This window comes from Natrix helvetica (genome assembly GCF_964273705.1).
Source record: "Natrix helvetica genome assembly, chromosome: 5".
Taxonomy (NCBI): Eukaryota; Metazoa; Chordata; class Lepidosauria; order Squamata; family Natricidae; genus Natrix; species Natrix helvetica.
The window spans coordinates 7,141,742-7,244,248 of record NC_138551.1 but is presented as its reverse complement, the minus strand read 5'-3'; the positions used below and the strand labels follow the sequence as shown (position 1 = coordinate 7,244,248).

The 102,507-nt window shown below is 47.1% G+C and overlaps 1 protein-coding gene across 2 annotated transcripts; it reads right to left on the bottom strand.

The window, feature by feature from the left end:
* Positions 1–1,830: 1,830 nt before the first annotated feature.
* VWA5B2 (von Willebrand factor A domain containing 5B2) lies at positions 1,831–62,439 on the bottom strand. Of its 2 annotated transcripts, none has more exons than XM_081953618.1 (22): positions 61,932–62,439; positions 49,878–50,041; positions 47,102–47,263; positions 44,594–44,825; positions 41,136–41,290; positions 37,080–37,211; positions 35,233–35,357; positions 31,003–31,179; positions 29,933–30,043; positions 29,342–29,544; positions 27,235–27,349; positions 23,924–24,109; positions 20,070–20,268; positions 18,043–18,335; positions 15,819–16,044; positions 13,918–14,268; positions 10,977–11,114; positions 8,893–9,012; positions 6,260–6,328; positions 5,020–5,089; positions 3,602–3,713; positions 1,831–2,488 (listed from the first exon to the last, which is right to left on the bottom strand). In XM_081953618.1, the coding sequence occupies exons 2-22, from the start codon at positions 50,014–50,016 to the stop codon at positions 1,838–1,840; spliced, it is 3,966 nt and encodes a 1,321-aa protein (XP_081809744.1). In that variant the 5' UTR covers positions 50,017–50,041; positions 61,932–62,439; the 3' UTR covers positions 1,831–1,837. The 2 variants fall into 2 exon arrangements, with proteins under 2 accessions (XP_081809744.1, XP_081809745.1); XM_081953619.1 differs by having other exon boundaries at positions 44,606–44,825.
* Between the last annotated feature and the right edge of the window lie 40,068 nt (positions 62,440–102,507).

Genomic DNA, 102,507 nt, shown 5'->3' with positions numbered 1-102,507 from the left:
GCGGGAGCGGCTGTTAGGTAAGGGCGTGTGGGGTGCATGGGGCATGTTCCCCCTACCCTTCCTGCCTCCTGCCTCACCTTGTGTTGTCTGCATAGCAAGCAACCAGAGGAAACGGGGGGGATCAGCTGCGCATGCAGTTAAATACTTAGGAGGGCTTATATTTGGGGGAGGACTTATTTTAGCGCATGCACTCAAAAGCCCAATTGGGCTTATTATCTGGGAAGGTCTTATTTTCGGGGAAACAGGGTACCGCAAATAAGGACTGGGTCCTGAAAGCACCAGAGGCCACCTTCGAATGTAGAGGTTCTCGGAGGAATTCTGGCATCCTTTGAGGGTGCTGTTGAGAGTTGGATGAATGCCCGGAAGATGTGGGTCATCAGAAAGAGAAAGATGCGGTAAGTGATTTGGCTCAGCATGGATACGAGAGAATAATTTCTTACATTCTCTGAAGGCGAGCAGGTGTCATTACAAATTGCTTCCATTGGGCAAACTTTTCAGATTGGGTTGATTGCTAAAATGTTCTGCGGCTGATTTTGAGAGTGATATTTTCCACCGTGCTTGTCAGGTCTACCGGATATCGTATACAAATCTTTCTTTTTTTGTTTGGAAAAGTTTTCTTATTTTTACTTTTCCATAACAAATCTTTCTGTTCCCAAATCACCCAAAGGGCAGATGTTGAGAGTGGACAATTTTTCAGGGAAGTAATCCTAATCCTCTCTTTGTCCCTCAAAACAGGTCGCCCTTGGCTGTCAATCATCCACTCGGTGACCATTTGACGGTACAAGGCAGGGCGCTGAAAAAAGTGACTTGTCACCATTTTTCACACGCCTGTTGCAGCTTCCCTACAGTCACATGGTCAAAATTCTTGGCAATCCTGGGTTTGTCTTTCTGACAAGTTGCAGCGTCCCAGGGCCATGCGATTTACTTAACAGTTGCAACAACTCACTTAACAACCATTGGAAAAAATGCATGACTCACTCAACAACTGCCTTGCTTAGTGATGGAAATTCTGATCCCAACTGTGATCCTCAAATCAAAGACTGTGGGGTCCTTGACGCTTTCTAAGCTTGGATTGCTCTATTGCAGACGTTTCATTGCCAAAGTAGGGAATGTCATCATGCACTAGCCCTGATGTTGTTACCAAGTTTGGTAATGAAACGTCTGCAAGAAAACAACCAAGCTCAGACCACGCATCCCCATTCCTCCCTCTGCAGAAGAGCAATTCCTCCTCTTAAACAGAACAATCCTAAAACTGGCCTGCAAGGGGAATCTACAGGTAGTCCTCGACTTACAACAAGCCACCTAGTGGCCGTTCAAAGTTTTACTGATAAAAGTGATATTACCATTTTTTCACACTTTATGACCATTGCAGCATCCCCAGGGTCACGTGATTCACATTCGGAGGCTTGGCAACTGACTCACATTTATGACGGTTGCAGTGTTCCCGGGTCATGTGATCAACTTTTGTGACCTTCTGACAAGCAAAGTCAATGGGGATGCCAGATTCACTTAACAACCATGGTACTAACGCAGTGATTCACTCGACAACTGTGGCAAGGAAGGTCATAAAATGGGGGGAAACTCGCTTAACAAGTGTCTCGCTTAGCAATGGGAATGTTGGGCTCAAGCGTCGGAAGTCAAGGACTACCGGTTATCTTGATTGTACACCTTTAGTAAAGCGGCACACCAAATGGGGCTTGAGAATGGCCTTGGATGTTTCTTGAAGATCTCCACCATCAGCAAAATTACACTGAATTCCCAGCCTGTGAAAGGAATAGAGACTCCGGAACCCGTTCCTCTTTATTGCCTTGGTGGAAGCGACCACCTGGCCTGCTCCTCACATGTTGTTTGGGTTGTAGCACAACATGTTCAGCTTGATGTTCTCGTCCCAGTGGCGGAGCAGCAGGAAAAGTTGGCGGGCTGCTCCTTTCAGGGCGGCCACATCCAGGCCTTCAGGCAGCTGCTGGCCACGCAGCCAGGAATCCGCTTTAGCCGCCAGCAGCTCCCATTCCACAAAAAAGCCGGCGCAGCGATGCTCAAGCCACGCCAGGGCCACCGCAGTGGCCCAGCTCATGCTCTCTAAATCGCCCTCCTCCGCCTCCTGCAGGCTGAGGCTGGCTTCCGAAGCGTCCGGCGAATGGTCGCAGGCATCAGTTTCGGAGCCCCTTCCGCTGTCGGCCTGGGCCCACACGACGGCGCTCAGGACGTCTGAGCAGGTGCTGGGCGAGTGCGGGGAGTCCGGCTCCACCACCTGCTCTTTGCTTGTCCTGACTCCCTCTTCGTCGGCTTCTGGGGGAGGCTGGTTTGCTGGTGGCTTCGGGGGGTTCTTGGCGATCAGAGCCCACGGAGAGGTGCTGGAGGCAGGGCTCAGGCTGGCCCGGTGGGAGGGATACGGAGAGGCCCGGCACAAGCGGTCCAGGGGGATCTGCACCGCTTCAGAGAAGGCCTCGTTCAGGTGGAACAGGCCTGGGGCTTGCTGCAGCTGCACCTGGGGAGGTACGGATGGAAGAGAATATTCTCAAGGTTGAACCCTGGAGTCCTTCGTGCTCTCTGAGCTTTATGGATTGAATGATTGATTAGTATAAATATTTTATTGATATATCTTCTTAACCACCCATCTCCCTCAGGGAAGGGCACGAGGCCAGTGATGGCTAACCGTTTGCTATGCATGCCAAAATATGCCCTCACTCATAATGCAATGCGCCCTGCCTCCTTGCACATGTGTGCATGACACCCCTCCCATGCTCCACCCCACGCATGAGTGTGACCCCCCCCGTGCTCCCAGCGCACCCCGTTTTGGGCCTAGCAGGCCTCCCTGAAGCCTCTTAGACCAAAAACAGGGCACTGGGGGCGTGCGCCGCACCTCTTGTCGCTCCCCTCCATGCATGCACGCACAACACCCCATCACCTAGCCATGCACACGCAACCCCTTCCGCCGCCCCCCACGCATACGCATCTCCCACATGCAATCAGCTGGCCGGCAGGAGGCATGCACGCATGCGTGGTGGAGCTGAGCTGGGTGACGGCTTGCATGCCTGCAGAGAGGGCATGCGTGCCATAGTTTCGCTATCACGACTCTAGGTGTTGTACACTTGAATCAATTAAACGTAAGCATTAAAAACAACAATTTAAAATCATTTAAAATATATATATATATATATTTTAAACATAAATGTACAAGAGGGAGAATTCCAAGATGGGAAAGTTAGTAGCCTTTCTTGCAGACATTTCATGACCAAACGTGGTAACATCATCAGTGATATAGAAGAGAATCGCGTATGTTCTCTGCTAGCACTGATGATATTACTTAGTTTGGTCATGAAATGTCTGCAAGAAAGCAACCAAGCTCAGAAAGCACCAAGAGGTATATTTCAGCTTTCCTTCCTGTTTAATGTCAGGAATTCTGCCCAGTCCAACTTTGCCCTGGATTCTAAAGAGGAATAAGCAGTCCCAAAGCACTGTTTGCATTCATTATCCTGGAGAAAAGGGTCAAGACTTTTGGGTTGCAAGCCGAAATCTAGTAAAAAAAGGACAGAGGTTGATAGGCTTACAATCCCATCTTTAAGAAGCATGCAGATGGGGAGAGAGAGAGAGGTCTTACCAGGGGGAGGTAGTCGTGAATGGCACCGTCACAACCTGTGGACAGCTCACTTTCGGGGGTCAGGCACTGTGGGCGTAGAGCTAAGCCTTGGCATCTCCGCTGGCCGCTGAGTCTGGAGAGACAGAGGTCAATCTACAATGACTAGGTTGGTCTTAGCTCTGCCACCTTCCACAGGCTGCTCTGGGTTAGTTGACCTAAAATGCTCTAAGCCCATGATGGCAAACCTATGGCATGCGTGCCGGAAGTGGCACACAGAGCCATCTCTCCGGGCACGCCAGCCTCTCCTGTTGCTCTTCTGGGTTCTGGCACGCACATGCGGGCTGGCCAGCCGGTCTTTGCACGTGCATGCCAAAAACTGGAAGACCAGGTGACTGGCGCACACATGCGCACGGGGGGAACTGCTCTTCCAGTTTCCGGCACTGCTACACATGCACGCCGGGGAGCTGTTGTTCCGGTTTCTGGTGCATGCACATACACGCTCCCCTTTTGGCACTTGGTGTCGAAAAGGTTCGCCAACACTGCTCTAAGCAGTAGCAATGAGAGTATAAGAGAGTTTGAAGGGACCTTGGATGTCTTCTAGTACAACATAGGAAGAACGGTTGCAGGAACTGGGTATGTCTAGTTTAATGAAAAGAAGGAGTAGGGGAGACATGATAGCAGTGTTCCAATATCTCAGGGGTTGCCGCAAAGAAGAGGGAGTCCAACTATTCTCCAAGGAACCTGAGGGTAGAACAAGAAGCAATGGGTGGAAACTAATCAAGGAGAGATGCAACTTAGAACTGAGGAGAAATTTCCTGACAGTTAGAACAATTAATCAGTGGAACAGAAGTTGCCTCCAGAAGTTGTGAATGCCCCAACACTGGAAGTCTTTAAGAAGATGTTGGATAGCCATCTGTCTGAAACGGTATAGGGTTTCCTGCCTAGGCAGGGGGTTGGACTAGAAGACCTCCAAGGTCCCTTCCAACTCTGCTATTGTATTGTATTGTATAACCCTCCAAGGCAGGAGACTCTACACCAGTGATGGCTAAGCTTTTCGCCACCGAGTGCTGAAAAGGGAGCATGCATCCACCACACTCGTCTGGGACGCAACCCAATTTTTTGGCGTGCTCTACCATCAGTGATGCCGGTAGCAACCCACCCGATTCTATCCCTCTGTTAAAGAAGTCTAGGACTGTGTTGGCTTTCTCAGCATCTGCAGCACACCCCTGGCTCATAAATTGAAGTGATTGTTCACTGTGTCACCCCCTCCCCTCCAAAGATACTATTATTGCGCCATAGCATGGTGATCCTGGACAGGTGGGCACTTTGCTCCAGTGTCAATCAAAGAACAATCTTTCTGCCAAACAACTCTTTGCCCCGTTCGTGCCCACCCAAAGGAGTCCTCTACCCGAGAGGAGAGGTAGCTTTAAAAGAGTCACCTGCGGCTTAGGAAACTCTCAATAGATTTCAAGGAGCCTTCAGAAACAGGAGAAGGACTGGAGCTGGCTCCTGTGTAGCGAGAGAGAGAGAGAGACTCATGAGGGCTGGGAAACAGGTGCAGAGCTCCCAACCATTATCCATTTGGACTCTAGGTGTCACGTGATTTATGGGTTTTGTTTACGCATCCCAAGCAAAATGCAAGGCTTCATGTGAAGAACTGAAGAAGCGTCTTGGATGAGAAGCAAAATCTCTTCAAGAAAAAAACAAAAAAAAGGAAGTCCAGGGGCCTTTGAAAAAAGCACCTTTGGGGCAGGAGGCATGAAAGTCCACTGGGTGACATGGGGCCAATCACCAGGGGATGGTGAATTCTAGTTTTGCCTTAGGCATGAAAGCAGCTGAATGACTGGGCCAGTCACTCTCTCTGAGCCCAGCCCACCTCACAGGTTTGTTGTGGGAAAAATAGGAGGAAGGAGGAATATATGATATAAGTTTACTACCTTGAATTGTTTATAAAAGAATAATAAAAGTGGGGTATAAATAAATAAAAATAAACCTGACTTTGCAGGAATCGTGAAACCTAACCTCGATACTCTTCTTCAATTTTACAAAAGCAAACTTCCATAGCAACAGTTGATAGATACAGAGGTGATCATCTTGGTATGAACTGTGTATTATTTAGGTACCTCTTACTGATACCATTATGTATAGTAATAATGCTACTATTATGCATTAGTCTGTTTAGTAATGTATAATATATAGTATATTACTCTGTTGCTTTGCATGTACACTGAGACCTGCACTGGAGACAAAAGTCCTTGTGTGTCTAATCACACTTGGCCAATGAAGTGTTCTATTTCTAATACTCTAACTCTAACTCTAATTCTGAAATTCTAATAATTCTAAAATTCTAATAATTCTAAAATTCTAAAATTCTAAAATTCTAAAATTCTAAAATTCTAAAATTCTAAAATTCTAAAATTCTAAAATTCTAAAATTCTAAAATTCTAAAATTCTAATAATTCTAAAATTCTAAAATTCTAATTCTAATATTCTAATAATTTCAATATTCTAATAATTCTAAAATTCTAATTCTAAAATTCTAATTCTAAAATTCTAATTCTAAAATTGTAATTTTATTCTATTATTTTTTGACACCAAATCTTGAAACTTGAATACAACTCTGGACACGCGTTGCCAGGTCTTCCTTGTTTCCCACGCTCCATGTTGAGTAAGACTTACCACTAGGACAGCTTGGCCTGGCTTGGGTGGCTGAAGAAACACTGACTGGGGAAGGAGGCACTTCTTGTTCTAGGAAGCAAAGAAAGACGCAGGTGTTAAGTGGGCATCCCTTGCCAAAACACAGGATGTTCTCAGGACGTTCAGCCTATTCTCTTATTGGAAAGCTTTTGGACAACACTGAAATTAAGAAAGTTGGAATTGACCATTGCCCAAGAGAAGGTCAGAAGAAAGGCCTGGAAATCAGAAGTGAAAGTGCTGTTCTGACCTAGGCTACCTGATAAAGCATAAATCAAACGCTTAGTCCAAAAACCCTGTTTTATTTAAATGGCTGTGAATTATGGTCATTCACAGCCCGTAATGATTCACAAACAGTCTGTGAAGAGTCTGACAGAAGTCTGCCACAGTCTTTCGGGGTAATGCTGATAAACACCCACCTTTATCTCCCTTGAAACGCTGCCAGAGACCTAATTGCCAATTAGTTTTGTAAGGCCAAACAGAGCACAGAGTCAAATGGAACTTCTCAGAGTTTGAACCAACCAGAATGAACAAAATTGCTTCCTGCAAAGGCTCATGTCCACTTGCTCCACTTGCGAAAATCTGAATTTTGATTACATGACTATAGAGATGCTACAAAGGTTATAACTGTGAAGTCATTTTTTTCAGTGCCATGGTAAGTGTTGTGGTCCGCCAGCGGCCAGTGCAGCTGGCAGCAGATTCGGACAGTGAGGAGGTTGGGGAGGAACCTTGGCCAGTCCTGGAGTCTGGGGAAGGCTCTGATAAGGGCTCTGTGTCAGAGGCAGAGAGGGAGCCAGGGCCGTCTGACAGTTATCAGCTGCCTTCTGAATCAGATATCAATGAGGCAGATGAACAGCTGGAGCCTGTTCCCAGTGTGCGCCTGCACAGAGTTGCTAAAGAACAGGGATCGATTTGGGAGTAAGGCCACAGGTAGATGATGAATGGACCCTCCCGGAGGAAATAAAAGAGGAGCGAAAGGGGAGTGGAGTTTGCAGGAGACAATTAGTTCATTCCTGCATTCTTGCCAAGTATTGCAGCATCTGAAAGATATGGGCCTGGCCACTCTCCAAGCATGAGAAAGGTCTGTAATTGTGAGCTATCTTGAAAGACTGTGGGCTGGGACTTTGCTGGAGAGGAATTCACTGTCAATTAAATAAAAGGGGTTTATAGGGATGAGGACTCGGCTTCGTGCTGCTGGGGAAGCCTCGGTCAGAACACTGGTGGGTTTAGGCTTAAATAGGTTGTGTGAACTCAGCAAGCATGTTGCCTTGTTCCAGAGAGCCAAGATAACGAAAGGGTTACCACCCAGGTTGGCTTCTGTGCAAATTGTGGCAGAACTGCTCACCCGATCACCTGATCCAACATTCCCAGTTTTAATTGCTCTCCGTTTCCCAGCACTTGTGCTGCTACGTGCAGTTGCTGGGAAGCACAGCTATTTCTCACTCCCAGGAGTATAAATAGGAGCAAGATAGAAACAGACTTTTTTCCGCCCCCCCCCCCCCCCCCCCCCCGAATTGAGCTACAGGAGAACGAGGCTCTAAAACTTAACGGAGGCATAATGCCAGAGGTGGTGGGCACCCCCGGAGCGATTTGCTGGGGGAGGGCGGGAAAAGGAATATTTTCAACAGATGAGAGGGCTTGCAGAAAAACTGCTAAAAGAATTATTATCCCACGGGGAAGTGGAAAATAAATCAACATTTAAAAAGAGGTGGTGGCCAAATGTGTTGGGTTGTAACTCCTACATTACCAAGCCAGCATATCTACCTAATTCATTGGGTCCAAGCAATAGAATGGAATAGAATTATCGGTATTTATTGGTCAAGTGTGATTAGACACACAAGGAATTTGTCTTCGGCTGCCCAAGTAGGGATAGGTTTTATAAAATGTGCACAAGACCCACTGAAGGATACCCAGAACAACAGAGCTACATTTGACCCACACATCCCTTCTTACCTTCTGCACATTTTTTCAAGCCCCTAGCTATTTGATCTGGGTTCCTGCCCCCTCCCTCTGCTGATGTGCACTCAGTGGCTGGGTTCACACAGCCTGCTAAGTCAAAACAGGAAGATCTAACACAAGCACTTGTGTTTGTTAATAGAATAGCAATAGCACTTAGACTTATATACCGCTTCACAGTGCTTTACAGCCTTCTCTAAGCGGTTTACAGCATCAGCCCCTTGCCCCCCAATAATCTGGGTCCTCATTTTACCCACCTGAGAAGGATGGGAGGCTGAGTCAACCTTGAGCCAGTCAGTATCGAACTCTTGGCAGTTGGCAGAGTTAGCCTGCAATGCTGCATTCTAACCATTGCGCCATCATGGGCGGTGCTCATCTCCACATCAAGGCCATTCAGACAGCGCTGTCCGAAGACATTTCCGTGACATCACAGAATGCTGTTACCTTCTCACCAAAGTGGTACCTATTTATCTACTCGCATTTCCATGCTTTCAAGCTGCTAGGTTGGCAGGAAGCTCACCCTGTCGTGCAGTGCTTGGGTCTCGAACCTGGGCTGCCAGCTTTCCAACTGACAAGCTCGGCATCTTTAACCGCTGAGCCACTGTGCTGCCCATGAAATAAAGGTCCAGTTTCAAATCAAACAAATCAAGCGACGTTTGTACCTGCAGGAACAAGAGCATCATCCAAGTCCTGGGAATCCTGTCTCTGCCCCAGGCTTAGCGAGTAACTCGGATGACGCTGATTGACTAAACGGGACCCTTTCTGATGGTCGTTTACACCGTCTGGGAGAAAGCAGAGTCAGGGTGATTAGACTTATTTCCAGTTCTCCTGTTGCCATTTCAATGATGTACACTTAGAATAGAATAGAATAGAATAGAATAGAATAGAATAGAATAGAATAACAGAATTGGAAGGGACCTTGGAGGTCTTCTAGTCCAACCCCCTGCCTAGGCAGGAAACCCTACACCACTTCAGACAAATGGCTGTCCAACATCTTCTTAAAGACTTCCAGTGTTGGGGCATTCACAACTTCTGGGGGGAAATTGTTCCATTGATTAATTGTTCTGTCAAAAAATTTATCCTCAGTTCCAGGCTGCTTCTCTCCTTGTTTAGTTTCCACCCATTGCTTCTTGTCCTGCACTCAAATGTTTTGGAGAACAGCTTGACTCCCTCTTCTTTGTGGCAACCCGAGATACTGGAACGCTGCTAACATGCCTCCCCTAGTCCTTCTTTCTATTATACTAGACATCCCTAGTTCCTGCAACCGTTCTTCATATGTTTTATCCTCCAGTCCCCTAATCATCTTTCTTGCTCTTCTCTTTGTCTTCAACAATACTGGTTTTGTAGTACTTTTTATTCCCACAGCTCTGCATGTCAAAAGCAACCGTCTCTTCTTTAGTCAGAGGCTAAGATAGCAAATATTGTCAAGAGCCAAAGCTCAAGCACAAGACCAGACCTTTTTAATGAAATGAGCAAATGAAAGTCAAAAACATAGCAGGAAAAAAAGCGCCCAGCTTAGCATTTTGAAGAAAAACCTCTAAACAGTATCTCCCATCTATACATTTGCTAAGCCCAACGTCTAAATTTACTGAACTGTAGAACTGATCAAGTTTATTTCCATTTATTTGTTGGTATTTCAGAAATGCTTATTTATGATGCAACTAATTACCAAAAGGGAGAAAAATTGTAATTACTGGATGGAACCAACATTCTGCAAACATTTGATTGGCTTTCTGCCATCGTTTGTATCATGGATACTAGGAGAAATACTGTATTTTATATTAGACTAGCCGATAACCCGGCATTGTCTGGGTATTTATTTATAGGGGGAAAATGTCCAGACCAAACGTAATTTCTAATGTTGGATTTTTTCCCCCTACCAGAGGGAGCCCCCTTGTGGAGTACAGTGAAGCCGTTACCATGGCAACTCCACTGGGCCACACAGTAGAAGTCATTTTCCGGCAGTACAGTAGAAGTCATTTTAAAGCACAACAGGCTGTATCTTAACAGAACACACACAGAGGGGTCTTAAGAGTGTCTTACCCCTCAATAATTTTTTCCAGAGGGTAAGTCATCTGTGTACCAAGTTTGGTTGAAATTCCTTGAGGCGTTCCAGAGTTATGCTGGAACACCCACACACCACGCCTTTTTATATACATATAGACTGCAGTAATGCTAAATAGGAATTGTTTAATTGAAAGGAAGGAAGGAAGGAAGAAAAGGGTGCATCTAATTTTAAACATTTGGGCATAATATAATGAATGAATACTTGGGATTCTGCTTAAATGTTTATAGTGGAATTTCTCAGCCAGGCAAGGAAAATATGTTATGGACCTTTCTGGTTATTTCAACTGGTGGGGTCTAAGAAAAGAACCTTCTCTGCTGTCTCCCCTTCTCTATGAAACATCTATACCACCCCCACCCCCACCAAAAGGCGAGGCAGGTCCTCACTCTTCTAGCTTTTCGGAAGTCTGTCAAGACCTACCAACTGGCATGAGGCTCTAAGAATGCCATGCAATCCTGAGGATGGTTGGGTGGGTTGAAGGTGCTTCCTCTGGCTTTTAACTCTCTTTTAACCTTAATTGTTTTTATTAATTCTGTTTTGACTTGGTTTTTAACTTTGTTTTTAACTATGGCACTTATACGATTTTATTGTTTGACTTATAACTCATCCAGAATCACGCAAATGTGATGGGCAGTATAGAAATTGGACAAATAATTACATTCTCGTTTCAGGTGGTCCTACCTGTGCTGCGAACCTGAAGTGCTAAAGGCAAGGTCTCCTTAGTGGAAGAGTCGATAGGCACCGCGGAGGTAAACATGGAAGGGAGATTGCAGGCCTTGCTTGACTGGACAGCTTTAAGACGGAACCTTCGATAAAAACCTAGGGAAAGAGAGAGAGAGAGAATGACATTCGTTTCTTTAATGCATTTTAGAATTGTGGTTCCACTCAGTTAACACCAGGGATGAAATGTACTTAACTCTGCTACCGGTTCGCAAATGTGAGTGCTTGCGCGCACATTCCGCTCTCCTGCCCCATCTCCATGCATGCACAGGACCTTTTGTGCATGCCCAGAGCATCAAAAACGGACGTGATGACGTCCAGGTGGGTGGGCGGAGCCTGCTACCAAGCACGCCTGCAAAGGTAAGTAGAACAACGGGGGGGGGGGGAATCCACTGTGCCATGCGATTTAGATTAGCTAGTAATCCTGCTTTCTAGCTAATATAAATCACGGGTCATAGCTGATAGTCGGAAATACCGGTACGCCCGAACCGTTAGCATTTTTTTTTTACTACCGGTTCAGGCGAACCGGTAGCATTTCAACCCTGGTTAAAACTCAGGATCTTTATGGTAAAACTACATTGCAAAAAAATAAAGTAGAAATGTTGAAGATCTATATCAAGATAGGCAACTAGTGACATCTCAGATCTTCTTGAAGTACAAGGAGCAGCATCTTTCAAAACTGCCCATCTTTCCTAAGGCTACTGGGAGCTTAGCAACATTTGGAGGGCTACGGATGATCTGACCCTTGATCTATAAGAAAAGAGCCCCCTAAATTCCCCAGAAGGATTCCACATTGGTGTTACAGGAAGTCCTTTACTTACAACCTCAGCTGGGACCAGAATTTCTTTTGCTAAGTAAGGTGGTTGTCCCAAAGGTGCTTTTTTTCAGGAGGCAACTGGACTTTCTTGTTTTTTTCTTTGAAGACGTTTCGCTGCTCATCCAAGAAGCTTTTAACAGGACAGTCTTCAAAGAAAAAACAAGAAAGTCCAGTTGCCTCCTGAAAAAGCACCTTTGGGACAACCGTGACTTGGATGACTGAGAATCTCTACAGACTTTCACCTATACAATTTGGGATGAGCACCCTTGGAATGGTGTGGGAGTAGGAATGGATTTCCAGAGGAAAAAATTGCAGACTACAGGAACCATTTGTGCCACTCAGGTGACCCTGAGTGCAAATGCAAATGACCAGCTGTCTGCAAGGAGTATAAATCCTTCTATTCCCCACTATCCTGTCTAGATCTAGATTACCAGGAAATGTACTTGGAAACCGCTTCTGGACTTTGTGCTTGAGGTGCGGGGAGGAGGGGGAGGATGAAAGATGAAACTTTAATTTGGGGTTTTGCCATTTAGAGGGATTCAGTTTTGGTCGCCACGATGTAGAAAAGATGTGGAGACTCTAGAAAGAGTGCAGAGAAGGGCAACAAAGAGGATTAGGGGACTGGAGACTAAAACATATGAGGAACGGTTGCAGGAACTGGGTATGTTTAGCTTAAGAGAAAGAAGGACCAGGGGAGACATGATAGCAGTGTTCCAATATCTCAGGTGTTGCCACAAAGAAGAGGGAGTCAAGCTATTCTCCAAGGCACCTGAGGGTAGAACAAGAAGCAATGGGTGGAAACTAATCAAGGAGAGAAGCAGCTTAGAATTGAGGAGAAATTTCCTGACAGTTAGAAGAATTAATCAGTGGAACAGAAATGGTGAAGGCCCCAACACTGGAAGTCTTTAAGAAGATATTGGATATTTATCATTATCCTTTCTTTATTTAGCTATATCCTGTATCATAACATTTCCCCCCTAATAATCCAAACTTAACTGTGTCTAATTTAGTTCTTTTTTATTATTATAATAAATCTCTATATATTTATGGGTATAATATAAGGAAACTGGATGTAAATTGTAAACAGTGACTTGGAAAGGAGGATTAGAAAATTTTGTTGTTAAATATTATGGATGTTTAGCTAGAATAGGACATAAGGATTCAATGTTAATGGAGGATTTTAGAAATAGTAAATGAAATGCCAGTATGTGGTTATGTACTAAATTTTGGTATATTTTATGATGAAGGACGTTTAAACAATTATAGTCAAATAAAAGTGGAGGTATGATGATGGTAATACTGTATGTATAAACATTTGAGTTAAAATGCTAGAGTTAATATGAACTATACTTGATGACGGTGGAAGAGATGCACGAAAGCCTTTTGTAAACAACTGATACACTTTCTACAGTATGTAAAGAAGGAGGATTTTTATGTGTTATGTTTGTTTTGAAAAAAATAAATAAATAAAAAATTGTAAAAGAAAAAAAGATGATGATGTTGGATAGCCAGTTGTCTGGAACGGTGTAGGGTTTCCTGCCTAGGCAGGGGTTTGGACTAGAAGACCTCCAAGGTCCCTTCCAACTCTGCTATTGTATTGTATTGTTATAGAAATGTTGAGTATATATTAGTATGCAAAAGTAAAAAAAATTGAGGCTGTATATTATTGCCTCATTCTACTGAGCTAAAAGAGTCACAAGTCAGGACTTCTTTCTTTTTTCTCTTTTCCCTTACACTTTTTCCCCTTCCCTTCTTCCTCCCTTACTTTCCCCCATTATTTTCATTTTATTTCGTATTTTATACTTAGATAAACTGCTAAAAAATGTCAAACCAAAAATAAATGACCAGGAACTGGCCTTTCAGGATTGACACTTGGAGGTTAATGAATTGGGGGGGGGGGGAAATTGCCCCAATCCATCCTACTTTTTTGGGGAGGGAGGAACAGACCTACCCCCAAACCGGTTGTTAGCCAATCAATCAATTAGAACAGAGCTGGAAAGGACCTTGGTGGTGTTCTAGTCCAGCCCCCTGCTCAAGCAGGCCAAACTTGAAGGCAAGGAAAACGTTGAGGAAAAGGGGCTTTACCGTGTTCCACTTCTGCTTCTCTCTGAGCCACAGTCTCGTTATCCCGGATAACAGAGGCAGCGGTGAGGCGGTGAAGGAGCTTCTCCAATCCCGTGCTTGGCGGCTGCTGCTGCTGCTGTCCCTGGGAATGTTCCAGGCTGCCTTTGGGGAGGAACAAGGAATCCAGGCCAATGATCACCTCCCAGGAGACGGGCTTCCCTGCACTGAGGGCATGAATCACCACCTGGCACTGGAGAGGAGGCAAGGGGTTGTCATCGGGCATTCCTTGCTCCAAGACTGGTGATGGGCTGAAAAGGTACGAGGGCTCCAACAGCATGTCCCAGTCAAGATGGGCGGGTGACAGCAAGTTGCCTGGAAAAGAGTACGCCATTAGGATGCAGAGGTAAGGTTGGCAACAGGACAGATAATTCAGAAAGTGGAGACTTTGGTGCGCTCTGAACCTGGTGGGTCTTTTTTTTTTTTGCATTTGTTTCATTACACAGGTAGCACTGATGATGTTACCTAGCTGGGTAATAAGACATCTGCAAGAAAACAACCAAACACAGAGAACGTGGACTTCACAGTTCCACCCTGAGCTACAAATGTTCTCTTCTATTATTATCTAGCAGTGCTGCTACTTAATTGGGTAACAAAATACCTGCAAGAAAACCACCAAGCTCAGAGAGGAGCAAGGAGCCCAGAGGTCAACCCCGAACTACAAACATTCTCTTCTCTTGGTACCTAGCACTGATGTTACTTAGTTGGGTAGTGCAATGTCTGCAAGCTCAGAGAGCACCCACGGACCCCACACTTCGACCCCCAAGGCACATATATTCTCTTCGATTAGTTCAGAAAGTTCCAGCGATTCACAAGCATTCCTATTGGCTGCTGCTAGCACTGAAGCTCATGAATATTCATTTCCTGGCGCTCATTGTGAAGTCTCATTAGAAGATCCCTGCCATCAACATAGGATCTGCTTCAGCTTATGCCAGAATGAAATCTGCCTTGCTGTTTTTCAAAGGTTATATTCATTTATTACAACTATATTCAGAGGTTTTTTTCTGCTGCTTCGCCCCAGTTCGGGCGAACCGGTAGTGGCGGCGGGGTGGGAGGCTCTGCCCACCTGCCCAGACATCATCACGGACAGTCTGCGCATGCGCAGGAGCACCACCTGTGAGGAAGTGAGCACGTATGCTCCCAGTTCCAAACCGGTAGTGAAGGTAAGAGGATTTCATGCCTGACTATATTGTACCCGTCTTCCTGTTTTTGAAGGCAGCTTACAGAGATATCTTCATTTTTATCCCCATATGAGGTGGGGTAGGTTGAGCTGAGCGTGTGCAATAGGCCCAAAGGTCACCCAGCGTATTCCCACGGCTGGGAGTAGATGTGAACCAAAGTCATCCTGGTCTTGTTCAATACCTTAACCATTTCATCACATTTGCTATCTTTTTACTTTTAAAAAAGGTAAAAGTTCCCCTCGCACATATGTGCTAGTCGTTCCCGACTCCAGGGGGCGGTGTTCATCCCCGTTTCAAAGCCGAAGAGCCAGCACTGTCCGAAGACGTCTCCGTGGTCATGTGGCCGTCATGACTCGACGCCGAAGGTGCACGGAAGACTGTTCCCTTCCCACCAAAGGTGGTCCCTATTTTTCTACTTGCATTTTTACGTGCTTTCGAACTGCTAGGTTGGCAGAAGCTGGGACAAGTAACGGGAGCTCACTCTGTTACCCGGCGCTAGGGATTCGAACCGCCAAACTGCTGACCTTTCTGATCGACACCCTCAGCATCTTAGCCACTGAGCCACCACGTCCCTATGTTTACTTTTACACACTGGTAAAAATCTCAATCTTTCCTATTTGTCCTTCTCTTCCTGTTCCTCTCTGTTCCCAAAGTACAACAACTTTCTCCATCCCTTTCGCTTACTGGAATCAGCAGCAGCCTTGGGCATCTTCTGCAGCTCAGGCCCGATCTCATCCAACTTCCCTTCCAGAGACCGATTGGGCTTCTGGGATACTTTCTCCAGGGCTCGGCGCAACCGATGGGCATCCAACTCGCCATGCGGGGAAGAGAAACTACGTCCAGACATGGCAGTCCGGGCCAGGGCTTTCTTCCTACGCATCAACTCTTCAGCGCTCAGGGCAACGGAGGCCTTCAGAGAGAGGGAAAGAGAAAGGTCCAAACTGGAAATGATGTCAGAAAGCCAAATGATTTTTTCCTTGTACAGATCCATGAAGGACCTGGGTGTCCTTGATGCAAAGGTGATGATGAATAACAACAATAATGGAATAATAAGAGTTGAAAGGGACCTTGGAGGTCTTCTACTCTAACTCCCTTCTCAAGCAAGAGACCCTATACCATTTCAGACAAATGACAGTCCAGTCTCTTTTTAAAAACCTCCAGTGTTGGAGCATCCACAAGTTCTGGAGGCAAGTCGTTCCAATAATGCAGGGGTCAGCAACTTGCGACTCTGGAGCCGCATGTGGCTCTTTCATCCCTCTGCTGCGGCTCCCTGTTGCCAGTTGGCTCCACAATTGAGAGGGCTTTCGGTTAGGACAGGTAGAGAAAAAAGGATGCTGCGCTAGGAGGAGCCTCTGTGGTGGTGGGGAACCAGACTTCCAGTCAGCTCCAGAATTGAGTGGGGAGCTTCCAGTTAGGACCTTTGTGGCTCTTTTGAGTGTTTAAGGTTGCTGACCCCTGCACTAACGATACTTCAGCTTCAACTGCAATAATACACAGGCAAACAATCGATACAAACTCAAGATGAACCGCTCCAAACTCGATTGCAGAAAATACAACTTCAGCAACAGAGTGGTCAACGCCTGGAATGCTCTACCTGACTCTGTTGTTACATCCTCAAACCCCCATAGCTTCAACCTTAAACTGTCTACCGTGGACCTCACCCCATTCCTAAGAAGTCCGTAAAGGGGGCTTGCATAAGCACACCAGCGTGCCTACTATCCCTGTCCTACTGTCCCCATTTATCTGTTTTTACTTCCATCGTTCATGTCCATGTTCATACTTATACCTGCTAGCTTGTATATATTTGACAAACTAATAAAATAAATAAAAAATTACGTTACAAATGCCAGGAAATTCCTCTTTAGTTCTAGGTTTCTTCTCTTCCTGATTGGTTTCCATCCATTACTTCTTATCCTGCCCTCAGGTGCTTTGGAGAATAGATTGACCCCCCTCTTCTTTGCCACAACCCCTGAGATATTGGAACACTGCTATCATGTCATAGCAGAAATGACCATCATTCATCACCATCAATATAAAGCATAGATGCTGGATAATGCATCCAGAATTCGGAGAAAGAATTTGAGTCTTTCAGGAATTAATTGCACAGGTGAGTAAGCAACGGATGGAAACTAATCAAGGAGAGACCCAACCTAGAACTAAAGAGAAATTTTCTAACATTAATCCGTGGAACGCCTTGCCTCCAGAAGTTGTGGTTGCTTCATCTCTACAGGTTTTTAAGAAGACATCTGTCTGAATTGATATAGTATAGTGAGAGAAGGAGAATTATTCCTGTAAAGAAAAGTAACTCCATATTTAAACTCTGTATAACCTAACCATCTGTGAGACATTAAGATTTGTGTAAGAGACTTTTTGAGGGGAAATACAGTTATAAGTTGATTAGTATATTCCAGGTCAGGGCAGGATTTCTTGTTTGGGAAATTGCTGCGAAATAGCCAAAAACTTCTCTAACATAAGATAGCCGGTGAGAATAAGGGGCGGTGTATTGTTTTTCTTCTTTGCTGAAAATGTATTTAAACCATGTATTCAAACCTCTACTTTGCTCTCTCTTAGGAGAGGATCCTTTTGCAAAAGCCTTTTAATAAATTGCTCTTTTTATTATTCATGGTCTCCTGATTTTTCACCTGAGAGGTTTTACATCTCGCATATAGGGTGTCTTGTACAGGGGGTTGCAGTAGAAGACCTTCAAGGTCCCTTCCAAATGTTATTATTCTTTCGTCTCCACAACATGCTGGAGAAATGGAAAAGGCAAAAATCAGTGAGAGGGGGACGGGGGGGCATGCGTAGGGTGCGGGACGCATGCATGGGGGATGCTCGCATTGCATTTTGGGGGCACCTGTGCTTTGGGCATTGGGCGGCAAAAAGGTTCACCAGCTTTGCGGTTCCTCACCTTAGCTGTAACCCCCGTTTGAGTTTGGGTTACCGGTGCTGACTTAGTGGAAGAGTTGCAAAGAGACACACTCTTCTGTCCTTGCTGAGAGGTGCTTTCAAGAGTCTGGGCTAAGGAGCCTTCCTCCGGAGGGACATCCCTGGAGCCGGTAGACTCACTGCTGGTAGAGCTTTGGCATAAGGCTTGGCTGGGGTCGGTGCTGACTGAGCAGTGAGTAAGCACATATTGCTCCTGAATGTAGGAAGGCTGGTAAATCCGCTTCCAGATATCTCCTCCAGACACTGGATCTCCACCTGCAGAGATAAGAATTTATGGTGACCTGGCTTGGAGAAATTTCCAAGGTATTTTCTATCCCAACCATCCCTCAGCTGGAAAGGCCAAGAAGGGAAGTAGATCTTCCTCTAAGCCAGTGATGGTGAACCTTTTTGCCGCCCAATGCCCAAAGCACAGGTGCCCCCAAAATGCAATGCGAGCATCCCCCATGCATGCGTCCCGCACCCTACGCATGCCCCCCCGCCCCCCTCTCACTGATTTTTGGCTTCCAGGTTGGTGCAGGAGGCTTTCCAGGCCCAAAACAGGGTGCGGAGGGGCGGGCACATGCATGCAAACCCCCCAAAATACAATGTGAGTGCCCCTGCTCGTGCACCCCCATCCCCTGCATACGCCCCGCCTCCCGCGCATGCACGGCAGAAATGTGAAGACCAGCTGGCCGGCGGGAGGCATGCACAAATGTGCAATGGAGTTGGGCTGGGGCGATGGCTGGCATGGCTGCAGAGAAGGCTGTGCATGTCATAGGTTTGCCATCATGACACTATGCAACGATGCCTGCTGTTAAAGGCACCTCCCTTCTTTGCACCTGAATTAATTCAAAGGGGAAATTCACCGTGTAAAGTGCAGAGACACGTAAACAAAAGCCCCGGAGAGACCTCTAGTCTCGGAAAGCCTCTGGTACAAGATCACATTAAGAATTATCAGGGTAGCAATTATGTCTTTAATGCTCCTGTGATTGTTTATTAAACTGTCACATTAATTTTTAATGTGACCAAAAGGGAAATGATGAAAGGCCATACAGAGTGGCTAGTTAACCCTATTCGCTGTAGTTTCATTTAAGGTCATGTAAATGCAACTAAAAGTACATCGCAGGGTTTGCTTGTTTTGGCCCTGTTACTTTTGGGAATGAGGACGTGTAGCAGAGGTGGTATTCAGCCGGTTCTGACCGGTTCTGGTGAACTAGTATCGGAAATTTTGAGTAGTTCGGAGAACCGGCAAATACCACAACTGGCTGGCCCCGCTCCCATCTATTTGCTGCCTCTTGAGTCCCAGCTGATTGGCTGGGTCTTCTTCTGTTGCCCTGCACAAGAGAAAGGAGCTGGAAAGCAGGATAGTGGGGTGGGGAGGGAATGGGGATTTTGCAGTAACCTTCCCCCAGGAGTGGGGAGGGAATGGGGATTTTGCAGTATCCTTCCCCTGGAGTGGGAAGGGAATGTGGATTTTGCAGTAACCTTCCCCCAGGAGTGGGAAGGGAATGTGGATTTTGCAGTAACCTTCCCCCAGGAGTAGGGAGGGAATGGGGATTTTGTAGTAACCTTCCCCCAGGAGTGGGGAGGGAATGGGGATTTTGCAGTATCCTTCCCCTGGAGTGGGGAGGAAATGGGGATTTTGCAATATCCTTCCCCTGCCATGCCCACCAAGTCATGCCCACCAAGCCATGCCATACCCACCAAGCCACGCCACAGAACTGATAGTAACAACATCTGAATCCCACCACTGACCTGTAGCACGTCGTTCCAGTCCCCGATGCACCCTCAATCTGGGAAAAAGTGTGCACCCCAGGGCATTGGCTCTGCCAATTCTGTACTTTTTAGACTGAACTCTGCCCACAAGCACTGATGATGTAACCTAGTTTGGGTACTGAAATGTCTGCAAGAAAACCACCAATCTCAGAGAGCATCAAAGACCCCTGAACTTCCAAGTTGCTGCCTCCTTTAAAATGGATGTGAATATTGCCTTTCAAGGCCTGCACTCACTCTTCATAGAGTCGTCAGTATCCCCAGGTGAAAACTTCATGGGTGTTTCCTGGGAAGCGTCCTGAAGGCCCTTGTAGCACTCTGGATTATCTCCAGCTGAAAGTGGGAGGACTCCATCCTGTCCTTCTACCTCCTCCTGGGATGGAAAGGCCGGCCCTGAAGATCCTCTAGAGAAACTTCGACAGATTTGCTCTCGGCCCTAAGGAACAGGGTAACCAGAAGACAACATGGGTAATCCTCAACTTACAACCATTGATTTAGTGACCGTTGGAAGTTACAAAGGCACTGAAAAAAGTGATTGGTGACCATTCCTCGCATTGATGACCACCACAGCAACCCCAAGGTCATGTGCTTCGATTCAAGCGCTTGGCAACCAGCCTGTATGAACAATGGCTGAAGTGTCCCCGGGTCACGTGATCGTCATCTGCAGCTTTCCCAGCTGGATTCTGATGAGCAATGTCAATGGGGAGCAGCCGGATTCGCTTAAGAGCTGTGTGATTCACTTAATAACATCAGTGCTTCGCTTGACAAGCACATGCAGCAAAACAGTCATCATAAACTCACTTAATGACTGGCTTAGTCAGCCACAGAAATTCTGTTCCCAATTGTGATTGTAAGTTGTAAGGACCTGTTTTAGCCCACTAATGGCAAGCGGAGCTGGCAGCAGTCAGACAGTGAGGAGTTTGGGGAGGAACTTGGGCCAGTCCTGGGGGCTGAGAAAAGCTCAGACAAGGGCTCTGGGTTGGAGGCAGAGAGGGAGCTAGACAGCAGTGAGGCAGCGGAACAGCTGGAGCCTGTTCCCTGTGTGCGCATGCGCAGAGCTGCCAGAAGACAAGAACAACTAAGAAAGCAGGGTCAACTCAGGAGTAAAGCCACACCTTGGAGGTATTGGCCCCTCCCATAGGAAACAAAAGAGAAGTGAACAGAAAGTGGGTTTTGCAGGAAACAATTCGTTCATTTGGTCGTTTCAAGAGTGGAAAGTTCTGTTTGTGACTAGGTACCAAGTTTTGCCTTGCCCTGCATTTGGAAACTAGTTATCTGGCAGCTCTCCAAGCGAGACAAGGTTCGTGTTGATAACCGTTCCTCTGAAAGACTGTTTGCTAAGCCTTGCGAATTGTAAATGAAAGGAATTCACAGTCGTGTAAATAAAAGAGGTTTTGCCGGGACTAAGACTCTGCTTCTTGCTTTTTAAGGAAGCCTGGCCAAAACAGGACCCACCTGTACATTTGTACATGCATGAAATGAAAACCCTGATATGGAGAAAGAAATAATGGCACTCCCCCAAGAAGCATGTGAGACCAACAATCAAGCAAGCACTACCCCAATTAAGAAACTGCCAAAGAGGGAGACAGGAGCTGACGTCCCAACGGTACGGCGTGCGATCTCAGAGCTCTGAGATCGCAGTCAATTTTTTTTGCCACTAGACGGTCCTTTTCGACCTAAACCGTCCCGAAGAGACAGTGACAGGGAAGAGTACGTCTTGTTGATCTCAGGGACATCGCAAAGTCCCTGATTGATCCAAGAGAATCTCTTCTTGCCGGCGACAAAAGTGCAGCCAAAAGCTGCTGAAGTTGGGACAGCTCTGCAACGGGAGGAAAGCGGAAAGAGAAAGTGTATCCATCTGGTGAGGAAATTTTATTGTTATAAAAGAGACTGCCCTCCAAAAAATTAAAGCTAAATTAAACTTGCAAAGAAAAGAAAATAAGCAGTGAAATTAAGCTACATTGGACAGTGTGTTATCCTTTTTTAATGGATGGAAGTTTTGCAAATATTTCCTACTTTTTAAAGTGAAAGTATTGGTTTTTCTTCTTCTATTTCTTTTTTTACCTATGGATTAAATTTTTTTTTATTTTTATAATATTGGTTTGGATGGGTTTTTTCTCTTTATTTTGCTCCATTTAAGAATTTTGTTTCTTTTAAGCCTGGAATATAAAGAAGATATAAAAGGAATATAAAGAGGTTAGTAACATCAGAGGGAAAAGAAGTTACACTGCCACTTGGAGGTTGGAAGTTGAGTCCTAGAAATATTGCTTTCTCTTTTTTCTCTTTGATCATTTTGACTTTGCACTTCAAAGGCTTCAGCTTGTTTACAGAAGAGATAAGGAGAAGAGCATGGGTTGTTTATACAGGTGCTCTTTGGATGCTTCTTTGGCAGCTGGAGAGAAGTGAAAACAAAACCTTGTTTTGAAACTAGAGTGGCAGTGTTTACTAGTTGGAAGAATGGCACAACACCAAAAAAAAAACATAACATTACAACAGATTATGTTTGAAATTCAAAAATCATTAGAAACAACAGAGAGAATTGAGAAGAGATTGGAAAATATAGATTGTAATGCAGTAAAATTTGATGGAGAAATTGAAGATATCCAGCAAATGGAAAAAGTGGAGGTTAGAGTCCTAAAAACCCAAGGGAAATATGAACAAAGAGGCAAGATAATTGTGGATACTGACAGTGAACTGAGTGTGGTTGGAGAAGGAAAGAGTGGAACATGGAAAGGGAAGATAGATGGAAAGGAGCTCTACCCCAGATTTCAAGGTATAGCAGAAGAAAAAAGGGAAAAATTGATAGATTCAAGGAGAGAAACTTTGACAAAAGCACTACTGATAACCAAAGATAAGTTGATTAAAGAAGCTGATGGAGGGTCTCAAGATTTTACAAGATATGTAAAAAGCAGTAAGTTGCGATGAGAAGTCCACACAAATTTGATTAAGGAAATAACCAGAAGACTAATTCCACAAATGGCAAAAGACATAAGACTGCACTATTACTGGAAATACACAGGTTGAGATATGAAAACTAATAACAAAATATTAGTCAAATTTAGTTAAAATTAGAGCATTATGTTAAAAATAAAGTGATAATGGATATAGTTAGATAAATAATTGATAATGATAACAATGTACACATATGTATTGTTTTGATAAGAGGAAATTTGGTATAAATTCTAAATGGTGATCATTTACTTAAACTAAGACCAAAAGAAAAAAGAAAAAAAATGAAATGATGACGGATATTGTTAAATAAATGATTGATAATGATAATAATGTAATATTTGTATTGACAGGATAAAAGGGAAATTGGATATAAATTGTAAACAGTGATTAAGAACGGATGTTTACAAACTTTGTTATTAAACATAATTAATTTTTATTTAGAAAGTGTTATACGATGTAACGTTGCTGGATGATATTGAAAATAGATAACAGAATGCCATCAAGTAGTTTTGCTTTAAATTTTGGAATATTTTACATAAAGGGATGTAAAAACAATTATAGTAATATAAAGATTGAGGTATGATGATAGTAATATATATAAATATATTTGATTAAAAATACTGTATATATAACGTTATGAATTGTAGGTGATGACTGTAGAAGGGATGCATGAAAGCTCTTTGTAACTAATTGACACACTTCTTACAATTTGTAATGGAAGATATTTTTGTGATGTTTGTTGTGTTTTGTCTGTGTTTATTCAAATATATATATATATATATATATATAGATAGATAGATAGATAGATAGATAGATAGATAGATAGATAGATGATAGATAGATGATAGATAGATAGATAGATGATAGATAGATGATAGATAGATAGATATAAAAGAAACTGCCGTCACCAAGAACATAAACTGATAGCCAACCCCACTCCTTACTAGCACTGATGATGTTAGCTAGTTGGGTAATGAAACATCTGCAAGCTCAGAGAGCACCAAGGACCCCCACAAGCATTCGATAGGCCAACTAAGGCTTTGGGTGTTTTGGATCCAGGGGATGGTCACAAAGTGAAACCAGGGCTGATTTCCCACCATGGGGAGAGATCTACTTTGTAAGGAAAACGATTGCTCAACTGTTGCTTTCTTGTCCCGGAAGCTGGCAACGTGGTAAAGGGTGCAGTAGCTGATGAGCCGGTCTCCGGGATAAAGGGACGCAATCTCGTTGGGTGACAGCAGGGCCTCCATGGTGTCAGGCACGTACCAGTCGATGGTGATGTCACTCACAGCTGGCTCAATGGCTTTCTTCAAAGACTTTATCAGCTGGGGGAGGGGGGAAGGAAAGCATATTGAATGTTTGCCTACACAGCAATCCATACTCCACTTAACGAACCTGGAGGCAAGAGGGGAACTCAAAATATTATGGGCAACAAGGAAAGAGAAGTTCACATTTCAAAAAGGGCCGGGGAAACTCCAGAAGGTGACAAATGGAAGGGGAATCATGATTTTGTTGAACTTTACATGCCTATCCCAAAGATGTTTTCCAAATGGCAACTCTTGGCTTTTGTCAGAATATTCATGAACTGGAAGGGGACACAGCAACAGGTCAGCCATTGGGAACTGGCTGGACTAGGGCATGGTAACAAGGTCAGCCAATGTATAAGCATGGCAACTGGATCAGCCAATGGGAACTATTTGGTGACTGAGAGCCATGCCAGAGGGCTCGGAGTTTGGGCGTGGCTTACCTTTGGTACCTCTGAGTCTGTGCAAGATAACTAGTCTAGCCTGCTCTCTGAACTGAAACTGGAAACTAATTTCTCCTCTCTACCACCTTGGAAGAATCTGATGTTAGTTTTGTACATTTATTCATGTGTTATTATGTATATAAAGAAGTTAATGAATCCAGCTGCATCAGTTATCTGTGTGTGCTTTCTGGATGTGATTTCTACAACAAACTCTTGACAGTTTTGTCCTTGGAAACATTTGGCTTCTCATCCAAGAATCTTCTTCAGAACTGAAGATGCTTCTTGGATGATAAGCTTTATCAGGGGTGGCGAACAAGCGGCTCGCGAGGCACATGCGGCTCCCGGCCAAAATAAATGAGGCTCTTTGCCTCTTATCATTATTTAGTATACTGTGGCTCGGATCGCGCGCTCCTTTTCGGAAGCTGGGGAGGTCCTTTGCAGGCAGCTAGAACGGGCCGCGCCTGCAAAGGACTTCCCCAGACTTGCTTTGAGGAGCACGGGGCGACTGAGGCTAGTTGTGAAGCCCCAAAGCCCCCACCACCACCGGAAGAACTGCTACCACCTCCTCCTCCTCCTCCTCTAACAGGCAGCACTGCCGGATTTGCTGCCCGGCGCTGCGGCTGAGATGAAGCCGCCAAAGCTCCAGCCGGCATCTCCGCGCGTGGCAGCGGCGCCTCCCCTCCGCTCGGAGCAGCTGAGCTCAGTCAGCGCTGGGTTACCCCTGCCCCCTCCTCCTCCTCCGCCGTGCTTTTGAGGAGCCACGAGGCTGCAGGAGCCAGTAGGAAGGCGGGGGGGGGGGGAGCAGGGGAAAAAAAGCCTCATGGCTCCTCAAAAGCACGGAGGAGGGGGAGGGGGCAGAGGTAACCCAGCGCTGAGCTCAGGAGCAAATCTGGTGATTCTGTTGGAGGAGGAGGAGGAGGAGGAGGTAGCAGCAGTTATTCTGGTGGCAACTCGTACTCGTCGGCATCTTCAACAGAAGCCCTGCCCACAATGAAGAAAGCAAAGATGGAGCAGATCCATGCAGATGACGTCGCTGCAACATGACTGGAGGAGGAATTCTGGGAGTTGAAGTCCACAAGTGTTAAAGCTGTCAGGTTTGAAGACCCCTGGAGGTTTAGGGGTGCAAGGGTCTTGTAACTTGACAGCTTTAAGAGTTGCGTGCTTCAAATGCCAGAGTTTCTGAGCCAACATTTTGGTTGCTAAGCAGGAGCGTTGTTAAGTGATACTGATATTATATAACACTTTGAATTAAGCGGGTACCTTGAAGAAACATAACTTTGAGTTTCAAATAATACTGATTTCGTTGTTGTCTTAGGTGACATCTGTGAAAAAAATTCGGGTGCTCAGGCATGAAAATGTGCCGCTCAAACACTATACTTTTCTGCTCACATCTAAAAAAAATTAGAGGGAACATTGCTTCCGGGTCTGTTTTGGCAGGTCACTGCGTGGTGTCGCTCTCTGACTCTCACAGTTTAAAATTTTGGCTCTTTTTGTCGAACTTGTTCGCCACCCCTGAGCTATATGTTTTCAAGGAAAACCCCCCCCCCCCCAAATCCAGTAGCCTTTTGGAAAAGCACCTTTGGGACAACCATGACCTGGATGATCGAGAATCTCCATAGACATTTAACATGCCTATCTTACTGTATTCTTCCTCCTATCCCAAACCCACGGCTGTTGGGACCTTATCCTTCCACTGGATAAGTAGCCACTGGAGATAAGCAGTGTTGGAATGGCCAGGATACCTAACTGATAATTGGGAGGATCCTTTTTTTAAAATATCCGTATAGAAAGTGCATCGAAGGAGTATGTGTCCAACGGTATTATTATAGTACAGTTAGATCATGTGTGACTGACAGATTGGATGTCAAATTGTGATTTTAATATAGATTTTATCTGTTATTTATTATTTCATTCTAGAATGTTTAACTGGATATTCCGTGAGGGTTTTTATTTGTTCTGGTCTCTGGTCTTTGACTGTAATAAGCTTGATTTGAGTCGAGTTGAGTTGTTGGGAACATTTCTTCTGATATTCTTACTTTCACAGCCCTTTCCGCCCTCATATGCCAAAAGATCAGGGGTGAAATGCTGTGAAGTCTGCTACTGGTTCACTTCATGGGCGCATGCGTGCCAAATGCGTGCTTTGTGTGCAAGCACACCGCAGGCGCACACAGGCACTAAGAAGCTTTTTCTGAGTCTGCAAAGTTAAGTAGAATAGTGAGGGTGGGAGGGAACAGCTGTCCTGCGTGATTTAGATTTGCTAGAAAGCAGGAAAGTAGTAAAAAATGCTACCGGTTCTCCTGAACCGGTAGTTTAAAAAATGCTTTAAAAAGTTTTTTTAAAGTTCCAGTGATCAGCTGTGCAACAATCAGCTGTGCTGGGCGATTATTGGAACTTTTTTTAAAAAAAATTAAAAGCATTTTTTAAACTACCGCTTCAGGCGAAACAGCCCAAACTGGTAGCATTTCACCCCTGCAAAAGATGTTTTGGAAAATGATCTCTGTGGCTCCCAGCAATAGCAATGAGATGCTGGCACCATACCGAAGATAAGGTTTCTCATAGGTGATGCATAGTTCATCAGCTTTGGTGCTCTATGATGGGCATGGCCTGATGACTGGGGTTAACTACCCACCCACCCAAACCTGGGGATTGGATCAAAACCCATGATCAAATAAAAAAGCATTATCCAAGGAATAAGAGCCCTACCTTAGGCTGCAGTCTTTCCCCTGGGCTGAGGAATTCTGCCTGGCCTCTGCTAACTTTGGCCAATCTCCTGAGGAGTTGATGGCAGGCAGCAGAGCCCAGGCCAAATGTGAAACACCTGTAAGAAGTAAAAGGCTGGACTTCAGAGACAAAACAGCTGGGTTTTTTTTTTTTTAAAAAAAACCATCTCATTCTAAATTGTGCTGGCGGTATGCCCTGGTTTAGTCATGCCACATCTTTGTTGCTGCCAAATGTGACATCTACCCTTATCACCCACATATCAGAAGTTGTGACTTAATTCCAACTGTTTTTCGGGCATGAATTTACTGAAGGGGGTTGCAAATGACATCAGGTGAATTCACATTGTAACAGAATAACAGTTGGAAGCGACATTCGAGGTCTTCTAGTCCAACCCCCTGTCCAAGAAGCAGACCCTATACCATTTGAGACAAATGGTTCTCCAACGTCTTCTCAAAGACTTCCAGTGTTGGGGCATTCACAACTTCTGGAGGCAGGTTTTTCCACTGGTTAATTGTTCTAACTGTCAGGAAATTTCTCCTTGGTTCTAGGTTGCTTTTCTCCTTGATTAGTCTCCATCCATTGAATAGAATAGAATAACAGATTTGGAAGGGACCTTGGAGGTCTTCTAGTCCAACACCCTCCTTAAGCAGGGAACCCTACACCACTTCAGGACAAATGGTTAGCCAACATTTTCTTAAAAACTTCCAGTGTTGGAGCATTCACAACCTCTGTCTTCTTGCTTCTTTGTCCTGCCTTCTGGTGCTTTGGAGAATAGCTTGACTCCCTCTTCTTTGTGGCAGCCTCTCAAATATTGGAAGATTGCTATCATGTCACTCCTAATCCTTCTTTGTTTTAAACTAGACATACTCAATTCCTGCAATTTTTTTTTCATATGCTTTAGCCTCCAGTCCCCTACCTGTGTGTCATCACACAAATGGTGCAGATTCTATCGTTTGGGTCAGCTGTGTTATGCAATGGACAACAGTGACAAATTCCACATCATTTGGAAGATGCTCTTGGGATCCCCTTCCTGGTTTGAAAGCATACTCCACTGTGCCCATGTTTGGAGGGAGGGAGGGAGATTTCCCCCTTCAGTTGTCTGCCAAATTGGTTTTACAAGTTTTCAGCGTGGTTTATTTTGAACTCCAGGTGTGTTGTTTGTGACAGGTATCTGTCGTCCTTTGAAGCTCACAGCCAAACAAGACAGGCACAGACTTCAACGGATAATTAGAAATACAGAAAAATTGCTACCAATCTGCCTTCCATCGAAGACCTGTATACTGCGAGAGTCAAAAAGAGGGCTGTGAAAATAATTACAGACCCCCTCACATCCTGGACATAAATTGTTTCAACTCCTACCCTCAAAACGACGCTATAGGGCTCTGCACACCAGAACAACTAGACATAAGGACAATTTTTCCCTGAATGCCATCACTCTGCTTAACAACTAATTGCCTCACCACTGTCATATTATTTGCTAAGACTGTATTACTATTATTCTTCTCTTCCTTCCTAGTACCTACAGTATTCCTTCCCACTTAGGACTATAACCATGTTGCTTGTATCTTTCAAATTTATATTGTTCTATTTGTTTCCTAGTATAATTTGATTGCTTATTAGAAACCTATCACTAAATGTTGCATCTTATGATTCTTGATGAATGTGTTCTATTTGATTTTTCTTTATGCACATTGAGAGCATATGCACCAAAGACAAATTCCTTGTGTGTCCAATCACACTTGGCCAAGAAAGAATTCTATCTGTTCATTTGTTCTATCTATCTATCTATCATTATCTATCATCTATCATCTATCATCTATCATCTATCATCTATCATCTATCTATCTATCTATCTATCTATCTATCTATCTATCTATCTATCTATCTATCTATCTATCTATCTATCTATCTATCTATCTATCTTATCTCACTTCTCATCCAGGAACCATCTTCAGTTCTGATTTGAGAATTCTAAAATGGAAATTTAGCTTCCTCAAAATGTTTCTAGGGCCAGGCATCTGAGAAGATAAATTTGTAACCTGGGAACAGAAAAGCCCAAAGTTTGAGGACGGTTGAAACAACTTCGTACCTGACAGTGCTTGCTTGTCTCCTGACTAGCTCAATAACCTTGCCTGGGTTTTCTGTGCTGGAATCCATCAGGATAAAGAGCTGCCGCGGATATCCACGGCGGAGAGGCTGTCCCAAACTCCAATTCAGAGCAGCAAGGAGGCTGGTCCCGCTCACGTCAGCCCGTAGCTTCTGAATATATTCGCAGGCCAGCCTAAGGATGTCCTGTGGAGATAATAAGCAGTTTACAGAGACAATCTAAGGAGCTATTCACTTTTTTTTTTTTCAATAAAGTTGGGCAGGTAATTTTTTTGCAGACAGTGACTGCTCTTCTTCATTGTGGCATTCGTGGTCTCTGAGGGCATGGAGGTTCAAGGTGTATGATAATTGAAGATGATAGCACAATGAATATTCAGCTTTATCGATGGTATAATCTAAAAGTTAGTGGTTGGAATTGGGAGCTTCAGTTTTGTGGGTGTTCTGACCTAGGCTTCCCCAAAAAGCACGAAGCAGATTCCTGGTCCCGACAAAACCCCTTTTGTTAAATGATTGTGAATTCCTCTCTTTCACATTCCACAAAGGCCTGGTAAACAGTCTTGGAGTAGGTACTCACACTATTACAAGGCTTGCTCGTCTTGAAGGCAGGCCTGATGTTGGGGCCAAAGCCTGCCATGTTCAACAAGCTGCTTGAAGGAAGGCTCTTTATGGCCACTACCAGAGCATCCTGCACAGGAAGAGGGAGAAAAAGTCAAAGTTACCATGCAGATGTATTTCTTCTCCTTCCTTCAGGAGATCAAGGTGGCCTCCATAGCCCTCTTTATCCCCACCATGACAAGCATTTGAAGGAAGCCGGGCTGAAAGGAAGCAACTAGCCCAGGGGTCAGCAAACCATGGCTCTGGAGCCGCATGTGGCTCTTTCATCCCTCTGCTGCAGCTCCCTGTCGCCAGTCGGCTCCACAATTGATAGGCCTTTCCGTTAGGAGAGGTTAGAGTAAAAAGGATGCTGTGCTAGGAAGAGACTCTATTGGGAGGGTTAGGGGAACTGGACTTCTGGTCAACTCCAGAATTGAATTTTGGGGGAGGGGGGCGCTTCCAGTTACAACCTTTGTGACTCTGTTTAAGGTTGCCAACCCCTGAACTTGCCCAAAGCCACTTGGAGATTTCTAGCTGAAGGGAGACCTAGATCTTCCTGATGCCAATTCACTTTCAAGGAGAGAAGCACCCTAGAACTAAGGAGAAATTTCCTGACCGAACAATTAATCAGTGGAACAGAGCGCACCTTCAGACGTTTCCTCCAACACTGGAGGTTTTTAAGAAGAGATTGGACAACTATTTGTCTGAAATAGCTTTGGGCCGTGATAGAGAACCTATGGCAGGTGGCAGGTGGAGCCATATCTGAGGGCATGCGAGACATTGCCCTATGCCAGCTGATTTTCAGCCTTCCGGAGGGCCGGAAAGCCTTCTGAAGCCTGTGGACGGTGAAAAACGGGCCTAACGGAAGTTCGGAAATGAACAGAACGAAGGCAACGGGAAATCACTTCTGCGAAGCTGCTAAAACGGCTACATGGATACAATCATGACACTGAGTTGAACTCAACTCAACTCAAGGGTGTCTTTATCCAACGGTCTGACTCTTTCTAAAAGGCAGGTTCCCACCTGTCACTAGTATAAGATTCCATTTACCTTGATCCCATCAATGCTGGAGCCACTTGCGCTTCCTGTCTGGTCAACGAGGAAGAAGATTTCCCTGGTCACCGTCTGAATGTCAGTAGAAACGCTGCTTATCTTGGGGCAGAAATTCAGCATCAGGACAGGATTGTAGAAAATGTCTTTGTGGAATCTCTTCTGGACAAAGGCAACCTAGGAGGAAGAAAAGAAGAAAATCCGTAAAGGAGGCCTTAAAATCTGAGACTTTGTTTTGCTAACATGGACATGCTTTAAAGCTCTCGGCAATTCGGAAGGATCCAAATCTCTTGGTTGCAGGAGGGAAAGTCCATCTAACCGAGGATGATTCCATTTACTTCTCAGAAGTTTTAAGTAAACACCTTTCTTAAAAAAAATCTTCTACATTGGGGAGTTGCATTTATTTAAAAATAGAGGCTCCATCATTTATGTATCATGGGTAACGGGCATCGTGTTTTGACCTAGGTTTCCCAAGATCATAAAGCTGACTCCTCGTCCCGATAAAATCTCTTTTATTTAGGTTAAAGGGAATTCCTCTCTAACAAAGTCCCGGCAAACACTCTTTCATGAGATTTCACAACTACAGACTTGGAGAGAGAGGTACCAGACCGATATCTTCCAAATGCCACGCTGTAGCAGCAATGACTTAGCAAGAGGTCAGGAACAGATCTTCACCCTAATGAATTGAACTCATTGTCTCCTGCAAACTCCCCTCCCCTTTTGCTCCTCTTTATTTCCTCTGGGAGGGGCCATTCACTGTCCACGGTGCCTTTACTCCCGAGTCAACCCCTGTTCCTTATCTGTTCCCTTCTCCTGGCAGCTGTGCACATACTACACACTGGGAACAGGCTCCAGCTGTTCTTCTGCCCCACTGATGTCCGACTCTGAAGGCAGCTGAGAACTGGCATACGGCTCTGGCCCCTTCTCTGCCTCCGATGCAGAGTCCTCATCAGAGCCTTCCCCAGGCTCCAGGACTGGCCCAGGTTCCTCCCCAACCTCCTCACTGTCTGAGTCTGCCACTAGCTCCGCTGGCCACCGGAGGGCCACAACACATTGAAAGATTTATCCCTAAATCAGGGGTGTCAAACCCAAGGCCCGGGGACAGGATCCAGCCCACAGGGTGCTTAGATCAGGCTCATGGGGCCACCCTGGAAACAGCGAAGGACCAGCCTACAGTGCCCCTGCCAGCAAAAATGGAGCTCGGGAGAGCTGCAAGCAGCCCTTACGAGTTCCGCTTTAGTTGGCAGAGGGTAGCAGGAGGCTGTTCCAGCCGAATTGGAGCTCAGGAGCCTGTTTTTGCTGGCAGAGCATTTGGGCTGCCACAGGCAACCCCGACATGAGTGACATCAAGCTGGCCATGCCCATCCTGCCCCCCCCCCCCGAGGTCAAACACAACCTTGATGCAACCCTCAATGAAATCGAGTTTGACACCCCTGCCCTAGATGGATCTAAGTACAGGTAGTCCTTGACTTACAACAGCTTGTTTAGTAATTGTTCAAAGTTAACAACGGACTGAAAAAGGTGACTTATGACCGTTTTTCAGAGTTACAACCTTTGCAGCATCTCCATGGTCAGGTGATCAAAAGTCAGATGCTTGGCGTCTGGTTCATATTTATGACGGTTGCTGTATGTGTCCCAAGGTCACATGATCCCCTTTTGGGACCTTCTGACAAGGAAAGTCAAAATGGGGAAGCCGGATTCGCTTTACAACTGTGTTACTCGCTTAACAATTGCAGTCATTCACTTAAAAATGGTGGCAAGAAAGGTCATAAAGTGGGGTAAAACTCACTTAACAAATGTCTCACTTCACAACAGAAATGTTGGTGTTTAGTTCTGGTCGTAACTCTTACAACCATTCGTTTAGTGACTTATTCGAAGCTACCGCAGCACTGAAAAAAGTGACTTCTGACCGGTTTTCACACTTATGACCATTGCAGTATCTCTGTGCTCACATGATCAAACTTTGGGCACTGGACAACTGGCATGTATTTATCACAGGTGCACTATCCTGGGGTCATGTGATCGCCATGTGTAACCTATCCAGACATCTTCTGACAAGCGAAGTCAAAGGGGGTGCCCGGATTCGCTTAACGATTGCATGATTCCCTTAACAACATAGTGATTTCGCTTAACAACCGTGGCAAAAAATATGTAAAATGTTTGCGTAGCATAATAACAACTGCATTGTTTAGCAAAAGAAATGTGTGGCTCAGCCATAAGTCGAGGACTACCTGGAATCATTCTGAAGGGAAAACCTTTTCATCTAACATGCTAGAGAAAAAGTTAGATTAGATACGGGGGGAAAGGAGTTTTTAATCGTAAGGAACCATTTGTTATCTGCAGTATTTTTAGACTACGCCAAGAGAGATATTAAAATTGCAAAATGTAATCGATATTATAAATATCTGCAGCCATAGAAACGCAGTCTGAGAACCAGTGGTGAACAAGCAATCCATAATGTGAACACTATGTACACTGCCGTAGTATTGAAAGCCTAGCGGGGAAAAAAAAGCATCTTAACCCTTCACCTAAATATAGGTAGTCCTCAACTTATGACTACAATTGGGCCCCAAATTTTTGTTGTTAAGCGAGACACTTGATAAGTTAGGTTTTGTCCCATTTTTTAATGACCTTTCTTGACACAGTTGTTAAGTGAATCGCTGTGGTTATTAAGTTAGTAACACGGTTTGTTAAATAAATCTGGCTTCTCCATTGACTTTGCTTGTCAGAAGGTCGCAAAAAGTGATCACATGACCCCAGGATACTGCAACCGTCATTAATAACTGCCAGTTGCCAAGCATTGGAATTCTGATCACATGACATAGGTATACTGCTGGAGCCCATCTTCAGAGAACTTCTCTCTAGCAGGTGTGCTCCCTGCTCTCCCTCCTCCCTCCCTCCTTCCTTCCTTCCCCCACCCCCTCTCTCTCGTAAGGCAAGAGGATTTCATGCCTGGGCGGGACCAGTTAGAGGTGGCATTTACCGGTTCTACAAACTGCTGAAAATTTTCGCTGCTGGTTCTCCAGAACTGGTCAGAACCTGCTGAATATCACCTCTGATTACCCACAAACTCTGCGGACTTTTGTTAGCACAAATGGAAATATTGCTTCTCATTTGGAGGCGGATATTCTGCAGTTGAAATAAATGGCAGAAATAAATCAGCTCGACTAAGGACGCAAATGAAGACAACAGAGGTGGTGGGATTTGGAGAGGAACAAACGTGAAAGTGCCCCATCTAAGGCAGAGTCCTCCAACATTTCTGGCTTTGGGGACAGGGGGGAGTGGATGGTTTGCGCAAGCAGCCGGCAGCTCTATTTGTGCAAACAGTGTGCATGCACGCCTGCTGCTCACAGATGGAGCACATGTGTACACATGTTGCTCATGCAAGTGAAGACACGTGTGCACACACCCATGACCTTCCCGGCTATTTCCACAGCCCCGTTGCAAACTTCTCATAGGCCACTTGTGGGTTGTGGCCAAGGGTGGGTTCCTGCCAGTTCTAACTTCTTCTATAGAAGAGGTTCCACAAATCTACAGTGCCGTTTAGAACCAGTTCCAGCTGCCTCCCCCGCCCATTTGCACATCATCAAGATGAAGAGCGAGAGGAGGAATTCTGGGAGTTGAAGTCCACAAGTCTTAAAGCTATCAAGTTTGAACACCCCTGGGGGTTTTTTTCTAAAGGGTTAGGGGTGCAAGGGTCTTGTAACTTGACAGCTTTAAGGCTTGTGTGCTTCAAATGCCAGAGTTCCTGAGCCAACATGACTGGAGGAGGAATTCTGGGAGTTGAAGTCCACAAGTCTTAAAGCTGTCAAGTTTGAACACTCCTGTGGGGTTTTTTTCTAAAGGGTTAGGGGTGCAAGGGTCTTGTAACTTGACAGCTTTAAGACTTGCGTGCTTCAAATGCCAGAGTTCCTGAGCCAACATTTTGGTTGCTAAGCAAGAGAGTTGTTAAGTGAGTTTCACCACATTTTACAAGTTGGCCACACCCACCCAGTCACATGACTGCCAAGCCACTCCCACCCGGTCACATGGCCAGCAAGCCATTCCCACAAAGCAGGCCACACCTACAGAAGAGGTTCTAAAAAAATTTGAAACCCACCACTGGTTGTGGCCCACAGGTTGGGGGCTCCTGATCTAAGGGACTGGGGGTATGTCCTGATCATTCAAATCTGTACCAAATGTACATGATCTGGACAAAAAAGACCTTTCCCTAAAAAAGACCTTTCTCACCTGTCTCTCTCCATCAGTGTCTTTTTTGGCAATCCGTGCATAATCCCAGCGGTTCCTTGTGTGTGCCTCGTATTCACTGTAAGTCATGGCCCCATCTTCAATGATGAGGTGAGGGTGATGAGGTTCTTTAAGGAACAAGCGAGGAAGATACGCAACAGTCAGAGTGATTCAGAAGTATCAGAATAACCGAGTTGGAAGGGACATCGGTGGTCTTCTAGTCAAACCCCCTGCTCAAGAAAGAGACCCTATACCATTTCCGGCAAGTGACTGTCCAGCGTCCAAATCTCCAGTGATGAAGCACACAACCTCTGGAGGCAAGCCGTTCCACGGTTTGATTGTTCTGTCAGGAAATTTCTCCTGATTTCTAGGTTGTTTGTTGTTCAATTCATCATCTACAGCTTTGGGCTCAAGGATGTGAGTTTAACATTTCTTTCAGGAAGGTTAAGGGGGATGAAGAACATGCATCAGGAATGGCTGAAAGGAGTGGTTTAAGAACCCTCCATCAGAGAAATTTTGGACCAGTCCCTGTTTTTTCTACCCAGTCTATTCCAGAAATTGTTATTGTGGGGCAGAAAATAAGGGGAGGAAATGCTTTGTATGCCACTCTGAGATCCTGATGGAAAAGTAGGATATTATACATACATCTAATAAATAAAATAGTGATACGTTGAAAAGACATGCAGGTCGTCTTCAACTTTCAGCTATTCATTTAGTGACTATTCAAAGTTACAACAGCCCTGAAAAAGTGACTTATGACCCATATATTTATGAACACTGCACATCCCTGCGATCAAAATTAAGATGCTTACAACTGGTTCATATTTATATCGACTGCAGTGTCCCAGGGTCATGTGAGCCAGATTCGTTTTATAACCAAGTTACTAATTTAACGCCTGCAGTGATTCGCTTAACAACCGTGGGAAGATCGTAAAAAGGGGCAAAACTCATTTAACAACTGTCTTCACGTAGCAACGGAAATTTTGGACTCAATTACGGTCATAAATCAAGGACTACCCATATTGCAATATCATTCAGTGATATTGGTTTTATAGTATAGGATAGTTCTCGAGTTACGACCATTTGTTTGGCCACTGTTCAAAGTTACGATGGGGCTAAAGGACGGGACTAATAACCAGTTCTCAAAATCCAATAAGACTTTCTGATAAGTGACTTTGGTTAGTGATGGAAAAGGTTTGGGAAGCGCTGATCTAGCTGCTATACTCCAGAACCTTGCTTAGACTACCCTGTGTCCTGACCTAGGTTTTCCCAAACCACGAAGCAGACTCCTTGTCCTGATAAAAAAACCCTTTTTATCAATTGACTGTGAATTCTGCTCATTCACATCCGGCAAAGTCTTTGAAGGGAGGATTTACAGTCACAGACCTTCTCTGTCTTGGAGAGCTGCCAGGCTGAGATCTACAAATCTTGGCAAGGAGTCTCGGAGAGTCACAAACCAATTAAGTGAACAAATTGTCTCCTGCAAACTCCACTCCCCTTTCACTCCTCTTTTATTTCCTCTGGGAGAGGCCATTCATCGTCCACCTGTGGCTTTACTCCCAAGTCGGCCCTTGCTCCTTAGCTGTTCCCTTCATCTGGCAACTCTGGGCATGTGCACATTGGGAACAGGCTCCAGATGTTCGTCTGCCTCACTGATGTCTGATTCCAAAGGCAGCTGATAACTGTCAGGCAGCCACATCTCTGCCTCCGACGCAGAGCCCTCATCAGAGCCTTCCCCAGATTCCAGGATTGGCCCATGTTCCTCCCCAACCTCCTCACTGTCCCAATCTTCTGCCAGCTCTGCTGGCTGCTGGCAGGCCACAACACCCTGGCTTTGAAGGATCTCTTACCAGAAGGATGCAAGATGATTTCCAGGTTCTTGTCGTAACTGTGCTTATCTGCCAAAGTAATGCATATCGTTGATGCTGAACTGGCGTATGGATTAGCATCAGCTCGAAGAGCATGAGATGGGCTTTCTAGTCCTGCAGGAATGAAGGAAGAGGAGAAAAAGAAAGGGGTTAATATTAACTTGCTGAGACATCATGTATTCAAAAACTAAAAAGGTCAAGGTTTCCCTACCCAGTTGTGTCCAATTGTAGGTCCCCATGTTCATCTCTGTTTCTTGGCCGAGGGGACCGGCATTGCCCAAAGATAATTTCTGTGGTCATATGGCCAGCATGACTCTACGCCAAAGGAGTATGGACCACTGTTACCGTTCCACCAAAGTGGTACCTATTAATTTCCTGTATTCATACTTGCATGCTTTCGAACTGCTAGGTGAGCAGGAGCTGGAGCAAGTAAAGGGAACTCAGATCATTGTGCAGAGCCTGGGGTCTCAAACCTCATGCTGTCAGCTCTCCAGCTGACAAGCTCAGTGTCTTTAACTGCTGATCCATCATGCCCTTTCAACTCTCAGGTGGAAAATAGTCACTCTTTGTTTACTCCATGAGTAAACACTTGATTCACACAAATTCACAAGTGTTGATTTGTAAATAATATATGGTAATATATGAGCCAGCTAATTTACAGTGTTTTCATGGCATGGAATAAATTCTCAAGCCAACATCACAGGGTTTTTTTTACATTTTATGTCCAATCCACAAAGAAGGGTTCCTTAGTCTAGAAGTACAGTACATTTTGATTAAATTGAAGCACGGTGAGATCACAAAGGCAGCATCTTTCAAAAACCTGGGACTCAAGCCAATTCCTAATGGAATTACTTCTTTCTAAATCTGAAATATATGTTCCGAACTCCCAGAAGTGGCTTTCACGTCCTCTCTTCCCTTGTTTCTTTCTCTGCTGCATATATCATCCTTTCATGAGATTATTCAGACTCAGCAGTCAAGGTTTTTTTTTTTTAAATCCTACTTATGAAAAAGTAATCTCCTCTCTTCTGTCCCATTTTCTGTGAGCTACTCCATGTATCTTCCACAAGGTACAGGTAGTCCTTGACTTACAACCTTTCATTTAGTGAGAACAGCTCTGGAAAAAATTTATAATAACCGTTTTGCACTCTTATGACCATTGTCGCCATGGTCATGTGATCAAAATTTGGACAGTTGGCATATGACTCATATTTATGATGGTTGCAATGTCCTGGGGTCATGTCACCCTCTTTTGCCAAATTCCCACTGTCTTATACCTATAGATATTTACCCATGCAGTACTGCTATTACCCCGTGTTTCCCTAAAAATAAAACCGGGTCTTATATTAATTTCTGCTCTAAAAGATGCATTAGGGCTAATTTTCTATTTAGCAATATGATTCTAAATAGAATACAATAGAATAACAGAGTTGGAAGGGACCTTAGAGGTCTTCTAGTTCAACCCCCTGCCTAGGCAGGAAACCCTACACCACTTCAGACAAATGGTTATCCAACATCTTAAAAACTTTCAGTGTTGGGGCATTTACAACTTCTGGAGGCAACTTCTGTTCCACTGAGTAATTGTTCTAACAGTCAGGAAGTTCCTCCTCAGTTCTAAGTTGCTTCTCTCCTTGATTAGTTTCCACCCATTGCTTCTTGTTCTACCCTCAGGTGCCTTGGAGAATAGTTGGACTCCCTCTTCTTTGTGGCAACCCCTGAGATAGTGGAAGACTGCTATCATGTCTCCCCTAGTCCTTCTTTTCACTAGACTAGACCTACCCAGTTCATGCAACCGTTCTTTTATGTTTTAACCTCCAGTCCCCTAATCATCTTTGCTGCTCTTCTCTGTATTCTTCCTTCTGATGATTTTAAACTGGGGCTTATTTTGGGGGTAGGATTTATATTACGAGCATCCTGAAAAATCATGCTAGGGTTTATTTTCCAATTGGGTCTTATTTTGGGGAAACATGTTATCCTTCTCATCATCTCATCTTTCCTACTACCTTCTCCTATTGTTGTTTGTCATTTGTTCTTTATATCTTACAATTTATTATTGTTTCTTATGATTTATGATCTATAACTTACCACTATGTACTTTGTATTTACACTGAGAGCTTATACAATTCCTTGTGTGTCCAATCATGCTTGGTCAATAACAAATATTCCTAGAGATTATTTTTCCTGACAAGCAAAATTAGGGGGTAATCCAGATTCACTTTCCAACGGTGTTACTAACTTAACAAGATGCAGTGCTGACCCCTGTCTAATCATTCATTGAGCGACGTTGCTTCATTCGGCCATCCACGGTCTTTCCCAGATACCTTTACAATAAGAGACCTCATCCTGCACAGCAATGGTGGGATTCAAAATATTTTACTACCGGTTCTGTTGAGAATAGCTTGATGGGCGTGGCAGGGGAAGGATACTGTAAAATATCCCTTCCCTCCCCACTCCAGGGGAAGGTTACTGCAAAATCCCCATTTCCTCCCGATCAGCTGGGACTCGGGAAGCAGAGAATAGATGGGGGCGAGACCAGTCAGAGGTGGCATTTACCGGTTCTCCGAACTATTCAAAATTCTCCAGAACTGGTCAGTACCTGCTGAATACCACCTCTGCTGTATATATTTTGTTGGGGGAAGAATGCCCTTAAGGATAATATTAAATCAAAGGATTATTTTTGTCATCCTTATTTTGCCTAAGCCTTAGCCTTTGATGTGAAGCCATCCATTGTAGAAGAACATCTTCCCAATTATCCAAGGGTCAATGTTTCACCCAAAGTCCACCTGTGACATCAACCTGCATCTATTATGGGTAGTCCTTAGCGTATGACCGCAATTGAGTCCAATATTCTGTTGCTAAACGAGACAGTTCTTAATGGAGTTTTGCCCCAATTTGCTACTTTTCTTGCCATATTTAATACAATACAATACAATACAATACAATACAATACAATACAATACAATACAATACAATACAATAGTAGAGTTGGAAGGGACCTTGGAGGTCTTCTAGTCCAACCCCCTGCCTAGGCAGGAAACCCTATACCGTTTCAGACAAATAGCTATCCAACATCTTCTTAAAGACTTCCAGTGTTGGGGCATTCACAACTTGTTAAGTGAATCACTGCAGTTGTTAAAAGAGTAACACAACTGTTAAGTGAATCTGGCGTCCCCATTGACTTTGCTCGTCAGTCTCAAAAAGTGATCACTTAACCCCGGTGTCAGGGTTCTAAGTAACACCCCCAACGAAAAAGACTCCGAGGTTAGAAGTTCCTCAAAGTTCCATTTTATTAGAGATGCCCTATTGGCACATCTGGGAAAACCCAAATCTGAAAGCTTCCAGGTTTTCCCCACTCAAAGGAAGGTTCAAGTCCCTGCCCATCACATGGCCCATTCAGATACCGTCCCAACTGGAGATGTTTCCCAGTCACACCATCACAGCTGCAGGACAAGGTGTCCTTGACTCTCTGAGAAAAGAATGTTATTATGACTATATAACTCCCATACTCCATATAATCCCCCCTCCCATTTTCCCGTAGTATTGAATATGGCAGGGCTGAAGGCCCAACGCAAAACATGGCTTCCAGGCCTGACACCTGGGACACTGCAAGCAACATAAATATGAGTCCGTTGCCAAGCATCTGAATTTTGATCATGTGACTGTGGGGATGCTGCAACGGGTGTGTAAAGTGGTCATAAGCCACTTTTCTTAATGCTGATGTAACTTTGAACTGTCGCTAAATGAAATGTTATAAGCCGAGGACTACCTGCACACTGACTAAAATTCAGGACTGGACCTGGTTAAAATTTGGATGGGAGACCAACACCCTTAAGCAGGGGTCCCCAAACTTGGCAACTTTAAGACTTGTGGACTTCAACTCCCAGAATTCTCCAGCTAGAATTCTGGGAGTTGAAGTCCACAAGTCTTAAAGTTGCCAAGTTTGAGGACCTCTGCCCTTAAGGGTAATTCTAACCACTTTCCTAACCTCTTTGGAGATGTATTCCAAAAACCAGACTAGAGAGAACAGAAGCCATATCCTACCTGCCAGCAAACAAGGTCCATTAACCAACATCTCGAAGTTGAACTCGTAGGGGAAGGGATTGTAAACATCGCCTCTGAAGATGTCAGGGTCATTGGGAGGCGTACGAAAAGACGGGTCACTCTTCAGACTAGCAGAGCCAAAACAACTCGTGGAGCTGAAGCAGAAGAAAACGTCACACTGTTGACTAGTGTATCCCAATCCCATTTGTCCTGCGAAACTGATAAATGATTGTTAGGAGATAAGACAGATTTTAAGGCCTTTTCAGAAGTTGCTTTCCCAGGGTGGGAGAAAGAAAGGAAGGAAGGAAATCAGGAAGGAAAAAAAGGAGGAAGGAAGGAAGGAAGGAAGGAAGGAAGGAAGGAAGGAAGGAAGAAAAGAAGGATGGAAGAAAGGAAGGAAATAAAGAGAAAAAAAAGAAAGAGGGAGGGAAAAAGGAAGGAAGGAAAGCTTTAAAGTGATTTTGACTAGAAGACTTTTATTGTTGCAATCGCATACTTGCCCATTTACGTTGATTTCAATATTGCGAAAATTACAGGAAACAAAAACCTGGAGAGGTATTATCTGAAGTAATTCTGGGCTTGAAACCATGACATATAACATTTGTCTGAAGGGGGAGTTTTACAGGTTTTCTTTTCAGTGTTTTAGAGTTAGGGTTGACATAACCAATAGTTCACATGTCAACCTGACCATATGACTAAATCTTAGAAAGATTTGGAGCTAAAATGAGAATCAAACAAGAATATTTGAGAACAAATCTGCAGATTTTGAAAATATACCCATTGTAACATAAAGGTCAGACGTCTCTTACGAGGCTAGTTTTTTTTTTTTTAACAAACTCCATTAAAAAACACAGGTGGGAGAGCTAAATATTAGTACTCCTCACTTAAACATACTCATGCTTATATTTTTGGGGGTATTGTGCTTATATTTTGCTCATCCCCTCTTCACATTCTTCTGATGTTTTCTTCCTACTTGGGAATCAAAACTTCCTCTCGATTGGATGCATGCTAGAGTGCTCACAGGGGACAGCTCCCCAAAGAAGTCAATATTGCTCAGGGCTGACATTCAAAAATTTTAGCAACGGGTTCTCTGCCCAGTTGCTGGGTGGGCGTGGCCATGATGGGTCAGCCTCCTGCACCGGGGGGGGGGGGGGCGTTTTCGCCCTCCACCAGCTCCAGAGGCTTTCCTTGAACCTCTGGGAGGGGGAAACGGCCTCCCCTGGACTCTGGAGGACCTTTGGAGGCCAGAAATGCGCCCATTTCCGGCCTTCCGGAAGGCCCATTTTTCACCCTCGCTGAGCCTCTGCACAGACCCTGTACTTACCTGGGATCTCAAACAGGCTGCGTGGAAACTCCTGGGAGGGGCAGGGTGGGAGGTGAGGGGCGGGAGGGGCCAGCCAGGGGTAGGATTTGCGGGTTCGCTAAACTGGGCAGATCCCGTGTGAACGCGTAGCAGCCCACCAAGGGCTGGGTTGTTGCCGGCATTACTGCCGATTCGGTGTGTGCGCAATTTTGCGTGCGCATGCTCTCTTTGCTCGTCAACGCACCAGAGGCGCACTCTGCCTGCGTGCGCAGTTGCCCATAAATAGGTCTGTGCATGTGCAGAACATTAAAAATTGGGGGGGGGAAACATGCTGCGCTGACCGGGGAACCGGTTCAGAGGCATGGCAGGCCTGCTGGCAAACCACTATCAGTTCGGCCAAACCGGTCTGAACCAGTAGGAACCCACCTCTGAGCCCACCCCTGATATTGACCCCTCCAAGGGTCAACGGGACTATCCATTGTTATTTATAGTACTATTAGTTACCATGGTATGTGTTAAAATGTCATGTAACTAGGAATCCTGCATCCAGTTTTGGTCACCATGTTATAAAGAAGATGTGGAGACTCCGGAAAGAGTGCAGAGGAGGAGAACAACGAGGATGAGGGGACTGGAGGCTAAAACATGGGAAGAACGCTTGCAGGAACTGGGTAGTTTAATGATGAGAAGGTCCAAGGGTGACATGATAGCAGCCTTGCAATATTTGAGGGGCTGCCACAAAGAAGAGGGAGTCACCCTATTCTCCACAGCAGCTGAAGGCAAGAAGCAATGGGTGGAAACTATTCAAGGAGAGAAGCAGCCTAGAACTAAAGAGGAATTTCCTAACTGTGATAACAATTAACTGATGGAACGGCTTTGCCTTCAGAAGTTGCTCAGGCTCCAAGACTGGAGGTTTTTAAGAACAGATTGGACAACCATTTGTCTGAAATGGTAGAGGGCAGGGATGGCAAACCTTTTTTCCCTCGGGTGCCGAATGCTATAGTGCATGCGGGCATGTGTGCCGATCCCCCAAATTCAATGCCCCCCTGCAGGCCCCGCCCTCCATGCATGGATGCAACCCCCACCCCACCCCTATGCATGCACACGCAACCCTCCACCCCCCGTGCATGCACAAGTGTCTCCCAGAAGAGACCCTAAAATCAGCTTGCTGGCAGGAGAAGCCCGCACATGCACAGTGGAGCTGACCTGGGCAGCAGCTCATGTGCCCGGAAAGATGGCTGCAGGTGCCACCTGTGGCATGCGTGCCATAGGTTCGCCATCCCGGGTATAGGGTTTCTTTTAGGGCAGTGATGGCTAACTTTTTCCGGATTGAACGCCCAAAGCGTGCGCGCGTGCAAATGCCTGCATGACCAAACCCCCAAAAGGCAATGCGTATGCACTCCCCGCACATGCTCTGCCCCCTCGCATGCGCCCCCCATGTATGCACATGCTGCCCTTCTCATGCCCCCTCCACATGCATGGCAGAGACCCAAAGACCAGCTGGCCAGCGGGAGGAGCGCATACTGAACTGGGGAGCCAGCTCAGGTACCCACAGAGAGGGTGCTGCGTGCCACCTGTGGCACGTGTGCCATAGGTTTGCCATCACGGTTCTAGGGGTTCAGACTAGAAGACCTCCAAGGTCCCTTCCAACTCTGTGATTCTGTTCTATGAAGAACGGTTGCAGGAACTGGGTATGTCTAGTCTAATAAAAGAGAACCTGACTGGGGCACTCTGGGAGTTGAAATCCACACATCTGAAAGCTGCCAAGGTTGAGAAACACTGCACAGAGTGCCTGCCTTACTGGCTGACCCATATTCCCCAAGGTTTACTTCTTCTTTACTCTGGAGGAAGTAGTCACTCATTCACCCTCCACTATGGTCCATTCAAATGACTTTGAGCCTCAAGCTGAAAGCAACGGTGGATTTTATGAATGGAGACTTAAGCTCACACATCCAAAGTGGAGTCCTAGCACACTTATGGCTTACTCCAATTGTTCAAAGAGCTCTCCAAGCTAGCTAAGGTGGTGGTGGGTGGGAGATATTTCAACTCCTTTCTCCTCCCTATTATTGCCTTAATTATTTTCTGCCTCTTAATTATCTTCAGTCCTTCAACTTTTTTCTCCAAACGCCATAGACTCTGAGAAAGCCATGAAAATCACCATAGGGCCAACCTGTCGTCACACAAGGTTCTTCTTTCACTTTCACTCTCAGGCACGGCTACAACTAAAGGCATGAGTACGGATGGGAAGAAGACATGCATGGCACCATTGGGCAGGGTTGCCAGCTCCTGGCTGCTGCTGAAGAGCACCGTCAGAGTCTCGGAGGGCTCAATGAGGCCTGTGCTGATGACGAAAGTAGACCGTGCCTGGTCTCCATCAAGGATCAGGTGTCCTAGGTAGAAGAGAGAAAATAGTCACGAATATCCCGCGTCTTAAAAAAACACCTCTCTCTACGGTCTGCCATATGGAGAACTGGAATCATCGTTACACACTTTCTTCCTGTTCCTATTTGACCCCCAGCTATTAGAGTGGCAGAATTTTAATACACGTGTCATTTATTGAACTCATTTCAAACATTGACAAAAAGAACAGTTAAAAAGGCTTAGGGCAAATATTCCTTTGAGCAGAGGGGATAATCATTTTAAAAAAATTGTCTTTCAGCAGAGTCACTTAAACCAATGTTATCATCCCTTAGAGCAGTGATGGCTAACCTTTTTGGTGCCGAATGGCCAAAGTGCTTGCGCATGCAAACAAATGCATGGACGCGCAAACCCAGAATGCAATGTGAGTGCCCCCGTGCATGTGCCCCACCCCCCTGCGTATGTGCCCCTGCGCGTATGCACCTTTACCCCCATGCATGTTACCCCTCCTCGCTCATTTTTGGCTTCTGGGTTGGTGCAGGAGCCATTCCAGCCAAAAACAGGACGCAGGGGGCCTTGCAGGGCCTCTGCACCCTGTTTTGGCTCCCAGGTTGGCACAGGAGGCCTTCGAAGCCCAAAACGGGGTGCGGGGGAGGCACGCGCACACGCGAGAACCCCCAAAATGCAATGTGAGCACCCCTGCACATGAGCCCCTCTGCCCGCGCATGCCCGGGCTCCTCCCCCACATGTGCCCCGCATGCATGGCAAAAACCCAAGGCCAGCTGGCCAGCAGGAGGCAAGCAAGCATGCATGCATGCATGGTGGAGCTGGGGTGGGGTGATGGCCGGCGTGCCCACAGAGAGGGCTCTGCATGCCACCTGTTGCACTCATGCCATAGATTTGCCATCACGGCCCTAGAGGGTCTCCAAAACTGACAGCTTGAAGACTTGTGGACTTCAACTCCCAGAATTCCTCAGCCAGCCATGGTGATTGAGGAATTCTGGGAATTGAAATTCACAAGTCTCCAAGTTGCCAAAGTTTGGAGACCCCTGCCCTACAGGATAGATCACCTTTTCTTTTACCCTGGAGCAGGGTTTCTGAACCTTGGCAACTCTCAGATGTCTGGACTTCAACTCCCAGAATTCTGATGAGATTTGTCTAGTTTGGTTGAACCTCTCATATGGCTTTCGTCTTCCTCAGCAACCACTGCTCAACAGGAACAAACCACTCAATCGCCCATAACTGACCATCAGTAGGGCCCCTTAGCACTCCTCTGGAATAACCACAATACTGAACTGTGGAAATTGAAGTCCAAACATCTTAGAGTTGCTAAGGTTGAAAAACATTGCCCTGGAGGAACCCTTATGGAGAAACCCTTGAAATAATTTGTAACGCTCAGGGAAGTCCTGCATAAAATTCAGTTCTGTACTGTTCTGCTCTGCTCATCATTCAACAAATTTATATGTGTTGCCCAACTCACAAACAGTGAATCTACAGCATGCACTGTGCGGTAAGCAGTTTATTTTATAATAAACTAGTTTGATAACCCGACGATGCCTGGGTATTTATTTATAGGGGGGAAATGTCTGGAACAAACGTAATTTCTAATGTTGGATTTTCCTCCTTACCAGAGGGAGCCCCCTTGTGGAGTACTGTGCAGCTGTTACCATGGCAACTCCACTGCACTGTACAGTAGAAGCCATTTTATGGCAGTACAGTAGAAGCCATTTTAAGGCACAATAGGCTGTATCTTAACAGAACACACACCCTGAGGATGTCTTACCCCCACAGTATTTGTTTCCAGGGAGTAAGTCATCTGTGTACCAAGTTTGGTTGAAATTGCTCGAGGCGTTCCAGAGTTATGCTGGAACATACAGACACACAGCCATTTTTATATAGATAAATAATGTTTATTTTTTTTCCAACCATAATTTTCCGCAAAGTTCCCATGACCTCTCATCGAACCCTGGAATTCTATAGAATCTAATCGAGAGAGGCTGCTATAGAGGAGCGGGCGTTGACTGAGATGAGAAATCACGTTAATGTGTGTTCATGGAGGCATTGAGATTCCTGCTTTGCTCATAGCTGACTATCCCTCTATTCTACCTCTCTAGCGGACTGCCGAAATCTAGTGCTCTTAGAAATGGGACCCCATCATTCTTTATACGGAGAAAAGTCACCTTTCGGGACCTTTCCACATCAAGAAAACACTTTGGGGAGTCCATCCAGAGCAGATTCCAAGCCCCTATTCTTTTCAGGAGTCCTGGGTACAGAGCTCTGCTAGGCAATATGCGACCCCCCCACCAACCGTTATTGCAGCGGAGCGGCTGGTTGCAATTCGTGTTACAGTCAAGGCAGCAATCATCCACTGGAGGCCGGCTCTGGATCTGGAAGGTGGAGGTTCTGTTTCCTGTCTTTGTTTCAAAGCTTGAGATCACCTCGGACTCCTCCAAGGGATAGACGAATACTCCTGTGCCAAAGAAACCAGGGAAGGTAAGCTGACTGTGTACCTCTTACCCAGAGGTGGTATTCTACCGGTTCGGACCGGTTTGCTAGAACCAGTAGCGGAAATTGCGGATGGCCCCCGCCAGAGGTGGGTTCCTACCAGTTCAGACTGGTTCGGCCGAGCAGGTAGTAATTCGGCCTGCCATGCCCCCAAACCGGTTCTATCCTCGGCGGCGCCATCTTGATTTTCGGTTCTGCGCATGGGCAGAACAAACTTCATTGCATAAATGCAATCCCCCCCCCTTTGAACATTGTGCACATGTGCAGACCTTTTTAGGTGCAAATGCACATGCTCGCAGAGTGGTGCAGGATTTTTTTTGCACGCCAAACCGGCAGTAATGCCGGCAGCAACCCACTCCTGGGCCCTGCCCACCTGCCCCGGCTCTATGGCATCCCATTTAGGCCCCTTTTTAGTGAAAAGCGCATGCACGGAAAGCTTAGCGCATGCGCAGATGATTTAGCACATGCGTGGAGGTGTGAACAATCCAGCGAAGCCTGGGTCTGACAACAGCCCTTTTATAGGGAGCTGTCAGACCTCTCGACCAATAGAAACAAACCTCTGTTCCCGCCAGAACAGAGGACCTTGATGGAAACCATAGTTGCTATTGTAGATATCTAACACATACCTTCTTGGGAGTATCCAGGATGGAAATTATGGAGGTTGAAAGTTGCTATAAATCAGATCTGATGTTGCTGAATATCCAGCTTGGCCAAAGTGAAGGATGATGGAAACCATAGTTCTGTTACATGTTAAAAGCTACCCGACAAAGAGCCGTGTTGGTGCAGTGGTTAGAATGCACTATTGTAGGCTAACTCTGCCGACTGCCAACAGTTTGGTCCTGACTGGCTCAAGGTTGACTCAGCCTTTCCTCTTTCCAAGGTCAGTAAAATGAAGACCCAGATGGTTGGGGACAATATGCTGACTCTACAAATCACTTTGAGAGGGCTGTAAAGCACCATGGAATGATATATAAAACCTAATTGCTATTGCTGTAAGTCCTCACTTTTGCTTTATATTACCGTATTTTTCAGTGTATAAGACACACCATTTTTCCTCAAAAAAGAGGCTGAAAATCTGTGCGCTTTTAGGAGGCTTCCAGAGTGCTCCTGGGGGCTGGGCGAATAAGCAAAAACGGGCTGTTTTTAAGAGGTCTGCAGTGCAAACCTTTGTTTTTAATTTGCCTCTTCAAAATCTTGGTACGTATTATACTCCGGTGCGTCTTATACTCCGAAAAATACAGTATGTCTTTGACACTAGACGTTATTCATCTGTTCCGGTAGGAACAGCTGAAGAATCAGTACCCAGTCTATTAAAACCAGGAATGCAACTTATAAACTATGCTTATATAACATAGCTGTGTAAGGTGCTGGTTGTCACCTTTAAAGCCCTTCATGGCCTCTGATCAGGTTATCTGAGGGACTGTCTCTTGCCAGTCAAATCCCCCTGACCCACTGGAGTGGGGAGGCAAGCATGTTGTAGGTCCCATCCCCTAAGGAAATCCATCTGGTGCAGGGGTGGAATTGAAAAAAGCCCAAAAATAGTAGTTAAGGAGAATTAACAAATATATATGTACCCAAGTGGTTTAAAGTTACTAGAGGTAATCAGCCAATATAGCAAACAGAGGAGTAAGATAAGAGGGTCAAGAATGGTGAAATGGAAATGAAATATAATAGAAGGGGAAACAATATAAGGTGAGCAATATTGATTGGCAATTGCTATTAGAAAGAACAGGAAGCTCCTGTTCGTATTGTGTTGTGTAAATGTGGTGTATGTCTAAGTTTTGTGCATGTGTATTTTACATGTTTGTAAATAAAATTTAAAACTATTTTTTTTAAAAAGAAAAATTGTAGCAACCAGTTCTCTGCCTGGTTGCTGGGTGGGCATGGCCATGGGGGTGTGCCTAGTCAGCTTCCTGCACCATGGCGGGTGGGGCGTTTTCACCCTCCCCAAGGTCCAGAGGCTTTCCTTGAGCCTCCGGGAAGGCGCAAATGGCCTCCCACGGGCTCTGGAGGCCCTCCGGAGGCTGAAAACAGGCCTGTTTTCAGACTTCCGGTACTTCCAGGTGGCTTGTTTTTTGCCCTCCCAGAGCCTCCGTGTGGGCCTTGCACTTACCTTGCATCCAAAACATACCCAGTGGAGACTCCTGGGGGGGTGGAGGTCAGTCAGTTCTTGCAACTACCAGTTCGTCAAACCAGATTAAAATTAACACCCACTTCGCCCGAACTGGTCCGAACCAGCTGAATCCCACCCCTGATCTGGTGAGACCCAGAAGGGCCTTCTCTGTGGTGGCTTCCTCCCTCTCCCATCATCCCTCCAGAAATTAGACTGGTCCCCCATTCTGACAACTTATCAGAAGGCCTGAATATGTGGTTTTGCCAGCAGGCCTGGGCAACCTAGAGTGGGATGGAGCCCATTAAATGGCTGATATGCCCGTGTGTTGTCACCAAGACAGGTGTTCCTATTTTATTATTATTTTTTATTCTTTCTGTAAGCCACCTAGAGTCGCTGTGAGTGAGTAGGTGGCTATGTACATTTTCCAAAATAAAATAGCTTTGGAACTCTTAAAAAAGACGCTCACCTTCCACAGGTTGCTGCTCCAGATTGATGTAAGTAAGGTTGGCAGTGATGCCCAAGGTATAGCCATTGGCACAGGCCTTCACACATGAGCTCTGTAGAGGGAGGGCAGTCCAAGAGGGCAAGCAGTACAACCCTGGCATGATCGTTGGGTTAAATTCTCAAATCCTGCACATGAGAAAAGACAAAGAGCACAGAGAATGCCTGGTGAAATGAACATGAGAATGGAGACGGGGATGTTTTTCCCTCCTCCCAGCCCTGCTGAAGCCTGCAGATTGTTCCTGGGGGCCAGGGGAACAAAAACCTTTTTTTCTTATTGGGTAGTTTGCAGACGCTCCCTTAGCTTCAGTGAGGCTGGAGTGTGTCCCCCCCCATCCCCCCCCCCCCCCGTCAAAACTTTTCACCATTTCGGTGAGCATGGCTTGGTAAGGGGGGCATGTGACTGAGTGTGCGTGAGTGATGTCAAGTTGGCCACGCCCACTCAGTCACATGCCCCCCATCTAGCCACACCCACTGAACCGGTAGTAAAAAAAATTGAAACCCACCCCTGCACCACTGGTGGAGTTGGGTGCTTTGAACAATAATACAATAATACAATAGCAGAGTTAGAAGGAACCTTGGAGGTCTTCTAGTCCAACCCCCTGCCTAGGCAGGAAACCCTATACCGTTCCAGACAAATGGCTATCCAACATCTTCTTAAAGACTTTCAGTGTTGGGGCATTTACAACTTCTGGAGGCAACTTCTGTTCCACTGATTCATTGTTCTGTCAGGAAATTTATCCTCCGTTCTAAGTTGTTTCTCTCCTTGATTAGTTTCCACCCATTGCTTCTTGTTCTACCCTCAGGTGTCTTGGAGAATAGTTTGACTCCCTCTTCTTTGGGGCAACCCCTGAGATATTGGAAGACTGCTATCATGTCTCCCCTAGTCCTTCTTAAACTAGACATACCCAGTTCCTGCAACCGTTCTTCACATGTTTTAGTCTCCAGTCCCCTAATCTTCTTTGTTGCTCTTCTCTGCACTCTTTCTAGAGTCTCCACATCTTTTTTACATCGTGGTGACTAAAACTGAATGCAGTATTCCAGGTGTGGCCTTACCAAGGCATTATAAAGTGGTATTAACACTTCACGTGATCTTGATTCTATCCCTCTGTTGATGCAGCCTAGAACTGTGTTGGCTTTTTGGCAGCTGCTGCACACTGCTGGTTTATGTTTAAATGGTTGTCCACTAGGACTCCAAGATCCCTTTCACAGTTACTACTATTGAGGAAGGTACCACCTATACCAGTGATGGCAAACCTATGGCACGTGTGCCACAAGTTCACCTTTTTAAAAGCTATTTTTCGCCTTCCCCAGGCTCCAGAGGCTTTATAGGAGCCTGGGGAGGGCGAAAAGAGCCTCCCCCGACCCCTCCAGGAGGCTTCAGGGACCGTCCGGAGGGTAGTTTTAAGCGTTCCGAAGGCTTCAGGGAAGCCTCCGGACGGTCCCTGAAGCCTCCCGAGGGCTTCCGGGGGGGGGGACGGGGGGGGCTCTTTTCTCCCTCCCCAGGTTCCTATAAAACCTCTGGAGCCTGGGGAGGGTGAACAAAGCATGTAAAAATGGGGGGGGGGGGTCGCGCGCTGTGCGCACATGCGCACTGGTTGGGTCGTGCGTTGCATTATGGGTGCGGCACGCCCGCACACGATCCCCCTGCGCTCCCCCCACTTGTGGCACGCGAGCCAAAAAAGGTTCGCCATCGCTGACCTATACTGTACCTGCGCATTTCATTTTTCTTGCCTAAATGTAGAACCTTACTATTTTCACCATTGAATTTCATTATCTTAGATAGTGCCCAATGTTCAAGTTTGTCAAGATCCTTCTGTATCTTAAGCCTATCTTCTGGAGTGTTGGCTATTTTTGCCAGCTTGGTGTCATCTGCAAATTTGATGAGTTCCCCATTTATTCCCTCACCCAAATCATTGATGAAGATGTTGAAGAGTACTGGGCCTAAAACAGAGCCTTGGGGTACTCCACTGCATACTTCCCTCCATGTAGATGCAGTTCCATTGAGGACTACACGTTGAGTGCGATTGGTCAGCCAGTTACGAATCCATCTGGTGGTGATGCTGTCCAACCCACATTCTTCTACTTTATCTAGTAGTAGGTTATGGTCTACCTTATCAAAAGCCTTACTGAAGTCCAAGTAAACTATATCGACAGCATTCCTCTGGTCCACTAATTTTGTCATTTTGTCAAAGAATGCAATAAGATTAGTCTGGCATGATCTGTTTTTGACAAATCCATGTTGACTTTTGGCTATTACTTTGTTTGCTTCTAGGTGTTCGCAAATTCGTTGCTTGATTATCTTTTCCAGAATCTTTCCTGGTATTGAGGTCAGGCTGATAGGTCTGTAGTTACCTGGATCTGTTTTTTTCCCTTTTTTGAAGATGGGAACCACATCAGCTCTTTTCCAGTCCTCTGGCAGTTCCCCGGTGCTCCAGGATCTCTGAAAGATATAGTTCAGTGGTTCTGAGATCTCGTCTGCCAGTTCCTTCAGAACCCTGGGGTGTAATCCATCCGGTCCTGGTGATTTGAACACGTGTAGGGTAGACAGATGCTCACTTACCATTTTCTTCCCTATTTTAATTTGCGTTCCTATTATGACTCTGCCTGAAGGAGGTAGACCTTTGTTATGTAGAATAGACTGGGCCTTAATGACCCATTGACAAAGGTGGGGGCGGATGAGTTTCTGCCTCCCTTTTAGGGGAAATATTCTGCCCTTTTAATATTTCCTAAAATATTTCATTTTCCTAGGAGAGGGCTGGGTGCTATCTTCCTACAGCAGGAATAGGCCAGGCTGCTTGAAAATGTAATTTTTCTCTTTTTGGGGTGGGGTGGGGTGGGGTGGAGTATGGAGGTGTGGAAGGGAAATGACGGGATTCTTGGCTTTTTCAGGACTTGGAATGAGACAGATTATACCTCTTTGCTCCTTGTTTGCATTTTCTAGGTGATTTCAGTTTGTTTATTGGGACTGAGTGAAAGTCAGTCTATGGGAATATAATTGCAGGGGCCACCTGAATCATGTGACTGAATCTAAGTTTCCAACATTTTTCCCATGCCATTTATGTCTCTAGTGGGTCTTTTAATAGCTGGCCAAATTGCCTACAAAGGCAAAAATGTTGTTCAGGAAGTAACTATTTTTTCACTTCTGCCTGAACCGGAAAATGGTGTTGTATGCAATGACAGTTTAGGTGAAAAATGTGCAGTCCCGTGTTGTGTTCCCCCCCCCCCCGCCCCCAATTTTTTTTATGACACATACTCAGGCCTGAATTATGTTGCTAGGTACAAGGCATTTCAAAATTGTGGTACTATCAGTTTTATTTCTGAGAGGCTGCTCAGCACATTCCTGATCAAGCTTTTTTTCTTTTGTTTAAGACAAGCCTTGAGAACTTCACTTGCAAACATTGTAAGACTTCAGGTAGTCCTTGACTTACGACTAACAATCGAACCCAAAATGTATGTTGCTATGTGAAGACAGCTAAGAGAATTTTGCTCCATTTTACAACCCGTCTTGCCAGCGTTGTTAAGTGAATCACTGCAGTTGTTAAGTTAGCAACCTGGTTGTTAAGTGAACCTGGCTTCCCCATTGACTTTGCTTGTCAGGAGGTTGCAAAAGGGGATCGCATCTAGGACAAGGCAACCGTCATAAATATGAGTCAGCTGTCAAGTGCCCAATTTTTGATAATATGGCCATGGGAGCGGGAGGGCTACAACAGTAATGAGAAAAATGGTCCTAGGTCACTTTTTTTCAGTGCCGTCATCACTTTGAATGGTCAGTACAGGTAGTCCTCGACTTACGAAAAGTTTCAAACGTCACTGCAAAAAAGCGACTGATGACCGTTTTTCAGAGTTACCACCTTTTGCAGCATCTCCATGATCATGGGATCAAAATCCAGATGCTTAAATCCAGCCCGTGGGGCCAGCCTGGAAATACCAAAGAACCGGGCCACGGTGCCTCTGCCGGACAGAATTGGCCATGTGCACACACCCACACCCCGTGGCCCATTTTCAGCCAGCAGAGTGCTGCTGGAGGCCATGAATGGTGAAAATGAAGTGTGCCCCCAGGGGTGGGTTCCAGCTTCTTTTATTGCCAGTTCGCTTAGGGACGAGCTTCGCGCATGCGGGCATTTAAGAGACACTACGCGGCGCAATGTGCAGAAGTAAAAAACTGCTTCTGTGCATGCGCAGAAGCAAAAAACAAGAATACAATACAATACAATACAATAGCAGAGTTGGAAGGGACCTTGGAGGTCTTCTAGTCCAACCCCCTGCACAGGCAGGAAACCCTATACCGTTTCAGACAAATGGCTATCCAACATCTTCTTAAAGACTTCCAGTGTTGGGGCATTCACAACTTCTGGAGGCAACTTCTGTTCCACTGATTAATTGTTCTCACTGTGGGAAATTTCTCCTCAGTTCTAAGTTGCTTGGAAAGCAACTTAGAAGCCAGGAAAGTGCTGCAGGAGGTCGTTCAGGCAGGAAACGGGGCAGATGGAGCAGTACACACCCACACACCCATGCCCCATTTTGACTGGCAGGGTGCTGCAGGAGGCATCCGTCCTGTCTCCCTCTCCCCTCTGCTCCATGGAGAACTACAATGCTTATCCGGCCCTTGAAGAAATCCCGTTTGACACCCCTGGTGTAGAAGACCTCCAATGTCCCTTCCAACTCTTATTATTCTGGTATCTTTTAATATCCTAGCTACCCTTTCACCCTCCTCCCCCCTCTCTCTCCAAGTCTGGCTAAATCACCCAGGTGATCCAGGTGGGTGGCTTATGGAATTGGAACAGGTGATGCTGCCCTAGGAAACTAAGCAACCTCCGTGATTTTAATGCCTCAGAGTTGTTGAGCCCCACCGACAGCTCAAGCGAAGTGGAAGATGATCCATATTCCGAAAATAATTCTTTGTTTCCAGGTGACCTTGACTCCACCTTGCACCTGTAGCCCGAGGTGCCGTTCGAGAGGTCTCGGCCAGGTGTTGTTTCATGTGAAAGATGGCATGGAAAAACAAACAGAGATAACTGTGCAAAGCTGCTAGTCAATCCTGAGCGTGCAAAGATATGAGCACTTGTATGTCTCTCTGCAGTGTAAACTCCAAATAGCTGACACTGATTGGGAGAACTGCTATTATAAGGTTCTAGTTATAACCAGAGCAGATTTTCCTAGTCATCAACAGCCGTATTGGTTGAAGATAATAGAAACTGAAATCTGGCATATTCTATAGTGTACTCTCATTATGAAATTTTAGGATAGAAGGTTTTGGGGCAACACCCAACACCCACACTTTCTCCTCATAAAAGAAAAAGGGAGTGTCTGATAGAAAAGAAAAGGAGTTATGACTAAGCTTGCAAAGTTTAAAATCACCATTCATCGTCTCAAATGGGAATTATTTAATAAAACTATAGGCAAATTAAGAATGCTTGTTTCTCAAGTAATTTGAAATTTTTATTTGTATTCCACTTCTTATTATTTTTACAATTAACTAAAGGTGATGAGCATATCCCACCTTTCTCCTCCTATTTTCCCCACAAAAACAACCCTGTGAGATGGCTGGGGCTGAAAGTTTAAACTTCTTCCACCTTGATTCATCATGCGATCCAATGGATCCAGTCACTCCTACCCAAAACTTCTAATTTACACAATGAACTACAGACAGTCCTTGACTTATGGCCACAATTGAGCCCAAAATTTCTGTTGCTATGTGTTAAGTGAATTTTGCCCCATTTTACCATCTTTCTTGACACTTGTTAAATGAATCACTTGGTTAAATTAGTAACACGGCTGTTAAGTGGATCTGACTCCCCCATTGACTTTGCTTGTCAGGTCATAAAAGGGGTCACATGATCCCTGCAACATAAATACGATCGAGGATTGAATTTTTGCTAAGGATCTGAATTTTGATTGGGTGACCAAGAGGATGCTGCAAAGGTCATAAGTGAAAAATGTGCCCAAATCAGTTCTCAGTGCTGTTAGCTTCAAATAGTCACTAAATGAACTGTTGTAAGTGGAAGACTACCTGTGTTAATCCTTAAACTCATAGGACATGATGAATGTTTTTTAAAAAATACAATAAATTCAGGCAAAATGCCTATGAAGAAAGCTATGTTCATTCTGACTTGTGATCTTGTTCTTTTCCAGTCAATATCGAATGGGTGAAAATAATTTTGTCTAATCTCTGTCCTAGACAATTGAGGTGCAGTTAGGACAGAAACATGTCCAATTTCCTACAAGGCTACCAACTGCCTGTCACACAATTTTGAAGACAGTTCCTCTGTCCAGGATCTTTCTGCATCCATAACCAATAACACATTTATTGTGGAATGGGACTAGAGGGATGAATATAGAAAAAAGTGAGTTTATATCCAATAGAGTGGAAAGAAGTCAATTGCAATTTCCTTTATGGAGGAATCTTTGTAAGTGCTTGGAACCACTCCAACTGGAAGTAGACCTAGATTGATCTCAGAGGCCGTTTCCATTCCTCTCTATATGAGCTGAGTGCTTCTTAATCAAAATGGAGACTCCGACAGATGTGACGGGGTGGGGAAACCCATTTTTAATCTAACAAGATTAGTATTAAAAGGCGCAGCAGCACTGGCTCATCCATCTTTTCTTTTCTGATGGACAGCACTGAAAATTTGGTCCCTGGAGGGGAAGAAATTGAAGAAAAACAAAGGCCCAAATGATTCACCATAACATCTTGCCCAAACGTAAGCTAAGATCAACAAAGTGGTTTGAACTAAGTCTATTCGGGAAGGTTAAAACATTCAGCTGGCTCATCATTCTTGTGTTACAAACCAGATTTTGGAAACTCCTGAAAACTATTGAAAGCATCTCTTACTATCAGGTAATTTCTCCTCAGTTCTAAGTTGCTTCTCTCCTTGATTAGTTTCCACCCTTTGCTTCTTGTTCTACCTTCAGGTGCCTTGGAGAATAGCTTGACTCCCTCTTCTTTGTGGCAACCCCTGAGAGATTGGAAGACTGCTATCATGTCTCCCCTAGTCCTTCTTTCTATTAAACTAGACCTACCCAGTTCCTGCAACCGTTCTTCATATGTTTTAGTCTCCAGTCCCCTAATCCTCTTTGTTGCTCTTCTCTGCCCTCTTTCCAGAGTCTCGTCCCAAAGCTTTGGTCAATCTTAGGAGCCTCTCCTTTAAACATCCAATTAAACATCCCTGTTAATTGCCATGACACTGACTAGCTACCACCTCAATGAATTGTTGACCAAAGGCTTATCAGGAAACTTCCACAGGTTCCTTTCATGTGATTTAATCATCGCTACCCTTTACCTTTATCTTTTCAAGGTAAACAAGACCCATCTGGTCTTGATACGTTTTATGTAGGCAGCTGGGAGGCAGTTTATAATGAATAAATGCAAACCCACAGATTTTCATCCCTGTGATTTTCCTTTGGCTTATCAGTCACGGGGAATAGAGTGCCCTGCAGTTTTATTAATGTTGTTAAGGCTCCCAATCCCCGTTTTCAAAGATCCCCTTTCACCTGTCCAGTTGAAGTGAACACAACGTTATATGTGTACACAGACGGCAGGCAACATTTTTCTTAAAACCTTTTTTCATTGTGGATCAAAAACAATTAACGTTGTTTATCAATGTATTCATCAACGTTATCAGTTTTCTCAAACCTCCTCACTCTTCTAATATTTTTACAAGTAATCAATTAGAAAAGAGCCATGGCAGATATGATTACCGCTGCCAGCAATCTTTCTTAAATGACAGAGACTAATTATATGCACAAAAATAGACTCAGAAATACCCACAATGTGGGAAGGTTGGAGAAGACGATGGAAATAGGAGAGATGGCAAACGTTAACTTGTTTGATTAGAGACAGATCAACAACTATATTAATCAGTTGACTAGAAGCCTCTTATGGACTTTTTGCTGAAAAAAAGGAGGAAATTATGATATAAACTTAGAGTGAAATAGTAAAATATAAATTACATTTATAAATGTTCTCCAAAAGATCGGAAGTAACTTCTTTATCATTTTTTCCTTTTCTATTTCTATTTCCTTTTTTACCGTACCAATTCACTAGTCCTTAATTTCTTTTTTTCTTTTGCAATATATGCATTGTTTGTATCTTGTTAAAATTATTCAGTAAAAATATTTAAAAAAACGCCGAAAGTGCTAAATTAGTGAAAGCAACAACAAGGTTAGTGTGAAACCAGATATCCACGACAAAAGTAAAGGACAGGTGGTAGTAAGTCCTCCTCTTGCCCAACAAGAGGAGGAAGAAAGAGGTGTAAGAATGAAATCTTCAACTCTTTAGGGATGGAACAGTTGTGGACTTCAACTCCCAGAATTCCTCAGTCAGCATTGTTAGCTAGGGAATTCTGGGAGTTGAAGTCCACCCATCTTAAAATTGTCCGAATCGAGAAACACTGGTTTAGGGTATACAGAAGTGTTCCTGAAACTTTTTTCTCTCGTGATCCAGTCACTTTTAAAAATTATGGAAGAGTGCAAAAGGGTTTCCCCTCCCCATATATCAACCTTTACTGTATTAAAAATAAAAAAAAAAACAACACATTTGCTGCTACCAGTTCTCACAATTATTTGATAGGATTTTTTAAAATGGTACTATTTTTCAATTTAGCTTGGCAAACAGGGTAATAGAAATACATCTGTTTCTATTGGAATGAAACCAGGAGGATCTAAGAGTAAGAGACATGAATTCAGATGGTGCAATTTCAACATTTTATGTGAATTTGCCCCTTTTATTCCAGATAATTGGAATAAAGGACAAAATTAGGGAGCTGGGAGCATCTTGGAAGTCACCTCATCCAATCCCTTTCCTCAATACAGATGGTCCTCGACTTATAACCATTCATTTAGTGACCATTCAAAGTTACAACAGCACTGGAAAAAGTGACAAGACCATTTTTCACCCTTACAATAATCGCAGCATCCCAATGATTGAAATTCAGACTCTTGGTAACTCATATTTTTGATGGTTGCGGGGTCCTGGGTTTATGTGATCAGCTTTTGAGACCTAATGACAAACAAAGTCCAAAGGGAAGCTGCCTTTACTTAACAACTGAATTACTAACTTAACAACTCCGGCGGTTCACTTAACAACTAGAGCAAGAAAGGTTGTAAAATGGGGCAAGACTCACTTTTAAAATGTCTCACTTAGCAACAAAAATTTTGGGCTCAATTGTGGTCGTAAGTCGAGGCCTACTTGTACATACTCTACAATGGTTCCTCCGGCGTAGAGAACTTTGTCTTGAGTTTCCTACAAATCCATCCTGGCTCCTAACAATTTCATGGATGTCTCCCTCTAGGTAAGAGCACTGAATGGCCCCAATTAAAGGAGAGTTCCCTATCCTCAGAGTTAACCTGCTCCACTATTGAACAATTCTTACCGGTAAGAAGGTTTTCCAAACATTAGCCAAAATGTGTTTCTTTGCAACATTCACCCATTATTTCCCTGGCACAACAGAGGAAATCTCTGCTTGATCTTTCATGCATCAACTCTTTCAGATGAGCGTTTGTTAAATGACAGGTTATGTTAACATGGTTGCTACTAGGAAGACGAGTCATGCAACATGAATAAAGTATGCAGCCAGACAATAGGTGGTATTCAGCCAGTTCAGACCGGTGGAAATTACAGGTGTCCCCCCCCCCCCCCCCATGCCATCCTATTTAGGCATTTTCAAGCCGCGCGCATGTGTGCAAGCCGCCTGCGCAAGCAAAGCAGAAGGCCGAGTGCATGCTTGGACACTCACATTTGCAAACCGGTAGGGAAAGTAAGTGAATATCACCCATGAGCCAGAGGATCTTATGCTTTGCCTGTCCTAAGATCACTGCTCTGGCAATTTCCATTTCTAAGCAAGGCAGTTAAGTGAATTGGGTCCTATTTCCCCCTTTTTTTTGCCACAGTTGTTAAGCGAACCATTGCAGCTGTTAAGTGAAACATGCAGTCGTTAAGCAAATCTGGCTTCCCCCATTGGCTTTGCTTGTCAGAAGCTGGCTAGGAAAGACACAAATGGTGATCTCACAACCGTGGGACAGTACGATTGGCAGAAATACATGGCCAGGTGCCGAGTGCCCAAATTTTGATCGCATGACCACGGGGACGCTGCAAATGTTGTAAGTGTGAAAACCGGTTATGAGTCAACTTTTTTCAGTGCCATTGTAACTTCAAACAGTCACTAAACCAATGGTTGTAAATCGAGGACTACCTGCACCTTCCAAAACATAACTCTTTCGATCATCTTTGACCATTTTCTGCTTCCAAACAATCTGTAATATTATGAACTTGCCCAAACAAAAGCTGCCAAGACAAAGATAGAAATCTGATGAGCAGGAGATCAGCATTTGCAGACGCATCCTTGAATGTGTACATTAATGCTTGGAAGCCTTTCAATGTAAACTGGGAACAATGAGTCAAAGGGGGGGGGGGGACAGAAAAGATTTTGTTCCAGGACTGGGAAGATACTGTAACCATTGCATTGAGTCCGGATGATCTGAGAAATTTTACCAAGTGAGTATTTTGATAACTTTTGCCCCAGGCGTGAGATTTATCTTCCTTGCTAAAACTTTTTGATTACATCAATCACATTTTAATACTAGCAGAATCTTTCTTGATCACAGCAGAACTTAAGTCTGATAAATTGGGCCTGATGATTTAAATAACTGCAAGAATCAAATAAGACATTAAAATAGGGTTTCTCATTTGTTCTCATCCAGACAGTATGGCGTAATGGTTAAGAATTGAGACTAAAACCATGAAATTCCAGGTTCACATCCACCCTTAATTTTCAATCTATTCCACACGGTTATCATGGGGGGAAATGGAGAAGGGAATGCCACGTACATCAGGGGGAAAAAGTGGAATATAAATGTAACAAGTAAAAAAAAAATAGAAATTAGATCTGACGCATGTGCGACTCGCAAACCAAAATGAATATCCGTTAAAGTTATTTTGATTTGCGATGCCTCCAACAACCCAAGTGAGTGGGCCATAAAGATTAATTCCTTTCACCTGAATTGGTAAAGTAAAAGTCCCCCAAGGAAACAATCCACCCACGAAGAACGGTTGCAGGAACTGGGCATGGCTAGTCTAGTGAAGGACCAGGGGAGACAGGATAGCAGACTTCCAATATTTAAGGGGCTGCCACAGAGAGGAGGGAGTCAAGCTATTTCCAAGGCACCTGACAGCGAGAGAAGGAATAATGGATGGGTAGTGATGAAGGAGAGATTCAACCTAGAAATTAGGAGAAATCTTCTGACAGTCAGAACAAGCAACCCCTGGAACAGAAGTTGCCTTCGGAAGTTGTGGGAGCTTCATCACTGGAGGCTTTCAAGAAGAGACTGGACTGCCATCTCTCAGAAATGGTATAAGGTTTCCTGCTTGGGCAGGGGGTTGGACTAGATGACCTACAAGGTCCCTTCCAACTTTTGTCAATCTGTTAAATCTTGGATAAAATTTAGGACGGTTGATAAATTACCACAGCAATCTAAGCCCTCAAACACAGGAGACTGGACCATCTGAAGAGGCCTCTTATACAGATCTCCTTTATTTCTCTTTGGAAGCAATTGGTTGTCCAGTCTCGTGTGTCTCCAAGTTGGGGATTTTTACAAGGGAGACTCAGAAACATTTTGTGGGACATTATATTACAGTAAATAATTAATACGATAGATGTACAATACATAACTACAGGTCTATCTCTGATGCAGCAGCAGGACTATTTCCTGAGATACCCAAGTATATGGGTCATGTCCTTCTTCTGTTCAAAAAAATATGGGTCACATCTGTATTATGTGTCTCTTGATCATTAAAACACCTACCTAGCACTTAAGCATTTTTTTAAAAAGACTGAGTAAGTTATTCATTGCACAGAGTTTTGCCCAGGAATATCCTCTCCATAGGAGGCTATCTAAAAAGGTCCAGGATCCCAATACTTTTGTGTCTCTTCATATGCAATCCAGACCCACTTAACTCTACCACTCATTTACTGTCTTCAAAGTTAGCCAGAACTGACAGAACTGACATTTAAAGGCTTACCTGGAGAACGTCACACAATCTGCAGTCTTAACCAGCTTGATTTGGATGAATTAATATGGCTTGAGCATCCTCCCACTTTGGGGTGCACTCCCGTCATCAATAGTGAGCAGAAGTCTAATTTTGCAAGCCCCCGGCTTCTGTCGTTTCCCTTGCAAGGGGAAAGCTGGCAGGTTTCCCACTTCTTTGTGCATTTGCTCGCCCATACAACTCACACCCTCTCTGCTGCAGACTCTCTTCGGTACTGGCTTCCTCAGTGCTGTAGCACTATATCTCTGCTACTGCTTCCTCTCTGCCAGAAGAAAAGGAACTGAGCAGGTCCAAGCAGATCCCAGTTAAAGGGCCAGGACATTTACACAACTCTGCTAACAGAGAGAAGACAGCTAATTCTCAGCAAGTGCTAGTTTGCCTTTATTCAGATGATGAAATATACCTGTCAGAATTAGGCCAGGAAACAAGTTAAAACCCACCCCTCTCCTAGAAAAATGAAATATCCTAGGAGATATTGAAAAGGCAGATTATATCTCCCTGGATCAGAAATGGAGAAACATGTTTTTAGGCAGGAAGCAGACTCACTCTTAATAGCCCCCACCTTTGTCAATGGGCCATTTTAAAAGGCTAAGCCAGTCTATTCTACATAACGAAGATCTCCCTGCTTCAGCTCCAGGGTGATGGGATTAAGGCATGATAGGATTAGGCCTTTACCCATCTCGCCACAGGGCACCTGGGAAGAAGCAATGCTCAACCAAACATGGACTCAGCCTACAGAGTTGCCCCTGCATGGCCCCATGGGAGTCTGACAACCAATCAGAATACAAGCTCAAGATCAAAGGCCAGGGAGGGCATGAAAACCAGGGACTTTCAGAATCTCCGTCTCTTTTTCTTCTTAACTCAACAACTTGTAGCATCTGATCCCCCCTTTTCTGTTCAGGAACTCAAGCCATGTGAGCCTGTCCACCATTAAACCATCTTTCCAAGCAGCCTCCATGTTTCCAGTGTCTTTTTCCTCACTTGGGACTGAACCCAGAAGGACATTTCTTCCAACAAGAGAAACTCCCCACTCTCCTCCAAATTACAGGTAGTCCTCAACTTACGACCAAAATTGCGCCCAACATTTCGGTGGCTAAGCAAGACATTTGTTAAGTGAGTTTTGCCCCACTTTACAACCTTTCTTGCCACATTTGTTAAGTGAATCACACTTCAGTTGTTAAGTGAATCTGGTTTTTCTGACTTTGCTTGTTAGAAAGTTGCAAAAGGAGATGTGTGAGCCCAGAACACAGCAACTGTCATAAATATGAGCCAATCGATCACATGACTGTAGGGAGGTCGTGTGAAAAGCAGTCATAAGTCACTTTTAGCTGCTGGTACTTTGAGAAGTCATTAAACCAACGGTTGTAAGTCAAGGACATCTGACACAATTTGGACCCAAAGCCCAATTTTACCTCCAAGAAAGGTGGACCTTGTGTCTGGAATCATCCATGCTGTTTTGTTTAAAAGATGCAAAGTTGATTTACCTGCAACCTTCCAGTGTAGTTTCTGCTAACTCAAGGAATAGCAGATAGCAATAGATCTTGGAACTGGAGAACAGTCCAAAATGTTAAAAGGAGAGATCTAAGTAACTGGAGGCACTGCATACCAAACATTCTTCTGAAAACACGACCTTATTTTCAACTTTATAGACAAGAGTCCTCTGATTCCTTATGATGTTGATCACTTTACTTCCCAGTAGACAGCTCAGTTTAAACAAGGGGAACTTGCAATTGCAGTCGGAAGTTGGAGTCTTGCAATAACAATAAAACGGTTTCCCATCCTTATAGGGTAATTATTCATGCACATCTATTGGTTCAATTTACTTTACTCGAGGTAATGAGTGTCAATATGTATTTATGTGAATGAATAGACAAATAGACAGAGATGATGGATGGATGGATGGATGGATGGATGGATAGAGGCAGGCAGGCAGGCAGGCAGGCAGGCAGGCAACTAGGCAGAGAGACAGCTAGGCAGGCAGGCAGGCAGATAGAACCACATCCTGTGCTAAGCACAGTGTCTGTAAAGATGTCTAATAATCTACTTCCTAGTAGAACTATGTTATTATTTTTTCTCCCTTTAGGCTTCCTCTCCCTGAATGGAAGGTGAGCTAAACACTAAAGCTTCTGTCCCACTTGGGAAAGAGTGGGCCTTCCTAACCAGACCTATTTGTGCTGCGAAATATCTGGACAACCACAAGACATTACAGAAAAATGGCATGTCTGGCTGCCACCTGAAGCTTGCCAGGATTTTTGCAGCCAAAATATTGTGGACCTGCTTAAACCATGACGCATCCAGTGCTGAAACTTCAACCCCTCCCGTTCCTTATCTTGGTGGCTCCAGGCAGTTTCCTACATCCTGACTCCAGTCCTGGGGCCCAGCCAAGAGCAGTTGCCAGCATTAATAAAATACAAGAGGTAAATCACAAGAAGAGCATATTTTTTATTGAGGAAAACAAACCACTGCTACTGTCTTCTGCAAGTTAGACTTCAGCTGCCTGTACAGGCAGTCCTCAATTTACAACCATTTGTTTAGTGACAGTTTGAAGTTACAATGGTACTGAAAAAAAGTGATTTAGGACTGTTTTTGACCCTTACGATCTTAATACAATACAATAGTAGAGTTGGAAGGGACCTTGGAGGTCTTCTAGTCCAACCCCCTGCCTAGGCAGGAAACCCTATACCGTTTCAGACAAATAGCTATCCAACATCTTCTTAAAGACTTCCAGTGTTGGGGCATTCACAACTTCTGGAGGCAAGCTGTTCCACTGATTAATTGTTCTCACTGTCAGGAAATTTCTCCTCAGTTCTAAGTTGCTTCTCTCCTTGATTAGTTTCCACCCATTGCTTCTTGTTCTACCCTCAGGTGCTTTAGAGAATAGTTTGACTCCCTCTTCTTTGTGGCAACCCCTGAGATATTGGAATAATGCTATCATGTCTCCCCTAGTCCTTCTTTCTCTTAAGCTAAACATACCCAGTTCCTGCAACCGTTCTTCATATGCTTTAATCTCCAGTCCCCTAATCATCTTTGTTGCTCTTCTCTGCACTCTTTCTAGAGTCTCCACATCTTTTTTACATCGTGGCGACCAGAACTGAATGCAGTATTCCAAGTGTGGCCTTACCAAGGCATTATAAAGTGGCACTAACACTTCACGTGATCTTGATTCTATCCCTCTGTTGATGCAGCCTAGAACTGTGTTGGCTTTTTTGGCAGCTGCTGCACACTGCTGGCTCATATTTAAATGGTTGTCCACTAGGACTCCAAGATCCCTTTCACAGTTACTACTACTGAGTAAGGTATCACCTATACTGTACCTGTGCATTCCGTTTTTGTTGCCTAAATGTAGAGCCTTACTCTTTTCACCATTGAATTTCATTTTATTAGATAGTGCCCAATGTTCAAGTTTGTCAAGATCCTTCTGTATCTTAAGCCTATCTTCTGGAGTGTTGGCTATTCCTGCCAGCTTGGTATCATCTGCAAATTTGATGAGTTCCCCATTTATTCCCTCATCCAAATCATTGATGAAGATGTTGAAGAGTACTGGGCCTAAAACAGAGCCTTGGGGTACTCCACTGCATACTTCCCTCCATGTAGATGCAGTTCCATTGAGAACTACACGTTGAGTGCGGTTGGTCAGCCAGTTACCAATCCATCTGGTGGTGATGCTGTCTAACCCACATTCTTCTACTTTATCTAGTAGTAGGTTATGGTCTACCTTATCAAAAGCCTTACTGAAGTCCAAGTAAACTATATCAACGGCATTCCTCTGGTCCACTAATTTTGTCACATTATCAAAGAATGCAATAAGATTAGTCTGGCATGATCTGTTTTTGACAAATCCATGTTGGCTTTTGGCTATTACTTTGTTTGCTTCTAGGTGTTCGCAAATTCGTTGCTTGATTATTTTTTCCAGAATCTTTCCTGGTATTGAGGTTAGGCTGATAGGTCTGTAGTTTCCTGGATCTAATTTTTTCCCTTTTTTGAAGATGGGAACCACATCAGCTCTTTTCCAGTCCTCTGGTAGTTCCCCGGTGTTCCAGGATCTCTGAAAGATATAATTCAGTGGTTCTGAGATCTCGTCTGCTAGTTCCTTCAGAACTCTGGGGTGTAATCCATCCGGTCCTGGTGATTTGAACTCGTCTAGGGTAGACAGGTGCTCACTTACCATTTTCTTCCCTATTTCAATTTGTGTTCCTAATTTTGTGGTGCTGCTTTTGATAGGTTGGACTGTTTTATCCCTTTGTGTAAAGACAGATGCAAAACATGAGTTAAATAGTTCTGCTTTCTCCCTGTTGCTTGTCACCTTCTTGCCACTTTCTCCTAGCAATGGACCAATTGTTTCCTTAACTTTTTTCTTGTTTTTAACATGTTGGAAGAAGCTTTTTTTGTTAATTTTTACTTTTGTGGCAAGCCTTTCTTCATTGTGAGCCTTAGCTTTCCTCACTTCATCTTTACAGGCTCGGGCTATTTGCTGATATTCTGCCTTAGTTATGTCCCCCTCCTTCCACTTTTTATACTTACTTTTTTTGTCTTTCAGTTTGTCAGATAGTTGTTTATGCAGCCATGCTGGTTTCTTTTGGGAGCTGTTGTTTTTCTTCTTCATTGGTATTGTGTTAGACTGGGCTTTTCTAATCTCATTTTTCAAAATTTCCCAAGCTTCTTGAGTTGTTTTCCCCTCGAGGATTCTCATCCATGGAATTTTTCCCAAGCTCTCTCTAAGTTTATTGAAATTAGCTTTCTTAAAGTCCAAGACTCTAGTTTGACTTTGTTCTACTACTTGTGTTTGGATAATGTTGAATTCCAATATTGCATGGTCACTTGCCCCCAGGGTTCCTATGGCTTCAACACCTTCTATCATTTCCTTTCTGTTAGTGAGAATTAAGTCCAGTATGGCTGATCCCCTTGTTTCCTTCTCTACTTTTTGGAAAACAAAGTTGTCTGCTAGGTTTGTTAGGAACCTGTTGGATCTTCCACTTGGTGCAGAGTTTGTTTCCCAGTTGATGTCAGGGTAGTTAAAATCTCCCATTACTATTGTGGTGTGCTTCCTACATACCTTAGTTAGCTGACTAGCAAAAAGTTCATCTTCTTCCTCTGCTTGGTTGGGTGGCCTGTAGTATAGACCTATGGCAATGTCATTTCCCCCACAACCTTTAATATTGACCCAAATGCATTCAAGATAGTTCTCATTATTGTTGTGCTCTATTTCTGTAGAGACATAGTTATTTCTTATATATAGTGCAACTCCACCTCCTCTTTTATTTGGTCTATTTCTTTTAAATAATTTAAATCCTTCTAGCTGTATGTTCCATTTGTCAGTTTCATCCCACCAAGTTTCTGTAATGGCAATAATATCATATCTGCCCTCTTTTACTTGAATTTCTAATTCTCCCTGTTTATTCCTCATACTCTGTGCATTGGTATATAGACATTTGAGTCCATTTTGATTGACCTTGTGTTTACTGTCTACATAACCTGTATTATGCCTGACTGCCCCTATTTTCTTGCCACTTGTGTGATTCATGCACATGGTATGACAATCACTATTACATGCTTGGTTTTGCTTGACAGCAGGAGTGATAATCTTACCCACACACACATCTATGTTACATGCATTTATAACCCTATGAATTTTAGTTTGCTGGGGACAGAGATGTTCTGTATCTATTAATTCTCTGTCCCCGCTCTTCAGTTTAAATGTTTATCAAGAAAATCTGTGAATTTAATGCCAAGTAACTCAGTTCCTTTCTTGGATGGGTGCAACCCATCTCTTTTGTACAGTTTTTCATTGGACCAGCTACAGGCTTCATGACTAATAAAACCAAAGCCTTCCCTTTTACACCACTCCTTTAGCCAAACATTAAACTCTGCTACACGCTGGCCCTTCCCTTTTTGTTCCTTATATACAGGTAAAACCTCTGAAAAGATAAGCCTACAACCTATACTATTAAGTTCATACCCCAAGTTCTGGAAATCATTCTGCACAGAAAGTACATCTTTCTGGGATAGATCATTAGTGCCAAGATGTATAATAGCATCAACGTCACAGTCCTTACTTGCATTCTTGACTATCTTAAGAATACGCCTCTTGTCTCTGCTGGCAGTAGCACCTGGCAGACACCTGACCTCTTTTAAAACCTCCTTATCCTCTCCTAAATTAACATCTCTTACGATTGAATCACCAACCAGAAGGTGACTTCTCTTTTTACATACCTTGATCTTCTTCTGCGACTGATGTGTGATACCTGGTTCCCCTTTTCGCCTTTCCGAAGAAAGTTCTTCGTTTTGGACCACGATCCCCTGCTTATTTGAGTCATCATTATCACAACTGCCTTGACCTATCTCTTTAGTGTCCCCATTAAGGTCAGCAAGGGCACTATATCTGTTTTTCTGGGTCACAGCAAAAGCTTTGTGTTTATGGTTCACAGCTCTCAACCTGCCAGATCCCACAGTTGTCCAGACAGCTCTTCTCCTGCAAGATCTTTGTGGTAGAGGGGGCTGATAGTGTGGCTTCACCATAGAGTGGAATGGCTGACGTAGACACCTAGTCTTTTTAGCAGCCCCATCGTCATGTGATCAAAATTCTCCCAAGATCTTGTGATCACCTTTTGCGACCTTCTGACAAGCAAAGTCAAAATGGGGAAGCCAGGTTCACTTAACAACAGTGGTACTAACTTGTCAACTGCAGTGATTCACTTAACAACAGTTAAGTGGCAGGAAAACTTGTAAAATGGGGCAAAACTCACTTAACAAATGTCTCAACAACATAATTTTTGGGATCAATTGTAGTAGTAAGTCGAGGACTACCTGCATTGTATTTTAGCTGATGTCAGATAGAATAGCTGACTTTTAGAATCTCTGCCTCTAGAATCTCTGCCTTCAGAAGTTGTGGGAGCTTCATCACTGGAAGCTTTGAAGAGGAGCCTGGACAGCCATCTGTCAGAAATGGTATAGGGTGTCTTATTTGAGCAGGGGGTTGGACTAGACGACCTACAAAGTGCCTTCCAACTCAGTTATTCTCTTATTCTATAGTTGAACTTAACTCTTGCATTACATGGGCAAGGTTAACCGCCAATTCTCATTTCTCAGGGTAGTTTACATCCCTGGGGTTTGGGGTTATCTTGGTTTCCCATTTCCTTGTAAATGAGGGCATGTGACATACCTGCATTTTTTGGAGTGTACGACGCACTCCCCCTCCCAAAAGAGGGTGAAAATGTGGGTGTGTTGTACACACCGAATGTAGCTCCCCGCCCCCCTTTGACCCCTGCCTTCCAGCAATTTGCCTTGCAGCAAACAGCAAACAGCCAGTTTCAGTACGGCAATGTCTCCCGACCATCAGCTGCTTCAGACTGCAAGGATTGCCACCAGCTGTTAGCTGCAAGGAGGCAAATTGATGGGAGGCAGAGGCAGTTTTTTTCTTATGCTAATTAGGCTAAACTGAAACTGAAACAGGCTGTTTGCTGCAAGGAGGTAAGTCAGTAACTATATATGCTTATAGAACGTTCAAATTATTAGACTTATTTTTTAAAGACTGCTTTATTATTGTTCTAGACAACTTAACAAAATGAAGAAGCTTTTTAAAATAAATGCTTGATCTGAAGAGGCCCAGGGCTATTGTATCTTCTTTTAAATAACAGAGAATAATATATACTTCCAGAAAGCCACATCAATTTTAACAGCATCTGTACAAGTACAGTCTGAAATGTAACAGTATCCTGTTGTAGTATTATGATAAGGCAGCTGAGTTAGACCCTGCCGTAGTCATGTTTGGAGTAGATATATTTAAATAATTGGGAGGAGTTAGTGTTAGAAAGAAAACTTTCTGGCATTCATATACTGTCATAATGTACATTTCTCCAATTCTTTGCTATTTCTATGGGTCAGGCACATGTGCACAGAAATACACCACAAATGATATATTGTCTGTACCAGTGGTGGGTTGCAGGTGGTATGCCCCAGTACGGGCGTACCAGAGCCTGCCCGTAGCACCGGATACCGTTCCGGTACGGTGCTCCAGAGGGCCTGCTTGCCCGCCCGAGCTCCTTACTGGTCTTTTAAGTCTTCGGCGCTTCCGCGCACATGCATGGCACGTACAGCGCCTGTGCGATGCTCCGCTGAGCAGCTGGAGTGTCGCGGAGGCTTACAGAGGCGCCAAGATGCATGCACGCACTGCGCGCATCCATCTGGACGACGCCGGGCCCGTTCCAACCGTACAGGTTGGAACAGGATCGAGAACCTACCACTGGTCTGTATTGTTTATTGCTTGCTACAAGGAGGCAAATTGCTGGGCGGCAGAGGAAGATTTTTTTCCCCTTGTTTTCCTCCCCAAAAGCTAGGTGCATCGTATACTTCGGATTGTCGTATACTCCGAAAAATACAGTACTTGTGTGGGCTGTTATTGTTACTATTATCCCATATCTTGTTCAGTATACTGAAATTTACAAAATATAGAATGCAATCTAAACAGTAAAAAACAGAATCTGATAAAGTTACCAAGATAACTTAAAAGCCCTGGATGAAGAGAGAAAGCTGTAAAAATGTACCAGATTTCAGAGAAGTACTGCAGTTCTAGGCCAAATTCCATAGCATACCTATAAACCAGTATGGTATAGTGATGAAGATGCTGGCCTAGAAACCAGGAGATTGGGAATTCTAGCTTTTTAAGGCAGGAAAGCTGGCTGAGTGACTTTGGGTTAGACAGTCACTCTCAACTCAGAATTACAGATAGTCCTTGGCTTACAATCATTTGTTTAGTGACCGAAGTTACAACAGCATTGAAAACAGTGACCTATGACTGTTTTATCACACAATCATTGCATCATCCCTGTGGTCATGTGATCAAAATTCGGATGTTTGGCAACTGGCATGTATTTAGGACAGTTGGGTTCTGGAATCGTATGATCACCTTTTGCGACTTTCTTTTTTTTTAAAGTTTTTAAATTTTTTATACAAAGAAAAACAAAAACATAAACATATACAACCTTCTGCCATTTCATATAGCGTGTCGTTTGGTTACAAAATTGTGTGCGTCCTTTCCATGGTCACCACTTATAATTATATATCAAATCACAAATTGTTCAATAGATAAACATAAGTACCTTATTGTTATATATCAATTCTTCAATTCTGCAACTTTCTGACGAGCAAAGTAATTGGGGGAAGCCACTTTTAACAGATTAACAGAGTTGAAGGGGATCTTTCATTTAATAATTGTGTTACTAACTAAACAACTGAAGTGAATCACTTAACAACCGGCAAAAAAGGGGCAAAGAGTCACTTATCAACTGTCTTGCTTTTGCAAATTAAAACTCTTTATTCCTATACATTTATATTGAGAATATGCAAACGTCATGGGATCGCGATCCAAAATGTTATCCCACAAAACATCAGCATTCTACTTTCTCAAACATTTTGAGGCCAAATCTGGAATTGTATATGTTGATTAAGCAATACGTGGCCTCTCCAACAGCAGGGCATGAGTGTTCTCCATGGATTTTTAATGCACAGATGTTCCGAAGTTGCCCTAGCAACTCTAATCTTGCATGGAAATATTAAACAGTAGAAGGTGCAAAATGACAAGAATCTGTTAATCCACAGACTGCCCAAAGGGAAAAAGATGTTCTACTGGAAGGACATGACTTGCTGTCCCAAAGGTGCTTTCAAAAGGCAACTGGTCTTTCTTTGTTTTCTTGTTTTTTTTTCTTTTCTTTGGAACTAAAGAAGCTTCTATGATGAGAATTGAAATGTCTTCAAAGAAAAGGAAAGTAAGTCCAGTTGCCTTTTGAAAAACACCTTTTGGAAGACCAATACTCAGTTCACTGAGGACTACTACAGACATGATATCGATTTCTGTGATACTGTTTTAAGTATCAAATGTTAGTCTTGTACCAGTAAGTAAGAAAATATTCCAAATACTTCTTCTGGCCCACCAGCAGCCAGTGGATTCGGATAATGAGGAGGTTGGGGAGGAACATGGGCCAGTCGTGGAGTCTGGGGAAGGCTCTGATGAGGACTCTGCATCGGAGGCAGAGAAGGGGCCAGAGCCGTATGCCAGTTCTCAGCTGCCTTCAGAGTCGGACGTCAGTGGGGCAGAAAAACAGCTGGAGCCTGTTCCCAGTGTGTGCATGTGCACAGCTGCCAGGAGAAGGGAACAGATAAGGAACAGGAGAGAGGCCAGGGCTGTATGCAGGACCGGATTTTCCTATAGGCTAACTAGGCTTCAGCCTAGGGCCTCAAGATCAAGAGGGGCCTTTTATTTATCCGTGCCACATTTTTTTATAAAGGTTAGTACCAATTACAACATGTTTCATTTAATATATTGATATATATCACAGTAATGATGTATTTTATTATCTCTCATGTAATACAATACAATAGTAGAGTTGGAAGGGACCTTGGAGGTCTTCTAGTCCAACCCCCTGCCTAGGCACGAAACCCTATACAGTTTCAGACAAATAGCTATCCAACATCTTCTTAAAGACTTCCAGTGTTGGGGCATTCACAACTTCTGGAGGCAAGCTGTTCCACTGATTAATTGTTCTCACTGTCAGGAAATTTCTCCTCAGTTCTAAGTTGCTTCTCTCCTTGATTAGTTTCCACCCATTGCTTCTTGTTCTACCCTCAGGTGCCTTGGAGAACAGTTTGACTCTCTCTTCTTAGTGGCAACCTCTGAGATATTGGAACACTGCTATCATGTCTCCCCTAGTCCTTCTTTCTCTTAAGCTAAACATACCCAGTTCCTGCAACCGTTCTTCACATGTTTTAGTCTCCAGTCCCCTAATCCTCTTTGTTGCTCTTCTCTGCACTCTTTCTAGAGTCGCCACAACTTTTCTACATCGTGGCGACCAAAACTGAACACAGTATTCCAAGTGTGGCCTTACCAAGGCATTATAATGTGGTATTAACACTTCAAGTGATCTTGATTTTATCCCTCTGTTGATGCAGCCTAGAACTGTGTCGGCTTTTTTGGCAGCTGCTGCAGACTGCTGGCTCATATTTAAATGGTTGTCCACTAGCACTCCAAGATCCCTTTCACAGTTACTACTACTGAGCAAGGTATCACCTATACTGTACCTGTGCATTCCGTTTTTGTTGCCTAAATGTAGAACCTTACCCTTTTCACCATTTTATTAGATAGTGCCCAATGTTCAAGTTTGTCAAGATCCTTCTGTATCTTAAGCCTATCTTCTGGAGTGTTGGCTATTCCTGCCAGCTTGGTATCATCTGCAAATTTGATGAGTTCCCCATTTATTCCCTCATCCAAATCATTGATGAAGATGTTGAAGAGTACTGGGCCTAAAACAGAGCCTTGGGGTACTCCACTGCATACTTCTCTCCATGTAGATGCAGTTCCATTGAGGACTACACGTTGAGTGCGGTTGGTCAGCCAGTTACGAATCCATCTGGTGGTGATGCTGTCTAACCCACATTCTTCTACTTTATCTAGTAGTAGGTTATGGTCTACCTTATCAAAAACCTTACTGAAGTCCAAATAAGCTATATCAACGGCATTCCTCTGGTCCACTAATTTTGTCACATTATCGAAGAATGCAATAAGATTAGTCTGGCATGATCTGTTTTTGACAAATCCATGTTGGCTTTTGGCTATTACTTTGTTTGCTTCTAGGTGTTCGCAAATTCGTTGCTTGATTATTTTTTCCAGAATCTTTCCTGGTATTGAGGTCAGGCTGATAGGTCTGTAGTTTCCTGGATCTAATTTTTTCCCTTTTTTGAAGATGGGAACCACATCAGCTCTTTTCCAGTCCTCTGGTAGTTCCCCGGTATAAGATATAATTCAGTGGTTCTGAGATCTCGTCTGCTAGTTCCTTCAGAACCCTGGGGTGTAATCCATCCGGTCCTGGTGATTTGAACTCGTCTAGGGTAGACAGGTGCTCACTTACCATTTTCTTCCCTATTTCAATTTGCGTTCCTAATCTGATTTTTGTTGTGCTGCTTTTGATAGGTTGGACTGTTTTATCCCTTTGTGTAAATATAATATACAAACTTAAAAATGGGAGGTGAAAGGGCCCCTAAGTGGAATAGCCTAGGGCAGTGATGGCGAAAAGGTAGAGCCATTTGTCAGGGCATGCAAGGCACTGTGCTGTCAGCTGGCCAGCGGAGTTCACCGTTTTTAAAAGCCATTTTTTCACCCTCCCCAGGCTCCAGAGGCTTTATAGGAGCCTGGGAAGGGTGAAAAGAGCCTCCCCTGCCCTCCCGGAGGCCCTTCGGAGGCTTCAGGGACAGTCTGGAGGCTTCCCTGAAGCCTTCGGAATGCTTAAAATGACCCTCCAAGCAAACCGGAAGTCACATGTGGCAAAAACGCAATTCACTTTGCAAGACCTCCTTGCTTAGAAAGGGAAACCAACGGCTGAAGTGCCGTGGCAAGTCAAGGGGTACCTGCGTATCTCAAAAGGTAGCTTGTAAGCATCGACTGACTGGGCGGCCATCGAATATAGCGAGTGGGGCACGGGCGGGTCTGGATGTGGGAAAAGCATGGTTGCGTTTTGTTTCCAGGTTGCAAGCGGCACCAAAAGTCTCAAAAAAGGGCAGCAAAAAGGGGCAAAAGCCTACAGCACCCGGTATTCCCAGGCGGTCTCCCATCCAAGTACTAACCAGGCCTGACCATGCTTAGCTTCTGAGATCAGACGGGATCGGGCGCTTTCAGGGTAGTATGGTCGTAGACAGCACTGAAGCTGCTTGCTGCTGCCTTGAAGCACCCCGCAGCGCCCCCTGTTCGAGCCCTCGCAGGGAATCCGACGCAGGCTCTCCTCCGATTGCCACAGGCCCATACCTCCTGCTTTGCCTGCCGCTCAGCCTGTCTCTACCGTACACATCGGCTCCGGCGATATGACCCTCAGGCTCTTCCCACAACTCCTCCATCCTTCTCCCCTCAACCCACCACATGTGGCAAAAACGCAATTCACTTTGCAAGGCCTCCTTGCTTAGAAAGGGAAACCAACGGCTGAAGTGCGGTGGCAGGTAAGGGGTACATGTGTATCTCAAAAGGTAGCTGGCAAGCTTCGACCGAATGGGCGGCCATCGAGTATAGCGGGAGGGGCACGTGCGGGTCTGGGTGTGGTAAAAGGAGGGTTGCGTTCTGTTTGCCAGGTTACAAGCAGCACCAAGTCTCAAAAAAGGGCAGCAAAAAGGGGCAAAAGCCTACAGCACCCGGTATTCCCAGGCGGTCTCCCATCCAAGTACTAACCAGGCCTGACCCTGCTTAGCTTCCGAGATCAGACGGGATCGGGCGCTTTCAGGGTAGTATGGCCGTAGACAGCACTGAAGCTGCTTGCTGCTGCCTTGAAGCACCCCGCAGCGCCCCCTGTTCGAGCCCTCGCAGGGAATCCGACGCAGGCTCCTCTCCGATTGCCACAGGCCAATACCTCCTGCTTTGCCTGCTGCTCAGCCTGTCTCTACCGTACACATCGGCTCCGGGGAAATGACCCTCGGGCTCTTCCCACAACTCCTCCATCCTTCTCCCCTCAACCCACCACATGTGGCAAAAACGCAATTCACTTTGCAAGGCCTCCTTGCTTAGAAAGGGAAACCAACGGCTGAAGTACGGTGGCAGGTAAGGGGTACATGTGTATCTCAAAAGGTACAGGTCCGTGCACATAAAATATATACACAGCTAGCCCTTGACTCAAAACCACTAACCCGGTGACAGTACAAATGCACACCGGCACTGGAAAAAGGGTTGTATGACGGGTTTCCCACCCACCTATGACCGTTGCAGCATCCCAACGGCCAGGTGATCCACATTCAGGGTACAGGGGACTGGCATGTCTTGATGAAAACTACAGCGTCCCAGGGTTGTGCAATGGTCCTTGGTACTCTTTCCATCGGGCGTCCGACAGGCAAAGTCAAAGCCGCTGGCAGATTCGCTTAACGACAGATGATTCATTAGGCAACAGTAGTGATTCTCGTCATCACTGTGGCAAAGACGCAATTCAGTTCGCAAGCCCCCCTTGCTTAGAAAGGGAAACCAAGGACTAAAGTGCCATGGCAAGTCAAGGGGTACCTGCGTATCTCAAAAGGTAGCTTGTAAGCTTCGACTGACTGGGCGGCCATCGAGTATAGCGAGTGGGGCACGGGCGGGTCTGGGTGTGGTAAAAGCATGGTTGCGTTTTGTTTCCAGGTTGCCAGCGGCACCAAAAGTCTCAAAAAAGGGCAGCAAAAAGGGGCAAAAGCCTACAGCACCCGGTATTCCCAGGCGGTCTCCCATCCAAGTACTAACCAGGCCTGACCATGCTTAGCTTCCGAGATCAGACGGGATCGGGCGCTTTTAGGGTAGTATGGCCGTAGACAGCACTGAAGCTGCTTGCTGCTGCCTTGAAGCACCCCGCAGCGCCCCCTGTTCGAGCCCTCGCAGGGAATCCGATGCAGGCTCTCCTCCGATTGCCACAGGCCAATACCTCCTGCTTTGCCTGCCGCTCAGCCTGTCTCTACCGTACACATCGGCTCCGGGGAAATGACCCTCGGGCTCTTCCCACAACTCCTCCATCTTTCTCCCCTCAACCCACCACATGTGGCAAAAACGCAATTCACTTTGCAAGGCCTCCTTGCTTAGAAAGGGAAACCAACGGCTGAAGTACGGTGGCAGGTAAGGGGTACATGTGTATCTCAAAAGGTACAGGTCCGTGCACATAAAATATATACACAGCTAGCCCTTGACTCAAAACCACTAACCCGGTGACAGTACAAACCGGCACTGGAAAAAGGGTTTTATGACGGGTTTCCCACCCACCTATGACCGTTGCAGCATCCCCACGGCCAGGTGATCGACATTCAGGGTACAGGGGACTGGCATGTCTTGATGAAAACTACAGCGTCCCAGGGTCCCATCACCAGCTCTGGGGATGTGCCTTTCGGGCTCTTCCCACAACTCCTCCATCCTTCTCCCCTCAACTCAGCAAGCCTCGACGTCTCGCGGACATCTCCAGTGCCAGTCTGTTGGTCGCTCCCGCCCTCCGTTCCGACGGAACCTGCAGCCCAAATGCAGCTGCCACACACTCTGCCCTGCAGGGCAGGTTGTTCCTGCTCTGGCCAAGCAGAGACAAAAGGCGAGCTTCCAATCAGATCTTGATCACGAGAGCAGGCCGGGAGAAGGAGGGTGGAAGTCGAATCTTGATTTAAACATTCTCTCTCTCATTGGAGGATTTCTTAGTTCTTTTCTTGTCGCCTATTCCTTTTGGTTTTTGAAACCGTACCTTCGCTTTCCAGAATTCATGTACATATACACAGGTGGAGACACGTACAGGTCCGTGCACATAAAATATATACACAGCTAGCCCTTGACTCAAAACCACTAACCCGGTGACAGTACAAATGCACACCGGCACTGGAAAAAGGGTTGTATGACGGGTTTCCCACCCACCTATGACCGTTGCAGCATCCCCACGGCCAGGTGATCCACATTCAGGGTACAGGGGACTGGCATGTCTTGATGAAAACTACAGCGTCCCAGGGTTGTGCAATGGTCCTTGGTACTCTTTCCATCGGGCGTCCGACAGGCAAAGTCAAAGCCGCTGGCAGATTCGCTTAACGACAGATGATTCATTAGGCAACAGTAGTGATTCTCGTCATCACTGTGGCAAAGACGCAATTCAGTTCGCAAGCCCCCCTTGCTTAGAAAGGGAAACCAAGGACTAAAGTGCCGTGGCAAGTCAAGGGGTACCTGCGTATCTCAAAAGGTAGCTTGTAAGCTTCGACTGACTGGGCGGCCATCGAGTATAGCGAGTGGGGCACGGGCGGGTCTGGGTGTGGTAAAAGCATGGTTGCGTTTTGTTTCCAGGTTGCAAGCGGCACCAAAAGTCTCAGGGTTGTGCAATGGTCCTTGGTACTCTTCCCATCGGGTGTCCGACAGGCAAAGTCAAAGCCACTGGCAGATTCGCTTAACGACAGATGATTCAGCGCCCCCTGTTCGATCTCTCTCAGGGAATCCGACGCAGGCTCCTCTCCGATTGCCACAGGCCCCTCCCTCCTGCTTTGCCTGCCCCTCAGCATGCCTCTACCATACACACCAGCTCCGGGGATGTGCCTTTCGGGGTCTTCCCACAACTCCTCCATCCTTCTCCCCTCAACTCAGCAAGCCTCGACGTCTCGCGGACATCTCCCGTGCCAGTCTGTTGGTCGCTCCCGCCCTCCGTTCCGACGGAACCTGCAGCCCAAATGCAGCTGCCACACACTCTGCCCTGCAGGGCAGGTTGTTCCTGCTCTGGCCAAGCAGAGACAAAAGGCGAGCTTCCAATCAGATCTTGATCACGAGAGCAGGCCGGGAGAAGGAGGGTGGAAGTCGAATCTTGACTTAAACATTCTCTCTCTCATTGGAGGATTTCTTAGTTCTTTTCTTGTCGCCTATTCCTTTTGGTTTTTGAAACCGTACCTTCGCTTTCCAGAATTCATGTACATATACACAGGTGGATACACGTACAGGTCCGTGCACATAAAATATATACACAGCTAGCCCTTGACTCAAAACCACTAACCCGGTGACAGTACAAATGCACACCGGCATTGGAAAAAGGGTTGTATGACGGGTTTCCCACCCACCTATGACCGTTGCAGCATCCCCACGGCCAGGTGATCCACATTCAGGGTACAGGGGACTGGCATGTCTTGATGAAAACTACAGCGTCCCAGGGTTGTGCAATGGTCCTTGGTACTCTTTCCATCGGGCGTCCGACAGGCAAAGTCAAAGCCGCTGGCAGATTCGCTTAACGACAGATGATTCATTAGGCAACAGTAGTGATTCTCGTCATCACTGTGGCAAAGACGCAATTCAGTTCGCAAGCCCCCCTTGCTTAGAAAGGGAAACCAAGGACTAAAGTGCCATGGCAAGTCAAGGGGTACCTGCGTATCTCAAAAGGTAGCTTGTAAGCTTCGACTGACTGGGCGGCCATCGAGTATAGCGAGTGGGGCACGGGCGGGTCTGGGTGTGGTAAAAGCATGGTTGCGTTTTGTTTCCAGGTTGCAAGCGGCACCAAAAGTCTCAAAAAAGGGCAGCAAAAAGGGGCAAAAGCCTACAGCACCCGGTATTCCCAGGCGGTCTCCCATCCAAGTACTAACCAGGCCTGACCATGCTTAGCTTCCGAGATCAGACGGGATCGGGCGCTTTCAGGGTAGTATGGCCGTAGACAGCACTGAAGCTGCTTGCTGCTGCCTTGAAGCACCCCGCAGCGCCCCCTGTTCGAGCCCTCGCAGGGAATCCGATGCAGGCTCTCCTCCGATTGCCACAGGCCAATACCTCCTGCTTTGCCTGCCGCTCAGCCTGTCTCTACCGTACACATCGGCTCCGGGGAAATGACCCTCGGGCTCTTCCCACAACTCCTCCATCCTTCTCCTCTCAACCCACCACATGTGGCAAAAACGCAATTCACTTTGCAAGGCCTCCTTGCTTAGAAAGGGAAACCAACGGCTGAAGTGCGGTGGCAGGTAAGGGGTACATGTGTATCTCAAAAGGTACAGGTCCGTGCACATAAAATATATACACAGCTAGCCCTTGACTCAAAACCACTAACCCGGTGACAGTACAAATGCACACCGGCACTGGAAAAAGGGTTGTATGACGGGTTTCCCACCCACCTATGACCGTTGCAGCATCCCCACGGCCAGGTGATCCACATTCAGGGTACAGGGGACTGGCATGTCTTGATGAAAACTACAGCGTCCCAGGGTTGTGCAATGGTCCTTGGTACTCTTCCCATCGGGCGTCCGACAGGCAAAGTCAAAGCCGCTGGCAGATTCGCTTAACGACAGATGATTCAGCGCCCCCTGTTCGATCTCTCTCAGGGAATCCGACGCAGGCTCCTCTCCGATTGCCACAGGCCCCTCCCTCCTGCTTTGACTGCCCCTCAGCATGCCTCTACCATACACACCAGCTCCGGGGATGTGCCTTTCGGGCTCTTCCCACAACTCCTCCATCCTTCTCCCCTCAACTCAGTAAGCCTCGAAGTCTCGCGGACATCTCCCGTGCCAGTCTGTTGGTCGCTCCCGCCCTCCGTTCCGAAGGAACCTGCAGCCCAAATGCAGCTGCCACACACTCTGCCCTGCAGGGCAGGTTGTTCCTGCTCTGGCCAAGCAGAGAGAAAAGGCGAGCTTCCAATCAGACCTTGATCACGAGAGCAGGCCGGGAGAAGGAGGGTGGAAGTCGAATCTTGACTTAAACATTCTCTCTCTCATTGGAGGATTTCTTAGTTCTTTTCTTGTCGCCTATTCCTTTTGGTTTTTGAAACCGTAGCTTCGCTTTCCAGAATTCATGTACATACACACAGGTGGAGACATGTACAGATCCGTGCACATAAAATATATACACAGCTAGCCTTTGACTCAAAACCACTAACCCGGTGACAGTACAAATGCACACCGGCACTGGAAAAAGGGTTGTATGACGGGTTTCCCACCCACCTATGACCGTTGTAGCATCCTCACGGCCAGGTGATCCACATTCAGGGTACAGGGGACTGGCATGTCTTGATGAAAACTACAGCGTCCCAGGGTTGTGCAATGGTCCTTGGTACTCTTCCCATCGGGCGTCCGACAGGCAAAGTCAAAGCCGCTGGCAGATTCGCTTAACGACAGATGATTCATTTGGCAACAGTAGTGATTCTCTTCATCACTGTGGCAAAGACGCAATTCACTTCGCAAGGCCCACTTGCTTAGAAAGGGAAACCAAGGACTAAAGTGCCGTGGCAAGTCAAGGGGTACCTGCGTTTTTCAAAAGGTAGCTTGTAAGCTTCGACTGACTGGGCGGCCATCGAGTATAGCGGGAGGGGCACGGGCGGGTCTGGGTGTGGAAAAAGCAGGGTTGCGTTCTGTTTGCCAGCCTGCAAGCGGCACCAAAAGTCTCAAAAAAGGGTAGCAAAAAGGGGCAAAAGCCTACAGCACCCGGTATTCCCAGGCGGTCTCCCATCCAAGTACTAACCAGGCCTGACCCTGCTTAGCTTCCGAGATCAGACGGGATCGGGCGCTTTCAGGGTAGTATGGCCGTAGACAGCACTGAAGCTGCTTGCCGCTGCCTTTAAGCACCCCGCAGCGCCCCCTGTTCGATCCCTCTCAGGGAATCCGACGCAGGCTCCTCTCCGATTGCCACAGGCCCCTCTCTCCTGCTTTGCCTGCCCCTCAGCCTGTCTCTACCGTACACATCGGCTCCGGCGATATGACCCTCAGGCTCTTCCCACAACTCCTCCATCCTTCTCCCCTCAACCCACCACATGTGGCAAAAACGCAATTCACTTTGCAAGGCCTCCTTGCTTAGAAAGGGAAACCAACGGCTGAAGTGCGGTGGCAGGTAAGGGGTACATGTGTATCTCAAAAGGTAGCTGGCAAGCTTCGACCGACTGGGCGGCCATCGAGTATAGCGGGAGGGGCACGTGCGGGTCTGGGTGTGGTAAAAGCAGGGTTGCGTTCTGTTTGCCAGGTTGCAAGCGGCACCAAGTCCCAAAAAAGGGCAGCAAAAAGGGGCAAAAGCCTACAGGACCCGGTATTCCCAGGCGGTCTCCCATCCAAGTACTAACCAGGCCTGACCCTGCTTAGCTTCCGAGATCAGACGGGATCGGGCGCTTTCAGGGTAGTATGGCCGTAGACAGCACTGAAGCTGCTTGCTGCTGCCTTTAAGCACCCCGCAGCGCCCCCTGTTCGATCCCTCTCAGGGAATCCGACGCAGGCTCCTCTCCGATTGCCACAGGGCCCTCCCTCCTGCTTTGCCTGCCCCTCAGCATGCCTCTACCATACACACCAGCTCCAGGGATGTGCCTTTCGGGCTCTTCCCACAACTCCTCCATCCTTCTCCCCTCAACTCAGCAAGCCTCGATGTCTCGCGGACATCTCCCGTGCCAGTCTGTTGGTCGCTCCCGCCCTCCGTTCCGACGGAACCTGCAGCCCAAATGCAGCTGCCACACACTCTGCCCTGCAGGGCAGGTTGTTCCTGCTCTGGCCAAGCAGAGACAAAAGGCGAGCTTCCAATCAGATCTTGATCACGAGAGCAGGCCGGGAGAAGGAGGGTGGAAGTCGAATCTTGACTTAAACATTCTCTCTCTCATTGGAGGATTTCTTAGTTCTTTTCTTGTCGCCTATTCCTTTTCGTTTTTGAAACCGTAGCTTCGCTTTCCAGAATTCATGTACATACACACAGGTGGAGACATGTACAGGTCCGTGCACATAAAATATATACACAGCTAGCCTTTGACTCAAAACCACTAACCCGGTGACAGTACAAATGCACACCGGCACTGGAAAAAGGGTTGTATGACGGGTTTCCCACCCACCTATGACCGTTGCAGCATCCCCACGGCCAGGTGATCCACATTCAGGGTACAGGGGACTGGCATGTCTTGATGAAAACTACAGCGTCCCAGGGTTGTGCAATGGTCCTTGGTACTCTTCCCATCGGGCGTCCGACAGGCAAAGTCAAAGCCGCTGGCAGATTCGCTTAACGACAGATGATTCATTTGGCAACAGGGTTGCGTTTTGTTTCCAGGTTGCAAGCGGCACCAAAAGTCTCAAAAAACGGCAGCAAAAAGGGGCAAAAGCCTAGAGCACCCGGTATTCCCAGGCGGTCTCCCATCCAAGTACTAACCAGGCCTGACCCTGCTTAGCTTCCGAGATCAGACGGGATCGGGCGCTTTCAGGGTAGTATGGCCGTAGACAGCACTGAAGCTGCTTGCTGCTGCCTTTAAGCACCCCGCAGCGCCCCCTGTTCGAGCCCTCGCAGGGAATCCGATGCAGGCTCTCCTCCGATTAACACAGGCCAATACCTCCTGGTTTGCCTGCCGCTCAGCCTGTCTCTACCGTACACATCGGCTCCGGGGAAATGACCCTCGGGCTCTTCCCACAACTCCTCCATCCTTCTCCCCTCAACCCACCACATGTGGCAAAAACGCAATTCACTTTGCAAGGCCTCCTTGCTTAGAAAGGGAAACCAACGGCTGAAGTGCGGTGGCAGGTAAGGGGTACATGTGTATCTCAAAAGGTACAGGTCCGTGCACATAAAATATATACACAGCTAGCCCTTGACTCAAAACCACTAACCCGGTGACAGTACAAATGCACACCGGCACTGGAAAAAGGGTTGTATGACGGGTTTCCCACCCACCTATGACCGTTGCAGCATCCCCACGGCCAGGTGATCCACATTCAGGGTACAGGGGACTGGCATGTCTTGATGAAAACTACAGCGTTCCAGGGTTGTGCAATGGTCCTTGGTACTCTTCCCATCGGGCGTCCGACAGGCAAAGTCAAAGCCGCTGGCAGATTCGCTTAACGACAGATGATTCATTTGGCAACAGTAGTGATTCTCGTCATCACTGTGGCAAAGATGCAATTCAGTTCGCAAGCCCCCCTTGCTTAGAAAGGGAAACCAAGGACTAAAGTGCCGTGGCAAGTCAAGGGGTACCTGCGTATCTCAAAAGGTAGCTTGTAAGCTTCGACTGACTGGGCGGCCATCGAATATAGCGAGTGGGGCACGGGCGGGTCTGGGTGTGGTAAAAGCAGGGTTGCGTTCTGTTTGCCAGGTTGCAAGCGGCACCAAGTCTCAAAAAAGGGCAGCAAAAAGGGGCAAAAGCCTACAGCACCCGGTATTCCCAGGCGGTCTCCCATCCAAGTACTAACCAGGCCTGACCCTGCTTAGCTTCCGAGATCAGACGGGATCGGGCGCTTTCAGGGTAGTATGGCCGTAGACAGCACTGAAGCTGCTTGCCGCTGCCTTTAAGCACCCCGCAGCGCCCCCTGTTCGATCCCTCTCAGGGAATCTGACGCAGGCTCCTCTCCGATTGCCACAGGCCCCTCCCTCCTGCTTTGCCTGCCCCTCAGCATGCCTCTACCATACACACCAGCTCCGGGGATGTGCCTTTCGGGCTCTTCCCACAACTCCTCCATCCTTCTCCCCTCAACTCTGCAAGCCTCGAAGTCTCACGGACATCTCCCGTGCCAGTCTGTTGGTCGCTCCCGCCCTCCGTTCCGAAGGAACCTGCAGCCCAAATGCAGCTGCCACACACTCTGCCCTGCAGGGCAGGTTGTTCCTGCTCTGGCCAAGCAGAGAGAAAAGGCGAGCTTCCAATCAGACCTTGATCACGAGAGCAGGCCGGGAGAAGGAGGGTGGAAGTCGAATCTTGACTTAAACATTCTCTCTCTCATTGGAGGATTTCTTAGTTCTTTTCTTGTCGCCTATTCCTTTTGGTTTTTGAAACCGTAGCTTCGCTTTCCAGAATTCATGTACATACACACAGGTGGAGACATGTACAGATCCGTGCACATAAAATATATACACAGCTAGCCTTTGACTCAAAACCACTAACCCGGTGACAGTACAAATGCACACCGGCACTGGAAAAAGGGTTGTATGACGGGTTTCCCACCCACCTATGACCGTTGTAGCATCCTCACGGCCAGGTGATCCACATTCAGGGTACAGGGGACTGGCATGTCTTGATGAAAACTACAGCGTCCCAGGGTTGTGCAATGGTCCTTGGTACTCTTCCCATCGGGCGTCCGACAGGCAAAGTCAAAGCCGCTGGCAGATTCGCTTAACGACAGATGATTCATTTGGCAACAGGGTTGCGTTTTGTTTCCAGGTTGCAAGCGGCACCAAAAGTCTCAAAAAACGGCAGCAAAAAGGGGCAAAAGCCTACAGCACCCGGTATTCCCAGGCGGTCTCCCATCCAAGTACTAACCAGGCCTGACCCTGCTTAGCTTCCGAGATCAGACGGGATCGGGCGCTTTCAGGGTAGTATGGCCGTAGACAGCACTGAAGCTGCTTGCTGCTGCCTTTAAGCACCCCGCAGCGCCCCCTGTTCGAGCCCTCGCAGGGAATCCGATGCAGGCACTCCTCCGATTGCCACAGGCCAATACCTCCTGGTTTGCCTGCCGCTCAGCCTGTCTCTACCGTACACATCGGCTCCGGGGAAATGACCCTCGGGCTCTTCCCACAACTCCTCCATCCTTCTCCCCTCAACCCACCACATGTGGCAAAAACGCAATTCACTTTGCAAGGCCTCCTTGCTTAGAAAGGGAAACCAACGGCTGAAGTGCGGTGGCAGGTAAGGGGTACATGTGTATCTCAAAAGGTACAGGTCCGTGCACATAAAATATATACACAGCTAGCCCTTGACTCAAAACCACTAACCCGGTGACAGTACAAATGCACACCGGCACTGGAAAAAGGGTTGTATGACGGGTTTCCCACCCAACTATGACCGTTGCAGCATCCCCACGGCCAGGTGATCCACATTCAGGGTACAGGGGACTGGCATGTCTTGATGAAAACTACAGCGTCCCAGGGTTGTGCAATGGTCCTTGGTACTCTTCCCATCGGGCGTCCGACAGGCAAAGTCAAAGCCGCTGGCAGATTCGCTTAACGACAGATGATTCATTTGGCAACAGTAGTGATTCTCGTCATCACTGTGGCAAAGATGCAATTCAGTTCGCAAGCCCCCCTTGCTTAGGAAGGGAAACCAAGGACTAAAGTGCCGTGGCAAGTCAAGGGGTACCTGCGTATCTCAAAAGGTAGCTTGTAAGCTTCGACTGACTGGGCGGCCATCGAATATAGCGAGTGGGGCACGTGCGGGTCTGGGTGTGGTAAAAGCAGGGTTGCGTTCTGTTTGCCAGGTTGCAAGCGGCACCAAGTCTCAAAAAACGGCAGCAAAAAGGGGCAAAAGCCTACAGCACCCGGTATTCCCAGGCGGTCTCCCATCCAAGTACTAACCAGGCCTGACCCTGCTTAGCTTCCGAGATCAGACGGGATCGGGCGCTTTCAGGGTAGTATGGCCGTAGACAGCACTGAAGCTGCTTGCCGCTGCCTTTAAGAACCCCGCAGCGCCCCCTGTTCGATCCCTCTCAGGGAATCTGACGCAGGCTCCTCTCCGATTGCCACAGGCCCCTCCCTCCTGCTTTGCCTGCCCCTCAGCATGCCTCTACCATACACACCAGCTCCGGGGATGTGCCTTTCGGGCTCTTCCCACAACTCCTCCATCCTTCTCCCCTCAACTCTGCAAGCCTCGAAGTCTCGCGGACATCTCCCGTGCCAGTCTGTTGGTCGCTCCCGCCCTCCGTTCCGAAGGAACCTGCAGCCCAAATGCAGCTGCCACACACTCTGCCCTGCAGGGCAGGTTGTTCCTGCTCTGGCCAAGCAGAGAGAAAAGGCGAGCTTCCAATCAGACCTTGATCACGAGAGCAGGCCGGGAGAAGGAGGGTGGAAGTCGAATCTTGACTTAAACATTCTCTCTCTCATTGGAGGATTTCTTAGTTCTTTTCTTGTCGCCTATTCCTTTTGGTTTTTGAAACCGTAGCTTCGCTTTCCAGAATTCATGTACATACACACAGGTGGAGACATGTACAGATCCGTGCACATAAAATATATACATAGCTAGCCTTTGACTCAAAACCACTAACCCGGTGACAGTACAAATGCACACCGGCACTGGAAAAAGGGTTGTATGACGGGTTTCCCACCCACCTATGACCGTTGTAGCATCCTCACGGCCAGGTGATCCACATTCAGGGTACAGGGGACTGGCATGTCTTGATGAAAACTACAGCGTCCCAGGGTTGTGCAATGGTCCTTGGTACTCTTCCCATCGGGCGTCCGACAGGCAAAGTCAAAGCCGCTGGCAGATTCGCTTAACGACAGATGATTCATTTGGCAACAGTAGTGATTCTCGTCATCACTGTGGCAAAGATGCAATTCAGTTCGCAAGCCCCCCTTGCTTAGAAAGGGAAACCAAGGACTAAAGTGCCGTGGCAAGTCAAGGGGTACCTGCGTATCTCAAAAGGTAGCTTGTAAGCTTCGACTGACTGGGCGGCCATCGAATATAGCGAGTGGGGCACGTGCGGGTCTGGGTGTGGTAAAAGCAGGGTTGCGTTCTGTTTGCCAGGTTGCAAGCGGCACCAAGTCTCAAAAAACGGCAGCAAAAAGGGGCAAAAGCCTACAGCACCCGGTATTCCCAGGCGGTCTCCCATCCAAGTACTAACCAGGCCTGACCCTGCTTAGCTTCCGAGATCAGACGGGATCGGGCGCTTTCAGGGTAGTATGGCCGTAGACAGCACTGAAGCTGCTTGCCGCTGCCTTTAAGCACCCCGCAGCGCCCCCTGTTCGATCCCTCTCAGGGAATCTGACGCAGGCTCCTCTCCGATTGCCACAGGCCCCTCCCTCCTGCTTTGCCTGCCCCTCAGCATGCCTCTACCATACACACCAGCTCCGGGGATGTGCCTTTCGGGCTCTTCCCACAACTCCTCCATCCTTCTCCCCTCAACTCTGCAAGCCTCGAAGTCTCGCGGACATCTCCCGTGCCAGTCTGTTGGTCGCTCCCGCCCTCCGTTCCGAAGGAACCTGCAGCCCAAATGCAGCTGCCACACACTCTGCCCTGCAGGGCAGGTTGTTCCTGCTCTGGCCAAGCAGAGAGAAAAGGCGAGCTTCCAATCAGACCTTGATCACGAGAGCAGGCCGGGAGAAGGAGGGTGGAAGTCGAATCTTGACTTAAACATTCTCTCTCTCATTGGAGGATTTCTTAGTTCTTTTCTTGTCGCCTATTCCTTTTGGTTTTTGAAACCGTAGCTTCGCTTTCCAGAATTCATGTACATACACACAGGTGGAGACATGTACAGATCCGTGCACATAAAATATATACATAGCTAGCCTTTGACTCAAAACCACTAACCCGGTGACAGTACAAATGCACACCGGCACTGGAAAAAGGGTTGTATGACGGGTTTCCCACCCACCTATGACCGTTGTAGCATCCTCACGGCCAGGTGATCCACATTCAGGGTACAGGGGACTGGCATGTCTTGATGAAAACTACAGCGTCCCAGGGTTGTGCAATGGTCCTTGGTACTCTTCCCATCGGGCGTCCGACAGGCAAAGTCAAAGCCGCTGGCAGATTCGCTTAACGACAGATGATTCATTTGGCAACAGTAGTGATTCTCTTCATCACTGTGGCAAAGACGCAATTCACTTCGCAAGGCCCACTTGCTTAGAAAGGGAAACCAAGGACTAAAGTGCCGTGGCAAGTCAAGGGGTACCTGCGTTTTTCAAAAGGTAGCTTGTAAGCTTCGACTGACTGGGCGGCCATCGAGTATAGCGGGAGGGGCACGGGCGGGTCTGGGTGTGGAAAAAGCAGGGTTGCGTTCTGTTTGCCAGCCTGCAAGCGGCACCAAAAGTCTCAAAAAAGGGTAGCAAAAAGGGGCAAAAGCCTACAGCACCCGGTATTCCCAGGCGGTCTCCCATCCAAGTACTAACCAGGCCTGACCCTGCTTAGCTTCCGAGATCAGACGGGATCGGGCGCTTTCAGGGTAGTATGGCCGTAGACAGCACTGAAGCTGCTTGCCGCTGCCTTTAAGCACCCCGCAGCGCCCCCTGTTCGATCCCTCTCAGGGAATCCGACGCAGGCTCCTCTCCGATTGCCACAGGCCCCTCTCTCCTGCTTTGCCTGCCCCTCAGCCTGTCTCTACCATACACACCAGCTCCAGGGATGTGCCTTTCGGGCTCTTCCCACAACTCCTCCATCCTTCTCCCCTCAACTCAGCAAGCCTCGATGTCTCGCGGACATCTCCCGTGCCAGTCTGTTGGTCGCTCCCGCCCTCCGTTCCGACGGAACCTGCAGCCCAAATGCAGCTGCCACACACTCTGCCCTGCAGGGCAGGTTGTTCCTGCTCTGGCCAAGCAGAGACAAAAGGCGAGCTTCCAATCAGATCTTGATCACGAGAGCAGGCCGGGAGAAGGAGGGTGGAAGTCGAATCTTGACTTAAACATTCTCTCTCTCATTGGAGGATTTCTTAGTTCTTTTCTTGTCGCCTATTCCTTTTCGTTTTTGAAACCGTAGCTTCGCTTTCCAGAATTCATGTACATACACACAGGTGGAGACATGTACAGGTCCGTGCACATAAAATATATACACAGCTAGCCTTTGACTCAAAACCACTAACCCGGTGACAGTACAAATGCACACCGGCACTGGAAAAAGGGTTGTATGACGGGTTTCCCACCCACCTATGACCGTTGCAGCATCCCCACGGCCAGGTGATCCACATTCAGGGTACAGGGGACTGGCATGTCTTGATGAAAACTACAGCGTCCCAGGGTTGTGCAATGGTCCTTGGTACTCTTCCCATCGGGCGTCCGACAGGCAAAGTCAAAGCCGCTGGCAGATTCGCTTAACGACAGATGATTCATTTGGCAACAGGGTTGCGTTTTGTTTCCAGGTTGCAAGCGGCACCAAAAGTCTCAAAAAATGGCAGCAAAAAGGGGCAAAAGCCTACAGCACCCGGTATTCCCAGGCGGTCTCCCATCCAAGTACTAACCAGGCCTGACCCTGCTTAGCTTCCGAGATCAGACGGGATCGGGCGCTTTCAGGGTAGTATGGCCGTAGACAGCACTGAAGCTGCTTGCTGCTGCCTTTAAGCACCCCGCAGCGCCCCCTGTTCGAGCCCTCGCAGGGAATCCGATGCAGGCTCTCCTCCGATTAACACAGGCCAATACCTCCTGGTTTGCCTGCCGCTCAGCCTGTCTCTACCGTACACATCGGCTCCGGGGAAATGACCCTCGGGCTCTTCCCACAACTCCTCCATCCTTCTCCCCTCAACCCACCACATGTGGCAAAAACGCAATTCACTTTGCAAGGCCTCCTTGCTTAGAAAGGGAAACCAACGGCTGAAGTGCGGTGGCAGGTAAGGGGTACATGTGTATCTCAAAAGGTACAGGTCCGTGCACATAAAATATATACACAGCTAGCCCTTGACTCAAAACCACTAACCCGGTGACAGTACAAATGCACACCGGCACTGGAAAAAGGGTTGTATGACGGGTTTCCCACCCACCTATGACCGTTGCAGCATCCCCACGGCCAGGTGATCCACATTCAGGGTACAGGGGACTGGCATGTCTTGATGAAAACTACAGCGTCCCAGGGTTGTGCAATGGTCCTTGGTACTCTTCCCATCGGGCGTCCGACAGGCAAAGTCAAAGCCGCTGGCAGATTCGCTTAACGACAGATGATTCATTTGGCAACAGTAGTGATTCTCGTCATCACTGTGGCAAAGATGCAATTCAGTTCGCAAGCCCCCCTTGCTTAGAAAGGGAAACCAAGGACTAAAGTGCCGTGGCAAGTCAAGGGGTACCTGCGTATCTCAAAAGGTAGCTTGTAAGCTTCGACTGACTGGGCGGCCATCGAATATAGCGAGTGGGGCACGGGCGGGTCTGGGTGTGGTAAAAGCAGGGTTGCGTTCTGTTTGCCAGGTTGCAAGCGGCACCAAGTCTCAAAAAAGGGCAGCAAAAAGGGGCAAAAGCCTACAGCACCCGGTATTCCCAGGCGGTCTCCCATCCAAGTACTAACCAGGCCTGACCCTGTTTAGCTTCCGAGATCAGACGGGATCGGGCGCTTTCAGGGTAGTATGGCCGTAGACAGCACTGAAGCTGCTTGCTGCTGCCTTTAAGCACCCCGCAGCGCCCCCTGTTCGATCCCTCTCAGGGAATCTGACGCAGGCTCCTCTCCGATTGCCACAGGCCCCTCCCTCCTGCTTTGCCTGCCCCTCAGCATGCCTCTACCATACACACCAGCTCCGGGGATGTGCCTTTCGGGCTCTTCCCACAACTCCTCCATCCTTCTCCCCTCAACTCTGCAAGCCTCGAAGTCTCACGGACATCTCCCGTGCCAGTCTGTTGGTCGCTCCCGCCCTCCGTTCCGAAGGAACCTGCAGCCCAAATGCAGCTGCCACACACTCTGCCCTGCAGGGCAGGTTGTTCCTGCTCTGGCCAAGCAGAGAGAAAAGGCGAGCTTCCAATCAGACCTTGATCACGAGAGCAGGCCGGGAGAAGGAGGGTGGAAGTCGAATCTTGACTTAAACATTCTCTCTCTCATTGGAGGATTTCTTAGTTCTTTTCTTGTCGCCTATTCCTTTTGGTTTTTGAAACCGTAGCTTCGCTTTCCAGAATTCATGTACATACACACAGGTGGAGACATGTACAGATCCGTGCACATAAAATATATACACAGCTAGCCTTTGACTCAAAACCACTAACCCGGTGACAGTACAAATGCACACCGGCACTGGAAAAAGGGTTGTATGACGGGTTTCCCACCCACCTATGACCGTTGTAGCATCCTCACGGCCAGGTGATCCACATTCAGGGTACAGGGGACTGGCATGTCTTGATGAAAACTACAGCGTCCCAGGGTTGTGCAATGGTCCTTGGTACTCTTCCCATCGGGCGTCCGACAGGCAAAGTCAAAGCCGCTGGCAGATTCGCTTAACGACAGATGATTCATTTGGCAACAGTAGTGATTCTCTTCATCACTGTGGCAAAGACGCAATTCACTTCGCAAGGCCCACTTGCTTAGAAAGGGAAACCAAGGACTAAAGTGCCGTGGCAAGTCAAGGGGTACCTGCGTTTTTCAAAAGGTAGCTTGTAAGCTTCGACTGACTGGGCGGCCATCGAGTATAGCGGGAGGGGCACGGGCGGGTCTGGGTGTGGAAAAAGCAGGGTTGCGTTCTGTTTGCCAGCTTGCAAGCGGCACCAAAAGTCTCAAAAAAGGGTAGCAAAAAGGGGCAAAAGCCTACAGCACCCGGTATTCCCAGGCGGTCTCCCATCCAAGTACTAACCAGGCCTGACCCTGCTTAGCTTCCGAGATCAGACGGGATCAGGCGCTTTCAGAGTAGTATGGCCGTAGACAGCACTGAAGCTGCTTGCCGCTGCCTTTAAGCACCCCGCAGCGCCCCCTGTTCGATCCCTCTCAGGGAATCCGACGCAGGCTCCTCTCCGATTGCCACAGGCCCCTCTCTCCTGCTTTGCCTGCCCCTCAGCCTGTCTCTACCGTACACATCGGCTCCGGCGATATGACCCTCAGGCTCTTCCCACAACTCCTCCATCCTTCTCCCCTCAACCCACCACATGTGGCAAAAACGCAATTCACTTTGCAAGGCCTCCTTGCTTAGAAAGGGAAACCAACGGCTGAAGTGCGGTGGCAGGTAAGGGGTACATGTGTATCTCAAAAGGTAGCTGGCAAGCTTCGACCGACTGGGCGGCCATCGAGTATAGCGGGAGGGGCACGTGCGGGTCTGGGTGTGGTAAAAGCAGGGTTGCGTTCTGTTTGCCAGGTTGCAAGCGGCACCAAGTCCCAAAAAAGGGCAGCAAAAAGGGGCAAAAGCCTACAGCACCCGGTATTCCCAGGCGGTCTCCCATCCAAGTACTAACCAGGCCTGACCCTGCTTAGCTTCCGAGATCAGACGGGATCGGGCGCTTTCAGGGTAGTATGGCCGTAGACAGCACTGAAGCTGCTTGCTGCTGCCTTTAAGCACCCCGCAGCGCCCCCTGTTCGATCCCTCTCAGGGAATCCGACGCAGGCTCCTCTCCGATTGCCACAGGGCCCTCCCTCCTGCTTTGCCTGCCCCTCAGCATGCCTCTACCATACACACCAGCTCCAGGGATGTGCCTTTCGGGCTCTTCCCACAACTCCTCCATCCTTCTCCCCTCAACTCAGCAAGCCTCGATGTCTCGCGGACATCTCCCGTGCCAGTCTGTTGGTCGCTCCCGCCCTCCGTTCCGACGGAACCTGCAGCCCAAATGCAGCTGCCACACACTCTGCCCTGCAGGGCAGGTTGTTCCTGCTCTGGCCAAGCAGAGACAAAAGGCGAGCTTCCAATCAGATCTTGATCACGAGAGCAGGCCGGGAGAAGGAGGGTGGAAGTCGAATCTTGACTTAAACATTCTCTCTCTCATTGGAGGATTTCTTAGTTCTTTTCTTGTCGCCTATTCCTTTTCGTTTTTGAAACCGTAGCTTCGCTTTCCAGAATTCATGTACATACACACAGGTGGAGACATGTACAGGTCCGTGCACATAAAATATATACACAGCTAGCCTTTGACTCAAAACCACTAACCCGGTGACAGTACAAATGCACACCGGCACTGGAAAAAGGGTTGTATGACGGGTTTCCCACCCACCTATGACCGTTGCAGCATCCCCACGGCCAGGTGATCCACATTCAGGGTACAGGGGTCTGGCATGTCTTGATGAAAACTGCAGCGTCCCAGGGTTGTGCAATGGTCCTTGGTACTCTTCCCATCGGGCGTCCGACAGGCAAAGTCAAAGCCGCTGGCAGATTCGCTTAACGACAGATGATTCATTTGGCAACAGTAGTGATTCTCGTCATCACTGTGGCAAAGATGCAATTCAGTTCGCAAGCCCCCCTTGCTTAGAAAGGGAAACCAAGGACTAAAGTGCCGTGGCAAGTCAAGGGGTACCTGCGTATCTCAAAAGGTAGCTTGTAAGCTTCGACTGACTGGGTGGCCATCGAATATAGCGAGTGGGGCACGGGCGGGTCTGGGTGTGGTAAAAGCAGGGTTGCGTTCTGTTTGCCAGGTTGCAAGCGGCACCAAGTCTCAAAAAAGGGCAGCAAAAAGGGGCAAAAGCCTACAGCACCCGGTATTCCCAGGCGGTCTCCCATCCAAGTACTAACCAGGCCTGACCCTGCTTAGCTTCCGAGATCAGACGGGATCGGGCGCTTTCAGGGTAGTATGGCCGTAGACAGCACTGAAGCTGCTTGCCGCTGCCTTTAAGCACCCCGCAGCGCCCCCTGTTCGATCCCTCTCAGGGAATCCGACGCAGGCTCCTCTCCGATTGTCACAGGCCCCTCCCTCCTGCTTTGCCTGCCCCTCAGCATGCCTCTACCATACACACCAGCTCCGGGGATGTGCCTTTCGGGCTCTTCCCACAACTCCTCCATCCTTCTCCCCTCAACTCTGCAAGCCTCGAAGTCTCGCGGACATCTCCCGTGCCAGTCTGTTGGTCGCTCCCGCCCTCCGTTCCGAAGGAACCTGCAGCCCAAATGCAGCTGCCACACACTCTGCCCTGCAGGGCAGGTTGTTCCTGCTCTGGCCAAGCAGAGAGAAAAGGCGAGCTTCCAATCAGACCTTGATCACGAGAGCAGGCCGGGAGAAGGAGGGTGGAAGTCGAATCTTGACTTAAACATTCTCTCTCTCATTGGAGGATTTCTTAGTTCTTTTCTTGTCGCCTATTCCTTTTGGTTTTTGAAACCGTAGCTTCGCTTTCCAGAATTCATGTACATACACACAGGTGGAGACATGTACAGATCCGTGCACATAAAATATATACACAGCTAGCCTTTGACTCAAAACCACTAACCCGGTGACAGTACAAATGCACACCGGCACTGGAAAAAGGGTTGTATGACGGGTTTCCCACCCACCTATGACCGTTGTAGCATCCTCACGGCCAGGTGATCCACATTCAGGGTACAGGGGACTGGCATGTCTTGATGAAAACTACAGCGTCCCAGGGTTGTGCAATGGTCCTTGGTACTCTTCCCATCGGGCGTCCGACAGGCAAAGTCAAAGCCGCTGGCAGATTCGCTTAACGACAGATGATTCATTTGGCAACAGTAGTGATTCTCTTCATCACTGTGGCAAAGACGCAATTCACTTCGCAAGGCCCACTTGCTTAGAAAGGGAAACCAAGGACTAAAGTGCCGTGGCAAGTCAAGGGGTACCTGCGTTTTTCAAAAGGTAGCTTGTAAGCTTCGACTGACTGGGCGGCCATCGAGTATAGCGGGAGGGGCACGGGCGGGTCTGGGTGTGGAAAAAGCAGGGTTGCGTTCTGTTTGCCAGCCTGCAAGCGGCACCAAAAGTCTCAAAAAAGGGTAGCAAAAAGGGGCAAAAGCCTACAGCACCCGGTATTCCCAGGCGGTCTCCCATCCAAGTACTAACCAGGCCTGACCCTGCTTAGCTTCCGAGATCAGACGGGATCGGGCGCTTTCAGGGTAGTATGGCCGTAGACAGCACTGAAGCTGCTTGCCGCTACCTTTAAGCACCCCGCAGCGCCCCCTGTTCGATCCCTCTCAGGGAATCCGACGCAGGCTCCTCTCCGATTGCCACAGGCCCCTCTCTCCTGCTTTGCCTGCCCCTCAGCCTGTCTCTACCGTACACATCGGCTCCGGCGATATGACCCTCAGGCTCTTCCCACAACTCCTCCATCCTTCTCCCCTCAACCCACCACATGTGGCAAAAACGCAATTCACTTTGCAAGGCCTCCTTGCTTAGAAAGGGAAACCAACGGCTGAAGTGCGGTGGCAGGTAAGGGGTACATGTGTATCTCAAAAGGTAGCTGGCAAGCTTCGACCGACTGGGCGGCCATCGAGTATAGCGGGAGGGGCACGTGCGGGTCTGGGTGTGGTAAAAGCAGGGTTGCGTTCTGTTTGCCAGGTTGCAAGCGGCACCAAGTCCCAAAAAAGGGCAGCAAAAAGGGGCAAAAGCCTACAGCACCCGGTATTCCCAGGCGGTCTCCCATCCAAGTACTAACCAGGCCTGACCCTGCTTAGCTTCCGAGATCAGACGGGATCGGGCGCTTTCAGGGTAGTATGGCCGTAGACAGCACTGAAGCTGCTTGCTGCTGCCTTTAAGCACCCCGCAGCGCCCCCTGTTCGATCCCTCTCAGGCAATCCGACGCAGGCTCCTCTCCGATTGCCACAGGGCCCTCCCTCCTGCTTTGCCTGCCCCTCAGCATGCCTCTACCATACACACCAGCTCCAGGGATGTGCCTTTCGGGCTCTTCCCACAACTCCTCCATCCTTCTCCCCTCAACTCAGCAAGCCTCGATGTCTCGCGGACATCTCCCGTGCCAGTCTGTTGGTCGCTCCCGCCCTCCGTTCCGACGGAACCTGCAGCCCAAATGCAGCTGCCACACACTCTGCCCTGCAGGGCAGGTTGTTCCTGCTCTGGCCAAGCAGAGACAAAAGGCGAGCTTCCAATCAGATCTTGATCACGAGAGCAGGCCGGGAGAAGGAGGGTGGAAGTCGAATCTTGACTTAAACATTCTCTCTCTCATTGGAGGATTTCTTAGTTCTTTTCTTGTCGCCTATTCCTTTTCGTTTTTGAAACCGTAGCTTCGCTTTCCAGAATTCATGTACATACACACAGGTGGAGACATGTACAGGTCCGTGCACATAAAATATATACACAGCTAGCCTTTGACTCAAAACCACTAACCCGGTGACAGTACAAATGCACACCGGCACTGGAAAAAGGGTTGTATGACGGGTTTCCCACCCACCTATGACCGTTGCAGTATCCCCACGGCCAGGTGATCCACATTCAGGGTACAGGGGTCTGGCATGTCTTGATGAAAACTACAGCGTCCCAGGGTTGTGCAATGGTCCTTGGTACTCTTCCCATCGGGCGTCCGACAGGCAAAGTCAAAGCCGCTGGCAGATTCGCTTAACGACAGATGATTCATTTGGCAACAGGGTTGCGTTTTGTTTCCAGGTTGCAAGCGGCACCAAAAGTCTCAAAAAACGGCAGCAAAAAGGGGCAAAAGCCTACAGCACCCGGTATTCCCAGGCGGTCTCCCATCCAAGTACTAACCAGGCCTGACCCTGCTTAGCTTCCGAGATCAGACGGGATCGGGCGCTTTCAGGGTAGTATGGCCGTAGACAGCACTGAAGCTGCTTGCTGCTGCCTTTAAGCACCCCGCAGCGCCCCCTGTTCGAGCCCTCGCAGGGAATCCGATGCAGGCTCTCCTCCGATTGCCACAGGCCAATACCTCCTGGTTTGCCTGCCGCTCAGCCTGTCTCTACCGTACACATCGGCTCCGGGGAAATGACCCTCGGGCTCTTCCCACAACTCCTCCATCCTTCTCCCCTCAACCCACCACATGTGGCAAAAACGCAATTCACTTTGCAAGGCCTCCTTGCTTAGAAAGGGAAACCAACGGCTGAAGTGCGGTGGCAGGTAAGGGGTACATGTGTATCTCAAAAGGTACAGGTCCGTGCACATAAAATATATACACAGCTAGCCCTTGACTCAAAACCACTAACCCGGTGACAGTACAAATGCACACCGGCACTGGAAAAAGGGTTGTATGACGGGTTTCCCACCCACCTATGACCGTTGCAGCATCCCCACGGCCAGGTGATCCACATTCAGGGTACAGGGGACTGGCATGTCTTGATGAAAACTACAGCGTCCCAGGGTTGTGCAATGGTCCTTGGTACTCTTCCCATCGGGCGTCCGACAGGCAAAGTCAAAGCCGCTGGCAGATTCGCTTAACGACAGATGATTCATTTGGCAACAGTAGTGATTCTCGTCATCACTGTGGCAAAGATGCAATTCAGTTCGCAAGCCCCCCTTGCTTAGAAAGGGAAACCAAGGACTAAAGTGCCGTGGCAAGTCAAGGCGTATCTCAAAAGGTAGCTTGTAAGCTTCGACTGACTGGGCGGCCATCGAATATAGCGAGTGGGGCACGGGCGGGTCTGGGTGTGGTAAAAGCAGGGTTGCGTTCTGTTTGCCAGGTTGCAAGCGGCACCAAGTCTCAAAAAAGGGCAGCAAAAAGGGGCAAAAGCCTACAGCACCCGGTATTCCCAGGCGGTCTCCCATCCAAGTACTAACCAGGCCTGACCCTGCTTAGCTTCCGAGATCAGACGGGATCGGGCGCTTTCAGGGTAGTATGGCCGTAGACAGCACTCAGGCTGCTTGCCGCTGCCTTTAAGCACCCCGCAGCGCCCCCTGTTCGATCCCTCTCAGGGAATCCGACGCAGGCTCCTCTCCGATTGTCACAGGCCCCTCCCTCCTGCTTTGCCTGCCCCTCAGCATGCCTCTACCATACACACCAGCTCCGGGGATGTGCCTTTCGGGCTCTTCCCACAACTCCTCCATCCTTCTCCCCTCAACTCTGCAAGCCTCGAAGTCTCGCGGACATCTCCCGTGCCAGTCTGTTGGTCGCTCCCGCCCTCCGTTCCGAAGGAACCTGCAGCCCAAATGCAGCTGCCACACACTCTGCCCTGCAGGGCAGGTTGTTCCTGCTCTGGCCAAGCAGAGAGAAAAGGCGAGCTTCCAATCAGACCTTGATCACGAGAGCAGGCCGGGAGAAGGAGGGTGGAAGTCGAATCTTGACTTAAACATTCTCTCTCTCATTGGAGGATTTCTTAGTTCTTTTCTTGTCGCCTATTCCTTTTGGTTTTTGAAACCGTAGCTTCGCTTTCCAGAATTCATGTACATACACACAGGTGGAGACATGTACAGATCCGTGCACATAAAATATATACACAGCTAGCCTTTGACTCAAAACCACTAACCCGGTGACAGTACAAATGCACACCGGCACTGGAAAAAGGGTTGTATGACGGGTTTCCCACCCACCTATGACCGTTGTAGCATCCTCACGGCCAGGTGATCCACATTCAGGGTACAGGGGACTGGCATGTCTTGATGAAAACTACAGCGTCCCAGGGTTGTGCAATGGTCCTTGGTACTCTTCCCATCGGGCGTCCGACAGGCAAAGTCAAAGCCGCTGGCAGATTCGCTTAACGACAGATGATTCATTTGGCAACAGTAGTGATTCTCTTCATCACTGTGGCAAAGACGCAATTCACTTCGCAAGGCCCACTTGCTTAGAAAGGGAAACCAAGGACTAAAGTGCCGTGGCAAGTCAAGGGGTACCTGCGTTTTTCAAAAGGTAGCTTGTAAGCTTCGACTGACTGGGCGGCCATCGAGTATAGCGGGAGGGGCACGGGCGGGTCTGGGTGTGGAAAAAGCAGGGTTGCGTTCTGTTTGCCAGCCTGCAAGCGGCACCAAAAGTCTCAAAAAAGGGTAGCAAAAAGGGGCAAAAGCCTACAGCACCCGGTATTCCCAGGCGGTCTCCCATCCAAGTACTAACCAGGCCTGACCCTGCTTAGCTTCCGAGATCAGACGGGATCGGGCGCTTTCAGGGTAGTATGGCCGTAGACAGCACTGAAGCTGCTTGCCGCTGCCTTTAAGCACCCCGCAGCGCCCCCTGTTCGATCCCTCTCAGGGAATCCGACGCAGGCTCCTCTCCGATTGCCACAGGCCCCTCTCTCCTGCTTTGCCTGCCCCTCAGCCTGTCTCTACCGTACACATCGGCTCCGGCGATATGACCCTCAGGCTCTTCCCACAACTCCTCCATCCTTCTCCCCTCAACCCACCACATGTGGCAAAAACGCAATTCACTTTGCAAGGCCTCCTTGCTTAGAAAGGGAAACCAACGGCTGAAGTGCGGTGGCAGGTAAGGGGTACATGTGTATCTCAAAAGGTAGCTGGCAAGCTTCGACCGACTGGGCGGCCATCGAGTATAGCGGGAGGGGCACGTGCGGGTCTGGGTGTGGTAAAAGCAGGGTTGCGTTCTGTTTGCCAGGTTGCAAGCGGCACCAAGTCCCAAAAAAGGGCAGCAAAAAGGGGCAAAAGCCTACAGCACCCGGTATTCCCAGGCGGTCTCCCATCCAAGTACTAACCAGGCCTGACCCTGCTTAGCTTCCGAGATCAGACGGGATCGGGCGCTTTCAGGGTAGTATGGCCGTAGACAGCACTGAAGCTGCTTGCTGCTGCCTTTAAGCACCCCGCAGCGCCCCCTGTTCGATCCCTCTCAGGGAATCCGACGCAGGCTCCTCTCCGATTGCCACAGGGCCCTCCCTCCTGCTTTGCCTGCCCCTCAGCATGCCTCTACCATACACACCAGCTCCAGGGATGTGCCTTTCGGGCTCTTCCCACAACTCCTCCATCCTTCTCCCCTCAACTCAGCAAGCCTCGATGTCTCGCGGACATCTCCCGTGCCAGTCTGTTGGTCGCTCCCGCCCTCCGTTCCGACGGAACCTGCAGCCCAAATGCAGCTGCCACACACTCTGCCCTGCAGGGCAGGTTGTTCCTGCTCTGGCCAAGCAGAGACAAAAGGCGAGCTTCCAATCAGATCTTGATCACGAGAGCAGGCCGGGAGAAGGAGGGTGGAAGTCGAATCTTGACTTAAACATTCTCTCTCTCATTGGAGGATTTCTTAGTTCTTTTCTTGTCGCCTATTCCTTTTCGTTTTTGAAACCGTAGCTTCGCTTTCCAGAATTCATGTACATACACACAGGTGGAGACATGTACAGGTCCGTGCACATAAAATATATACACAGCTAGCCTTTGACTCAAAACCACTAACCCGGTGACAGTACAAATGCACACCGGCACTGGAAAAAGGGTTGTATGACGGGTTTCCCACCCACCTATGACCGTTGCAGCATCCCCACGGCCAGGTGATCCACATTCAGGGTACAGGGGTCTGGCATGTCTTGATGAAAACTACAGCGTCCCAGGGTTGTGCAATGGTCCTTGGTACTCTTCCCATCGGGCGTCCGACAGGCAAAGTCAAAGCCGCTGGCAGATTCGCTTAACGACAGATGATTCATTTGGCAACAGGGTTGCGTTTTGTTTCCAGGTTGCAAGCGGCACCAAAAGTCTCAAAAAACGGCAGCAAAAAGGGGCAAAAGCCTACAGCACCCGGTATTCCCAGGCGGTCTCCCATCCAAGTACTAACCAGGCCTGACCCTGCTTAGCTTCCGAGATCAGACGGGATCGGGCGCTTTCAGGGTAGTATGGCCGTAGACAGCACTGAAGCTGCTTGCTGCTGCCTTTAAGCACCCCGCAGCGCCCCCTGTTCGAGCCCTCGCAGGGAATCCGATGCAGGCTCTCCTCCGATTGCCACAGGCCAATACCTCCTGGTTTGCCTGCCGCTCAGCCTGTCTCTACCGTACACATCGGCTCCGGGGAAATGACCCTCGGGCTCTTCCCACAACTCCTCCATCCTTCTCCCCTCAACCCACCACATGTGGCAAAAACGCAATTCACTTTGCAAGGCCTCCTTGCTTAGAAAGGGAAACCAACGGCTGAAGTGCGGTGGCAGGTAAGGGGTACATGTGTATCTCAAAAGGTACAGGTCCGTGCACATAAAATATATACACAGCTAGCCCTTGACTCAAAACCACTAACCCGGTGACAGTACAAATGCACACCGGCACTGGAAAAAGGGTTGTATGACGGGTTTCCCACCCACCTATGACCGTTGCAGCATCCCCACGGCCAGGTGATCCACATTCAGGGTACAGGGGACTGGCATGTCTTGATGAAAACTACAGCGTCCCAGGGTTGTGCAATGGTCCTTGGTACTCTTCCCATCGGGCGTCCGACAGGCAAAGTCAAAGCCGCTGGCAGATTCGCTTAACGACAGATGATTCATTTGGCAACAGTAGTGATTCTCGTCATCACTGTGGCAAAGATGCAATTCAGTTCGCAAGCCCCCCTTGCTTAGAAAGGGAAACCAAGGACTAAAGTGCCGTGGCAAGTCAAGGGGTACCTGCGTATCTCAAAAGGTAGCTTGTAAGCTTCGACTGACTGGGCGGCCATCGAATATAGCGAGTGGGGCACGGGCGGGTCTGGGTGTGGTAAAAGCAGGGTTGCGTTCTGTTTGCCAGGTTGCAAGCGGCACCAAGTTTCAAAAAAGGGCAGCAAAAAGGGGCAAAAGCCTACAGCACCCGGTATTCCCAGGCGGTCTCCCATCCAAGTACTAACCAGGCCTGACCCTGCTTAGCTTCCGAGATCAGACGGGATCGGGCGCTTTCAGGGTAGTATGGCCGTAGACAGCACTCAGGCTGCTTGCCGCTGCCTTTAAGCACCCCGCAGCGCCCCCTGTTCGATCCCTCTCAGGGAATCCGACGCAGGCTCCTCTCCGATTGTCACAGGCCCCTCCCTCCTGCTTTGCCTGCCCCTCAGCATGCCTCTACCATACACACCAGCTCCGGGGATGTGCCTTTCGGGCTCTTCCCACAACTCCTCCATCCTTCTCCCCTCAACTCTGCAAGCCTCGAAGTCTCGCGGACATCTCCCGTGCCAGTCTGTTGGTCGCTCCCGCCCTCCGTTCCGAAGGAACCTGCAGCCCAAATGCAGCTGCCACACACTCTGCCCTGCAGGGCAGGTTGTTCCTGCTCTGGCCAAGCAGAGAGAAAAGGCGAGCTTCCAATCAGACCTTGATCACGAGAGCAGGCCGGGAGAAGGAGGGTGGAAGTCGAATCTTGACTTAAACATTCTCTCTCTCATTGGAGGATTTCTTAGTTCTTTTCTTGTCGCCTATTCCTTTTGGTTTTTGAAACCGTAGCTTCGCTTTCCAGAATTCATGTACATACACACAGGTGGAGACATGTACAGATCCGTGCACATAAAATATATACACAGCTAGCCTTTGACTCAAAACCACTAACCCGGTGACAGTACAAATGCACACCGGCACTGGAAAAAGGGTTGTATGACGGGTTTCCCACCCACCTATGACCGTTGTAGCATCCTCACGGCCAGGTGATCCACATTCAGGGTACAGGGGACTGGCATGTCTTGATGAAAACTACAGCGTCCCAGGGTTGTGCAATGGTCCTTGGTACTCTTCCCATCGGGCGTCCGACAGGCAAAGTCAAAGCCGCTGGCAGATTCGCTTAACGACAGATGATTCATTTGGCAACAGTAGTGATTCTCTTCATCACTGTGGCAAAGACGCAATTCACTTCGCAAGGCCCACTTGCTTAGAAAGGGAAACCAAGGACTAAAGTGCCGTGGCAAGTCAAGGGGTACCTGCGTTTTTCAAAAGGTAGCTTGTAAGCTTCGACTGACTGGGCGGCCATCGAGTATAGCGGGAGGGGCACGGGCGGGTCTGGGTGTGGAAAAAGCAGGGTTGCGTTCTGTTTGCCAGCCTGCAAGCGGCACCAAAAGTCTCAAAAAAGGGTAGCAAAAAGG

Coding starts and splice junctions, on each gene's coding strand:
- VWA5B2 (XM_081953618.1), bottom strand. CDS start 50,016: ATGCCAGGGTTGTACTGCTTGCCCTCTTGGACTGCCCTCCCTCTACAG. Junction 14,269..15,818: donor CAAGGCTGCTGCTGATTCCA/GTAAGCGAAAGG, acceptor ACTCTTTTCCAG/GCAACTTGCTGTCACCCGCC. Junction 9,013..10,976: donor ACTTCAGGTTCGCAGCACAG/GTAGGACCACCT, acceptor GCTTTCTCCCAG/ACGGTGTAAACGACCATCAG.